Source organism: Paralichthys olivaceus, chromosome 1, assembly GCF_024713975.1.
Source record: "Paralichthys olivaceus isolate ysfri-2021 chromosome 1, ASM2471397v2, whole genome shotgun sequence".
Lineage (NCBI taxonomy): Eukaryota > Metazoa > Chordata > Actinopteri > Pleuronectiformes > Paralichthyidae > Paralichthys > Paralichthys olivaceus.
The window spans coordinates 23,490,431-23,615,439 of record NC_091093.1 but is presented as its reverse complement, the minus strand read 5'-3'; the positions used below and the strand labels follow the sequence as shown (position 1 = coordinate 23,615,439).

The following is a 125,009-nucleotide window of genomic DNA, read 5'->3' as shown; positions in this document are numbered from 1 at the left end:
AGTATCAGGATTTTGAAAAGACTGAAAGAAACTGAGGAGGAAATGTTTCGTAGTAGTCGACTGTGGAGTTAATGTTGGTCTATGTGATATTTAAAGTTTTTATCTTTATTCTCAATATATACAGACTAATTTCTAAGTCTCTCTCCTTCTCTTTCTTTCACACAGACACTCTTCCTGCTGGCTCCTACCTGGTGTGACAATAGTGGACACGGGCACACTGTCCAAATGGCCCTTTGTGGTGAAGACGCTGATGTTGTACTCCACCCCCAGATCAAGGTTCTCTAGGATCATCGAGGTCTGATCAGGTCGGGCAAACTCCTCGAGGGAGTTTCCTCGCTGGCCGTTGGTCGGCGTGCTCGTCACCCTGTATCCTGTGAAGCCTGCAAAGTGGGTGGATACGTGACAAATATGGAGGAGACGGAACATAATGTCATGAGGTTGAGCCACTGTGAGAAATGAAAGAGAAATACTGGGAAGAACCGTTTGTCCTGGTGCAAAAAAGAAAAACCATTTGAAGGCCAAGGTCTAGACTTGCCGTGATCCAATGGGCTGCCAGTGTGTGGCGAGCACAGTCAATATTTACCTGGTGTTTTGGAGGCTACCCAGTGGACAGTGAGATCTCCTGTGTTCGGGTTGGACTCCACTCTGAGGTCAGTGGGAGGAGACAGGGCTGCAAGGACAGACAAACATGTGAAACTCACGACAACACTCACTTCTGCCTCAAACTTCTGCCGAGTGGTCAGGAACAGTCGCACAAATCTTGTTAAGAAGAAGATTTTTTTTCTCAGTGAGTTAGAAACGCACAAGTGACAACGGTGCGGGTGATGGGGTTTCCACGGTTGCGTCCGTTGAAGATGGGCTGAACGCTGTATGTGTACTGATTTCCAGAAATCAAATCTGGGATAAGAATACGTCCAGAGTCAGAGGTCTCTTCTCTGGGAGACTCGCCTTCCTGGCTGGGCAGCACCGACAGCTGGAGAGAAGGAGGCAAGAATTAGAAAACTTGAAAATAAACAGAATTCTGCAGTAATGGATTTTCATTTTGTTGAGTTGGTGGCAGAACATGTGAGGAGGACATGTTACCAAACTGTTGCCTATTTCCGTACATATGAGCCACAGAATAATATTACATTAGCCAATTACCTCCGCTTTCGTCTGCGTTTGTTAGCAGGATTATGCAAAAACTGCAGGATGGATTATCATGAAACTTGTTGGAAGGATACGGTATGGGTCAGGAAAGAACTTGAATATCGGTACGGATGAGAATGTGACATGTTTAGGGGACTGCGATCAACCCCCTTCACATTGCACCCAGGGATTTGACACACTGACAGTATTAAAATAGTGATTAGAGCAGATTAGCTTTTTTATTCTGTTTCTCTAGATGTTGAAAATGTTTTCTTTACTCTGATGATCGGATGCAGGTTTCTACCTTGTAGCTGAACCTTTGTACAGGGATCCAGGTGATGATGATAGAAGCGTCAGTGACCTCTGTGCTAAAAGGTGGAGCATTTCCCATCTGGGGGGCTGGGCGGAGAACAAAATGGGAGGAAAATGATATTAAAATAATTGCAACAAGTTACACAACTTTCTGCTGATGTTCTGTTTCTCTCAACACTGACCAGTAGTAAAATACGTTTTGACGCCCTCACTGAGCTGGTTGTCCAGCTCAGAGTGCAGAGTGGCAGTGTACTGGGTGTCTGGCCGCAGATTCCTCAGCGGGAACTGAGTGACCCGGCCCGGGATCCTCTTCTCGATGGGGTTGGAGCCCTCGATGCTCAGGAAGAGACGGTAGCCGGTGACAATGGCACGGGGAGCCTCCCAGGTGACCATCGCATTGTCAGGGCCGATGTCAGTGAAGTGAACACTGGTGGGAGAATCAGGTTCTGAAGGGGGCAGTAAATATAAAAGACATGAGGCAGAAGTTGGTGTAATCTCCCTTTGTCCCTTTAATCTGTGTATGGTGACACCTACTGGTAGACGTTTGTCCAATGAGTGGCTCGCTTTCCACTCCGCCACTGATGGCGTAGATGTAGAAGCGGTAGAGTGTGCCTGGCTGCAGGTGGGTGATGTCAGCATATGCGTTGGGGGAGATGGGCAGCTGTAGGGGCCTCGTGTCAGTGCCATCGGGGCCAATGGGGGAGAAGATCACCCTGTAACCAGTCACCTCGCTGGGTGGACCGGTCCAGGTTATGGTGATCATCACGTCTGAAACCTCGTAGAACTGCAGGTCTGTGGGCGCCGGGACCACCTCTGTGGACAGAAAGTCATAGATTGAGCGATATCATCCGAGTTCAGACTGTAACGGACCCGTTGGTGTTTTTGATCTGTGGTAACACTTTAGAGTTTTTTTGGAGGAAGAGAATGCATTTAGCTTGTTGGTTGGAAAGTAAACACAATATGTTCCAGTGTTAAAAAATCCATCCATCAACTATAACACTCATGCTTTTGTGGGTCAAGCAGGGAGTTGGAGCCAATCCCAGCTGGCAACACAGGTCTCCAGTGTGTCACAGGGCTGAAACTCCATTCAGAAGAGTCTCCAATCAACCTGACCTTAACATGCATGTCATTTGACTTTAAATGAACTGTTTAAGTGCTGTACAAGGCAAATTAAATGTACTGTAAAACAATCTGCATTTATGGGTATTATAGAGAAATAAGAGGCTTAAATGAAAATATAAGAGAAAGGTCAAACCAGATGTGCAAAAAGAAACACGGGCAGTGTCTATAGCATCTGGATTTGTTTTTAAGTGTAATAAAACAGCTGGGCCAGGTAGAGGAGGAAAACGTCAGCTATGGAAATCTCATTTAAGAAAATGTATGAACTTTGCGAGCAGCATGTCTGAACCGGTGTGTGTTTCTGAGCCCACCGTGAATTAAAAGAGGGGTCACTCAGGGGCCAATTGTGGCCTCAACATAAGAAGCCCTGGGAAAAAAAAGTACTACGCTGGTATAGCTTTAACTGTAGTGTTTTGACACGCTCAGTTTTCCCCAAACAGTGAAAAGCCATTCCTAAAGGCCCTATAAGGAATCAGCAGCTGTAGGTATAAACTTAATCTGCTCAGCTTTCACTGATGTCCAAAGAATTATCTAAAAATGAAGAATGTACTTTCCAAAGACCAGGATAACCTTCCATGTGCTTACCAGGCAGAGGAGACCCACTGGTGGTGACCTGTACAAACACAGGCTCGCTCTCCTGATTCTCCTCTACAGCGTAGATGCTGATGTTGTACAGCAGGCCGGGGCGAAGGTCAACCAGGGTCACTGAAGTCTCTGAGTCTGGCAGGTTCAGCTCCGTGCTGCTGCCTTCCACTGAAGGCGTGTACACCACACGGTAACCTGGCAGGCACACATACTCGGTTACATCTCTTAATCCAAACCCCTACTTTAAAGCGCATATACACACAGAGGGTTTCTGTTTACCAGTGATTGGAGCCTGAGGTTTAGACCAGCTGATTCGAATGGAGGTATCTGCCACCTCACCGACAGCATGCTTGGCAGGTGTGTCAGGAGCTGCGGAAAAGGCAAACCATGGGATTATATATTCTTCTGCAAAAACCTACTCAATTTGCAGGATCCTGGGCCGAGGTTCATCGTGACAACGTGAAAGGGAGGGTGTCTCGTACCTGTGGTCTGAGACGTGGTCAGGATGAGGTTCGGCTGCCCCTGATCTGGGAGCTCGAAGACGTTGACGTTGTACCTGCGTCCTGGCAGCAGATCAGCGATGGTGACAGAGGTGGCCGTGCGGGGAACATCTGGAGAAGCAGATTAAAAACGTATGAAAACTTAACGTATGATACAGGTGTTACTCATGTTCAACAGTAGATATTCCTTAACATTTATTTTCCCTGAGATACATCAGTCAGAACCGCAACAGAGAAACTATACAATTAATCAATTGAATAATATCTATGTGACTTTATTAAAGCATTATGGGGGTTTCAGTGACGGTCTCTCACTCAGAACTTTCGGCTTCGCCCCATCTTCACTGAGCTCATACTCCACCCTGAAGCCAGAGATGGTAGAAGAGGCTGAGGTCCAGGACACGACGAAGCTGTTTGAGGTGATCTCTGTCACTGACTCTGAGGTGTCCACCTCTGCAGGAAGCTGCGTTGTCTCTCCCTCTGACGTCTCCACTATAAAAGACAACAGGGGGCATAATGGTCATGAGAATATTTGTTTAAATGTGCGGCACTGAGAGAATGTTACCGCTCAGGTCTACTCACAGGAACCGTGGGTAGTAGTGAAATCGAAGCGTGTGATCTCGCGGCGTCCGTAACGCAGGACGCTGATCAGCTGACCCTCGTATGTGATGCCTGGACGCAGCCCACCGATGGTGTAAGAGTTGAGGTGGCCGGGGATGGTGACCTCCCTCCAGGGTGCTCGTGCATTTTTCTACCGGGAAAAAAAGTTGAAATTAAGTTTTACTGAAATATAAGACAAGTGCTGATGAAGTTCATGTTATACAATCAAAAGCTGACGTTATTTCAACAAGTAATTCCAAGCTCAGGAGTGAATGTTTTTAATTGACTATAAACGAGAAAAAACATTAATTAATAAACACAATTAATTAGGTTCTAAAATATTTAAACAAAAACAAGCTGGTGTGTGTATTTTGGACTGCACACTGGCTCAGATGTGTCTACTGCCACATACTCTGCTTTAGAAGTATTTCAACTGGTTTGCATGCAGTTGGAAAACTTTCTTAGACTTTCTCAGCAGGAGAGCCGGATGAGGACCTTAAGCGACTTTGCCGTCCAAAATACACAAACCCCTTCAAAAGAAATCTGCTCGACTTGAGGAAAAAGACGTGAGAAAATAAAAACCTCTCAGAGAGGGTGGGGATATTTTCCTAAGAAGAGAGAGTTGATCTTAATTATCAAAAGTAATTTGTAACCTGTGTTATGAACCAAAAGATTGACTCACAACTCTCCATTTGAGGATGTACTGGGTGATGTGAACAGATGAAGGGGCGTTCCACTGGATGGGGTGGGAGTCTGGCTGTTTTCCAGCCTCGGTAATGATCACCTGCACGGGTCTGTGGCCGTCTGAGTCAGACAAAAAAAAAAAAAGGTTGAGGAGGACATCAGGAGAGAGAAGAATCACACATTGTCAAAGACATATAATATAGCTGTGTTAGGTGGAGGAGATGGTGTGGGTGAAGGCTGGCTTCTCCTTTTGGTGAGGCACTGTTAGATGGAATCATTGTTTTGGGATTGAACCAAATCACCAGACGGTGCTAAACCAGCTCAAACAACCACCGACATCTTACTCTGACATGACACCTGAGTACTATATTCATCACGGTTTATCTAGCCTCCGCACCCTGAAGAACACACACACACACACATACACACATACAGCATCACAGGAGCATTTCAGGGGATATTAGTGCTAAAGGGACCTGGGTGGGGCCCCACATTAAACCAATCCCTAATATCCCGGTATATAAATTAACATTTTCTTAGATTGGAACTCGTTATCAGCTGTAGTCCAGGTATCAGAATCTGTTTGGGGAATGGAAAAATGGAATTGACACATCTCTCACAAATCTTCAAATGACTCTTTTATAAATAAAGGTCACAATAATACAGTTTAAGCTCAAACCTCCACCACCATCCCCGGCACATCATACACACACATTTAGACATTCTAGTCTTCATCCAAACTCTTAAATTATGAAGCTTTGGGCAAAAAGTCTGTGACACGAGGCCTCATTAGGTTTCAGACCAGGGCTAATTGTAGTCTCCTGTGTATAGGCCATAAAAAAGAATTGCCGTTGCTGTGGATTAACCTCATCAGCTGTTGCATTTGCCTGCTTTCCCCTCAAGGCCCTGGTCCGCACACACACCGACACACTCTCCTCTGACGGATCCCGGCGAGATAAATGTTGCAACTGTAACTTTTTCAGGTCAATGTTTGATTCAGGAGCAAAGTATCACATTAAGCAACGTTTACCCAACCAGCATGAGAGATACTGGAGCCAGGAAGTGTTTTTAAAGGCTAAACCCCAACCCCCACCCCCTTGAATAAGCCCAGCATCCCATTCCCATCAGCAGGTCAGCACAAACAACTCTTTACACCAGGCGGGTGAGGAAAAACCTCAAAGACCAACAGGGGCGACGCCATTGCCTGCTCTGCACTTCCTCATTTGACTTCAAAGTGGAGGGGGAAAAACGACCCCCGCTGACCTGAAGTGAACTTTTCATTTCGATGACGTGTGACGGGAGGTGTCGGGTGAGAGGGAGGTGGATGTCAGAAAGTGAAATAAGTGCCGCTAACACAAATAAAGCTCTTAACAGCTCAGAAGCAGCTGGGAAATAAAAGCCAGACTAGTGTTGTCATTAAAATAATACTCCTTATTTGGTCATGACGACTGCTGGTCATTACTGCTGCATCATCATGTCGTGTGCAGGGGTTTTCAGGATTAGGGTCTTTCACCCCTGATTAAGTGAATCTCAATTATGTCATGTTTGATTTTCACAACTAGAAAACAAAGCGTAGATTCAAATAACATCTTAACTTTTTGCTCATTTGTTCAAGTTTAAACTTACTATATGTAACTCCAGCCGCTGGTGGTCTTGTATTAAAACAATGATAAAAATATATAGTTTGAAGACACTTTGAAGCAGCGTGTGACAACATAAGAGTAAAGACAACTAACACAAGATGACTTTAATTCTCACTCTGAGGAAAACCTCCAACATCAGGGTTTATAAAAAAGATGTGAAGTTATAAGTAGAATATTTTTGCTGTGATTTAAGTAGATCTATAAACATGATGGACATCACAAACATAAAAACACCTTCATCGAGCTGAATCTAAAAAAGAGTTTCTCTGTGTCTGTGTGATCGGACTTGACTGAGTTATGACCCTGCAGACGAGACTCTGTTTAACTTCTGCATCAGCTTTGTTGTTTATTTAACTGAAAAACCAACATAATGTGGCTCATATGACTTTGCATGGTGCAAATTCAAGTCTGCACTCTGAGAAACTTTGAAGTGACGATGTTGGGAGGATTCTTTTTCCTACCTTGGTACGTCTGCTGGGGTTCACATCTCATCTCGCCGATCCCGTTGCCGTAGCAATAACAGCGGTATTGGATGCCATGGATTACCTTGTCCCAAGCCTCTCCGATCTGATGGAACTCCCTGGTTTGTGGCTCCTGACACTGATCTGTTGGTGAAAACACAAGACGACAGAGATGGTAGCACGGAACAGAGAATGGTGGGGCAGTAATTCTCAGCTGCAAAAAAGCCTTGAACGCACCGACAGCGTCACACTTCCAGCGTCCACGTCCCTGCCCGAAACAGGTGCAGTTCATCATGTAGCCCTCGTCGTGGCGTTTGGAGAACTCTTGGTTTACTTCATAGGTGAGGCTGTCAACAATACACTGATCTGCACATGCAAGGGAGGAGGGAGACAAGAACACGCATGTCATGATCTCATGTCCGATCATGTGACTTCTGTTGCTATGACTTAAACAGTTTTGTTGGAGTTCGCTCTCTGACCTTGCAGCTGTGAGTGAGCAATGCAGCTCCACTCCCCACGGCCGTTACCCAGGCACGTGCACTCCATCATGTGACCCATGATGTCGTGGCGTTTGTCCCACTTGTCGCCAACACGGTGCATCACTCCATCGTTGGTGGTACACACCTCCTCATGGGCTGCATGAAGAAGACATGAAGAAGAAAGAAAAACAAGGAATAGTTGACTGCTCTGTCGACTTGCTGTATTTGTGCGTGTGTGAATTCTACTCGGCCCACTTGAGCTCAGTGCTGTGAATCTGTGTGTTATGTAACAGCCTTAATGGAGTCATTACTCTCCCATGAATGTTCTTTCCTCTGAAAGTCAGTAATTTAGTCCCAAATTGTCCACAAGTGACCCAAACAACCAGCATCATTACCATCCATCAGAACAAGATAAGGACCAAAGCATTTAGCGTGATGCCCTACAAAGACAAAGTATTTAACCCATGTTAGTATAGCATATCTACGTTTCTGAGTTAAACCATATTACCCATGTTCCCTGAGAATAAATGAGATGAAAGCCGGTGGTTGATTTTACTTATGGTGCATGACTGCGTGGTGTGGAGGAACTGAAAAGCAGTGGGCGCACACTCACCGGCCATGGGGCAGAATCCAAAGTGCTGCTCTGTGTCGTAGTTGTAGGTGGTACCACACCACCTCATGCCATCACGGCGTCCGTCAGCTGTGCAGTCGGTGTAATTGCGTCCGCTGTAGAGGAAGGGGAAGTGGCACAGGGCGCCATTGGAGTTTCCACCTCGTGTTGCCACAATGGCTGGAATCAAGAAGGAGACACAGCTGTTATTGTTCATCTCTAACATGGTTACCATTTTGAACAATTTTGTGTTTTGGCATTCAAGCATTCACACACACATCACTGAGTTTGGGGGATGGGATTTGTGAAAGATTTCCGAATGTTGGCACTGATATTCTTATCCATCCAACACCTTTATATTGGTGGTGGACAGTACCATTACTTTAGGGACGAGGTCCCACATCAACCCAATACAACAACAAAAGTTTGCGTCTCACCATTCCTCTCAGTACAGAAGGAATACTGCTGGTCTTTATCATAGTCTGAGGATGTAGAGCACCAGAGCTGCCCGTCTGAGCGTCCGTCTGAGGTGCAGGAGTAGTAGGTCTTCCCCATGAAGACGAAGGGGAGCTCACAGGGCTGGCCGTTAGAGTTCCCACCATACGCGTGGTTTCTGTTCTCTGCGCAGGAAAGAGAGGAAAGAGAGTAGAAAGGGATTTGATCTTTTTAAAGACGTTTTGAACAAAAGGAAACTGGGACCCCTGCTTTTCGTCCCTCTCTCCTGCGCTCACCCCATTCCTGACAGCTGACGCCGTTGCCCAGACAGGTACATTGCATCTGCTTGCTGCCCTGGTTTCTGATCCAGCGCTGCCCGTCGTAGTAGGTGGCTCCGGAGTCTGTGCGGCAGGTTCCCTCCATGGGGGGATCGATACGCTTCTGGAGCACGGTGTGGGTGGGGGTCAAAACAACAGCCCCTGTGGCTGTGCAACACCAAAGTCGATTGAGAGAAAGATGGATATCAGGGAAGCTTTTTCCATTTAGTGAACACTTTTAGCAAAACTGAACTTGAACAAGAGTAAAGATTTTTAATCTCACTTCGGCCTGCATTGTGTCTTTCACACTTCAACTCTCCACGGCCGTTTCCTAAGCACAGACACTGAAGGGGATTTCCACTTGGGTCTGTCTTGGTCCAGGTGTCTCCGATGCGGTACGACCTCTTGGGGTCCTGGTCATTGCAGCGATCTGATGGCAGAAGAACTGTCAACAGCTGCCAATCAAGTATGAAAAAGTGTGTGTGTGTGTGTGTTTCTCCTCTTCTTACTCCTTGAGGTGCATGTGATGCGTCCATTCCCCTCTCCCAGACACGTGCAGTCCAGCATCATCCAGCCTTGGTACAGTTTCTCCCAGGTCTCCCCCACAACATATGATGATGCAGCACTGTTGTCATAGCAACGCTCAGCTGCACAGGTAAAAAAGACACACAGTATAAACCTTCATTTTAATGCGTCTGCAGTTTGATCATTTGACATTTGAATCGTCCTCTGAATGTTTCCATGAGAAATAAACCACGGGGAAATCAATAGCTGTGGCGTAAGATGCATGCTGTCACACACACCTTGTTTGAGTTGACTGTTGTCAAATATTTAGAATGGTTTCAAACAAAGTCACACTTCTGATAAATTCTCCTGTAAATATTTTCCATTTATCTGCATTCCAGAGTTCTGTGAGGTCAAGTTACTCACCCACAGGTTTGCATGTCCACTCTCCTTTGCCGTTTCCCAGACACACACACTCCAGCATGTAGTCAGCGGAATCATGAGGCCTCTGCCAGGTGTCCCCGATTTTGTAAGACTTGCCACCTTCATGGCAACGATCTGGAAATGACATAGATTTGAAGTTGAGTCCACTGCTATAGCTTTGATAACCATACACACTGTATCTATATAATGTAAGTAAAGTGTTTTAACACCAATCCATGAATCCAACAAGGAGAGATACAATTCAAAAGAAATTGAAATTACGCTAAAATCCAATTCAGCTTGAAGTGAAACCTATTTCTGATAAAGCACATAAAAATATTTGAACTTGAACTCACTTGCGATGGTGCAGCTGATCCTGCCCCGACCAGAACCAATACAGGTACAGTCCCACATCATGCCGTCCTTTGGTCTCTCATAGGTTTCACCGACCCGATATGTCCGGTCATTGTTCTTGTCATAACAGGAGTCCACAACTGAGACAAAAACAGGAAAGGCCAAAAGGTTAAGAGGCTGTTATTGTTCTACCTGCTGTGGGTGTTTTTCTCTTGCGCTGCGTAAAGACGCACTGGTGACGGAACAACTGGAAATCTAAAAGTGGTCCCATGTGTGTTTTCTTAAGAAACTCAGTCCTGTTGTTTTAGACATAGTGTGAGAGCCGACACAGTATTTTCTTTTACTCGATGTCATTGAAACAGCAGCTCTACTGCACTGAGGGGGGCCGCTGATCCAAACCAAAGTGAGCCTGAGAAGAAATGACCCGATGAGACATTTCTCTGGGTGTTAACCGGTGGGAATCTCACTGACCTTCGGGTTTACTTTTGCATTTGATGCCTGCGGCTCCACTGCAGGTGCACACCAGTATACTGCCGAGGTAGGGCTTCTCCCACTGCTCGTTTGGTCTGTAGGAGCGACCGTTGTCCTCACAGCCGACTAGACACCAGGTGATATAATATTAAACAATGAGATCATGCAATCATTTGTTCTGATTTGAAAATACTAGAAGGGACATAAAGCTGAATAATACAGTTTTCCATGGTGTCATTTACTGTCAACTCGGTACATTTACGCACCAGAAAGCAAAATTACGCAGAGATAAAAAATCATCTCTGACTTTTTTACGCATTAAGGAAAGTTGATTTTCGATTTTGAAAAGGTAATGAAAGCCCTTGTACCAACCTGGAGTGACAGCCGCTGCGTCACGGAGCTCAGGATACACCTGATACTGACCCGTCTGTCTTCTCTGCTGCTTCTTTGGCACGGCGTGGACTGCGCTGCTTACGCACAGCGCAACCAGCAACCCTGTGAGCGGGCCACCAGTCATTTTGAGGGGAAAAGGAGTTCGAAAGACAAGTTTACAAGAAGAAGCGAGCGCAGAAGCAGAGTTATACTCTGAGAGATTGTCCTTTATTCTCTGCTGGCCGTTGCTGCTCGGATAGGCGGGTCGACGAGCCGCCTCACAGCCGGTGCACTAGACTGAGGAGACGGGAGCGCGTTGGTTTTATACCCGGACACACCGCCGCAGCCTGCGGGAGGGGAGGGTCTTAACCGGAGCTGGGGTGACTGAGTGGGAGCAACACCGACACTGTAAACTTCATTTTCAGGATGAGAAAAAAACCACAAGACTATAAAAATAATACATCAAGTTATGAGGATGGAGGAGCTGCAGAGGTCAGAGCTTTGTGAGAGATAACATGGAGAGATACCACACAGGGTCAGGGGCAATAAACCAGTTAAGGATACAACACAACAAACTATCACTCTGCTGCACATGATTGATACTATTTCTGCTTGTGTTGTTATTGTGATGTTATTAATCCTCAAATCTAAAAACTGTGGCCTACAGGCAATTATAACAGCATCAGGCATCATGTCTCTATTTTTTTATGTGTAAAATATGATTATATACTGACTCAAGGGATTTAAAAATATATATTATTTGCTCTATTGCATGTGTGTGTACTTTGCTTTATCCTGAGCAAAAACATTCAGGGGTTGAAAACAGCAGCTCGTCACCAGATAAAGAAAACTCCAGATTCCAGCCTGTCTGTTCTGCTGCAGGAGATTTTCTGTCCAGGCTGAGAAACCAAACACGAGCCTCATTTTTCTTCCTGAGTCATTGTTTACCAGCCGGTGTTTCCTGACTCGATACCATGTTGAAGAGTAATGTCTGTTAAATGCTTTAAATGGTTGTAAGTGAAAGTGAGCACATACACACCCACACATACAGACATATAAAGTGAGCACATACACACCCACACATACAGACATATAAAGTGAGCACATACACACCCACACATACAGTCTTGTTCTTTCCCCTCCACCTGTTCTACATCCATCCATCCACAGAGTTTTTTTCTTTTCTTTCTTTGGCTTTTGCCTGGATTGTGTGTGTGTTTGTGTGTGTGTGTGTGTGTGTGTGTGTGTGTGTGTGTGTGTGTGTGTGTGTGTGTGTGTGTGTGTGTGTGTGTGTGTTTGTGGGACAGAGAAAAAACGACAAAGTGCTCCTACATCTGTAATTCACATTAAGTCTGCATGACCTCTGCATGTCGGGCAGAGCACTTGCCCATTTTAAAGCCAGCTGGATTCCTCCATTCAGGATTACTGTTATACAGTAACAACAGAGGTGATATGATATCATTGATTTATGTATCATGGTTAATATCAATGCTTTTTAGGATATAATCGATTTAATTTTGAAGAATTTGACTTACAAATATGAATTGAACATAAATTTGTTTTATAGTGCAAAAAAAAAAACAATCCTCTAATTATCTGCTTAAATGACCTCAAATGGGAAAAAAACCTGATAACATCGACATAAAAGTTAAGTTTGTTGTGGTGCTTTCAATTTGAAACTGTCAAGATGCTGTTTTAACTTTGCATCAATGGATAATCCCAGGTATTTAAGCCCAACATTGTATTTTGTGAACCTTTGGATCCCATAGAATTAGAGAAAACTGTGGTAATTGTGTAAACATAACATTTTGATGGCCGGTTGGTCATGTACCCAAAAAGGTTTCATTTATGGGAAATCAATGTCTCTGCTTTAAGAACAAACAGAGAGGAAAATAAAGCTCTGAGGAAACAGAGGAAGAAAACAGCAAAAACACTGTGCTTGTTTTTAAAGTGAGTGAATCTGAGTCATCAATCTCTCTCCTGTGTGGAAAAAAAAAGCCTCCGCAGACTTTCCACTTGTGAAACAGCACCCGAGTGTGGGGATCAAAACAAAAGACAGTTTCAAGCCACCAGATCTATCTTGTTAAAAAGTGTAATGTCTATATTCACACGATTCCTGAAATGTTCACTCATGCAGTACAGCAGAGAATCTGGTGTAAAACAAAGCCTCAATATTTGTGACCAAAAGAGACACTGAGTTCAGAATGTTGTATTTTAGCCTGTGACTTAATTCCCTGGGTTGTTGAGTCTCACTGTCAGATTTATGAGCTGTCTCTGTCGAAGCCTCTGGACGGCCGTCTGGCTTCTATCAAACTGATTCACCTTATCTATTTCTTTTCTCTTTCTGACTCTGTTTTCCACACTTTACCTCCATGTGTCAACAATATATCTCCACTCTGGTTGTTTTTTTTATGTTGACCCTGAGTGATTTGTATTTGGGAGCTGAGAGTAGTGAAAACCTGATACGATAATCCTGGAGAACTCGAGATGGCATTACAGATGAGCATCTTCCAAAGCATGATGTGGTGCTTTAGCTTCGTTTTTTTCAGCTTTTTTCGTTCACGAATTTCAAAACAACAGAGCAAATTGCTTGAGTTTAACAATTATATAACACTTTATATAAATTATATATAAAAAAAATGTATTTATTGCCAGAGCACATCTGTACGGGAATGAAGTTGTAAGTATGACTGATTTAAAACATCTGTGGTACATTACTGAGCGATGTGTCTGAAAACTGATGTTCACTATAAACTTCTGCAAGCTGATAGCAAGTTCATGAAATGCATCAAACAAAGTGGTTAGCTGTGATATCAATCATCCAGAATTCAAAACATATTGTTTGTGTGGATGAGACGATGAAGAGCTGCTGCATTGAAGTCTGGATTTTATCCTCAAATTTTCCGAAGCTGTATGTGAGAACACAAAGGTCCGAGTCAGCAGCTCCGAACAATTTGACAATATTTTCCTGCCAACTCCTGTAAAATATGTGTAAATGTGTTGATGACGTTTCTAACACGTGGTGGACGCCAAACTGGAAGATTACAATTACCCCAGGTTGAATACAAGAAGACACAGATGTCAAGTTTTACTTTTGTGGAAGTGACACATCCTGTGTGCTCTACCCAGAAACCCTACCTACCTAAAATGATTGAAGATGCACTTTGACTTTTTTGTTTTGTCCATGATCTGTGGGCCTATATGGAAACCAGCCACCAGTGGGCGATCAAGATAATGTGACTTCACTTTTGTGGAGCAGTCATGTCATCCATCTTGTATGATCTATGGATTTCACAGGATTGAATGGGGATTATGTCTCGCCAAGCTAATCAGCGTCCAAAAGCAACTGAATGGACAAAAGAGTGGTTTTGATTTTCTCATCTAGCAAGAAAGCCAATAAGTGTATTTCCCAAACTTTTGAACTGTAAAATACAAAGAGGACAAATCTGAACAATGTGTGTAGTTTGTTTGCTGCCAATGCTTGAGTCATGTGTTTGTGCTTGAGTAACGAAAAGAGATAAAACTGTCAAAAACAGCTGTTTTGTGTGAAGTATCCAACAATTTCCAAATCTAAAAAAGCTCTTGCAGTGTGTGCCGAGCTTTAACGCACTTAGAGCCTTGGGACTGCTTGTTTTTAATGTGTGGCTCTCCGCTGTAGCTTCACCGAAGTGCGGATGGGCAGTTTAGAGAGTGAAAGCCAGAGGACCACAGCTGGATGGAATAATTGGGGAGGCGAGCGGGGGATGTGTGAAGTGATGGATGAAGAGAAGGTTGATTTCAAATAGAGCTAGAAAGTGTTGAAGCAAGATGAGTTTCAGTGGAACCATGACTGTCACACCCACGTCTGGCTGTTCTCCTGCTGCTCGACTCCATCTCCCTGCCAGCGACACAGGAAACATGCATCAATGCAGAAGTTCAAACTCCAGACAGCGACAAGGAGAATATGAAATGGTTGAGCAACAATAAATTTGCAGGTGTCAGCATTGTCAGCGATCCTCGTCAAGTCTGAATCACTCAGAATTTTCTGCACAGGATGTGAAGAGCATCTGCTGCTCGGCTGACGAGGGCTAGAGGTCGCAGGGAGCGGGGTGGCCCAATCATGACGAAGCACTTCTCAAAGATTCCACAACACAGTGCTACAATGCAGCGTTACCGTGGGAACCAGATTGGGTGGGGCCGTTTGGAGAGCGACAGGGAGGGTTTGACTTGACAAGTGACGGGCGCTGATGGCGACGCTTCGTCGACCAAATTGTACGCTGAGTCACACGAGACACTCTCCCACCCTTGAGATGAGCTAACCTCAGTGTCTGGAGTCCAGCGGAGGAGAAGAGGGATCCCGTTTGGTTTGATGCGAGTCACAGGTCTTTTAAAAAAAAGTGTCCAACTTAGTTCATCAACAAATCGCATGTCAAGATGTGACTTGAAGCAGCATTAACACTTCTTGGGAGTAATATTTCTGGTCACCTGAGCTCTCCCAGGCAAAATGCTCCACTTTTCCATCCAGTAGGATAATGACCAGGTGAAGCTCGGAATCATAAAACCAAAACAAACTTCTCAAAGATGCTCAAATGTTCTGCAGAGCTGAGGGGACCTGCAGCGTTCACTATGGCCTTGTCACTATAAGTAGTCACGCGACTCAAATGATCAAATATGTTCATCAACGACCATTTTTACATTTCTAAGATGAAGCGATGACAAAAGGACACCAATGTCTTTAAACACAGGCTGTGACTGTCGGAACTTGTAATATCGGTAATGAACAGTCAAACTAAATTAGAAACCAGGAAGGCTTTATCTTCTCTTTCTTCTTCTATTGTTTAATGATGTTTCAAGTTGCAATTGGAATGTGTTCGGACTAAATCAAAGGTGGAGACATAAGGAAGGTGTGGAAGCGCCCTAAAAACTCAGATGGTCCATGTTCTGAGAACGTCTCCCACTTCATCCTCTTTTGATCTTTTTTTAGGGTCCATCCTGATCCAGGACCAGCACTTGCTTTATAAAGCACTGGGAAAGCTGACCTATAGCCTCTTCCCCTGCAGACAACTGTGTGTCCTCAGTTCAGTCACAGTTTATTCCTCCACCAGTCCAACCTCACATTTCCTGGACGGCAGTCTTTCATGACACTTCTCCTTAAGTCTGGGATGTGGAAAACTTGTCCGGGGTTTCACACCATGACATGAGGTGTAAATAAGCACGACCTTAAGAGGGTAACCTTTGCTGCAGTGTGTTGGTCACAGACAGGCTGTGCTTCTTTAACTACACACACACACACACACACACACACACACACACACAGTAGCCACAGTGTATTCACATACAGTGGACAGGAGATGTGTCTTTTTCTTGTAGACTTCAGACTGTGTAGTAGTTTTAATACAGCCAACGGGGAAAGTAGAGGAAACGCGTCTGCATCTTGTTTACTCACTGGAATGAAAAAATAGCAACTTTGTTCGTGCTGAAAAATGAGCTTCACAGACATACGCAGAATTTGATACCAATACGATAACGTCTGTGCCTTTTCCTGTTGTCACGCCGACTACGACGGATTGTCTTTAGAACATCTCATTAATGAATTCCTGATTAGGCTGCCAGTGGAAAGTTGATGACATTCACACAGACAGGGCACATTTCCAAGGGGCTTACACTGAGCTAACCAAAGGCAGCGAGCTAGAGAATCATCCCGCTCTGACCTTGGCAAACCTTCTTACTCACACTTTTGATGTGTGTCTGCGACGTGCGTTTGAGCGCAGCCCCCCTCGCTACGACCGGCCGGCCTTGTCATCTATGACTGGGCGGTTTGTCCTCAAAAGCTTGTGGAGGAAGCAGACACACCGGAGTGGCCACACCTTTTGCTGGCCATCGAGACACTGGACACACCTTTTACTAACCGCTGCTGATGAGCACATTTATTAATCCTATTCTGCATCTAAAGCTGTTTGTGCCCAAAATGCTGAGTCAATTAGGATCCATGTGCGAGTGGTTTTACTTGGCATTTTTTCTCATCTTTTAAAAGACTCATTTACGAGCGAACGGTTTCCATTATGCTTTGTTTCACCGTGTGTTTTATTAGACTCTAAGCTTTTTTCTGTAAATCACAATACGCTGACTATAGACCATAATATACAAGAGGTTGAGAGCAGGGTATATTAGCAGGGTGTTCTTCAGCTCTCCCACCTGCCTCCTAAAACCTCCTGATGACGCAACTGACGTAAAGAAGACTTTCACAGCGTCATTCCCAAAGGGAGGCAGAATCAAGGTTTATGAGATTCTTGCAAGTAAGGAAATATAAGAGTCTTGCCCTCTCTCGTGTGTTTCTCTCACCGTCTACACTTTCCCTCTCTCTTTGCCAGTTTGTACTAACGGAATAAAAACAAAACTTTTCCCCAGCCAAAGCAACAATCCTTTGTCAACACTCACCAACTTTGTGCGCACTTTCCAAACAAATGATGGGAAATATCATTAGCTGTGTACCTTGTTGTGAGCGTCACCATTACTCACTCATTCCCGTCTGGATGGCATGCACGTGCCAGCTCACCTGAGGCCGTTCAGAGGAAGACGCCCACCTGCCCCAGGTGAAGTCAGCCTGTTTTGGGAAATACATGACAACTGATTCTATTAACATTATTTGGCACAGCAGGGGAATGAATGATCAACGGAGAGACTACAGAGGTCCGTGTGGTGGAGAAAGGAAAGTCCTCATAAAGAGACCACCGCAGCCCCCTTCAACGTGCACACCGTCAGACACCTCCACAAATATACACATGCACAGAAATACACAGACACCTCGACAAACACAGTCTGCAAATTGCGGAGTTGTTTGCTCTCCGCTGCCACTCATGAGTTCACCGAAGGACCTTGTAAATGAAACAAGAATCCAAGAAGAGCAATTCTTACCACAGGAAAATCTTTACTTCCTGGCAATGATTTTGCAGACACGCATACGCTAGGATCCTGTTTTGACACCACTGCTAGAAATGATACACTGTGCTCAGAGTCAGGTGTGCCAGCGTGAGCACAGCAGGGATGGGGAGGTTTGATTCAGAGGGTGGTGGAGGAAGGGCAGAGCAGCTGTGGATGAGCAGTCTGCTGTAGCTGCTGAGTGAAGGTTGGGTCACAGTTCACACCCAGACAATGATTCTACCAGTGGCTAACAGGAGGGCTATAATGGCATTTCTTCAGCATTGGTAGGGTAGCGGAGATGTTGGGGCTGTAAAGAATGATCTGTCCTGCTAAGACAGACAAGTAGTGATGTCAAAAATATTTCAGTGGACAAGAACACTGAAATCGTACAACTTGATGGAAGCCAAGAAAGTTATTTAGCTGGAAACATGCTTTTTCTACAGTCGTGGTTCAGATATAGCGAAGGTAAGACAACTAAAATTTTTAAATATAATTAAAGTTTATCGAGAGGCTATAGCAAGTGGGAGGGTGCAAACATCAATCTGTCACTAAACATTGGTTTTGCAGCATTATTAAAAAAGACTGGATCAAACTCTCAAGTCCCATTTACAGGAACTTTGTCTCATAAAGCAATTATGCATTCAATTCAAATAAAAGTGTGGAGTTCCCCAAGGCTCAATGCAAGGTCCTCTTTTATTTAACAGTTGTAACAACTCTACATTTGTGGTATAGAATAATGCAAACTCAATTTTAATGTGATCGAATCATCCATTTGCATTTTTATGTTGACATTAAATTTGTTGGTACAAAATCAAAGATAAACTGATTTGAAGTTTTTAGATTTGTTATTTTCCAAATGTTTGAACCTGCATGGGTTGTTGACACACTGATGTCTCAACACATCCTCATACATCACTAAGAAACTAAAAACATTCATGTTTAGATTTCTAACTAAAATAACATGGGAAACAGATGATATTCATGCGTAATGATTATGAGTTATAAGATAAGTGGCTGAAATAAACAAAAAACAACATTGTTGTGAAGTCCAGGAGGCAACACTAGCATCATCTGAGAATAATTCACGTGGGCGAAGATATCATTCCACCTTGACTTGTATGACACAATTACCATTTCATCCACCCCCACACGACTCTCCACTACCTTTTTTGGTGTCAGTCTGAACACTTCTCTCCATTTGGCTCCATGTGAGGCTGCAGCTCTCCGTAGACCATTTGCCACAGCGCTGTTTTCTGAGGGAAATGCCAGAATGTTTTACTGACTGTGCCACAGGGAGCCAAACACCGTACCCACATCACTTTGAGTCTACAGTGAGTTTGCTACTTGGGGGTAACTGTTCACGGTTTACTGGAGGGCATTCCGGGCTGACAGCCGATTAAAGCTAACTTACTGTAAAATTGTGTTGGTGCACAAATAGTATCCCAAGCTATGAGAGAATGACTCACAGTCTGTGGACAGGCACACTGGCAAACCGTATTATATTATTTCCCAGCACAAAGGTTTTGTGCATGGAGAAAACATTAAGAATGCGAGGAAAAGGAGTTTCCCAATGTTTTCCCCATTAATACGAAATGTAGGCGCACCATTATAGTTCACTATTGCGGGTAAAATAACAAGCCTGGTAAAAACATCCTCACACTCTTGGAAAATAAAATTATCTTCTAACCAAACCACAAAAGTTTGGAGTATAACTTTACTTTTTCATTACTCACTTGTGCCAGTAAATTAGATTTCTGGTTTGTGCCTTTCTTACAGGAAAAAGCAAAAACACAAAAAGCTGCAGAACACTACCTGAGGCCCAAAACTCAATCAGACCTTGTTAAAAACATCTGACCTCTGCCTCACTCCCACACTGTCTGACTTTTCTCAGACAAAATGCAAACTGTCCGCTCAGGGTAATGTGTCCTGTCCTGCAGCTCTGAGGACCATTAAACAGACGATGATAGAAGGTCCTAGGAAACAAGCATGACATCATCACAATGTGTGTGTGTGTGTGTGTGTGTGTGGGTCTTTATAATGTCTCTCTCCTTTTTTCTGATCTCCTGTAATTACACAGCTCATCGTCCCCTGAAGGAATCCAGGGCATGACATCAGAACCACCAGACGTTATTTGTTAAAAGCTGGAACATCTTCGGGTGTTCACACATCATCACAGAGACTTCATCTGACTCACGGGAGACTGCGACACAACAGGAGGTGTGAAGTGCACGTACAGGTAAAGGAAGTCACATATCAGTGATTAACCACCTTTCAACAGCGTCCTGTATGTAAATCAAACATTTCTCCTGATAGTTCTACAGATACAGTCTATCTGCTCAAACTATGATTGACCTAAACATTGCAGAAATGAAATAACAGTCTCTCTAAATATAGATTCTGCTTTTGCAAATGTAGCTATGACGCAGACATGGTGAAAGTATTGTGTACATCTGTGTTTGTTGTGGAGATGCTTCAGTCAGTAGCCAATGTCTCATAACGAAAAAAGGAAGTCTAGAGGTTGCTGAATTTACTAAAGTCTGCATGAAAGTAGGAAGTTAGACTTATGAAATTCAATTTTTTCATCTTAATGGACTGTCTAATGGAGTCCTCGAACTTCTTCTTACTTCTGTTGATAGACATACATTTCTGTCTTCACTAAGAACTAAGCTGCACGGCTCAGCAGTGACGTGTGAGAATTCCATTAGATATGTAGTTTTTTTTTTTTTACCAGAATATTGGACAAAATGAAAATGTGACCTGCTGGTGCTAATTTAGACAAGATAAATAATATCAGACAAACTGAGCTCAAAGTTATTTTTATTGCCTTTTCAAATTATTTTGGTGTGAGAGATGTGTAAAACTAACATGACAAGTTAAAAGCACAAGTACCATATACAATTTTAAGATGTCTGCACTGTGTCTCAAGCAGTAATCTTTGAATTCACTGTAAATAAACCCTGAGCAACATCAGAAGGGTTTAATGAGGTTTAATAGTCCAAGGTTATGTTTTCAGCCCTGGGTGGATTACCACAGAACCTGGAAGCCAAGAATCCAGTACACTTTGGTGCAGCTGCAGATCAGGGGACGGATCCAGGAAATGCTGCAAGATCGGTAGTTTTTTACATTTTCACTGATTCCCCAGAGAAAACTCACGGATCTTGATAACAAAATAGCATATTGGCATATTTAGGGGACTGATATTTATTATTTGTGGAGTTTGGTACATCTTGATTGAATTTAAGGGAGATTGTTGGGCCTTGGTGGACATATGCATGTGCTCTACTGATGGCCATTCTAGTTATTTAATGTTACTCCTATTGAGACCAGTCTTGAAGAAGGTTTTAATCATGGGGGCATCTACTATATGGTTCATTGCTTTACATTTCTATTGCTATAATATACTTTCAATTCAATTGTATTTGTAGTGTATAAATCACAACATTTAACTATACAAAGTACGGTTGAATCCTTTTCAATATTCTTCTGAGTTAAAGTAAGACAGAGATACAGTCATAAATACAGAAGAGCCTGTGACACAAAACTGGATGTTTTAAAACCTCCAATGTAAAAGGAGCAATCTCTGAGTGCACTGTGCACTGCTCACAATTCATTAGGGCCATTTTGAGAGGAAGAATAACTCATGTAACCTCTAATTAAAAGAAAAATAGTAAATATACTTAACATAGAGAGCTGCTTATTTCCCTGTGTGTGTTACAGAGTTCCCTATTGACTTAAACAACACTGACCCAGACGGTGAGTCCCACTCAGACCAGACCAATGAAAACAGCTCCTCTCTTTTGCGGTTCTGTTCAACACGACCTCTCTTCCCTGTGCAAACGCAGCCGGTCTGACTGCACGTCATAGACTCTCACGTACACACACACGCGCACACACACACACACATCTCCTCACAGCCCTTTGCTGTGGTGGAAACTCTGTCGACAGTGACATCATCATGCAAGAATGGGAATATCGTCCCGGGCAACCAGTAATATCACAACACCGCGGAAATGGTTACTGTCATTAAAGCACCATAAGCAAGCATAAGGAAGCAAAGGCTGTGGGGCACAACAGTAGTGGAGAGCCACAACCCACATGAGCATGCACACACACACACATGCACGCACACACACACACACACAGCATAGTTAAAACAGAGAGCTCATTTATGGTCTAAAATCTTGCATCATGATAAAAACATTGAGGAATGAATCATCCCAGGAACTTTAATTACGTGTTCTGGACTCCACCACACCGGATGGCCTTTGTGTACTTGTCCTCTATTATATCCTTTCCTCCCATCATTTCACTATCCAATATCTCAAGGGGAACCTTTAAACAAACAGTCAAAGAGAGAGAGAGAGAGGGGGAACTATTCCCTGATTAATTTATCTGTGCTTTGAAAGATAACAGTTTCTGGTAAATTCTTGTGCTTATATTTGCTCCCGACTCTCTCCTGTGGATTGGAAGCATATGGCTGCGTTGCATAACGTAGACAAAGAGAGCAAACATGGGGAGAAATGACTTCACATAATTATAAGAAATGGCTGGGTCGGTAGACTCGCTGTGTGGCTACAGGTTTGACTGTTGGCCAGTGGCCTTTCCCTGCAGAACCCGAGCTCTTTTGCACATGCCTGAAAACAAATGGGGTCTTAGTCAGTGTTCCATTTTCCCAGGAATCAGCAGTTTCAAACAGTTTTGACAGAACAGAGGACAAAGAGTTCCCCATCCACAGCACTGCTGCATTGAACTGCAGCAGTGCTGTGGAGCACAAGTCAGTTTGGATCCCTTCAAATGACTTCATTAATATCTGTGGAGGAGAGCAGCAGGACACAAATAAAAACTGTAGGAAAACTACTAAACTAAACTTCAACTAAACTAAAATAGCCCTCGGGAGAGTGTATACCTCCACCAAGGCCCAACAGTCTTAAACTTAATCAAGCCCACCAAAGTGCGAACACTTGCATGCATAATATGCATAAAAACAGAAAAAACAATATAAGATTGCAGGAGTGCGGGCTAGTGCATTTTGGCTTTCTGATACTATTCCAATTCTATTTCTATTTTAGAAGGAGTTCAACTCCCGTTAATAAACTTGATTTTGAATCTATAACTCATCTCTTGGTGAATGAGAAATCAAGGACAGCGGTTGTGGCACCATGTTTGTCTTTTCTGTTCTCTGACTGCCGACTGTCCTCCACAGAACAGGAGGCAGCTCTCTGTGGCAGTGGGTTAGGGTCAGAGCAGGTCACTCAGTCTTGTAAGGCCACTTCGAGACAGATGAAGACAAACTCTCTCTATAATGTGACTTTTATGGCCTCTGGTCAGGACACGACTTTACACAACAGAGGGAGCTATAACATGTTTGTGTGGAGAACACAAACTCTTGAGCTCTTGGGGAAGTTTAGCACCAAATGCTGTCATGTCTCATGTGCTTTGGTCCTGTTTTATATAAAAGAGAGTTTTCATTTCGATTATGGACTGTGTTTTTCTCATGTTTGGATTTGTGTTTTAAGTTTTGCTCCCTGTTTCCCTCTCTTTGTCCCTCTCTTTGTCCCTCTCTGTGTCCCACCCTGTGTCCCACCCTGTGTCCCACCCTGTGTCCCTCTCCTGTGTCCCTCTCAGTTTTCCTCTCAGTGTTCATCTCTGTTTCCTGTTTTATTTTGTAGTCTCTGCTCCTTGCTGGACTTCCTGCCCTCGTCATTTCACCTGTCTTCCTGTGCCACCTGTCTCTAGTTTGTCATTAGTTCAGTGTGTATTTGAGTCTTTGTGCTTCTCTTGATCTTGGTCAGTTCGTTGGTGTACCACGTCTTCCCATGTGTTGTGTCACCACTCGTCGTTGTGTCTACTCAAGTAAGTTCTCTAGTGTTTCCCGTGTTCTGCTGAAGAGCAATTTTTAGTTGCTGTTATTTTGGATTTTGTCTGTGTGCTTTGTAAAGCAATATTAAAGGACACTTTTGTTCAAACTTTTTTTGTTCTGCCTTTTTGGGTCCACCTGCTCCCTAACCCTAAAATGTAACAAAATGCAAACTTTTCACAGTATTTAGTTTTTTTGGGGATTATGCTTTTTACCTTTGTTGTTCCAATGAAAACCACAAAGTATAATTTTGTACCTCATTTTGCTGTTTAATTAACCCAATAAAAGATTCAACAGTGCTCTAGTAAACCCACTCTCTCTGATTCATCCCTTTTTAAGGAACAAATTCAGTCACACCACAAGTTTTCCTGAGGTGAAATGCGGCTGACCTGGCATGCAAGAGGCAGCGTGACTACTGTGACACCTCTGCCATGCATTTACGCAGACGTTGAGGCCGCTGATTCAAAGTGTAATTCAAGTTTTCTGTCGGACTACAGCCCACATTCCACACATCCCAGCGGCTGTGCCCCCTCTGACAGAAGCAGGCACCATTTTTCATGTTGTATACATTAGTATTTGTAACACTGCAGGTATGAACTCCCTGTTTATTTCTTGGCAAGACAGATGTGTTGATAGAGTGAGGATCTCTGCAGGTCAAGGGTACTTTAACTGAAGGGTCAGGACAGGGGAGTCAGACTCTAAACTGATGGAACACAGCTGTCCGGCAGCTTGCATTACACTAAAATGCCCCAACAGCCCACATTACCTTTGCCTGGTCACATTTAACAAGCAGTGCAGAGAGGGATGGAGACAGGGCTCTGTGGAGACCGTGTGAAAGCAGATCTAGGTCCATGTGTGAGCATTTATAACCCCAAAGAGATGTTCATTCAGGTGTGCAGGTTACTTGTACGTTCTCACACATGCAGTGCAGTATGCACACACTGCTAAAACCCCCATTAGAGTTCAGAACAAAAAGAAACCAGCCTATGCAGTTGTATGCATCTGCCAGCCAGTCCAGTTTCAGTCCCTTCAAGGGTTCCTGATGTATTGCATTTACAATATGGGGTCACTTTGAATTTTACCTTTGACCACTGCAATCTATTCAGGTAGTCTTTGCCTCCTGGAGACTAGTCCAAAGTTGAAGAAGATATTGAGATGTCATGTTCAAGAGGTTGGAATGTGAACCATTTATTTGTGAGTCTAAGATTTAAATTTGTGCAAAATTTAAAGTTTGAAGCTGTTCCTCTGTGACCTTCGACCACCCAAATTTAAAAGGGTTCTCCTGAGGTGTTTATGAAATTTCTCACAGAGACCTTGACCAAATACTAATCAGTTCATCCGTGAGTCCAAGTGAACATTTGTACCCAATATGAAAAGACTCCCTGAGCGTGTTCCTGAGATATCGCGTTCACAAGAATGGGACAGACAACTCAAAAACATAAGGCCTCCAGCTGCTCAATCTAAAGTCTAGAGTTCCATTCATCAGCTGCTAGAGTTAGCTCACAGGTTTCGCTGGTTCAGTATATGAATATAAATTAAAGTACAAGACAAAATGAAAAAGTGCCTGATGGCAGGACGAAATGAAAATCAGTGACATTTTTCATGAACAGGGCACAAACGTGTGAACTAAATAAGTTAGAACTCCATTCAGCTGTTGAGGTGCCTCCTGGTGGCCTTGTAGAGCAGAAGTCAGGTGACCACCAATATCATGTCAGTAGGATTAACCTCTGGGAAACAAGAATGTCTTATTCTGTGCCAATCAAGATGTGTGCATATTTATGACAAATATAATCTTGTGGTTAGTACTACCTACATCAAAGTATCACCAAATTTAGTAGGATTCATCCACTGGGGACCATGCACAAAATCTAATCTAAGATATTTCAGTCAATCAACAATCAACTCACATCCCAAGAGCCATATGATCAAAATCTCCAGAGTAGCAAATAAATGGACCATGAAGTGAGATTGTTTTTATCGAAACCTGTTTCCATGGTTGAGAATAAACTAAAACTCAACAAGAGAAGGTTGAAGATCATTTTTCAGCCCCTCACTTCATTTCACAACTCTCTGACTCAAAAACAAAGAATTCTGAGCAGTTCACGAAAACAAATGTTGACTTATATGCAGTTTTCTATGCTGTAATTGTTTATGATTGTAAAACCCTCCTAACTATTTATCTGAGCGAGCACATACTAAAAAATGACTTCATGCTGTCATCCGCAGGCTCTCAGCCACTGAGGCAGGGCCGGAGTGATGTATCCTCTTCAGTGGGAGTGATCTGTCCTCTTAAGCCACACCAAACAGCACCAGCATTCATCTTGTCTTGTTCTCAATCTCCCCATATGAAATTATCTACTTAGAAGTGGTTTGCCATGAGGTAAGTGACTTTAAAAATAAGTGCTACGAAGGAACATGAGACAAGTTGTCCTCTGTTGCTTCCATGCAATGGACTAGAGAAAACACAGGTGGGTTTGGACAGTAACTGTGCACTGAAACTCTGAGATCTATACAGCCAGGGCTTTTAGTTTATGGATTTTTCATGCGGACTATGTCGGGGGCAAAGGTTCACATTCCCCAAATCACCAGAGAGAGGGTGTTTCATTTCATTTCACACCGTCCCGACATTCACATTGAGACAAAGCCAATTCCATCCTGTGTGATTTGCAAAGATTTCAGTCAGGCACAAGAATTATGTAACATGAAGCCGCCCAGGGTCGATATCATGGCAGGAGGCCACGTCGCTCGTAACTCTCTGTCAGCTCAGTATATACTGGACAGGGTGGAGAAACACCATATGCTCCGTGTTCTCTGCCGTCTCTGGAGTTACTGCAGTACAAGCTGCATCTCTGGCCGAGATCCCGCGAGCCCATTATTGAGACGTTTTTCTTCACGCTATAATAAACTAAAAGGGATATTGGCATTTGGGCCCAGCTCTCACTATCAGAGCAAGAAGACACCATTGTTCTGAAGCCTACAAATGCTATTCTGTTGCTTTCAGATTAGAAACCCCAGATCAAACTGTATTTTTCATATATCAGTTTAATGTTTTTACCATCCTTCATGTTCTTCCTTTCTGAAAACAACCATTACAGACGCAAATTTAAGCATAACTATGCTGAAAAAAAGGATGGATCATTTTTGCATCTTGCCTTTTTAAAAACTTGTATAAGGCCATGATCATGAAGTCTTTGCTCATGATGCCTGCATCATCGTTTTCCATTTCACTAACTTTGTTCTTACGCCAGTGAAAAATATGGGGGAGGAAATCCGAACTTTGAAATTCAGGCCCAATCTGCAGCAGCAGACTGTTAGTCATTGCACAGTGGAGCAATAATATTTTTACAATGGACACAGTAAAGAGGATATAAAGTTTGTTTGTTTATATTTTGGCACCGGGAATCTGTGATCCGTGATTTGTTCTTTCCAGCCGTTGATTCACACTTAGTAAAAACTGATCCCAGGACGTGTGTTTAACGTGGATTCACTGGAACAACTAGACTGAAATGTTTTATAAAATCTTCTCAGAAAAGTTTTTGAAGGTGTAAACTGCAACTCTTGCTCCATCCAGCGGTAGGCATGGGTATTACATCTCTATAGTATTTTGGTTCAATAACAGCAGCTTTCTAATAATCACACCTGATGGGTGTTTTTGACGTTATGAAGCTGAGGAAACTTAATGAAATCACAAATCAGCTCTGGTTTTAATGCTGAGGCTGAAAAAAAATACTCTGATTCAGAGAGAAACAAAGTTACGTGCTTATCTGCTAGAACAAAAATCTGATGCCTCCCATACTGTCTCATGCACCTCAAATCAGACATAAGCCAATTTTTTTCATACATACATTTATTTTATATAAAAGACAACAATGGTTGCAATATTAACAGTTATTCACACACTGGACCATCACTGGAAAACTACAGTATCCAACATGGCCGCTAGGCACTGAACGATGTTGGATGTCATGAGAACATCGACATGCTCCTCCAAGTGCCTCTTGGGATCCTGCAGGAACAACAGAGATGTTGAGAACATCAACAGTGAGATGTGACTTTCAATGAAAACGATTTAAAAGGTCCAGTGTTTAAAATTAAGATTTAGGATCTATTGGCAGAATATAAAATAATCCTAGTGATGTTTTAACTGGTGTGTTTCATCCAAATTTTACAATTTTTTTTTTTATTTACCCTAGAATGGGCCCTTTATATTTAAATACTTTATATTTACATCAGGAGCGGGTCCTCTCTACGGAGGCCACCATGTTTTTTCAGTAGCCCAGACTGAACTAATGTAAAACACATGGCGGCCTCCGTAGAGAGGACCCGCTCCTGATGTAAATATAAAGTATTTAAATACAAAGGGCCTTTTCTGGTGTAAAGAAAACTACAATTCATACAAATTAGATGAAATGAACTAGTTAAAACATCATGAGGATCATTCTACATTAAATTTCTGCCAATAGTTCCCTTTCACCTAAATCTTACACACTAAGTCAGTCAGTCAACAAATAGTCGTCTTTCTCTCTCCCTCCAACAATAAATCTCTTATTGCAGCTTTTAAAACAGACGAACTGAATTAAAGGCTAAAAATAAATATGTATTATAACGATATCTAACATTAACTACAATCACTAGCCTTGATGGAGCAATTTGTCATAATAAGAAAAGAAAAAGAAAAACTATAAACATCAGCTGACTCAAGTGTCTTGTGTGTTTTGATACCTGTTTTCCAACATTCTTGATAGCCAGCTGCTCTGGGGTCATTTTGTCCTCTTCTTCGACCGCCTGAGTTAAAAACATGACAGCGTCACATCTCAAAAGAGCCACAACATGTGTGTGTGTGTGTTTGAATGCATGGCTCTAAGGAAATACTGATTATGTTATGGTCATGCAAGACGTGAGGAATCTTGTATACAGGAAACAAATCATGCTCGCAGATGGGAGAGTCACACACTGATTCTCTGACTGCTGCACTGGAGCAAACAATAGAATAAAAATTATGTATACGTTATTTTGTCTGTGAAATCACAGTTTAAAAGTCAATATGAACATTATTAATAATATAGTATAGAAGGTTGATAAAGCCAAGACAAATATTCTAATCAAATGTTCTCATCTTGACCGTAATCATGCAGCAAGGTGCGCTAGAACCCGTGTTCTAGTTTGGGCTGTATTAAGGGCTATTCTGATGAGATTAATGCTTTTCAATGATTTGAAGGCTGTTCGGTGAGGCCTGAAGCAGTTTACCTTATTGTAGTTCTTAGCCAGCTCCAGCATTTCCTTAACAATGGTCTCATTGAGCTTGCAGTGCTCGCTGTAATCCTGCAGGGTCAGTCCCTCCATCCAGCTCTTCTTATGCAGGTTCAACAGCATCTTTAAATAACAACAGCCATGTTTTTCATGCTCTAACAAAACACCAAAGTATATATATTATTAAAAGCATTATATAATACAGAATTGTATTCTCAAACCTTTTGCTCCAGCTCGTTTTTCCTGTAATTGATGGTGATGGAGTAGTAGTGTCTGTTGAGTCCATGAATCAGAGCCTGCAATCAAAGAGAAAAACATTGTAGTTATATTAAAATTATAACAAGCAAAACATCTTCATTCTGTACTGAGAAAAATGTATTTGGACTTTTTGAACTTGCATTCAGAAACTATTTTTGTTATTAAATTCAGTATGGATCTTTTACAGGAAAAGCCCTGACATAATGAAGTGGTTGCATATTAAATCATCAATCTTCTGTTTGTAAAATAACAATTTTGATTTAAACTATTCTGTAGAAACTAGGGGAACAAATATTACCAATCTATCATCCACATAAGAAACAACTAAAATAATTTCATTTTGACTGAAGATGATGGTGCCATGTTGACTGTGTTACCTGGATTGAGGGCTTGTTCAAATGACCCAGATTAGATGTGGTTTGTCGTGGTTCATGACCCAAAACCATCATGTTGGCGTTGATCAATCTGAAGGCGTCGATAACAACCTGTGGAACACATGAAACCAGTTTACTGAACAGTACGTTACATCTACTATTCCCTTCGAATTCACAGTTAATTGACGATCTTGTGTTCAGCAGCAGCCAAAGATCTTTACCTTTCCTTTGACGCTCTGAATGGGATCAACCACAACAGCAACGGCTCGCTCTGACAGGGCCTCAAAGCTCTGCTGTGTGTTGATGTCCACGCCAGACAACCAACAACCAAAACCAGGGTGACTGTGGTACCATCCAACCACCATCTCTGGTCTAAAGAGAAACACGAAGAGAGTAAACGTGTTTCAAGATATTTGTGAAAACAAATCATTCTGTTTAAGTTTTACACTGAACACTGCAAAGTAAGATGTCATGTAAAATTACTCGGCCCTGAAATAATGCTAAAGCTGTTGGCTAAGATAATATTTGCTAGAGTTGACATGTCAAAAAATAGACTTAAGATTCACTGAAGACAAAATCTGACCAGAGGAATAAATGAAAATATTCTGACTGCAAGTTCTACCTGCCAGTTTGTTTCAGCATGTCCAACATCTTGGCCTGGAAAACAGGATCCACTGCTTCCACACTCACACCCTGATGGTAGAAAATCATCAATGTGACAAAGAGCAAAGCCGACATGAAGCATCACAGACTGTGTTGAAAAACTATTGATACAAGCAAAAGAACGAAGCATTTGTTATCTGTCTTCATATTACAATGCACAGCAAAGCTTAATGAAGTACAGTATGTTAGGAAACATCTGGATCAGGTATTTTCAAACAATTGATATTATTAGGGAGAAAACATACTGTTCCTGACTGGGGCATGGCAAACACATCAATCACTCGCACTGTGTAATCGTCCACAAACTCTCCCAGCATCAATCCCATGACCTCCATTGGTACTCCAGCCCGCCCGTGCTTCAACATCTAATGAATGAGACGTCACAAAGGTGTCATTAAATACACAAAACTGAATATGACCACACTGATAAAAGGATTAGAGCAGATAATATGTGATTACCTTGAGCAGGGCCAGAGAGGAAATGTACACCTGTTCTGCTGTGTCCACTGCTGGTGCATCTGTTGGGGGACCCTGAGGAGTCAAACCACAGTTTATTTACCAGTTGTTCTAGTCTTTCAAATACAGTAAACATCACAATCCAAGATTCATCCAGATTTTTTATTCATAAAATATCTAATGGTGATAACTTCATAAATGAATCCTGTGGAACACTACATTCAAACCATGAGTGTTAGTGTAGAACTTTGTGAGACTGCTTTACATTTGTCTGAGTATGAAATAGTGGACACTTAATTGATGTGGTGCTGAATCCCATGAGTGTTCTGAGCAGACAGCGGTGTGGAAAACCAAAATGTTTTATTAAATCTCATCTCAAAGCTTTCTATAGATATAAGCACTGATACTAAGCATTAGAAAGAAATGATCATTGCATTACCTGACCAAGTCCGGGCATTCCACCTCCAAGTCTCAGCAGCCGATCCATATTGTTATCTGTTAAAGACATTAAAAAGTAATTCGCCTGCCTTCAAACTACACAGCCAAACAGCAACCTGAACTTATCAGATATCAGAGAGGTGCATGCGACTTTTCATAAGATGATTATAAGATCAGATATATATCAGATATAAATAAGTCAAACAGCTCTTCTGGACAAATTGGCAAATAGTTTAAATATACAAAAAAAATAAGTCGTGGACCTAAGAGTTTATTTTTTATCAACTTCAGTGAGTTGGGAAACCAACATGAAAATACCTACACACTTAAATACAACTACAAACGTTTATATATGTAAATACAGAGCCGTAGCTTCATCATGCACCTTTTGTGGACTATCAGAATCAGAAATCTTTATTGTCATTGTTTAACACTGGTATGTGAGTAATGTATTGGACAACTTAATAAAAACACCAGTCAGTAATATGCGATATAGTTCAACAGCAGCAAGAACTATAAAGACAGTTTTTATTTTCCAATATTGTATCGGCTACTGCTTCCTTTGTATGTTCTCTAGTGTAGATTACATTCATTCATATATAAACATGGAGGTCTTCCATTGGAATTTATTTTGAACTTATTCTGTGCGAGGCCTCTTTATCATATTGTTTGCCGACACAAATACAATTAGAATTTAGTGTCTGTCAAAGCCGGAGTCACATTCTTTGCGTATTTTATTTATTAAAATACGCAAAGAATTGACGTTAGCGGCCAAGTGGCTAGTTAGCACCAGTTAGCTGGCTTCCAGTGACACGTAAACACGGATAACCCAGTGTTAATGTTGGATTCAAACTATCGTTCAATGTGTTTCTGCAGCAGTGTAACAACAAGAGCAGAACGTGTTAATGATTTCAATCACTCGGTTCAGAAACTAATGTTGTCCGCTCGCGTTAGCGGGCTGTTAGCTTACTCATGCTAACTTCGCCTGTGTCATCTCGAAGCAGAAAAGCAGCGACAAACTAGCACCGCCGACTCCGTCTCATCGTGTTTAACGAAGGCGAGTGTCCGTGCTCGAACCCTGGCTCCACTCACCTGTTGTCAAACGTGTCGTGTGTTCAGAAGACGCAGTTTCTCTCCGTGTTCACAGTCAAACACACCGACTACAATGAATCAGCCAGATTCTGTACTCAGGAAACCACTTCCGTCGCTCCGGTGACGTCACGACGGACGACTGCAAAATCTGGACACACGGGGGCGCGACAGACACGACACACCCAATAATACTTGTAATTATTATCATTATAACGATAATAACAGAAATAGTAATAACAACAACAATACACTAATTATTATTATTATTATTATTATAATAAGTATTATCATGATAATACAAAATAGTAATAATAATTCACTCGCACAATTTCCTATTTCCGATCAAACAAAGAAAGGACAACAAATACCTTAGTAAATGACTAATATATAATACACATTATTATTATATTATAGATGATCAAGTATATAAATATATATAATACTAATGATATTTCAATATTATTTAAGTGATATAAATAACATCATCCCAATAATAATAATAATAATAATAAAAACTACACTTCCCATTTATTGAATTCTGTGATACATTTCTACAGTTTGAATATTTACATGAAAAAGGTTTTGCATTAAAATTGAATACATATATCATCTATGCTCTTCAGTCCCTTGGTTGGATTTTATTTTGATTGTTGAATATTTTGTTTTTGGAAAAGATCCTTATAGTATTAGATCTAGTTTCCTCTTGCTCTCTTTTCTCTTTTTGATACTAAACCTGGGTCCAATATATATATTTTAAGGAGAGCAGTGGTAACAATACAATACTATAAGCCATCAACTGGGACATTAAGTGAGTATTTAGGGTAATTGTATGAATGTAAGAATGCACTTAGCCAGGGTTGTTATCATCAACAACAATGATGCAGCGTCTCTCTTTTAATACTACAAGGAATGAAAACTGCTGTGATGTCTGTGTGGCTTCTCATATTTCAACATGCAGGCATTTCATTATTCCCAGAGGAGCCACAAACTTCAGGCCAAGCCACGCCGTCACACTGGCGTTGGTGGAAAAGCCCTCGTTTGCTCGGGTGTATTTCACACTGGCAGTTCCCAATCCTGCTATACAGCTCTGACAATCTGGCCCAGCCGTGTCACAGCCAGATAGGTCAGCAGGCATGCTGGTTCTTTGGTGGATGAAGAGAGGACAGATAATCATCCACATTCCTCAGTTCCTCCCTCTCCACACCCAGAGCACCTCCTGCTACCTCGTCACCGCCTAAACCAGGATGTGCTTCCTCAAGATGCCCATCCTCCATATTATTAAAGTATACATCCTCAGTGCTCTCTCAGTTTTATCTCATTTCTTTTGGCTTGTAGTTTCCTATAATGACGCTTCTGCAGGTCTGGGCTACACCCACCATTAAAGGGTCTTATGTAAGCAATAACTTGATGTGTGAAGACAATACAGGAGGCAGACGGACGTTATTTTTCCTTTCGAGGGGGCTGAGTTTTTGTTAATGAATCGTTATTGCTGACTGTGTTGTCTCATTGAATGCAGCTCTGCATATGATTGGTTGACAGCTTCCCAGTGGCTCAATTTGAAACCTATTCATTTTGTTGCTCTATATGGGGGAGAAGTCATTTCTAAAGCTTTTGTAAATGACCCAGACAAACAATGGAAACATGGATAAATGAGCCCAAAGGAAAGCTACAGATAAATGCAGCATTGGAAACAAAACCGGTTCAAAGCACTTTGCAGACAGATGAGAAATGTGCATTTTAATTTGTGAAATATTTGCATATATATGAAATCTATTTGATGGGTTTACTCATCAATATTTATCAAAATGCATATTAACAAGCACAGGAAATCATCGGTTTAAAAAAAGAATATTGCTGCAGATTATTTAGATCGGAATGATTTTTTTAGGAACATTAGAAGTAGCTTGTAACACGACACCAGCGTGAAACCTTAATCCCACTAGCAGAGGAAATAAGGAAGAGAAATTCGATGCTTTAAGAGCTTCTCTGCACCCTGATGGGATTTGGATTTAGCTCTGCTCCATAAATCTCTTGCAGGACCTTCGAGCGAGCGTTGCTTTGAGTCCTTAAGTGTTTGTATGTGAATATTAAATGAGTATAATTAGGTAAAAGTGACTGACAGCATGAACCCAGACAGTTAATATCAACACAAACACTCTATACCTGTGTAACCTGAGGTTTATATTTAGCTCTCTGGATAAACCTAATATCTATTTGTAGCGGTTAAGAGAGACACCAAATGATCTAAGGTCTGTAGTTTGATTCTACCTTTTTTGCACATCACCCGCTTTTTCAGATCCCTGTTGCCAGAGCCAGGAGATGTTCTGCATGAAAATATTTTATTTATTCTTTTATCAGACATTTCCCAAAGTACAATTTTAGGGGGGAAATTACTTTGAACAATTTCATACAGGAACATCTGGGAACATTTCGTGATTTATGAACTAAAAGGCTGAAAACATGGTTAGATTCCCTAAGCTAAGGGAGCATGCACATAACAATATCACTGACTGGTTATTGTTATTTTCACACTAAAGCACATGAAGACTAAACAACATACCTACAGCTCCACAGAGAAGAATTGCAGCTTAAAACACCTAAAAATACAGAACAAACATGAGAAGAGGGAGATATAAAACAAACCCAGTGGATAAAGAGGGAGGACCTGGTGTCATGAGGGAGGCCGTTCCTCACTCTGGGGGCAATGATGAAAAATAAAAGCTTTCTTCTGTATCTGATGAACCTAAAAGGACTTAAAAGTTAAAACGCAGGCATTGTACACAGTCAAGCCATTTTCATGTTAATCAGAATAGAAACCAGGAAACTGTAGTTCCTCATTTTCCACCTCTCACTTGTTTGAGTGCTAAATACAAAAATGCCCAGTTTTCACTTTTGCAAACCATGTATGGGCAAATCAATCTTGTGAATGGGAAAAATATTCATGATTCTTTTGATTTATGAGTTCATGGGTCAATATTTTGTTTCTATGACAAAAAAATGAAGCCATCACATGATCCTCATATACAGTATACCAACTAACAACAAATCCATTCTTTATTAGGTTATACGCCTTGAGATTTTTTTGATTTAGTTGAGTTAAACAATGCACAAATAATATATAAAGCTAGCATATCACAATTCAGTTTGTTTGAGTCTCGACAGCTGATATCAACTGAGGGGAACTGGCAAGTTTAACAAAATAAGGGTAAGGACCAATATAAAGAAATAGATGTGTATCTCTAGAAGGGGTAAATGTAAATGAAATATAATTACAATGAATTAAAAAGGTGTAGCTCCATTTCTTTGTTTAAAAAAGTAAAAAAAACACATGGAGACGTGGGCATATTTTTTGATTTTCGGGCCTCACAGGTTTGGTAGTTGAATTCTTCAGGTTATGAAAGGTGGGCATCTCCTTCCGCCAACACCTTTTCTGCCTATTTCTATGAACTTATTGCTTTGTTTTCAGTGACAAATCTTTTTGTGGAAAAAATGAATTTAGTTGTAAACTGAGCTGAACCACCCCACGCAGCCCATGTAGGACACATGCTGCAAATCAGAAAGCAGGAGGCTACACGTTGTATAAAGTAAAGTAAATTAGTTTTTTTTAAGAACAATGTGTTCTTTAGAAATATTTGCTGCCTGGTTTTTTTTATATTTGTTGTTGCTCATGATTAACCCACTGTGGTGTATGGTTGTGTTTACACGGAGACTGTGACCTCCAGCGGAGGCCAGGGCCCTGCTTATATTTCATTGCATCCTGATTCTCTGACATGTAGTGTGTTGGATGGGGGGAAGGGTAGGAAGAGGAAGAGGTGTGTGTGTGTGTGTGTGTGTGTGTGTGTGTGTGTGTGTGTGTGTGTGTGTGTGTGTGTGTGTGTGTGTGTGTGTGTGTGTGTGTGTGGTTGGAGGAGGTGGGGGTGAAGAATGTTTGGTATGTGCGGACGACGACAACATGAAAGGCGGTGAGGGGGTCGTATGCGCTTCTGCAAACCGAACGCATCGTGTGCTTTTTCGAATCGGATCACGCACGAAGCCGCGGACACCAGACGCACCCACGCGCCTTTAACGCAACGACACGGGGCTCCGGTGCGGGTTTGAATGCGGCGTCCGTGCGGCTTCGTGTGACGGCGGACACCCCCGCAGCGGCGCAGATGGTTGGGTCTGTAGTAGGTGGGACTGAGGTCTGCAGCAGGACGTCGTAGATCAATGAACCGGACCGGAGAGCTGCTCCATCTCCTGCATCTGTCCCCATAGATGTGTCACTCCACCTATGCAGGATCTATTTCTTAGTAATCAACCATCCTCAGTATGATCTGAACCCACCGGCTCATTCACAGTTCTCCTCTCGTCGCTTGGATTCCGTCTCCTCTCTTTTTGCGATTTTTTTATTTGTGGCGGAGGGGGGGAGAAAAATATCATCTGTAACCTCCAGGATGATCTTTGCAAACACGGGCAACCCGCTGAAGACAGCCAATCGTAAGCAGGTAGGTCACACACACGCACACACACACGCACACACACGCACTTTATTATTATCTATCATTTCTTTAATCTCTGCCTACTTTTTTTTTTTTTTTGCTCACACACACACACACACACACACACACACACACACACACACACACACACACACACACACACTCGGAATAATGGCAGCCAGATATGACATTGGAGAGCCCTCCCCGGCTTCCATGTGGAATATATGCGTTTTAATAACATCATTTTCACCCTAGATTAATTTAATTCTATACAACAACATGTAATAAATACAGATCCATTCGTTTTAGTCCGACTTGGGAAGCTTGATCATCTGTTAGGCTTCATGTTGAGATAAACCCAGCTTCTGACCAGATGTGCAGCTCCTTCATTATTATGTCCATATAACCTTGTTTGCCCAGTCAATCGCCTGCTGTGGTCAATATGCATGACGGGAACTGTAGTATGTTTTATAGGTTAATATATTCTGGGTGAATCCAGGGAGGGGGTGGGAGTGGGGGAAGATAGCTCAGGCTAAGGTAATGTAATGTGTGTCAGTGGGCTGGAGTGAACTGTGCTGATCGCATCCTTCATTTTGACCTCTCAGGTGAACTAAAAAAAATGTAATCGAAGACCCATCTGTTTTCCCATCACACCTTTTGATTGAGATGGAAGATGAGAATAGAAGGCCCCTGTGATGACAGAGATGCCTGAATCAGATAAGGTGGATTGAGGGTTTCAGGTTGTAATATACCAGCTGTAATATTTAATTGGAAAATAGTGCTTGATGCCTTTGAGGATATGAATCTAAACCCCCCGCAGTGAAGCAGTGAATGGGTTTTCAGTGTAATCATTAACACAGGTTTAGTCTGCTCTACTATTTCATATTGTGTCTGTGAAATACAGTTAACTGCTGTCTTTAATGGAGACCATGCATGCTCTCTGAGGCCTTATGTGAACCTGTGGTGGTCTCAAATAAAGTTAGCGTGGTAATTGCATACCAACAAAAATGTAAGGCCTCCACTTGAACACATAACAGGCCGAACAGATGTTCCTGCCACAGCAATCAATTCCTCATCTGTAAAAGAAAAATAGCTGCTGCGAATGTTCAACCGTCACAAGACTCTGGAGGGGTATGTCAGTGATTCTTGTTGGCGCGAACATAGTTATACCCATGGATTTGGCACTTGGAGCAGATTGTCCTTTGGTTATGGACAGATGGTGTGATTCTGTCATGCCTTTGACTTTGATCTGATCTGGAGATGGTTTGGTGTGGCTGGGAGCTATTTTAATGAATGAGTAAGGGGAAGGAAATGCTTTGCAGGGCAGCGCGGTGTGGTTTGGCTCACAGGAATGAAGAAAACTGTAGGTTTGTGATAAACACAACTGCAGGATGTGAAGATGTGAACACGGATTTAATCAAATTGTGAATCATCAACACCCACATCCCAGAATAAATATATTACATTTTACAACAACCAGGAATTTGAAGGTAAAACCTGCCTTACACTGAGACCCTGACAGTGGTGGAAGAACTATTTTCAAATCTTTTACTGAGGAAAAAGTAGAGATGTTATAGTCTAAAAATAGTTACTTCACATTACCATTACAAGTCCATGCATCCATTATAACATCTATCCTTCGCGGGGTGGTTGTAGCCAATCCCAGAGGTGGGGTAAGTGTCATATTTAAAATGGTGCTGTATTATAAAGGAAAATGTACTTTAAGAATCAAAGTTGAAGGTATTCATGATGCAGAAGCCCTCAGTTCAGAGGGAATAATGATACTCAAGTACAAAAACCTCAAAATCGCACTTAAGTAATGTGCTTAACATTACTCCAGAAAATGGCCACTGGAGCCTGTTGTCCCAATGTAGAAAACTGACTGTTGTGTGGATCACAGATGAACGATGCTTATCACCTTATGTAAAAGAGCTCAACTTACTGTTACACAGAAAAGATGAGATGTTCTTGTGATCACCGTTGACCTGGGTTTAAATTAGATTATCTAGCTCCCATACACGTCCTAACAGTGGGTTTCCTGTGTGCAGTCGTACCCCATGACTCCGTCCAGTCCCGGCAGCAGCAGCAACAGCAGCAGCACAGGCCTGGAGCAGCTCAGCAAAACTAACCTGTACATCCGCGGCCTGCCTCCCGCCACTACAGACCTGGACCTGGTCAAACTCTGTCACCAGTGAGTACAAACACACACACACACACACACACACACACACACACACACACACTGGAAACTACAAGTATGCTTGTGTGTGCACAGCAGTGTTTTGTCACTGATATGCTTGTTTGCTGAAAAAAGGGGCCAGCAGCAGGCTGTAGAATTTCAAATACCAAAGTCATCCCTGTCTGACTTGATGACCACAGATAACATACTGTGCACAAATAAAGTCTAAAACTTATTTTGTTCCACATTCAAGTTAATAAGACCATAAAGTAGTGTTTTTAGTATATTAATTGTTGTAATGAAATATTTTGACACGTATTTTGAGAAATGTCAAGACTTTGATGAGAAGTTTGCCAAACACTCGTGTCTACTCTGAATATGAAGCCACAGCCAGGAAATGCTAGCTTAGCTTTGCACAAAGACTGAAAACAACTGTAAAACCATAACAAGTTATATTTCACATGCAAGATGTATAATGTTTATCAGTGAATTTTTAAGGGCTGGTAACATTAGATGTATTTCGTTACCTTAGGACAGAGCCAGGCTGGCTGTTTCCCCGTCTCTAGTCTTTGTGCTAAGCTAACTAGCTGAGGTTGCTAGCTTCATATTTCCTGTACAGCTAGCTATGAGAGTGTTAGCAGTCTTCTCATTTAGCTCTTGGCATGAAAATAAAAACAGGCATTTCCCAATTTAATTACGAGCTTCTACAAATTGAATTTGTTGACAGAATGTTTTGATGAATCACTCTGGGTTTCATCAAAACATCCTGTCAACAACATTTATAAAGCTGTTTACTCGATAATGACAAGAGAAGTTTGGGAAATTTCACTAAATAAATAGCCTTTGAATAGCTAAATAAAAAAAACATTTAATTCAAAAATTGATCGAAAATACTTGTTTGAGTATTTGATGTTTTCGAGCAAAAACATCAATGTTGGTATTCAGAATTATGCACTGGTTTAACCATAGTGTGCGCTGACACATGAAACGCTCCAACCACCGCACCTCTATAAACACGGAGAAGTCATCGCTCCACCGTGGGATGTGAAGCAAACATAACATCCAAAAGAAAAAACGAGTTATGCAAAGTAGCCAGGGGAACGTTCACTACTTGATACTACAGGCGTCTGTCGGAGTAGTTAGTGCGGTGGACGCCATCATTAGTGGAGTTTTGTCTACTCTCGTTCCCTCTGACTCCCGAACATATGGGGAGAGGCATTCACCCATGTAACCAGCCGCAGCAGCTGTTTGTGTCCTGTTTGCTTGTGTTTTGTTCATGCTCCCAGTGGTGTTTGGCAGCACAAAGCAGAAATGAAAGCGCTTTTCATAGCAACAAGGTCTGAATGGTGATGTAAGCTAGGCATTCAGAAAGCAGCTCACAGCTTGTCACAGTTCAAATTATTATAAAGTTAGACAGAGCCTGAAGTTTATCAGTGTTTGGTAACATGTAGCAGAGTTTAGTGATGTACACTATGCGCTCCTGAAATCTGCAGGCATCTCAATGAGCATTACTACTTTTTATAATTTTCATAAATCGTCCTTTTCTGCTGTTTGATATCTTTGCGATTAATGAAGTTACTCTCTGAACAAATTACATCCTCAGGGATACACAGAAATTTAACTGACATGAACACTACATAACAAGAATGGCACTCAGTAGAGCGCAAACCTCTACCATGGCCCAACAGTAAATTCAATCAAGCACCAAATTACACACATTCATGAATATCAGTCTCTTTTTCATCAAAATCCATGTATTATTCCCTGAGAAATTTTCGAAAATGTTTTAAAACAAAAACGAAATGCCCCTTTTCGTAAAAGTGGTTTGTCCACATCTGCCCCAAAATTGAATGTCTTCTCTCTTGGCCCATGTCCCATTCTTTCCCCGAGTTTTGTGGAAATACACAGATTTTGTGCAATCCAGCTAACAAACAAACGGACAGAGGTGAAAACATAACCTCCTCGGGGAGGTAATGAGAAGGCCGAGCCGATTCCTTGATCACCAGTGTCTCTTGTTCAATATTTTCAGAGAGGTTTTTGTTTTGACAGTAACCTTTAAGTTCATGTTTGCTCAGGTATGGAAAGATTCAGTCAGCAAAGGCAATCCTGGACAAGACAACCAACAAATGTAAAGGTCAGTAAGGTCATTAACTCACGCTAGTAGCCATTATTGCTCAGCTTTGTTCGATAAGAAGAAAATCTATATTTTATCATCATTGAGTGTATCTCTGCTGCATGTCTAAATATGGAGCCTCATCAATGTAACAGTTGATGTTTTTGCTTGCATGCTGTGTATGACTGTACATGACTGCAGATAATTCCTTTAACATGTTCCATGCTGTTTAGAATGAATTTCCACTCCTTCCCTGCTGCTCATGATTTTCCATCCATTGCTAGTCTAATGCTTCCTCGAGTTGGGTGATCCATCACTGTGAACACAGCAACAGTGGATACGTCTGCTTTTATTTTTGTCAAACTTGTTACATTGTGGTTTGACACCACAGCTGAACGTATGTTGATTTACGACCCCTGAACTGCATTACAATGCAGTGATACCGTACAGTGAGTTTGACTGAAACAAAGGCAGATTATGATGGATTAGACAGCTCAAGAGTCTCAGATTTACACAGTATTGAAATACATAGAAACTAGTGAGGGACAGGATGATGGGAAAACATATTCATGAATCAGAACGAGCCTGGTGTGCTTTGGAAAATGGTGAAAGGGCCTGGAAAGTGTGTGCAATTTATCATAGACATAGAAACCGGTTAACAGTTTGACATTTTGACTAAAGGTCTCTGAATTGTTGTTCTCAGCAAAGAATTAATCCCCTGCACAACTTCAACATGTCATTTACACACTTCAGTTGCAGTTGCATACTGTTTTGTTCACATTAAACAAACAAGATCAAATGTGTTAATCATTTAGCTTCATATGAACTGGATGGCCTTCTTCTATTTGGAAAGGGCCAGGCTAGATGTATCCCTCTGTGTCCAGTCTTTATGCTAAGCTAAGATAACTCGCTGCTGGATCATGCCACATATATACCCAGAGAAAGGGACAATTCAAAATAAGATCTCTTCTTGGTCTTCATTGCCCTTTTCTCCAAGACATAACTGAGCTCAGAGATCAGAATTGAGTTCAAATATTAAGATCATTCATTTCTTATGAGAGAAAGAAAAGACAATTGTGAACAGCAACATTTTAGAGTGGGGTCCTGCTTCTCATCAAAGTGTTACTTAAAATAATGCAGCAACCAATGAGAGAAATCAGATCCGTAAAAAAGGCTCCATAAATATAGACGACATCATTGATTCATAATTTAAAATACATCTTGATAAATGTACAGTATCGAACAATGAATATCAACGTATGACCAATCCCTCAGTAACAGGATTCCATTTACAATAGGTGGTTTGACTATTATTTGTTGGCTGATCATGTAAATACTGTTCTTCCAAATACAGGTTACGGCTTTGTGGACTTTGACAGCCCAGGAGCTGCTTTAAAGGCTGTACATGCTCTGAAAACCAGCGGCATACAGGCCCAGATGGCCAAGGTGAGATACAGGCGTGTGTGTGTGTGTCTGTGCAAGCGTGTGCGTATGTGCATATTTGCCTTGCCTGTGAACATCTCTGCGGGCCTGTTCTTCTTTAATGTGTGCATGTGTCCGGGGTGTGTTGGCGAACGACATTAGACTGGTCACGTGACCTCAGCTGACAAGCTGTTCTTCCCGTGACCCCATTTACTTTCACTGTAGAAACCAGATGTCACGTCTCTCGCTGCCAAACAGCCTGTCAGTCAGTGTGACAGGTCACTAACAGCAACCGCAGCTCACACACATGCACACCAATCCCAGGTTAAGACTGTGCAGACAATGTAAAGTTTGATTTTACATTTACCACTCATACATACTGATATATTTCTGCACCAAAGCACTACAGCAGCAGTACTACTACTCTGACTCATAGTCGATCCTCTGTGACTCATTTAAAGTAAAGCGCACCCATTTTTCAAATCATATTTTTAGACAACATCTGCAATATTATCTGCATTACATCTGTCATTTCTCTGGTAGAGGACAGCGGAAATAATCCTGATCATCAGATATTTTCTTTAAAGTCCCTTCCATTTGCGACTCTCTTTCCTTGTTCACTGAGGAAGGGTTGCTGTCTGGAGACCTGCATGTGGCCGCTCTGTTCGGAACAAACAGCAGAACACAGTTTGTGTGTCGCGGTAGCTAGGCTACGCTGCTCTCCTGCTGTTTCTAGGGAAGACCGTGGAGGCGCTGAGCTGCTGCACAGTTAAGATGGAGTGTGTTTCAGTTTGTGCGTGTGTGCATAAGAACTTATAGTGTTTGTTTAACCAAATGTCTTCCTCTGACCGTAAACCATTCTTCAGCTGCTTTTCAAATCCTCATCCAGCCAGACAAGTCTCATACCAGAGAAAAATAAATTCTGTCCGATTTGTCATTGAAAGTAATTGCTGCGCTGCCTTTATCTACTCCTCTGCTCGCTGTATGAGAAACATTCCATTTTGGCGAGTGGCTCAATCTCAGGTCAGATGTTACATGCAAAACACACGATAAAACACATCACATTTAAAATATTTTCTCTTTTTTTCCTTCCTCTTCCAGCAACAGGAGCAGGACCCAACAAATCTTTACATTTCCAACTTGCCTCTCTCTGTGGACGAGAAGGAGTTGGAGAACATGCTGCAGCCGTTTGGCCAGGTCGTGTCCACGCGGATCCTCCGAGACTACAGCGGCAACAGCCGAGGTGTGGGCTTCGCCAGGTCAGTTTCAGATAATTGAAAGAAAGCAGCATTTAATTAGTCACAGAGGAATCACCTTTGTATTTGCAGAATAAACCCACAGGCTTGACACTCAGTTCACACTGATTAATGCTACTTTGCAAGAACAATCATTTATAAACAAACATTTTGTCCAGAAAGATAATTATAAAATCATAACTACAATGACAACCAGAGAGCACATGAGTCCCTATATGAAACTCCATTTAAAGGCAGTAGATTTAATCATTTGGATCTGCATCAAATTTCACACACTCATGAATATTTTTGGTCATGAAGAACCATGAATTATTCTCTGAGAAATCGACAATAATGTTGAAAAACGTCCAGTTTTGTTCCTGTTCAGACCTGGTATCAACATCTTCCTGTTTTAATTTCACATTTTGCAAATTTTAGTGTGACACTTTAAGTCATTGTAGTCAATCATGTCCAGTCGTCTGCACAGGACTTGTTTTGTGTTTAAACTGCTGTCACAAGTCTTGTAATAGCAAACCATGTAAATCTGATCTCATGCAAGACACAAGCTGGTGTTGAACTTTGTCTTTGATGTTTGTTACCCACCCATGATCTTCAAAATGGTTTTCACACTGAATCTTGAAACTGATAAACCTGCTGTGACAAGCCGATATACCCTTGATAAGGTCCTGTTCTATTTACACATAAGGGCAAGAATATTTGTGTCAGGATCCGTCTCGACTGTGCAGATTGTGAAGTAGCATTTAATGGTCATGTGCAGATTTTGTATGAGGTGTGCTAAAAGTTATCCTAGTGTGCATCATGCTTAACAATACCTCTTTCTGTTCAGGATTCTCTTTGTACCGTAGACGACTCTGTGTTATTCAATGATGAGTCATGGGTGTTGTTTTATCTTCTGCCCTGTCAGGATGGACACAACGGAGCAGTGTAACGCAGTCATCACCCACTTTAATGGAAAATTTATCAAGATAGCTACTGGAGGTCTGGGTAGGAAAGAATTTCACCTCACTGTACATTTTCCTCCCCCATGAAAGAATTGTGGAGGTGGTGATGATTGATTGTTGAGTGACTGTTAATACGTTTGTTTTTTTTCTCCTTGTGCTCTGCTCCCAGCTCCTCCTCAGCCGTTGCTGTGTAAGTTTGCAGACAGTCAAAGGAAGAAACACGCTCACAGTGGATTCGCTCCCAACGGACAGACGGGGGATTTTAGACTAGTATGTGTCCACCTTTCGTGTTACTGTAACTTTAACCTTTTGCCTCTATGCTACTAATTTATGCCACGAGAATGAATTAAGTTTTTATTAGTGTGGCATGCATACAAGTACACCCTGCTCACACACAAAGGTTCAAAAGATGTCATACATTCACAAAAGCCTGAATCAGAGTGCTGTGTACAGCTTAATGTTTTAAATTATTCCTATTTAAAAAAAATACTTTAACTACTTTTTAAATGATCATTTGTCTTATATAAATATATATAAAACATTTATTATATAATCCTGGATAATTAATTATTATATAAATTATTCACTCTATTTATATACCACAAACTGCTTTATAAGACAAAATGATGAAATTTAAAACTGTTTAAATGTTAAGCAATCCTTTATCAAAAGAAGGTCAGTAAATAAAATAAATCGAATACAAACAATGTGTGATAATCAGATAAAATAAAATAGGGGGTTCACAAAGGCCACGGTATACAATCTGTGTTTTAAGGTACAAGATACGTTGCCATATTTATATTTTACCATTTTCACATGTACTGAACTTAATTTCATTTTGGGTTAAATTGTTATGATGCGTTGATAAAAAATTCTTCTAAGTCTAATAATAATTGTCTGTTCCCTCATCTTAGGGTGCCATGACTCTCACCTATGACCCCTCCTCCGCAGCTATACAGAATGGGTAGGTTGTGTTAAGAGTTCATGACATCAACTTTTTACTGGCCTCAGAAATCCTCAGCTTCATTTTGAAAAACTATCTTTTGTTCCCTAGGTACTATCCTTCTCCGTATCCAGTGACCAACAGGATAATGACTGTGCAGCCTGCGATGTCTCCATACATGTCTCCAGTCTCTGCTTACCAGGTATTGCACAAGATCCCTTTAATGGTCCAACATCCAGCAGGAAATGCTGTGTGTTAGGTGTGTTAGGCCCTATCTTTGCTTGTGTGTGGGTGTTGCTACAGATGTGGTGATAAAACTGCTCCGGACCACCTCACACTTGATGTGTATACAGCAGAAAGCTTCGTGTTTCACACGGGTGAAGTTCTCTCTCTGAGTCATGCTTTTTCACAAGTGGATTCCTGCTTGATTCATCATCTTTCTATTCACCACAAACACTTCCGTGCGCTGACAACATCCTTTGCTTGAAATTCAGTCTGGAGGGATGAATGCAGGGGCTCGTTGAGCAGGGTTTCAACACACACAGGTTTGGAATAGAGTCCTCTACCAGATGCTATAAACACTCACTGATTGCATTCTTGTTTTTTGTCCTTATCCACAAATAGTTTTGACCACAGCTCACTTTTAAATCAGATGGAGGAGGCAGTTCCTCTCAGACGCACCCCTCCAGGTGTCCATTAAATGCCAGTACACACACTGAAGTATGGTGATGTCTATAAAGATGGCTATCCTCCCACTATCCAGCAATAAAGCCAAAATATTCTGCTTATTTACGCTGCCATCATCTCATTTAGAGTCTGCGCAGTAAAGCAATGGGGGGTTGGAGCTGCCGTAGTGAGATTGTACGATACACGCGCTTGACCAATCACTAATCAGTTTCAGATGTCCATCATGATGTTTGACTTCATTTTTGTAAAATTAAAATAACGTATTAAAATCACATTTTCTAGAAAAATTAATTCTTAAACAAGCATCAGTGTGATCTTAATGTCATTTTTCAAAATGGTGCTGGAGTGTTACTCCATAGCGATTGGAACATCTCTACTCGTCAGTACATGTCTGGGCTAGGCTCTTATACATACATACATACATACAGTAGTGCATTCCACAACCAATAAATAAATTAAGACCCCTCTTAATGTCCCCACGCCTCGCTGCCAGAGATCTGAGATCCTCTAGATCAGAGGCTCAAATGACGGGGTTTTCTCAGTAGCTGCCCCAAAGCTAAGGAATTCCCCTTCCTCCTGCTTTGCAATGTATTGAGTTTGTTTTGTCTATATATACATATATATATCATATAGTTTAGTGGCTGCCTCAATGGATGAGCTGTTATATTGCTTAATGCAGACACACATTGAACTTTGTCTTCTTCTGTTTCCTCTGTCAGGTACAGAGTCATTCTTGGGTGGCGGCTCATCAACCATACATCATGCAACACCCGGTAAGGGAACGACAGCGTTCCTTCACACTCCCCTCCTATTCTGTGTACAGGAAATGGGTGTGTGGCACAGCCTACAGCTGAGACTCTGAGCTCACAGTAGCTCAGTAACAGTGTTATTTTAGATTGGGCCATTCTGCCGACGCCATCAAACAAACAATGTCTGTAAATCTTTCCCAAATGTTGAAGGACAGAGCTGACTTCTGGGAAATACAGCCACTGTGTTTTTATATACTGTAAGTGTGTGTATATATATGTGTGTGTGTGTGTTGGGAGCATGTCTGAAAGAGGAATGGAACAACGAAACAGACATTCCGTCCCCCCTTCGGCCTCCTCCTCCTCCTCTCTTCGGATCCAGCAGGAAATGCCTGAAGCAGACAGTCTTGTGACTCTTTGACTCTTCCAACAGATGGTTTCCAGCGGAACAAGTGTCTCTGCTGATCTGCCCCCTCCCCCACTTTTTACAAGGAAATGGTCTATTCCCTGAAGGCATCATGTTTAAAGGAGTACACGCCATCTGAAGACAGAGCAGAGCTGCCTATGTCATACTTTCCCTTAACACGCAGCCCGGGAGCTCAGAATACTTAACACTCACCCCTGAATGCTGCAGACTGCGGATATATTAGTTTACATTTTCTCAAACCCACTAAGAAACATGTTTTTTTGCATCTGATCTTTCTGCTGCGTCTTACATATGAAGCTTTTAAACAGTGACTTGTGTTTTATTTATACACAGAACTCCTGTTGCAGTCTTTATGTGTTATTTGTGTTTCATCAGATTGATTCAGTTTGTGTAACTGTTTCATGTGATATGTCGTTTAATAAACGGATCTGCTTTGTGTTACAGGCTTCTGTGATGTCTCCCTCTGTGGATCCCTCCATGTCACTGCACCCCTCAGCCATGATTACTCAGCAGATGGGACAGCTGTCGTTGGGAAACACTGGAGCGGTGAGTGGAAGTCTGGGATCTCCTACATCCTCACTCAGTGTTTATCACATTTAATCTGTCTGGTACAAGAAAATCAAAAATTCTCACAGATATTTTGAGGAAAACGCTGGTTTCAGTTTATGCTGTGATTATAAATGTATCACCTTCATCATCTTTACGTGGACATACTTGAGTTTTTCACCTGAAATCTTTATTTTGTATTCGTTGAATTTCTTAATTCTTCTGAATGGATTAAGATTATTAGAGTTTAATATTTGTGATTCTCAGCCGAAATCGTTCCATATTTACAAGCTATATATATATATCACATCCTAATATCAGTATAAAACACCAAAAGAGACCAGACATCCGTTAGATCTGAGGCTTATTGCTATGGCAACAGCGTTTTCTCAGTAGCTGTATGAATTTCCCTGTTATCACTGGGTTAACGTGTTATTTTCTGTGTTTTCATTTTCTTCCTTCTTGTGGTTTTGGTTCTTCTTGCACTATAACTTTAGATCAGTTGTGTCATATGTAAAGTGCTAGAACCTAAAGTTAAGTAACACAAGATGCTTGTATAGCAAGGCCGTCCTTCAGGCTGGACTATACTTCAATTTATACATCAATCATTGTTTGGCTCTAATTGTATTTACTTTTCTTTTCTTACAGTACATTACTGCCAACCCTGGTGTCCAGGGAGCTTACATGTCTCAGTATCCTCCCATGCAGGCACCACCTGTAAGTTTATCACATCTTGTTCTCGTTCAAATCTTCATCCACCTCCTTCCCAGTGTCATTTAACTACAATATATCCCTAAAACAATAACTCTTTTAGAAAATTATAACAACCCCAAGCCAATCCAGTCCACTTCTATTCAGGAGGCCTTGGGTTTGTTTTGAAGTGTTGGTCCTGTGAAACCATCAATTATCTCAGTGCAAACACAGTGAAGGCAGTTATTATCACGTTCTAAATGAGAGACGATGTTTTTCTTTTCAGGAAAATGGCACGCCACAGCAAGTGGACTCTTCTAACAACTCATCTCCTTACAGTCAGCTCAGCAAGTAATCACAGGTGCGTTTCAGCCATGTGACGTACGAACCGGACACTTGTTTATTTCAGCAATGTATCTGCCACAGAAGTTACTAAGGGTTTATATGTCGTGGTATCTCCTTTATTGATGGGTGATCAGTCAATGACTAAGGCTTCAACAATCAGTATCAGCCATTAATGAAAAGGTTTTCTGGGATTTTTATAAAAAAAAAAGTTACAAATGGCTTCAAGGATTCATGGATTCAAGAGTATTAAAAAAAAAAACCTTCAGAAACCTTAGACATAAAAGTATAAGTTAGATTTACACCAATTTATTTTCAACAAAAAAAACAATTAAATAATTAAAATAAATAACAATTCTCACTGAAAAATTCAGATTACTTGAAAATGTGAATATTTCTCATTTTTTAACCATTGCACATGAGGTCTCTCACTTCACTGATAACACTTCTTTCAGTGTATGTGCACCGGATGCTTCATATTTCCACACCACACATCATACACACTATGTATGTTGTGTTGCACCATGTTCAGCCATCTCATAATCCTGCTCAGACATGATAAACTCAGGTTTTAGATGAGTGTGAGGGAAACATTTTACCTCAGCAGAAAAAGTGAAAGCAGCGTCGTACAGTCAAACTCTGCAGAAAGTCAAATATATAAAGAGATAAGATAAGGTAAGCTAAGCTAAGCTATGGTTAGATAAGATTTTAGATTTTAAGAGTTTATTATCTTATCCTATCATTTAAATGTTTTCTTATTATTATTATTGTTATTCAGGTATTGCAACAACCCACTTACAAACTAAATAAATACAGGTAAAAAAGAATATTGATAAATGATGATAAACTAATCTATTTGTTATTAAGACCATAAATAACGCTCCTCAGCATTATGTGGCAGCGTTCCTCTGTCCTCTGTTAATATTCATTTACAGTTTTATTTCTTTAAATTCAGTTTTGCGTGTCTTTACTTCCAGGCTGTTTCACTTCACTCTGTGAGCCAGACGGCAGGTGAGAAGTTGCTGATGACATCACAGTGCAAGCAGTCACCGCCTTCTCTGATTGGACCAGACACATGAACTTTTTTTGCACAGCCCCAACGTTTGTGGTGGAAATGAGGACAGTGTAAATGGACTCAAGCAGTCGGCTAATCACAGAAAAAAAAAAAACGAGATTTATTTTGATAAGAAACAACATGCTCTTCTTTTTCTCTTTTTTTCATGGATCCTCGAAACCAATACCAGAGGATCCCCGGCCTCTCCCGTCCTTAGCCACCCCCACTTCCACCCCCCCTTCCACCTCCCCACCCCCACACCCTAGTATGATGGGATATAAAAATGCATGAGATTGAGCTACCCCCAAACCCCCTCCCCCTTCAAGGGTTCTATGATTTTATAGTTCCTTTATTTGTGATGTATGGAAAAACCTTGCAAAACGTTGTTTGCACTGAAGTTTCATGTTTCCGAATAGCTTTTTTTTTCTTTTATGATGTTTTTGGGTTTTTAAAGTGGCCACAGAAAAGCTCACAGAATCAATTTATGCTCAACTGTACTTGACAGCTGACACAGGTGACCATTTCATTAGGGAATTAATGAATTTATTATTGGAAACGGTGCCTTCCTTCCTCACGTCACATCAAACATCCTCCGACATTTTCTTTTTCATCAAACTTGATCAGGTGTCATATTTCTAATATTTCTATCTGATTGATTAAATGTGTGTGTGAAATCACAGAGATTTCTATTGTTCGAGTGTTTCGCTATCGAGTTATGTGATAGCAATAAAGACAATGAGAATCCCATGGCAATACTAAGAAAACAGAACGGTGGTAAACTCAGAGCAAGGTAATTCCTTATTCTCACTTTTCTTTCCTTTTTTTTTTAATTTTTCAACTTTAGGATGACATGAAACAAGAGCCGTACTTTTATGAAATTACACGTTTTACACCCAGTGGGCATCTTTTAGGAGTTTTGTTTTTTCTCTTGTGGTCAGCTTGACCAAGTGATCTACCTCATGGTTCTGCCAGAGCCGGCTGGTGTTGTGGGGTTTGCAGGTAAAGCCCCTTTTTCATCAGCGTGGACGAAGCAGAACAAAAAGCCACGCTCAGGAGCTGGCTGAATCGGACTTGTACCGTTTTTTGTCTCCCACGCGCAGCATTTCTCTCAGAAACTTTGTGCTTCGCCTCGTCTTTATTCGTCACCACATCTGTCCCGGTTGTTTCTTGTTTTTGCACGACGTGATGAGTGTTGTTCGGTTGTGATGCTCCATTTTAGAGATTCAGAAGTAAGACAACTACCTGCTTCTCCCCAAAAGTAGTTGGTCTACTGTGTGTTTGAAACAAATGAATGCAGGCTTCATGCATTCATTTGCCTTTGCCATTTTAGAGAGATCTTAGATGACTCACCACTTTCCCATCACCTTTTGTGTTCGCCCTTTAAGGAAAATCACTAATCCTGGGTTACGACTGTAAATCTCTCCAGATTAACCACATTAAGGTGATTTGGTTATAAAATGCTGAACAATCTGGAAGAATTAAAAAAGTAACTCAAATCTTGCCTGCTGCAAAATAAACTGCAACAATCATGCATGAAAATCAGCAGTATTTCATTTTAATTTGATGGAAGTTGAAACTCACATGGCTGATGACATGTGTTTAAAAGGTTGAATAAATTATTTACATTTAGGGCCAAGAGTGGAAAAAAGTGGGTTTTTTTCCTTGCTTTTTTAAAATTTTCTTTAAATTTATGATTTCCAAATTAAGAAATTGGCTGAGAAACAAGATGTATGGTCACAGCTGCATGGTCACGGTGCTTCTCCTCAATCGGTTGTACTGTAGCTGTAAATGCTCACAGTAGGAAAATACAAGCAGTAACAGGCTCTTTTTTACTGAGTGTACTGTCTTATTCTGAACACCTGTTGCTGGAACAAAACAAAAAAAAAAGGAAAAATATAAAAAGAAAATGTTCATGTTATCCTCATTGCTTCCCCGGTCACCTTCAGCTGATTCTCAAACAATCTTCTCCTCGCTCTCCTTTGAAAAGACTGGAATAAAATCAGTGCTTAATAAAAGGCTCTTCTCTTTCTCACACCCGACTCCTGACTGGTATTTTTTGCGTATGTATTTTCTTGCTATTGCACATTTGTCTTGATGTTTAAATGATAGAGACAGTCATGATAAATAAATCGATATATGGGTTATAGTGTCAGCTGGGATTGGCTCCAGAGCCTAAAAGGATGAGCAGCACAGCCAATGGATGGATCTGCTGTTATTCTATTCATACACATTGTTAACAAGTCCCATGAACATTCCAGTCATGCTTTAGCTCATTGCTCAATACTTTCCATCTTCCCATACACCCCATCTGTGGCCCATTCATTCCCACCATACATGTTAATCTTATCAACATTTGCAGCTGTGGATTTATGATACATACACATTTTATACGAGTTTGACTCTTTGGCGCCAGGCTTCAGATACACAGGAAATACTTGTTAGGAGGATAAATTCATTAGCGGTTGGGTTTTTTTTCATTACCTCCATGAAGTAGGTTATTTTTGTTTGTTTGTAGGCAAGTTTACACAAAAACAACTGGATGTATTTCGTGGAATCGTCTATAAAGGGGAATGATTACACATGATCACAAGTTTGGTTTGTTTAAAGCCGTGTCTTCAGTTTGTATTGAAAGGTCAGATAATTAGAGTTAAATGATGAACCAGCTTCTACACACTGAGCCATATTCTGCATTATGGGTAAATTCATCTTTAGGTCTGAAATTGAGCTGTGACCTATAAATCCAAAATCTAACTGATTAACAGCCATAAAACATTTTTTTAAATCATATAATCCCCTCAATAATCCACTGACCACTTCATTGATCAATTTAAGGGGTTTAACTGGTGTCTGGCAGCAGGGGGCGCTGTAAGACAAATCTGACCAACACCTCTGTCCTCCAGAGCTACTTTTCAATCTGAGATCATTTCCTATGATCTTATGTATATAAGCTCGGATGGATCGGATGATGACTGAGTGCTACATGTGTGTGCTCATGATTCTCTCCTGCGCTATTTCAGGAACACGGCCTTTGTAGTTTCACTCTTACACCGGATCTCCCTCTTTAAGCTCAGACTTAGTGCAGCTGATCCCGGAGACATAAAGGCACCATGCCCCCATCTCTTACCCGTCAAGAGGATCAAACCACCGGGCTGCTAGATTAGTCATCACACCCACTTCCACACACACCACCCTTCCAACCCCAACTCCAAGAATATATGTCACATACAGCCCAAGCACACACACACACACACACACACACACACACACACACACACACACACACACACACACACACACACACACACACACACCTGTCAGTCAAGTGCCTATTGTAAGGACATCAACTCTTTGAACATAAGATGCCAAAGTCTCTCTCTCTCTTTCCTCTCCTCCGCTCTGTCTGCCTCTTAATTCTCCACAGCTGAGGGGACACATGGCATTGATCCCTCGAGAAATCCCAAGGTCAGACTTCGGGCACAGACGTTAAAGAGGGGAGGCCTGCCACAGTATCCGATGTCATTTCATTTAGTGTGATATGCACATCAGTGATTCAACACATGGGATGCTCCCTAAGAATATAACACTGCTACCATCACTGCTTGTTACTCCATAATTTCTAAATTGGTCCAAAAGTGTCTCGGTTTTAGAAAGAAGATCAAACTGTCAAATAGACGAGACACTGCAATTTCACTGTTTATTAAGTCCTTACCTGCAACAGCCTTGAAGGAGTGAACTGGTGCATTGCTGTAGTCTGAGCACAGGATCAGAATGTTAATTAAAAATACTAGTGCTTGTAATTCAAGTGTTTTGACATAATATTGAACTAAATCATAACTGTAGCCGGATCTAAATATGGTCTTATAAACAATTCTATAAGCCTGTTGAATCTGTACCTGGTTGTAAATATTAGATAATCTGATATAATCAAATATCTAATGGTCAGTTAAATCAGTGTTGCTGAAGTATAATTCTTTACCTCAAAAGAAATCCTTTACAGAGATTGATTTAGAGCTTAAAGCTAATTTAAATGAAGAGTATCATGCTGATCTACCGGACCTGTGACATACCTTAATCTATTATCATTGGCCGTTTTGGAAGTCCTGGATTTCCAAATGTAGTGAAAATTCTTTTTCAAAAAAATATAGAAACAGTAGAACCACAGAGCAATTCAGCAAGACTCTAAAACACCTCCCACCCCCCATTCTTGTCATTTTAACAATATACACTATATACAGTCCCTCAATGTGTGTCCCCTGAACTTATAGCAGTCAATACACAGTCAATAAACTAACTACATTTATAAGCTGCTTCTAACATATTTATCTTTTCTGCTCTGAATGTTTATCCTTTATTTTAAATAACACGTCAAATACATTTTTCTCAAAGATGGTTGGAAGCATGTTGATTGACTGACTCTCGATTGGTCGAATACATGTAGCAGCAGCGCTTCCATCCTCCTGATCCCTGCTGCGCACACTCTGGCTCCAATTGTGGGAGGAAGTGTAGAAATGTCGTCCATCTTAATATTCAGTCTGGGGTTGAAATGTGATTTTACAACTATTTAAAACAATGTTTATCTGTGCACTATGTCCTTGTTTTAAGCTATTTGTGAAAATAACTCAACTATTGGCTGTTTTGATTACATGCACTCACGGCCCCCTGGAGATGATCATTAACTTAATTCCTCTAGCGCCATCATCTGGTCATAATTCATTTTCCTTCAATACTTTATAACAAAAAACTTTGTCTTTGGTGCTAATGAGCAAACGTTTGCATGCTACCACTTGTCGAACATGTTAAACAAGATCAGTGTGCTAGCACATTAGCTGGCTGATGTTAGCAGTGAGCTGAAGTGCAGCCTCAGTGTTTCTGGTTCAGCTGCAGACTCCCAGTCCTGTTTTATATCTGAGCAGAGAGCCTGAGGATATAAAATGTAAAAGCCTTCGAGACAAATAGTGGGATTTTGAGGGGTTCGTAGTTTAAATCTTTTGACAGTGTGCAGCCTATGTACGTTTATTTTGCTCCACTCGCATATGCATGTGTGTGTACACCTGCATTCCAGCCATTCCACTGTAAGAAGGAGGCTGTATTACAGCACTGGCTTCCTCCTCGTCCTCCTCCTCATTACAAGAAGTAATACAAGTTCAGCACACACACACACACGCACGTTTGTAATTCTATCTTACTGAGGACACTCATTCAAACCTAATTCTAATCCTAACCCTAACACCAAGTCAAACAGCCCATTGAAAGTGGGTCAGAAAATGAGGCCAAAATGTCCTCAATCCATAGGTTCTAAACTCAAATAGGTCCTCACAAAGATATCAGTACAATTACACACAAACACACACAATCAGAACTTACAGAAAAAAGCCCATTACTTTGATTCAAAGGTTGTTGTGTTGCAGCCATAGCCTCCACAGCTCAACACAAGCAAGCACATCAGTTAGATCATCTCTTAATAAAGAAGTTCACTCCTGTGGAGGTCGCACAGCCAGCAGTTGTTACTGTCAGTCATTATCATCACAGCCTGCCCCCGCACACACCACACACACACACACACACACACACACACACACACACACACACACACACACACACACACACACACACACACACACACACACTCACACACACACACTCACACACACACACACACACACACACACTCACACACTCACACACTCACACACAACCATACACACACACACACAACCATACACACTCACACACTCACACTCACACACATGGGCAAGTTGGAGCCTGTACAAACACCCACACATGACCCCAGTGTGCGCACACACACACACACACACACACACACACTTACACTCACACAAGCACACATGAGCCAAGGAGCATGGGCAGCAGGGTCACCCTAGCGCCATGCTTCATAAAGGGCGCCGTTACAATAGGTTTACTGTTACTCTGACGACTGCTGGGATACAATGGGACTGAATGTATCGGCTTGATGCTTCTCTGTTTCTCTCCATTTTTCACTTGATGACAAGGAAGACAGACTGAGACGGGACAGCATGTTATCAGAGGACGCCCCTGAAGGTGAGCTGATTCATTGAGGGATTACACCTCCATTTCTATGCGGAGTAAGAGTGTAGTGCTGAGAGAGTGACATGAGGGGGAATAATTTATTGATGGTTGAATTTTGATGAGGCTGATACTGATACTGCTTAAAACACTGCTGTCAGATACATGGTTCATTTTTTCTGAAACCCTAAACATCCAACCCACTCTATCTCATCCACGACATGAAATAACTGTGAAATGAGAAGTAACAAGAACAGTAACCGTAGTGTGATATCATTATGTTGAGGTATTTCTTGAGAATTTCAGAGAATAATAACAAGTGATGAGAAATGAAAACTGGAGAGGAGAGAGCAGCAAACCAAAGGTAAACAAGCAAATGAGAGGAATCAAGCCAAAGGAAGTACGGATGAAATATCAGTTTCACGGATGGACACTTCCCAGAAGGATACTGGGTAAGGTGCATCAAAATACAGAGAGCTGAGGGAAGAGGGGGGTCCCACTGAGAGAAGAGGAGAGGGGCAAGAGGGGGTTTGGGGTAACAGATGGGGACTCACCCAGATCCAGAGGGGTGTGGTGCTGAATTGTGAGATTCCTCTGAGTTGTGACAAGCTACGAGATATTCTGGCTGCAGCTGTCAACGGCACAACACCTACGCAACTGCACCCTCCTTCCCCTCATATTGTACACACGTCATGCACACAGTCATATTTCATATCTTGTGATAGGCCTGCATGGTTGTTTTTGTCAAACTGCAAAAATGTTTGCTCGACAATGACACTTATTCAGGTTCTTGTGTTAAAGATTAACATATCTTCTGTTATAGTGTCTGGGAGTCTACAGGTTCTATTTGCTTACGGCGTGGCCTGTCTGAATTCTATTACTCTTGTTTGGCCAAAGTTCAGTTGACTCATTAATTCTGTAGAGGAAAACGTAATCAGATACGTAATCTAAGTCATAGTTAAAATAAAAATATCCCATTATAAATAAAAGTCTTCAAATTTTAACCAGAAAACTTTCTTAGAGTATCAAAAGTAATGATATATTGTTTCATTATAAGATTGTAATAGTGATGCTTCAATGCGTAAACAATGTTTTACTGCTGGTTTAGGTGAAGGTAGTTTTAACTATTAACATTAACAGTCAGTATTTTTGTCCAGTGGTTCAAAACCAAGGGGTTGACCCCAAAATGTCTGGGGGGTAGTAAGATGATTAAGAAAGGTGAAAATGAATCTTCAAATGATCATTTTACCTTCTCGGGCTTTATGAGTTTAGAGATGTGTTTCTCCCTGATAAAGAATCACTGTGGCTCAAAGTATTGTGTTTTGGTTTGTATTTAAGTTATGACCCACATTAGTCCTTCACAGAGATTCACAAGCCTAATTTCATTATAATTAAAATATAAATGCTCACGTGTGTATCGCTGAATCAGCTCATGCCAGGATATGACTGTTTATTAAGGCCTCAACAGCCTTGTAGTGTATTGAACTGCTGCATTGCTGTAGTCTGAGCACAGGATTAGAATGTTAATTAAAAATGCCAGTGCTTGACCTTAAAATAATTCAATTAGTTTCGTGTTTTGGCATAATATTATGCTAAATCATAACTGTAGCTGGATGTATAGATGGTCTGACAAACATTTACATTAAGACTGTCGTTGAATGTGATACTGCTGTAAAAAGATAAATGTTAGATATTCAAATATTATCAGATATATCTGTCAGTTAAATCAGTGGAAATTGGTATTATATGAATTTCCATGATACTTTATTTATGATGATTATTGATATTGATTGATATAAAAGTATCTCAAAAATATTGATTTGAGCCAAAAACAAGATCAGCTTCAACTTAGGGCACACAGAGTCAAAAAATTATGAAATAGTTAATCTTGATTATAACTTACAGAAAAAAGTGAAATACTATAAAATGTATTATACTTGTAAAATAAACCAAACAAACTAAAATATAAAGTATAAAATATAAAACATAAATTATAAAATATATATACTAAATAACAAAGTAAATCAAACGATGACTGATGGAATCCAAAAAATCTAAATGGAAAAAAGAGAAAAAAAGAGAGATAGTCTGTAAACTCAAAAGCATGAGGAAGTCAAATAGAATTATGAGATAAATCAGGTGTTCATCAGGTTTTTTCCCCTCTCTGCTCAAACCACACTCAACTCTCAGGAGCAAAAGTCTCTTTGAACTTCAAAGAAATAATATTGTGCAATTTATCGCGGTAATTATCGATATCGGCTGAGGTGAGATTTTTTCTTGACATCATTTTTTTGCCGTAGTCAGCACACACACACACACACACACACACACACATTCACAAACTCTGAACTCTCCTCGCGCGCGCCTGGCTCGCTCACCTGAGCGGAAGTGGACATATAAAGGCAGGGCAGGTGAACGCGCCTCTCACCTCCTCGTCCTCTGCAGGTAGCGCGGAGCGGCAGTGCGCTCCTCCCCAGCCTGCGGTGCACTCGGTTCGGAGGACCGGGGACATGTTGCAGATTCCGTTTCACACCGGTAAATATGAGACAACTTGACAAACTCTTCTTCTGTTCCCTGTCAACCAGTAACCTCACGGACTAATGGGGCTTATTCTGCTGATTCTCCTCTACTGGATCAACACCGTGGAAGGTAAGAAAAAAACAAGGGCAACACGTTTATAATGACACAATAAAGAGTCACAGCTTCTCAACTACGTATATGCCATAAATCCTGTCTTGGTATTTATGACTGGTTAACATGATAGGATATTGTGAAAAGCATATTTCAACAAAGCATTTTATCAAGGGTTCTATTATTATTACTGATACCACTTGATAGTATTTAAAGGTTTGGTGTGTCAGATTTAGGTGAAAGGGATTTTGGCAGAAAATGTATATAAAATAAAGATGTTTTCACCGGAGTGTTTCATCTAAATTGTATGAATTGTGGTTTTCTTTAGTATAGAATGGGCCCTTTGTATTTAAAAACTTTATATTTACATGGAAGGGGAGGGTGAGATGAGCGGTATTCAGCATACATACTCTGAACCTTTAAAGTATTTATAGGCCACATCTTAATAAAGTATTGTGATGGTCTTCACTTTGACATTTTATCATGTCCAAAAACTTCACACAAATCTGCGCAGTGACTTTTAACTCTTGGCAGGGGAACTCAGGTGGTTCCTGTGGTTCCTTGACCCTAACTGTGTTCATGTTTGCTGCAGGATCATGTTCGGCTGGCAGCGCTTTGACTTGTGACCAATGTCTGCAGCTCAGTCCTCACTGTGCCTGGTGCACACAGGAGGTAAGCAGTCAGATGGGTTTGCATGCATGACACCACCACAACAGGCAGATGACCACAAATGCATGGTTTTCGGATGCAGATCATTCAGTATTTGAGAGATTGCACCTTTGGATTATTACAGATTGTGACACAAGGAGCAGGATTGCATAAAACTACTTATTACTCATTTCTCAGAACTTCACAGACTGGTTCTCAGTCAGCGAAAGATGTGACACACTGGATATCTTGCAAGAAAAGGGATGTGCCAGGAGCCAGCTGGAGTTCCCAGTCTCTGAAGGTCAAATCCTCCTTGATCACCCACTCGGGAAGAAGACAGACAGCGCTAACAGCACCCAGATCTCTCCACAGAAGATGGCCCTCAAGCTGCGAGCTGGTATGCAACAAAAAGTGTTTTTGAACTTTCTCAAAGTAGAGGCTTTTTTTCATACAAAAAGTAAGGTGTGTGATTTTGATTTTTGCACAGGCAGTCAAGTGACGTTTCAGGTCAAGATTCAACACACAGAGGACTATCCTGTGGATGTGTACTATCTGATGGACCTGTCAGCGTCCATGATCGATGATCTGGAGATGATCAAAGACTTGGGCTCCTCTCTGTCTAAAGAGATGGCCAACCTCACCAGTAAATTTCGCATGGGCTTTGGTTCTTTCGTGGAGAAACCTGTCCTGCCTTTCATCAGGATCACAGAGGAGGAGCTGGCCAACCCCTGCAGGTAAACAACAAAACGTCCAGAGACTTCCAACGACATCCTCAACCCTGAGATTGGACTTTTCTAATGTTTGTCTCATGATGTGTCACAGTGGCGTGGGTTCAACCTGCCTGCCAACGTTTGGCTATAAACACGTCCTGTCTCTGACGAGCAGCACCGACAGGTTCAATGAGATCATTGCAAAGCAGCGTGTGTCAGCAAACATCGATGTGCCAGAGGGTGGCTTTGACGCTGTCATGCAGGCAGCTGTTTGTGGGGTAAGATTTCTATTTTATTTAAATATATGAACCTAGATGTGTGGTTACTTTGTGACTCTGTGTTGTTAGTGGCCCCCTGTTGATGAAGTGTCTCCTGATAGGACAAGATAGGCTGGAGGAATGATTCAATGCGTTTGCTGGTGTTCGTCAGTGATGCTGACTCACACTTTGGGATGGACAGTAAGATGGCCGGCATCGTGATCCCCAATGACGGCCAGTGTCACCTGGATGTCAACAATGAGTACTCCATGTCCACAATACAGGTAAACCCACAACGATCCCTCTTGTTTTAGTTTCATGTCAGAAAGACAAATCATATAGAAATAGTATTATTTAAATGTTCTTTCTTGAAACTCAGTTTACTTATCACCATGTTTGTTTTTTTTCAGGAGTATCCAACTCTCGGTCAGCTGATTGATAAAGTCATGGAGAACAACATCCTGCTGATATTTGCTGTGACAGAGGATCAGATACACAACTATAAGGTAACAGCTCCGTCCTGTAAAGGTTCACAGTTCTTTGTGGTAGAATAAATCCACACTGGAGAACTTTGTGTGAGGACAGTTTTTACTGATGTTAACATGCATTGAGCTACCTTCTCATTGAACCTGTTAGAACTAGCCCTCTTTTCTCCCACAATCTTTTTCTGAGTCAGGTCTGTTCACCTTTTTAACTTTGCTTGTGCGGTTTATCCGGTGTTTTTTATTTGTTTTTTTTCCATCATAGAACTATGCAAATCTCATACCTGGCGCCACAGTCGGAGCTGTGGCGACAGATTCGAGGAACATCCTGGAACTGATTGTAACAGCGTACAAAGTAAATAAACAGTCTTGGTGATGTGTGGGTAGAGTGTGTGTCTGTGTGTGTGTGTAGAAGCACTGGTCATGTGAAATAAAACTGAAAACACCTGCCGTCGTGAAAGCAGGATATAACTGTTGAATGTAATTTAATCATAATTGTATATGTATTAAGCTTGCACCAAGTTTTATCCAAACACACAAACTTAAAGCATGCATGAACACAGACACTTTTAAATCACAGCTACTGACAGTATCTCTGCCTTCTCATTCTCTCACTTCTCTCTTTTCATTCTTTCTCCTATTACATTTTTCCGTCCGCCATCCCTGTGCTTTGCATCAGCATGTTCGACAGCGAGTCTCTGCTTGTCCCAGCCGTTTGATCTGCTCGCCCCGCCGACTCTGATTTGCTTTTTTCTTCCCCCCCTCGCTCGCTCTCTCTTCCAGTGTCTCTCTGGCTCTGTACCTCTTGCACACTGTGTCCTGCTTTTTTGTAAATCTCCCCCCTGGCGGCAGTGGCTGGTGGCGAGTCGGCAGTCCTTTACTTCATCAGTTGTGTTGCTTTCAGCCACTTTTGGCCGCTGCCACGTTAACCACGCTGCAGAGAGCAGAGCCTGTTATCACACTGATTGTAGATTAAACAAAGTAAAAAGAGACATTTAGTGATGGAGGACAGATGATTAGTATTTACACTTACCTGCAATTTTGGATTAATGTTTGTTGCTCAGTGGCTAGATTGTTTAGCCGCCCCACTTCAATTACCCTGCAGCATATTTACTGACAAACACTCCCAAGTCTTTTGAATCTGTTTTACCTTAATCTCCCTTCAGTTGGGTGTATCCCACGACTGTCCCCCTATTTTCTCCGCCTTAGCAACGCTGGAGACAGTGCAACCACAGGCCCGGCAGGAAATGCACAGTTAACCCTCTGTTAGCACCTAGACAGTCGGTCACAGAGTTCATTAGCCAGTCAAACACAGCATGTCCTCCAGCTGAGGTGAGCTCTCACTCTTTCCTCAGGCAATTCGTATGAGCACAGCACACCTGGCACGATGACTCACCCAGGGAGAGTTAGTTATAGGTGGGTTCAGACGTTTCCTGGCATGTCACAGGTCAGCACAGGTTGAAAGTATAATCCCACTTAAAGTCCTGGAAACCCCACCTCATTGTAACAAAAGTTAGCAAGAATTGGTTTGATTGTTGGCTCTTGGTGATTTGTTTTTTGCTGTATTGTAGAGGGAACTTTTCTGCTTCGTTCCTGTCTGTGCTGACGATGGCATTTCCATACAGGGAACTGCAATTATTATGCACTCTTTTCCAGGAACTGCGCTCAGAGATCGAACTAGAGGTCCAAGGAGACACAGAGGAACTGCAGATGTCCTTCACAGCCATTTGCCCCAATGGTACTATCCTGCCTGACCTAAAACATTGCTCCAACGTCAAACCAGGGCAGACGGTCAGTCACTTTTACTCTAAATTGCCCTTTCTTTGCATTTGAATGCCACCTTTCATGCAAGCTGGTGTAATGTGGTTCACTAACAAGTCTAAAGACAAGAGCAGTAAAGCAATCGCTCACAGACAAGATAAAGAAAAGAGAGATAGAATGTGACCATGACATAAAAGTGACAGAAGCAGTGTTATCAAAAAGCCTCTGGCTAGAGGCAAGCAACTCGAGGCAGAGAGCTCATACATGTAGGAACTCAACTAATAAAGTGCTGGAACTCAAAGGTGTAACTAAAGAGAAACTCAGATTCTAAACGTGGAGACAATTAGACAAAGGTGTGACACATGAGGGAAAGTGTGAGCATGAGTCAAAGGAGGATCAGGAAGGGAAGTGATCTGATGGAGGATATCCATGATCACCAGCTTGTCCTGCCCTTACTGCTGCTGACTAGCATCAGAGCTGTAGTTGGACATGACCAGAAAGTTTTAATGCAAGTTTTTACATGTTTACAACAGCTGTTTGGTTGAGTTAAAGCCTGATACTCAAATTCAAAAGTGTACGCTTGCTACGTAGGATTGAACTATCACCCAGTGCAACAGTGTTGTTCACTGATGTGGTTTTTAATAGAATAATAACTGTCAGGCTTTGATTACACAGACGAAACTTGTTCAAACTAGTTCATGGTCTTACTCTGACATCCTCTTTGCTCCTCAGGTCGTGTTCAATGTGTCTGTGGAGCTCCCAGGATGCCTGTCAGGAGTTAGACACTTCTCCCTCAAGGCGGTGGGCCTGCAGGACAGTTTGGAGGTGGAACTGGAGTCTCTTTGCTCGTGCGACTGCCGGCAGCCTCCTGAAGCAAACAGCAGCCAGTGCACCGAAGGCCAGGGGGAGTTCCAGTGTGGCGTGTGCGTGTGCCAGCCGGGTTTTCTGGGAGCACAGTGCGAGTGCAACGAGGAGAGCGCTTTGTTGAGCAACTGCCTTGCCAGCAACGAGTCCGAAGTATGCAGCAATCAAGGGCAGTGCTACTGCGGACAGTGTGTGTGTCATGCATCCAGCTTCGGCCGCATCTATGGACCTTACTGCGAGTGTGACAACTATTCCTGTGTTCGCTTCCGGGGAGAACTCTGTGGAGGTGAGCGATTACTCACGGATGTGATGATGATCCAGTGGTGAGCCTTTCATTTGACTTCATGTGTGTCTTTCAGGCCACGGAGTGTGCGACTGCGGGGATTGTCACTGTCAAAGTGGTTGGACGGGGGAGTATTGCAACTGCAGTACCAGCACTGAAGCGTGCATGTCGGAGGATGGCACTGTCTGCAGCGGCAGAGGGAAATGTGAGTGTGGCCACTGTGTCTGCTCTTTACCCGGAGCGTCTGGGGACAAGTGTGAGAAGTGCCTGACATGCGGAGACGCCTGTAGCTCTGCAAGGTGAGAACACATTCATGCCACCAGCTTTTGAAAAGTGAATACTGGTTCAGTGGAAAGGCTTTTTTGTCGGCGTTACCTCTTGAATTGTTGTTTCTTTACCTGAAAGATATAAGATGTTGTCTCTTTACACGACATGATCTGTCTGTTCTCTGGAGTTCAGACGTATCAGTTTCTGGTCCCCTTGTTCACATGTGTCTACACCTTCCATGTGACATCAAAAGACAAATGTCCTCAGCAGAGCACTAAGAGATTTCCTGTCTCCTTTGCAAAGCAGCTGTCAGGCCTAGAGCCATTTGATATCACTGTTGAAGAGGAGACGGGTGTAAGAGAGTGAATGAAGCCTTGGGAAAACTTGTGATAAGTGACCAACACTGTGATTGACGCCTCATTAAACCTCAAGCTCTGACGTAAAACTGTCTTTTTTTGTTTGTTTCTCAAATTGTCTTAATATCAGGAGCTGTGTGGAGTGTCACCTCCAAGATAAGGATGATGCTGAGATTTGTGATGAAAAGTGCAGCGTTTCTAAAATTTCCATCGACACAACAGGAGGTAAATCATCACTTGAGATGGAAAGATACATTTTTGTAGAATTATTCAATATATAAGTACAGTTTTTACCTTTTTTTTTACCCTGTATGCTGCCTTACCCCAAAAGAAGGTTGTTGTTTTATCCCTGTTTGTATGTGTGTTTGTGGGATTATTACTTGGGGGTATATCTCCAGAACGATCATCCAAAAAACACATTTTACTAGATATCTCTGTAAATAATAGAGCTAGAGAGACAACCTATAGCTTATGTTGATCAGGAAATGACCCCCCATCATATGACCTCATATGATAAGTGGCATTATCAAGAAGTCACAATGAAATGAGGAAAAGAATGTCATGCATGGTTAAAAACCTTTTCCAGGTATCTCAACTTGCATGCATGAAAAATGTAGCTACATAATCCACAGCTAATTTAGATCAACCAATCATTTGTTATCATATGTATAAATTAAATTAAATGGCATTATTGCACTATAAAAAAACTCAAGGGTTGAGTAATATACAATTTATATGGATATTTCCTAAGATGATTTATATCAGAATATGGTAAATGCATGCATAATCAACCATTAAGATATTGAATAAATTGTGTTTGACTGTGGTATATTATATGAAGAGTCTTGTAACCTGTGCTGTAAATGAGTCCATTCTCCCATGTGGTCATGTTTTCGATAGTGGAATCAACACAGGGCCATGCTAAGTTCCCCTATGGGTCAGAGATTTGGAGGAATGCTGACCTGTATTGACTTGTGTGTGTCTCTGAAGCCCGAACCCCCTTCTTCTTAACACAACACCATCCATGTCCATTCAGGCAGTGCCGGACAATGGGGAACATATTATTTACCTTGTCGTACAGGCAGAGCTATTGTAGTGCATGTGAATAGCCCAAGAGCCTTGTCCTCCTTTATAGAAGAGATTATTTTAAACCCAGTATACTTGTGCAAGCTGAGAGGTATATCTGATTATCACAGAGGATTTTCAGGCTTCAGCTGTGAAGTACAATGAGGTGGTCCACACACACATGCACACACCAGATTGTAGTCTTTGATATGGAAATCACAACAGAGGGGAGTATATCCTTTTACATTCTCAGCACAATGTCGAAAGGGAAGATGATACACGATGGATTTGTCTCGTCCTTATGGATATGCATGTTCACATTTCCTCTCAGATTATGACAAGAGCTCCTCTTTGTCATGCAAGCTGATGACGGAGAATGAGTGCTGGATCTCTTTTAATGTGGTGGGAAGTGAGACAGGGACCACTGCGTACAATCTCCAGATGTACGGTAAGCCTTGAAACGACAACACAGAAAACAGGTTCAATTTAAAGGGAGTTCTCGCATAAGTCTCATCACCTCCATTGTCTCGTCCCAGGTTGCCCGGAGCCTCCGAACATCCCCATGATCATTCTGGGTGTCTCCCTTTCCATTGTGTGTATCGGCCTGATCCTGCTGGCTGTGTGGAAGGTGCTGGTGTCGGTGCACGACCGTAAAGAGGTGGCCAAGTTTGAGGCTGAGAAGGCAAAGGCAAAATGGCAGTCGGTAAGACCCTGAGGTCGTTTTAAACGTGGGTAGTGTGTTTTCTCACTGTTCAAACCGTAAACTGTAAATGAGGATGGACAAAATGGCTGCTAGCCAAAGGGGAAACCAAAGCATCGCAATCGCTCTGACTGGAATTAGGTTGTCAAAGGTCAAAGGTCACGGTGACTTCATATGAGTGTGGGGGAAAAAAGTATGGAGACTGAAACGTCACTGGTTGGCAGAAGCTTACAACCACTTTTTATCGAATGAGAAAAGGATTAATATTTTTTAACAGTTTGTCACAAAAATAACATTAATGATCCTTCATTATGATGAATAAGAGCTGAAGTCCTGCTGTCAAACATGTTTACTGGAGCGAGAAAATCTGCAGCAAAAAATAGCTCCAGACAAACAAACTACTTTCTCCTTTTTCAGGAATGTTTTCTAAACTGATTTGAATCTGCAGCTCATTCAGAGGTGCAAAAAGTCATACAAGTATTTATGGATTTTTATTTTTAGAACAAATGAAAACAATATCGGAAAGAGAGGAGGACTGACACCTTGTTGCTTTTGGTTTTGACACAAACAAACATATAAGATATATTATATTGGTGACAATATTTCTTCATGTGTTAATGGTTTTTCTTGTTTCTGCTCTTCTCAGGGGACCAACCCTTTGTTCAGAAGCTCGACGTCTACTTTTAAAAATGTAACTTACAAGAACACGCAGAGAGAAAAGATTATAACCGTGAATGCCTACTGATGACTACTGAACTGGGGACAATGCAAACCAACACCTGAGTGCACTTAAGTGTGTGTATGTGTATGTGTGTGTATGTGGATAATAGACTGTATATAAAGATGGACGACGTGCCTGCTCCCTAAAATTGATTGCCCCCTGGTAGTCGCCTGCTTTATAGGTCATAAACTCTGCCTTCTCGATGGTAGTGGATGGGACATGGACCAAACTAAAAGTGATAGTATTCATCAAATACATTTTTCTCAAAGATTTTAGGTAGTTCTAATCACACTGATGTTTGTTCAAGCATTTTTCTGGTAGGTTTGGTTTTAATAAGTCATTAGATGCTATAAAATTGGGATAAAAGCTGAGACTGACTCACAATTGGTTGTGGGCGTGAATCGGCTGGAACTCGTCACCGCTACCTCTGGCTTCAACCTCTCAAGCTGGCAGAGTTTGTATTAGGCCTTTGGCTTCATTTTTTGGATAGTGTAGCAAGTGGAGACGTGTCGTCCACCTTTATTTAGAGTTTGTTGTGTGGATCTATCTGTGTTGACTCAGAGATGTTGGAACACAGTGAACGGATGAACGTTACATGATGAACTTGCTGCTGTAAAAGTGCACTGTCCATGTACTAAACACTGCACTCTCCTGTTGCATGATCCTGCAAACTGACGTTTGTCCACTGTAACATGCAGCTTGAAAGGAGGAGTCTACACTACGAGTGGTCTACTACTGAAAAAAGTCTTTAATTTTAATGAATGTAAATATGCAGGTGGATGATTGTGATTTTTTAAAATATTGTGCTTGATGTTTTATTTCAAAGCAAGGCTGAGCCTTCAATGTTTTTTAGTGACATGGCACATAAATAAAGCAAAGTTCTGACTTTTTGTGAAATTATTCTTTCATTATGTGTTTCTCAAATCCCCTGACAGATATTCATGCCACTGATTAGATTAGGTGCAGAGGAACATTGTTTAAAGAGGAACTCAGCATGAAAATTTGAACTTTCAGCCCAACACAGAAGTACGTACACACACTCTTATGATAAAGAACAGTTAACAGCATAAACAACTCTCACTCTTAAGCTACTTTTCTCTGAGATTTTATTTAAAAAAAATGTATTCTTATTATTAATCTTTGCTTGTTATTTCTTGTAGACTATCTATTTATATATTAGTCTGTCTGCCTGTCTGTCTCTCTGTCTGTCTCTTTGTATTTCTGTCTATCTCTTTGTCTGTCTGTCTCTCTTTCTGTCTATCTATCTATCTCTTTCTCTATGTCTGTCTCTCTCTCTCTTTCTGTCTCTCTCTCTCTCTCTCTCTGTCTGTCTGTCTATCTCTCTCTTTCTCTATGTCTGTCTGTCTCTCTCTTTCTGTCTCTGTCTGTCTGTCTGTCTGTCTGTCTCTTTCTGTAACTATTTGTTTGTTTACAGAGGTCCCTCAGTCTCAGTCTGGTGTGCAGCCTGCAGCTTGGCTGGGTTCAGTTTAGCTCAGTTTAGCTCGGCTCGGCTCAGACCGTGCAGCAGCAGCAGCAGTTCCTCCGTCAGACGTGACGTCGCTGCTCGTCTAAACTTCGCCAAACTTCCCTCTCGCCTCTGGAAGTAAACACCGAGCAGCAGGAGCCTCAGTGTCCGGGCGGGAGTCTCGGAATGTGCGGACGCTTGCGCTTCCTCACCGCTTCTCTCCGCCGACATGTCGACCCGGTGGTTCCGCTGCAGCGACTCTTTCTCCGCGGTGGCGACTCTTTGTGTGGCGGTGTTACTGTGGAGGAGCTGCATGTGTGTGGAGGACGATGAGCTGCTGGAGAGGAACCAGCTCTCACAGTTTTACAGTAAGTTCTTCATCTGCTGCTAATGCCTCCAGCTGAATGACTCCACGTCTTCTCTGTGTGAAGTTTCCTTGTGTTTCGAACGTGCAGCTGTAAACTGGACTGGAAGCGAGAGAAAGAAAACAGATTAATCATTACAACATGTTCCACACAGTACTGCGCTCGGAGCTGTGTTTTGAAATGACCCAGTTTCCTGGAGGGTCAGTGAAGCTCTCACAAGACGCCTGGTGGCCTCTGGACAGTTTGAGATTTATAATCAGTCATAAAGTTGAATTATCCCTGAACAATCACAGTAGTACATTATAAAAACACAATCACGAAGACACACAAAGACATAAACATTATGAAATACATTCATTCACCAATTATTTCAGGAAAACCAAACTGTTTTGATGAGATAATCTCAAGAAAACAGTATTTTGTTGAATAGATTATTGCAAGACAATATTTTTTAAAATAGATTATATGAAATAAATCGTCAATTTTCTTGAATGGAGTAGTCGAGAAAACTTTTTTCTTTACTTTATTTGACTGTTTCACGTAAACCAGATTTTCTTGTATAGATTATTTCTAGAAAACCTTTTTTTAAATAAGTTATTTCAAGAAAATCATATTTTCTTAGTTTATATTTTATTGACAAAATACCTGATTGATCCATTAAATAAAGAATCCAATCCTTCAGTGTGCAACAGTGACCTGGAGGAAGAGAACATTTCTCCAGCTGTGACATTTGTATACCATGAGTATAATCCTATGTTTTGCATCCACTGACACAGAAAATAATTTAAAATAAAATAAGTTTCCTCTAGACCTTTATCTAGCTTCAATATCACATTGTTTTGGTGGTGATAACTTACTTAAAAATAAGAACTTCATAAATCTGTTGAAAGATCTTTGGAAAATATGGCTTCACTTTGGTGAAGAAACATTAAAGAGGTGAACTATAAATATGCAGTATATCATATAAAGACACTTTAGGCCATACATTGTATTATGCTCTCCCCTCTTGTTCCTCTTCTGAATCTCTCACCCCTCTTCATCCTCCTCTCCCTGCCCTTCACCAATCTCTCTCCAGAAAAGGGCATCTTCATCCTGGAGAGTGAGCCGCTGAAGCGCTGCGTCACGGTGGACCGCTCTAACCTGGTGCTGGAGGACTGCGAGCGGCCCACACGCCGCATGCTGTGGAAGTGGGTCTCCCAACACCGCCTCTTCAACGTGGGCACCAGCACGTGCCTGGGTCTCAACATGTCAGACACGACGCAGCCCCTGGGCACGTTCGAGTGCGACATGACCCTGCCCGTGTTGTGGTGGCGCTGCAGTGGAAAGATGCTGTACGGGGCGTCCCAGTGGAAGGTTGCCGTGGCCGGACGTTTGTTGGTGGTAAAGAAAAACTCTCATCATGTGTGGAAAAGGTACAACACAGCTAGAGAAGGGCCCTGTTCGTATCCATATGAAGGTAAACTCCTGAAATATCCTGCATTTTAATGCAACAGCTCATTGGTGACATTTAACACGTTTTTAAAATGGACCTGGTGTTTTACTTGCAGATATCCACACTTTGTTGGGGAATGCACATGGCATGCCCTGCGCTTTCCCCTTTAAATACAACAACAAATGGTTTTCTGAGTGCACGAGTGAGGGGCGTGAGGACCAGCTGCAGTGGTGTTCTACCACTACTCGCTATGATGAAGCTGAAAGATGGGGCTTCTGTCCAGTCCAAGGTAAAACACAGACACAACAGAGGCAGGAAGAAAAGTGCCGCAAGTACATGTATGTGGACATCCCCAAACATTGTAATCCTCCCATGCACAAATCCAAAACCCACAATGAAGAGATTTTCTGTGTTTGCTGTGGAACTGACCTAAACAGAGCCTTGAACCTAAACCTGTGACCTTTAGGACCCTGATCAGACCTGGTCTTAACATCTGTCCTGAGTGATCCGATCACAAGTGGTCAGAAACATTCCCAGGACCATGTCCGGATGTGGTCTGGGACGCATGCGGCCACATACTGTTCGCTGTGTGAACACGAATGCGTCATGGGCCACATATGAAAGACCTCCTACTCAGCTGGTGTCCTCTGACCCGCTGAAGTTTCCACCACATTCTCTTTCCCCCAACATCAATAATCAACCTCCACATCTCTACTACAGCTGAATAAGGGGTTATCCCAGTTGGCACATGATAAAGTCTTGTAGAGAGAAACTTTTTCTAGAATTTTGGAACACGTGAATGTCCCCGGATCTTGAAAGGAACCAAGTATTATGTAGATATGTAATTATTGGGTGGTAGAGTGTTCACATACTTTTTGCCATATAAAAATAATTGTTTTTTTTTTCACTGAAATTTATTTGTGAAAGTATTTCTGGTGATGGATGGTTAAGATGCATGCTGTGATCATAATGTCCTTTGCTGCATTTCACATTTCCCTTCACCCTCTCCCCACGAATACAAAATAATATCATGCCACCTCTCCACATATCAGTTTCCTTTTTGCTTTTTTTTAAAAATCATACCTTTACTCATAGATACCAGTTGTGAGCATTTCTGGGAGTCAAACCAGGAGCTGCATGCATGTTACCAGTTCAACCTGTACACCATCCTGACCTGGAGTCAGGCGCAGTCAACCTGCCAGGCTCAAGGTGGAAATCTGCTCAGCATCACCAGCTTGGCAGAGCACAGGTACATCAGAGGTACGTATCTGGTTGGTTTAAAGATTACACAAAAACTACTGACAAGATTTTCATGAAACAAGAATGACAAATGGGTTTTTTCATCATTTTGCCCTGATTCGATTTCCCAGGGAATAATTCATGGATGGTTTGATTTCTATAAGTGGGTGCAATTTAGGTCATTTAAATGTGGATTCATAGGGGGGTACATTTTTTCAGCTGCTGCACAGTAGTAGAATATGGTGCTAAAGCAAACAAAGGGCTGGATGTAGTGTTGTTCCATTATCATTATCTCGAGATAGGGCCCTTGTCAGAGATATGTACTGTGTTGGGTTCCATTCCAGTTCATCCTGCCTCACATGAGCTTTCCTCCTCACCCTCTTTCCCTTTCAGTTTTTTTTGTCTTCTTCCATAACCTTGTGTTTAATTTATCTCTGTATTCTGCTCAGAGAAGATTTTACATCATCCACAACATGCATGTTTTTGTATCTTGCATTAGATCGACTGGCAAGTGTGGGAGTGATGGTGTGGATTGGGCTTCACCACCTGAAGGAGGGTCGTGGCTGGCAGTGGTCTGATGGAGCACCTCTGTCATTGGTCAATTTTACCACAGGTACTGATTATTTGTTTTATCCAGGGCCAATAGTTCTGAGTGTCCTTGACAACAGCTTTTTACTTGTAGCACAATGTTTTCCCACACAACACAGGGGTTATGATGGTAATTCTCTGTGGGCAATGAAATGCATATTATGTATGAATGTGCAGTATGTGGCAAATGGATGCATTGAAGTTTGATAAACTTTGAAGAAAAGAGAAATTGGTTGATTTATTACAGTTTTTAATAAACATTTGTTTGAGGCTTTGGGGAACCCTAAACAAGGACGAAGTAAAAAGCAAACCAGAGAAGGTTAAAAACAAACCTCTGGCCAGATTCAGACCTGGGAATAACATCCGCCCTGAAAGTGTCTCCTGTGACTACATGTGAATCGGATCTCCCTTGACTGCTCTATTTATAAATAAACACGGATGTCATTTGTGTTTACAGTGACCAAATTAAGTTGTGTTTTTCCCAGTCTGAGTTTACAGATGTGTCCGATGACACGGTGTGTCTGTCGGTGTCTGTGTGTTGGCACAAGCCAGAGATAGAGACATGTGGGCACTGAGAAGAGAAGAAATATGTTTGATTCATTATGAAGCAGGTCAGAGGACGTCAGCTGAGAAGTTAGTCCTTCATATGTGGTTACATTTACATTCACACAGCAAAAAAAATGTGGCCACATGTGTGGTCAGAGTGATCTGATCCCAGGACACGTTGAGGACAGATCTGGGTGCGTTCAGGCCTTTTTTATACACAGTTTATACTGTAGTTTAGACCTGTAGTCTGACCACTTGTGATCAGATCACTCAGAACAGAGGTTGACACCAGGTCTGAACGGGGTCATAGGGTCTGAATTCCTCCCGTCACTGTGTTCCCATCAGCTCTACCTGCCAGCCCACTGAAAGACAACAGACAGTGTGGAGTGTACAACTCAGCCTTCGAGGGTCACTGGCAGAGCCTCTCCTGTGAGTCCGCGCTGCCTTACATTTGTAAGAAAACACCCAACAACACCAGGAGAGCAGAGCCACTGGGTGAGACACACACACACACACACACACACACACACACACACACACTCAGACACACATTAACACTTGACATGCAAACTGCTCCCCTTCATCTTCACAGGTGTCTTGACTGTGTCAGGGGTAAATTATCCGTCAGAGTGCACATTGTGCTGGATACTTTTTTTTTTTTTAGCTCTTGTAGCTCGTGGGCTGAACAGCTGCACTGCACCTGGGAAATGAACTTCTGACCCGTCTCTTTGCAGCGCCGTCGGCGGGCGAGACCAAACAATGTCTGCTGTGAATGTGTGTTGTTATTTTGGTCTGTACTCTTCTGATTTCTCCTCCTCTCCTCTCCTGGTTCTTCTTCCTCTCACAGAGAATTGGCAGTATGTCCATACAGAGTGTGCAAATGGCTGGTGGCCTCATAATGGCTTCTGCTACAGAGTCCTGTCAGAATCAGAGGCAGGAAGCTGGGAGGAATCCACCCGGGCCTGTAGCTCCCAGGGCGCTAACCTCACCAGCCTCAACACACTGTCTGAGGTGGAGGTGCTGCTGAAGCTGCTGGCTAACTGTAAGGAGCATCGTGCAAAACAGATACATGATTTTCTGGTTGACAAAGACACTGTTGGGATATATCAGCACTATATTTGTGGTTTGAATGCCATTTTGTGTGCGTATCTCCGTGTTTCTCAGTTTCTGGGAACGGTACGAAGGTGTGGATCGGTCTTCGGAAGAGGGCATCATCGCCGACTGTAGAGTGGTCTGATGGCTCACCGGTGACTCTCACTCTCTGGCATCAGTATCACCCTCCTCACAACCTGACGGACGCAACGCTCTGTGCCAAAGCAGACAGGAAGGTGGGAAACCTCACGTTATCTTGAAGCTCATGATCAGATTGTAACAGCTCCGATGTTTTTTCATTGTTTGTAAGCGGTTGCTCTCCTTTCACAGGAAGGTACCTGGCTCTTAGCATCATGTGATGAGCGACTGCCGGCTGTGTGCAGAAGAAAGAGCCAGAATCCAGGTCGTCCCTCTGGATCCTGGGACGAGGATTGTCCTGAGGTAGGAGCACAAATGCACTTTTTTTTTGATCCATTGGCTAAAGTGCCTTTGAGCAAAAAGAGGAAACCCCCAGTTACACTGGTACTGTACAGTATTCCAACCTTGATTAATAAACAACCTTTCTCATAATAAGACTTAAAAATTTACTCAATTGTCACCTGATAAGACTTTAACCACAATGTGGTACATTAAAGAGCAAAGGTAACATCTACAAGCACAAGATGCAAATCTCTGCCAAGGCCCAGCAGTCCCTTTATGGAACCACATTTGCACCGAACTGCACAAACCTATACATAAATATCAGCCCCTTTAACATGCCTGACTTTTCATCAAGATTCATGAATTATTCTCTGAGAGATCAATAAAAATGTAAAAAAAAAAACGCCTCACAGTGTTAAAGGAAGTTATAAAAACACCAAAATGTAAATCATCCCGACCTATATAACATCCTTCCACCAAGTTTCATGGTGATCCATCCATTAGTTTTTCCATACAAACAAAAACATTACCTCTTTGGCGCACCTGTATATTCTTGTGTCTCCCCACTTGCATGAAAACAGAGTGTGTTGCTCTCACACTGTGAAAATGTCCCTTTCAGCTCCTCACATTACTGAATGATTTGCAAGAAAATCTGATTTGTTGACATTTTAATTCTGTGTCCATGTTCTGAGGGAGAAAAATGCAGGGATGACGTGCCGAGCTGCGTTACAATAGCTCCATACAGAGCAGGACGTGCACCAGGAGGAGCCACACGCCTGCTGCAGCTCAACTTCTGAGCTTGTTGCCCCCCCTTCAGAAGCACAATAAGCTGATTCACTCGACTGCTGACGTATTGTCTGGCATTCATGTTGCTCCTTGACTCTGTTTACAAGAATATCAGACCCCTGAGTCATCGGGCTACCTCTCTGGAACATGAGTCAAAAATATGGCCCTGAAGGCACAATATGAGTGGACATGCTCGAGCAGTCTCTTGTGTTTTTATCAAACAAAGCTATATTTTCTTCTTTAGTCTCGATAGTGTCTGTGTTGTATGATCGCTCAGTGCAAGTTGACGATGTGGAATGGTTCACTTGTTGTTAAAATGTCTCTGTCAGCAGGACAAATGGATTTCACACCCCAGTTTTAGAATTGTAACTAAGTAAATGTTAGTGTTGGCCTCTGGACCCCAAGTACGGAGAGGACGGGGGGTAGATGGGCGACCACACCACCCAACACAGGCGAGGGTGGAATTGACAATTTTCTATTGTAGAGTCAACATTACTCTCAAATTTTTGGAACTGATCCCAAAAGGACACTTTTAAGTTCTTTGAAATACAAACTCAATATTTATTTTAAGCAGTGTGGCTCTGTGGATGTCACTCTCAGTCACTTTGCTCCAGACAAAGATATCTCAACGGTGATCGGACAGATTGTTAAATACATTAATTATTGAAGACGAGAGGTTGGATTTCTAACGTCTGGTTATCTGTGACTTCTTCTCTCCTCTTTTGGATTCGTGTGAAACTGTTGTTGCTGCAGATGTGCTAATACAGACAGTCTGAGAGGATTCATTCTAATACCCTCTCTCATAGCGCCATCATCAGGGCAAAATGGAAACTTAAACAATTTTTTGGCTCATGGAAAGATAACTATTGAAATTCTCATCCACTGCAGTTGTACAACTTTTATCTCAGTTTTCCTGCCTCAAGTGTGAGCACATTGGGTTTTCAGAATAAAGTCAACTCTAAATTATTAAATCAAGATACTCTGCAGAATAAGTGGCCTGTAGGAGCCTGTATCATAGTTAACTGACACTGCCAATGCAATACTGTCAGTGCCATACACACACATTTTAGATCCCATGCAGACCTGGTGTAAACATCCGCCCTGAGTGATCTGATCACAAGCGTTCAGCTAAGTTCAAATATGTCCTGAGATCTGATCACTCCGACCATATTCGGAGGTGGTCTGAGACGATTCTTTTTGCTATGTGAACGTAAATGCTTACTGGGCCACATACAAAGGTGACGTCCGCTGAGCTGCTACAGTTTCACGATGAATCAAACATATTTTAACTCTTCTCCAGTGTCCATATGTGGATTTGTTTGTGGTCGACCACAGATCTGCAGCTCATTGATTCATTCTGAGCTCAGACCGACTTGTACATTATAGAACAAGACTGCAGCAACTTTATAAATACAACATATATGAAGTTGTTTCATTATTGTATTATTACTTTTTTTTTTCAGGGCTGGAAGCGACATGGTCACTCCTGCTACATGGTGACGAGCCATGAGCAGAGCTGTGAAGATGCACAGATGGGATATTACTGCAAGGCCCCTCTTCTAACTGTGGAAAACAGGTGATTCATTGAGTAAATGATTTATTAGTTTGACTCATGACAATAAATTAGTTTGCAGCAACAAAGAGTCTCTTCACCCGTCCTCCTCGTCATGTCGGCAGGTTCGAGCAGGCGTTTGTCAACAGTTTGCTGAGTGAGAGAGGAGCTAACAGTAGCTTGTATTACTGGATCGGCCTCATGGATCACAAGGAGACAGGAGAGTACAGCTGGCTTCTTCACAACAGTTCCTCTTTTCCTCTCACCTTCACAAACTGGAACAAACACCAGCCAGGTAGCCTGTTTTTGAATAAAATGTCTTTGCAAATCAAAACCATGTGTGTTTACCCTCCTTCTTTCCGTGTTCCTGTCCTCAGCCAGCAGCAGTGGCTGTGTTGCGATGTCAGGCGGACCTGCTCTGGGACACTGGGAGGTGAAAGACTGCAAGTCCTTCAAAGCCTTGTCGGTGTGCAAGCAGAGTGTGAGCAGTTACCACGATCTCCAGCTGCCAGAGCACCACATCGATGCTCACGCCCCCTGTCCTCCAGGGTGGGAATCACAGTCTGGGCTCCTCGACTGTTTTAAGGTTGCATCATTTTTTCTCTCTGCTCCTCTCTGTCGTGAGTCACGTTTCAGATTCGTCCTCTCACCAAAATCTGTTTTTAAATCAGCTTGTGTGAGGGGAAGTTACTTAGATTACACCATAGAGTGAATATAAAAACGGATGTGTGTCTCCACTTCCTCCCACTGTCCAGAAATGAAGCTAAAATTTCCGTAATTCAAACATTCTGTCAAATATGTGATTTGGAGACAGATTCTGCGCAGTAGTGATCGAGGGGCGGAGCCCTGGTATCGCGGTTTCATCTGCATGTGCTTGTCCGATCAAGAGTCAGTCTCAGCTGTCATTCATAACGTTTCTTCCTGTTTTATACCATCAAATAACAAATTACAAGCAAACTTACTGGAAGAATTATGACGTGATCAAACCTCAGTGTGATAAGTACTAAATGACAGCGTGCGTTTGCTCCTCTAGGTGTTCCATGACGAGAAGGTCCTGATGAAACGCTCGTGGGTGGAAGCAGACTTCTTCTGCCAGGCCCTCGGGGCTCAGCTCGCCAGTTTCTACCACTATGAGGAGCAGGTGTTTGTTAAGCAGCTGCTCAGTACCATGTTTGAAGGGTTGGTACAGCCCTCTGGGCCTCGTCAATGCAGGAATGTTATGTGAACTGATGAATGCATCGGTTGAGACGTTTTCTTTTCAGTGAGAACAGAATTTATTGTTTTGTTATCTGTCACAGATGATTATGTTTCTACAGGGAAAACACGACTTTGAAGCTTTGTAACTTATGTGTATAGGCTGAGATAATAAGATTTAACATATCCATTTTATATTTCTGACTTTACATCACAAGGAAGGGTCACTTTTGAAAAACTTCTTAATGACTAGTAGTAGGCTTTTGACCACTAGTTTTTCCCCAGCTAGCATTTCTACTATTGTTTTCAATCCTTGCTTTGTTTTTTTTCATTTTCATTTCCTCACTTTATAAATCAGCTTTTTGTACCTTTACAGGCATTATATAAATGAAAGTTATTATTATTATTATTCTTTGTAATTTATAGAAAATTGACGGTTTACACTATGTCACCTAAACAATTACCTATGAAGTTATAAGATTGTCCATGCTGGTCCAAGTACAACAAGATAAAAGTATAAAATGTATTTATTAAACTGAAATACTTGCTCAGATGGACTTGTGTTGCAGTGTGATTTTTCTTCTGCTCCGCTCTTTTCAGAACGCAGGGTCGCTGGTTCTGGGTGGGTTTAAACAAGAGAGACCCTGAATATCCCGGAGCCTGGGAGTGGTCCGACGGCTCCCTAGTAAGCCCACAGTCAAGTCCACTACTGTGTCTCATTTACCCTCATTTAAATTCAGATTCATCCATTACAGGATTTTGTCTTGTGTCTGTTTTTTCGCGCAGGTGGTGACGTCCTTCATAGAGGACAAGAACGAGGAGGACGACAGGAGGGACTGTGCCGTGTACAGTGACCTGACCAACACTCTGACGCCGCAGCCCTGTGATACCAAACATGAGTGGGTCTGCAAGTTGCCCAGAGGTGAACAGCATCACTATCTCTTCTGTCCACACTGGCTTAACACGATCAACACCAGATTCTTCTCATAGGATTTCACTAAACTCTGATCTATGTCGCAGGTGAAAAACTGAAAAAACCCTACTGGTACACCGAGGGTGAGTATAAAACCTTTTTTGCTTTCGACAGACACAAACTTTGCACTCGGTTAAAGTGTATGAAGCAGTGCAAGCCAGGAAAAATATGACCTTAGTGTCTAAAAAACCAACCACGTGGAGACTCAATATCTTTAGTTATATTCCTTCAGTCTTCTACATATGTTAAATTAATCTGTACAGATAGGGATGCAGTAATTATAGTTACGCTCTGATTTAACTTAAAAATTACATCATTTTTTTAACAGTGCAAGGGCATCATTGAATGGGAGACAGCACCGGTCCTAACATCAATTCATTACTGTATCATTATTATATGTGTTATTATTCTATGAATAAAAGAAGGGTCCTGTTTTAAGACTGTCGTCCGTGCTCCGCCACAGAGAGCGAGCCCTGGGTGTTTTACCGCGGAGCTGAGTACCTGCTGGCGAAGCAGCCGTTTGACTGGGACACTGTGTCTCTGGCCTGCCAGATGATGGGATCCTACCTTCTGTCCATTCACTCCAGAGAGGAGCAGCACTTCGTAAAGGAACGCTTGCGGCGGGTGTGTTACCGCCGCTACTCATATACTGTACACAGACTGCCGGAAATTCAGTGTTGTCATTATTCTATTCTATTCAGTCTGGCTATCTTTGCTGTTTAAAGAATCATTTTGTGCAGTTAAGTCAAATTCAAAGTGAAATACAAATGAGAATCTGGTGATAAGAGAACGTGATGCACACAGAGCACACACATGTGGCAGCATCCATTTCTTCAGAAATACTACGCCGGAGAAAGTGATGAATATGACCCATGATAAAAACTTATATGTTTGTACAGTACAAGTGTGTCTAACATGATTATCTGTAAAGCAAACTATTTGAAAATATATGTTTTCATATCAATAACTTCTTCAATTAACAGGACAGTACAACTTATTAACAAATTTAAAAAAATGTTAAAAGTCAGTCTTGGCTCATGTTAAAGCATAGTATTATCTCTAAGTGCAGAGCCAAAGAAATGTACACGTGCTTGAACAAATGTGAACACAACTGAACAAGTGTGAACACTCATCCCTCATACAACCTCAAGTGTTTACAGACGCGCACTGAAAAGCTGAAGCGTTCCTCATATGTTGACACGTTCATGCTCGAGCGCCTTTGCACACAGGGAGCGAGAAAAAGGCCGATTGTTTGGCCGAAGCCTTTTGGACCCGAGTAAAGAAATCTCTTGTGGTGTGGAGGCTTGTGAGGGATAAAGGGAACAAAACGAGGCGATGAAAGACGCCCAGGCACTTGCCAAGGAGAGCGCCTGAATGGCCGCTCATGTCAGAGAGGCACTGAGAAAAACGTCCAGCCCAGTGAGGAGAGGATAAAAGTAGGAGGGTAAAAGTATAGTTTTTCCATCCTTCTCTCTCTCTCTTTCATTCAGCTCTCCCTGGGCCCGAATGAGTGGTGGATCGGCCTGTCCGTTGGGCAGCCAGGAGAGGAGGTCATGTGAGTACATTCAGGAGCTTGTTAAACAATTTCTTGCTGATCCTGTTGCAGACGGTGACATGCTGTTCAAAAAGATCAATGAAAATGTTGAAAAACACCCTCACGTTGTTTGAGAAAGTGAAAAAAAAGTATTTTATCCCCCCACTGTTCTTTCCTGACCTGTACAACGTCCTTCCACTAAATTTTGAGGAAATCCACATGCAAATAAACATGCAAGCCAACAAACAAACTGATAGAGGTGGAGACAACCTCCTTGGCGGATGTAAGAGAAAATTAAAAGCTTCAGAATATTCATATATGTGTCTGAAGTCAGTTAAAACATCCATAATTTAAATTCTGCCCACTGCAGGAAAATATCCTTGGCAGGATTCGGCATAAATCTAGTCGATACCACTATTCCTGTGCATGTTCACAAGTTTTCATCCGCAAGCAGACGTCAGTTTAATACCAGCCCTGCTCTGTAAAAGCTGAGGAACAGACCCTCTCTTAAATCATCAAGTCATCTAGACTAGTATTTGATTCCAAAATAATTTTTCTTGCATTTTTCACATTTTGTAGATTGTTGCTACAATATTGGGCGATAAAAGAAACTATTGTAGAAGTTCTTGTTCAGTTTCATGAAGATCAGAACATCTGCTAGGACGCCAACAAAGTATCTGTGCATCTGTTTGCAGGTGGAGTGACAAGACAAATGTAGACTTTCAGAACTGGGCTGAAGGGGTTGCTGTTGATAGCCGGAGGAGAAATGAGTTGTGTTTCACCATGTCCTCTTCAACAGGTAAACACATGCAGAATCCCACATTGATACATGTTCTGTGTACACATGGTAGAATATTTGGAGGTTTTTGTGGCGTGTTGCAGGAAAGTGGTCGACTAATAAATGCAGCGATCTCCATGGATATGTGTGCAAGAGAAAGACTGCGTCTGTGTTGGAGATGCCCAGGGAGCCGCACTACATCGGAGGATGTCCCGAGAAATGGTTGTACTTCGGACACAAGGTTCAGACACACACACACACACACACACATACATACACACACACACACATACACACATACATACACAGTCCCTTAGGTTGTTGGGGAGATTCTGTCTGAGCAATTACACACCTAAGTGCCTGAAGCTGAAGGCGACTACACTGTCTTTGAAAAAATAAGTGCAGTTAATGTCAATGAGAAAATGACTGTACTTCTCACTGGATATATAACATCATTAAACATTATCCAAAGGAGTTTATAGTTTTAATCTCTAGTTTCAAATTGTCTTCAATACAGCATGATGTTCATTTTGTAAATGATGTTCCCATTTACAGTCAAATAGGCGAAAAAGTAAAGTATGCATTGAGGAGGATACCATGTGATTGACAGCTAGTACCGTCCAATGGGTGCAGGCCGCAGGTGTGGGATTCTAGTCTTTGAATTACAATGTAGTAATTGACACTTCCTGTGACATCAAATATTTATTTAGCAGACAAATAAAGTACATTATTAAACACAAATGTGTTTATATCTTCTCACAGCTACATTATACTGTGTGATAAACCATTTTTAAGTTCATATCATGCGAAGAAATGCAAAATGGGGAGTTAAAGCAAAGTGAGAGTTTCATTTCACTGCATCCTCACCACAGATCAGGTCTAAATTAGTCACAACCCCTTCCGGGACTGAAGCAGGATGTTTATCTTTACATACAATGTTGCTAGAGTGAAAAACCCCAACTGACCTCAGTTAAAACCAAAACCAGACGATCTTTTCTTAAATCATCAAGCATTAGAGCTCAACGTGTAATTTACATATATTATAACTACAGCGTTTAAGTTATGTCGATTTTTTTCCATTAACATACAATATTGGTTGATAGGATTTTTTTATGACAAATCTTTTATTAGCGAATCAATAAATTATATAATTATAATTTAATAAAAAAAATCTACAAATATGTGTATAATATATTCATGCATGTATATTCACACAATCTGATATGAATGAAAAAATACAAATTTATCAGAATATCAAATATGTGCATATATATTCATACATAAGAATACAGTAAATATCCAATAATATGCCAAGATGAGCGTAATAGTGTGATCCACTAAGTATTTAAAATAACATTAATTTGGCATATTAGATATATTCTTAACCTCCATTTAACTCACCTACAGTTTAAGGTACATCTTACCCCACCTGTGCCCATGACGTTCTTAGTTCATATCAGGTATGATGGGAAAAAATATTTATAAAAAATCATATTTGTCAAAGGTTTATTTTTTCTTCAGTAGCAACACATTTCCCAATAATTCAGATCATCAGGTAGAAAGTTAATCAAAAATATTGAAGCATCTTAATAGTAATATGGACATTCATTCATTAATTACTCTGCTGCACCAGATCAGAGCCTCTGCCTTCAAATAGATTTGGTCTTTAGGACGACTATCATTGTTCAGCATATTAAACAGAATTTAAAGCCTTGCAGCGATGTGCGTCCTTCTTCTCCTTGAACATAAAATATGGATTGATGTCCTTTTTTTAATGTCTTTATTAGAGCGCTGACAGGAAAAGAGGGAAGTGACAGAGATGAGAACAACATAAAACAAAGTTTCCTGTCTGTGGTTCAAGGTTGATGCCTAAAACCCCCAGTCTGTTTTTTTTTAAAGCATATACTGTTATCAACCACCTTTATGAGCTGTATGCAGAGTAAAGAAGTGAATGCACCTATTAGACGAGTTCTGGCCGTGAGAAGTAAATAATAATGAAATAAATAATTTAATGTGTGTGTGTTGACAGTGTCTCTTACTTCACCTGCCTGACAGTCCAAAGGAGGGAAAGAGTTGGAAAGATGCCCAGTCCATCTGCTCCTCTTTCCAAGGCTCACTGGTCGCTATAGAAGATGAGATAGAACAAGGTAGTGACTGAGTTAACAGTACACCCCACAAGATTACATTGTAAAATTATTATTGTTGTAAAAACTTAAAATGAATGTAAAATTGTCCATTTTCCTTTCCACCAACATTTCTGCAGCCTACATCACCATGCTGATGCAGGGCAGCTCTGTCGGCGTGTGGATTGGTCTCGGTGATGGAGACATCATGAGGTGGACCAATGGGAAATCAGTCAGCTACACCAACTGGTCTCCAGTTGAACCAAAAAGCTTTCTCACTGTAAGCTCCTGTGAACTGACCTGACTGTTGGATATGTACTTATTTGTTTTGTCTTATCAACATCTAACTGTGTCAATTTGGTTTTTAAGAATTAATTTTTTTTAAATTACACTAAATTACATATGATCCTTGGCCACTATGGACCTTTGAGTAGCTAGTCTGTACATAAGATGGACGATGAGTTTCCACTTCCTCCCACTATCCAGAAATGTTTAAAAAAAAATACACAAAATAACGCTGCCATCTTGTGCTTGGTAGAGAATCATGATGTTTCCCTGTTTTCGTAGTATCAAGTTACTAATTAAAATCAGACTCACATGAAAAAATAACTCTTCCAAGTCCTCTAAGACTTGTTTTTAACAATCTGTGCAATCACCAAACATATCCTGACGTGTTTACATCAATGAGCTGAGACAACATATGTTCATAAAATGGGTTCGTGTGTATCTGTGTATTGATCTGTTGCATGTTCACTCCCAGGAGGGTGAGTGGCTCAGTGGATTCACTAAAGAGCCGTTGTGCATTGTTCTGTCAAACAACCACAACTTCCACCTGACGGGAAAGTGGTACGATGAGAAGTGCAGTGAGACTGGGTATGGCTTTGTCTGTCAAAAACCTCAAGGTAAGATCCTGTTCGTTATTCTGTCTTTGGTTTTGCTCCGTCATTATCTGTCTTTTATTGCCTCTCTGGGGGTTTTCAGCACATCTGCTTTTCTCCTCTTGCTGCCAGCTTTCTCTTCCGCTCCCGCTCTCTGATGCTGAATGGTCTTTCTTATGCTTCTTCTGTGACTTCTCCTTTTCTCTCTGCAAGTCGTAAAAAGAACCTTGAAGTGGAATCTTGAGTCCTGACCGGTGTTTGTTTTCAGTGAGACAGTGAGAAATTTAAGACAATTAAAGCAACACTATCAAACATTTACAGAGCAACAGCGCCCTCTGCAGTCACACATGGTGACTATTATTCTGTTGGACTGTGTCCGAGAGATGGTGTGGGTTTTTACGTAGGAAAAAAAACAAAGCCTATCAATCCCTTGAACAGAGCTCTGACTGAGTTGTCCCACTCACAACTAAATGGCAGATATTATCCATGATCCCCAGCTTCATGAACCAGAGGAGCTGCTGCTGTAACAAATCCAACAAACTCTGTTTAGAATTCTTCATATTGGAGATAAACTCTCTTTTTAATTACGTCTTAGTCTTTTTAACTGATCCACAGTTTACTCTTGAACTTGCTGGACCTGATTCTGCAACAACGCACATCATGACGGATGCACTTCTGGCCAAGTGGCTGTGGCACTAACCAGAGGCCTTCCTGTCATAGTGTGGATGATGGAGTATTAACCACAGTACAATTATGCCAAATATTGCTTAGTTATTTTTTTCCTTTTTGTACAATTTCATTGTAAATGCCACATTATCTGCATTCTGATAGGACAGTGTACCGACTATCTCACTGTGTTTCAACCTGATGTATGAAACCTGGGTTTGCCTATTGTGACTTATCACCTTCTCACCTCTCCCCTTTCTTGTTTTGATACAGATACATCCAAACCCCCCACCCACTCCTATCACCACCCTCTCCCTGATAATATTGAGTACAGGACCCGCAACTACAAGGTTGTGTCTGGCAACATGAGCTGGTACGACGCCATGCACTTGTGCATAGACAATGATTCTGACCTTGTGAGCATTACAGATGCCTACCACCAGGCTTTCCTTACTGTCCTTGTCAATAGATTGGCAGTCCCCCACTGGATTGGACTGTATAGTCAAGACGTATGTATCCTCTCGTGCAGTATGTACTGTATGATTCTGCACCATGTGTTTGTTTGCACCAGAGATGTGATGTTGTGTGTGTTTGATGTAATACAGTTTGTTTTTAAAGAAATAGTTTGACATTTTGGGAAATACACTCATTTACTTTTTTTTTTTTTAACCATGTGTACAATCGATACCACTCTCATGTCTGGATAGTAAATACAGAGCCACAGCTTAGCTTAGCATAATGACAAAAAATTTGGAAACTAGCATGGCTCTGCCCAGAGGTTAAAAAAAATCTGCTCACAATCAATCAACAAATATAATTAATATGTTATTTCTTCTCTAATTTTAAAAAGTTTATCACTAAAACCAAAAACCATCATATTGTAGTGGAAGTTATCTGCTGGACTTTTACTTGACTGGGAGCAGTTGTCTAATAGTCTCATTGTCATGTAGCGTTGTGTGATTTGACAAAATGTAATGAAAATCTTTGGAGTTGATATCCTTGTCAAATCCAACTTTATTTTCAATTCATCAACATATTAAGTACTCAAAACATAGTACACAGTTCAACATAGCATGCAGTCATAAGGCCCACATGAATAGGTTGAGGATACAAAACAACAACACTATACAAAAACAACAGAAACATGTTGGCATACAATAATAATTATGCTAGCGAGTAGACGAGAGGCTAAAATATATAGACATGTGTACGACCAAAATCTCACATACCTCTCCTATTGAATACGACAGCAAAATGTAGATGTTTATCCTAAATTAAGTAGATATAGTTTACGCTAGACCAAGATAGGCTTGGATAAGCCTTGGTGAATTAAGATATGCTATGCCCCTGGCTGTAGGAGAACATGAGAGTGGTGTTGTTGCGTAACTTTCAGCAAGAAATCAAGAATGTGTATTTGCCAAAAAACGATTTCTTTAATTCTGGTCATTGAGCATGAATTGCAGAAAAAACTCATCTGCTTGCATGAGTTTGATTTTAAACTGGTAGTTTAATACTTTTTGTTTTTCTTTAATGAAAGCATGGTCTGTGCATGACAAATGTCACACATCATCTTAACCCTGTCAACCTGGCCGTCAGTTTCCTGTGTCACACTGAGCTAAACACATGACCCAGGAAAAAAATTATAACATACGATTGAATACCTCAGTTTTTGTGCTCTGTTGCTCTGCTGTACCTCGACACAAGACTGTCGCCTATTCTTAAAATGTTTTAAGATTTTTAATAATAATGAATCAATGAATTAATGTGTTTACACAGAAGCGTTCTGGATCGAAGAAAATAGCTTGGAACTAAATCTTACTAAAGGAAAATATTTAAGCAGGTCTTAAATATAAAGAAAATTTTGAAAAAATGTTCTAAAAGATTCTTTAAAAGACCATCCTCATGGTTTTTTTTGTTTATTTTTTCTATCGTTGCCTGTTGATGGCCAGCTAGTTGTCTCATGTGCCTCTAGGATTTCCTTTCTCCTGGCACTCTATCCACAGGCATGTGGTTTCTGAAAGTCAGATTCATGTATCACGAGCCCTAATGGGAAGTGTTAGTCATAGGGAGAAATGAACAGGGAGTGAGAGAACTGATGTATTATTAGTCATAAACAAAAGCTGGGACACTTGTAGAAATTGTTTTCATTTAACTTTCAATGTTTTAATATTTCCATTGCTGCAGGAAAACTAAGTTTATCAGTTTGTTATTCCCTGAAAAGGAGAAAAGGTTTAAATTTACATGATTTCTTTCTAGCTGTAATCAAACTAATAAGCAAACTGTTGTGCATGCATAGACTAACATCCACTGCTGCATTAGCCTGCATTATTAATAAACCTGAAGTGTTACAAGGAGAGTGCCACCACAACTTGGGACTTCTTGACTGAGGTGCTTGTGACTGTGCTTCCTTGCAGAGTGGCATTAATTACCAGTGGTCAGATGGCAGGGACACTGTGTACACCCACTGGGACGCAGCCGATGACGATGACGACTTTGTGACGGGAGAGTGTGTGTACATGGATGTGAGCGGAGGCTGGCGGAGAGCAGACTGTGAAACTCCGCTACCAGGAGCCCTGTGTCACGTCTCCACACCGAGTCAGTGACTCTTTAGTGAAACAGGAAAATCTAAGTCTCGACAGTTCGTCTATTACATTTCTGTTAAAATACAAGAATCTGCCTTTTCTCTCCTCCTCTCACAGGCAATAAACCATTTACCTCCTATGAGGGAGCGTGTCCGTCCACGTGGGTGAAATTTGGACACGCCTGTTACAACTTTGAGCCTGTGGTGGACAAACTCACATTTGAAGAGTCGAGAGAGCACTGCAGGCAGAAAGGTAAGCATCCATAGGATGTGATTTTAATCATTGATTACATGCATTTTTTCTATTTTGAATTTGTCTAGATGACGATGATATGATGATATGAAAAAATAAATTTAAGAATTAGCTGCCACATGGAATGCTTACTCCCCCTACAGGTCAAAGGGAGGAACTGCTCAGAATAGGATTCGGTTTTAGAAAACTGGTTCAGTTGTTACTCAGAAGGAAATTGATTAAAAACAGTAAAATCCTTTACTATCTCTGTGCAAAGCTGGTTTTATATTGACTGTCAAAACAAGAGAGTGGTATCAAAAAGAACAAAAGAACAAACCAAATAAACATTTGTAATTTTCCAAACTGTTGCTTTAAACTGCACAGTCGTAAGTTTGTTGTGCTGTTGTTGTACTTTCCAGTCAACACGTCAGATGTCCTGACCATTGAGAGCGAGACAGAGAACCGTTTTGTGCTGGAGCAGCTGTGGTCATCAGGCCTGCGTCACCAGACCGTGTGGTTGGGAATGTACTTCAACATCGACAGTAAGAATCTGTCAGTCTCCCTCTACCAATCAAATGATCCCAGTTCCCTGCAAACCCACGTTTTTATCAAACTGTGCCCTCTGTGCCTTTAGCTGATTCTATGACCTGGGTGGATGCTTCGCCTATGGATTACACCAACTGGCCTAATAAAGCCCCAGACTCCAAGCTGCTGACTGCAGATACCTGTGTGACTACCAGCGTGGGTGACGGTGTGTGGCACCTGTCACGGTGCAATGAGCGGCTCGGCTTTGTCTGCAAATCCATCACAGGTAAGTTGAATCGGAAGCTATGGGACCTTCGGAAATAAAATTGGTCTCCCTGCATTGAACAGATACAGGGATATTTGTTGGCCTTTTCTAGCTTTAGAGACTGAAAAATGTACTTCTGTGTTTCATGCTGTTAGATGTGATTTTATCTCAAATTCTTGTCATTTGTTTCTCTTGTCTGTGTTTGGGTGATCTCACCAAGACAAATTCCAGTCAACTTTATTGATATGACAAGACTAAATGTGTAACATTTTGAAATATATATCTTTTAACATTGTAAATGGTGTGTGGCAGATAAAATGTGGACAAAATTGCTGGAAATGCCCATCAACATAATTATGTAAAATAAGGTTTTCACATGGATTATTTGATAATTATTAAGATAATATATGATAAGCTATATTAAACTTCTCTGTATGTTTTCTTTTGTAGATGTGATTTCTGAGGTGGAGGTGGAACCACTGAATGGTAAAGTGCACTTTCATTTGAATGATTAATATATTGAAGACACAGTTAATGTGTCCTGTAGTTGCCATTAGCACGAGTGCAGTGCTACCTCTGCCAAGGAGCTGAGGTTTTTGTCTGTTTGTTATTTACCAGGATGATGCAAAGAGTACTCATGGAATAGCCATGAAATTATTTGGACCCATTCAATTTTGATGCAGATCCAGATAACTGTCGTTGATTTCTCAGGGAATAACTCATGGATGTTGATGATATAAATCAGGGATATTTAGGAGACTGATATTTACGAATGAAAAATCCAGATCTAGTGAATTTAAATGTCTTAATTGGAAACGTGCTATCATGCCATGTTAAAGAAATAAAAACAAAAAATTCCTGGATCCACCTGATAATCCAGAACTAATAGGTTTTCTTTATGTCATGAACCACCCTTCCAAAAAATTTCATGGAAATCACTTTAGTAGTTTTCAAGTAATCCTGTCAGTCAGACACAAATGGCAATGAAACATGACCTTCTTGGCAGAGATACAAATATATTTTTATCCTTATACATGTAATCAACTAGAGTGTGATCATACCACACATTAAAGCAAAAGCATGACTACTATATGTTGTGTATCATGTTGTGTATTTCAGGTTCACATCATGGCGTCATTGCTGCAGCAGTGCTGGTGGCTGTACTCATCTTTGCCCTGCTGGCAGGAGCAATGTGGTTTGTGTACAAGAGGAACTATGCACGCTTTCGTGGGATCCCGATTCTGGGAAGTGCTTATTACAGACAAACAGGCTCCCAGTCTTTAGAGTCAGATGGAAATGTGCTGATGACGGACCTGGAGGCTCACTCAGGAGAATAGCTCTCAGCGGCTCCCCTTTCCTATTTAAAAGTGTTCTCCATCTCTCATCCGCTTCACCATCAGGTACGAATGCCACAAGACACTGTAAAGCTTTGATGCTGACTCCTCAGGACAGTGGTGAGACGATGACAGCAAAATATTTCTTTGGTTCATCCAAGGAAAGGTGTTAGAAGGACCCCAGTCGACCTCTGTCCGCAGTTTTCATTTACTCAAACCATCTCTATGGGACGTGCTTGTGAAGATATTTCCTGTATTGACACTGAATATAATGCATTTGAAATTCTGTTGTTTGAAGTAGATGAACAAAGTTCACACAAATGAAAATGTTGAAGAAGGGATGCTAGCGATCTTTGTAAAGGAGATACTAAACAATTACTGTCAGTAAGAGGATTTAGTGTGATTGGGTCACACTTTATTGGAAAAAATTTGAATAATATGGAAATGTTTATATTAATAATATTCAACCAGGTGGGGGAAAATCGTGGTCTACTTGTCAGGGTAAAAAAAACTTTGTTGTCATAAATAACCGACACATTGATGATGAAACAGAAAAATATACAAATTATATTTGTGATGTAATTTTGTACATTTAGTTGGAGCTGTAGGAGTTGTACATATGGTACAGCAGTTTTGTCAGTATTACATATTACTGTTACTTATCAGTATTTTCTTTACTTTATTTTTTAAATATACTGCCTGTGTATGGATAACAGATGTTTTTTATATATATATTCAACTGACAGAACATGTGTGAGGCATAACTGATGATTTGATTTATTTGTTTCACTGTTGTCTGTGGATGTAAAGCAAATTATGAGATGTATTTTGCACAACTCTCTGTGTTTTTAATAAATTGAAAGTAGGCCTAATGGATGAGTGTGTTTGTGGAGATTTGTATATATATGGTTCAATGGTAAAAATGAACATCATTGAATTTTAACTTAACAGAGAAGTCTAAGAAAAGTTTAATTTGTCAGCACACAGCATTATTTTACCTCCTCAATACAAAACAACTGAGCTGTAGTTAGTTGTTACTGACACAGCAGTTGGTGGATGTTTAACAACGTCCATGTCTTTTCATTGATAGAACATAACAAGGTCTTGTGACGTGCAAACCTAAATTCCCAAGAAGTTTAAAAAAAATGTGTCAAAGTGAAAACCTACAGACGAGCGTTCTGGCTTCAGTGTCACCTGAAATGTTTCATTCAGACAGGTCTTCCATTTTATGCCACCTTTATGTATCTGAATCACTGAATTCATACAACATGTTAAATTATAGAAAATGGCATGGTAAGAAAATACACATAAACAGGTTTTAGTATTAGAGGGAGACACCTAATAAAAAGCAGTAGTCAACCATGAACAAAGAGTAAAGGTTAGGTTAAAATGAGGTGTTCCTGAGATATCACAGTCACAATGTGAACCGTGTTTTGAGAGGCCGCAGTGAACCTTTGACCACAAAAATATAATCAGTCCATCTCTGAGTCCAGATGAGTGTTTGTACCAAGTCTGAGGAAATGCTCTGGAGGTCATCTTTAGATATCGTGTTCACAAGAACGGGACTGACGGACTAACGCATTATTAAATGATCCAGGCGGAAGTAGCTTCTTTCTGACCTTATTTTGTAAGTCAAGCCGGAAGTGTCGCCGTGTAGCCTGCTAGCCGTTAGCTTGACGGCGAGGCGGGAGCGGGAGTGGACTACAGTCAGTTGACAGCGGGGCAGGAGGGCAGGACTCACCGGGTCGGTCACCTGAACACTCTCGGTCGGCAGCTCGGTCCTCGTTGGTTCGCTAAGTCGCTGGATTTCTTCGCTGGAAGACTTGTTCTGTATGCGTCCGAGGGAAAGAGCGAGCCCGGGACCATGCTGACATTATCCGGAGCCACTCTTCGCCTTTGTTTGTTGACTGTTTTCTGGTCAACTTGGTCGCCGGCTGACGTCCAAGCTTCTGGTGAGTAGCTGCGGCTCTAAAGTGCGACGCTTTACTTTCGGTTCCGTCTCTTCACCATGTTTTTATCAAACCGTGACGAAGCCGTTTTTTGTCCCCGCTCAACAACCCGGGTCGATAAATACAAACCCAGCAGTGGTTAACTAGTTGGTTTGGTTAACTTGTTCCCATCCCCCCCCCCAGTGAATTAGATTTAATGTCAAACGTTATTGTGACAGATTAAACTCCGATCACCCCCCCCCCCCCCCCCCCCACACACACACACACACACACACGCAGCTCTGCGTGTGTATCACAAAATAAACGCGTAGACGATAGATCTCACTTTATTATTTCTTTTTGTTTGGTTGTGATAAGATGTGAGGTGAATCAATAATAACAACAACGACACTTTATTTCCACAGCACTTATTTAAAATGGATAAGAACACGTGAATAAAGTAACACCAAACAAGACAGAACAAAAACTAATACATATCAAAGAAAAGGCTCAAAACAAACGATGATGTGTGTGTTATACCGTCCTCACGGTGTTTTCACAATAACTATCACATTGATATATATATATATATATATATATTGGACTATTTGCTACTGATGAAAATGATATGGCGATCATTACTGATCCAGACCTCTTACACATTATTATGAATCTGCTGTTTATGTTCAGACATTCACAGTAACCTGATCAACACTGAAGCTATGAGATTGTTTCATAAGTATTTCCTGGTTATACCTCCCTTCAACTCTTCAGTTACACATATATATTATATAGAAGTAATTCCCCAGTATGATCCTTTTTTAAAGTCATACATTGAAGAATTATACCTGCAGCCGTATTCATATTGAAAAACTTTATATATTTTATAGATATTCACTTTGTGTTGTATATTAATTTGGGACAAATGAGCAGTCATTGTCTAATCCAGCTACTTTCATTTTAGCTCATTGCCCGTCTCATAAAATATTAAAAAGACAAATCCAGGAGATATGAAGATCAGTATTTTTTATTATCAGAATTTCTTTGGTCCCCAATGGTTAGTCTTTTGTTGAAAAAATCAAGACACGCCCCCAACCAAAGGTTTATATGATAAATATATGAACTAAATCATAATGAGTATTCTCTTATAATGTGAGCCTTCTTTATAGAGTCAGATCTCTTATCGATTTTTGGGGGGGCAGCACCGACATTAGGGAGATATTAGCCGATATTTATAGTTTAAAAAATAGTTTTAAAAAAATGGGTGATGATTCCTAGGATGTCGTTATCAAACCCTTATGACAAAGAAATGACATTAAAGCTTGATATTTTACAATTAAACCACAAACATTATTATAAATAACTATAATTAAAAAGATAATACAAACAAATATATAGACCTCTTTTTAGTGTATAGATTTTTTATGTAACATGTAAACACACACACATCTTTTCATCTTTTCAGTATTCTGTAAAGTAAACACAGATAGTGTAATATGTCAGTGAACGGCTCATACTAGCTGATTAAATCTGTGGGGCTCTATGTTTTTATCTGATCACAAATTTTGGTTTGTGGTTTTGTCTGCACGGCCTAAAAGCCTCTTGTAACCTCATTGATCATTTTAGACCATGAGATTTCCTTGGATGTCAAGCTGAAGTCATATGTGTGGGTTTTCTGCTTTTCCCTTCATCACAGAAGAGGATGCTTTCACCATCCAGCACCTTGGCACAGGGAAGTGCCTCGGCACAGGGGCCTCGGCAAACCTGAGCCTCATCACCTGCAATGCAGACAGCCGGTCCCAGATGTGGAAGTGGGGTTCGGGTCACAGGCTCTTCCATGTGGCCTCGTCCACCTGCTTGGCGTTGGAAGTACTCTCCAAAAGGTTGTCCCTGGTTGACTGTGGCGCCAACATCCCGCTGAGTTGGCACTGTCTGGATGGAGCAGTTTACACTGTTTATCAGATGGGCCTGGCGGTCAGCGAAAGCAAAGTTGCAACCAAACGGGACACTAATGATTCTTGGGTGAGAGGAGGGTCGCAGGACAATATCTGCGAGAAGCCTTACCGTGGTGAGTGTGTTTTCCATTCTCTTCTCTCTGAGAGACAAAAAGCTTACACACTGATCCCAGCACAGCACAAAGTCCCCGCTCCAAGAAACCATTATGATGCTGAGGACTGACTCATGCTTGTGGAAATTCTCAGTGGAGGATTGAAAGTTAAACGCACACATTAAACTAGAACACATTAAAGTTTGTCAGAGGATGCACCTGCTGAATTGCATGTGCATTGACTCCACCTTTTGTGATACAGTCTTGTGAATACAAGTGTTGGCATTTGTGTCTCATGACCAAACAGGTTCAGGTGCATTTTAAACCGCCTTACTGTCGCCCAGAAAGGTAAAGTACACGGCAGTGGTTTTCCTCGGTGTCAGCTGGTACAAGATCAGTCACAATAAGAAAAATAAACAAATTAAAAATTCCAGGACTCACCAGGATGGGTTGACACTATCTATGAGCTCCCTCTGTCATTTTGTAAAATGTTTATTCAAACAAACTGTCAATCATAGTATCCTGGTGGAAGGTTTTATTTCTTTACAGTCATTTACCCTGTAATGCGCGGAGTAGCACCATGTGTGCTGTGGAAGTTTGGGGGATTTCCTCAGAGATCACATGTGCAGAACAGAGATATGCAGCACATCTCTGGTGCAGTGGAACACGAAAGACTTTCACTTTCGCTTCATGGGAATAATGGCACTATGAGAATAGACAAGGAATGCGTGGCTGTTGAATTTATGATTTAAATTTATAAGATGTACAATGGCATTAAGTTATTATTCTTCAAATAATGTATCCCTCTCATCTGAACTGTCATTTGGAATTTTGCTAAAATATGAAAAAGTTGAAATGATGTCTGCTTACATCACTGTTTGATCACATATGGAAGGAATCCAGGTTTTTAAGCCTCATGTATGTGCATTTTTATATGCTTTCTTCTTTATGAAAGAAATGTAAAGGACTTAGACTGGTATAAAGATGCATTTAAAATTTGAAATCTAAAATTTGAAAACAAAATTAGTTTAATAAGATATTTTAGTTCTCTTGTGTCTCTTTCTGTTTTCTAGCAACAAACTAATTTTATTATTTTCTGCAGAAAGATGAGTCTTATTCCTTAATTCTCTCATGTGTTACTTTTTCTCTAGAAAATAAAAATTCTCTTTTTTCACACTCATTCCAGTTTAGGGAGTGGTGGTGCCTGTAGAGTCATTTTTCATCATTTACATTTGCAGAAATGCAACACTGAACTAATGGCACTCTAAAGAGCATACGTCCACCAAGGTCCAACAGTTCCTCTATGAAACCACATTCAAATTCACCAGATCCATTTTTTTTTTCATCAAGATCCGATGAATTAGAAATCAACGGAAATGTTGAAAATGTGAAAAGAGTTGAAAGTGAAAAATGGAATCCAGAATATGCCCCCTGTCCAAAAGATTATGTGTAATTCTGCTGATTAACAGAAAAAATGTAGATGAAAACTTAACCTCCTTGGTATGTCTTCAGATCATCCTTATTTTTGATGACCAACAAATTATTCAAAAACAAAAAACACTCACACATACGCTCATTGTGTGTTTGAGTATCTTGAAAAGAGGATGTGTTTGTAGTGAGACTTTGACGCTGCTCTTTGGTCACTTCTCTCTGTGCAGTCGTCCACACCATCAACGGAAACTCTGCTGGTGATCCCTGTGACTTTCCCTTCAAATTCAATGGCAGCTGGCATCATGGCTGCCTCCCCGACGCAGATTCCCCTGGATTGTCCTGGTGTGCCACCTCCTCCGACTATGACCAGGACAGAAAAAAGGGAAATTGTCTAACACGAGGCATGTTGCACATTATCTTTTAAGTATTATTAATGTTTTAATAATTTTCGGTACTGAATATGGAGACATTGTGGGCCATGTTTTTCTTTTAAACTATTCTTATTTTAATAAATTCTGTTGAAATAAATGCAGCACACACACACTCAAACTCACTCTGTCTCTCTGACTTTGCAGAGGAGGGCTGTCAGACTCTGTTTGCCGGGCCAGAGGGGGGATTCTGTTACGAGTTTGTATCCAGTGCCACTGTGACCTGGCAGGAAGCTTTAGATTCGTGTCGCAGTCAGGGGGCTGATCTGTTCAGCCTGACGGGGCCCAATGATCTCCACTCCAAAACCCGTAAGTTTGACTTGCCTCCTACTTGCCTCCTTTTTCTCATCTGTCTTCCTCCCAACCAGTTAAGAAATCAAAAACGCGAAGTGAGTCAAAGTCATTTCTTTTGTTTCTTATTGAATTATGCATCAGTCAATCACATGCTCTGATATGACAGAACTTCATCATTAAGACATTAAAACAGCAATAATAATGAAGTAGTAGGAGTTTTTTGTTGTTGCATTTTGGATGATTTTAGACGGGAAATTATGACAGGAAATAAGCCCTACTGTAAATATAACTACAGGGCTGTGTTTTTCAGAGACCATATTTATACTGCCTGAGGAAAATAGTTTTGTTACATGGGCAGCTGCTCTCCCTGTAAGAAACTGTAGGAAGAGAGAAGCAGAAAGAGTAATATCTGTTTTATTCACACCACACAAAATACAAATTTAAATGTTTAACAATTTTCAGTAATGTCACATATGATCTTTTATTTACTGATCAATAAATGCTTTTCTACCCTTTATTGAGCAGAAAATATGTTTTTTCCAGGATGACATTTAAATTGTGTACAACTTGTAAATGTTACCATGGAATTGCTTTCTTTAATGTTTTACACCCATAGCTCTCCATGGCTGTGAGTGCTTTGTTTTTATTTAATTTGGTCATAACTTGTTTTTTTTAAAAGGTAAAAGAAAAGAAAAAGGTATATTAAAGAGCCCTCTATTAGAATGAGTAAAGGCATTACCTCATATCTTGCTCTGCAAACCATCTGCAGACATTCAGACTAAATCAGGTGTGGGATTTTGTTACTGCAGATCTGTTACATGTGTTTGCACTTGACTCCTGAGAAATTCTGGATGTGCTGATGTTGAGGCACGGTTTGTTATTTTCTCTTTTTTATCAAGTTGTGGCATTTCTGCTGTCATGCCCATCATAAATTATCACGTAGAGATCAACTGAAAACAAGTTAGGCAAGTTTGAGCACTAGAGATATTTAAAAAGAATTATTAAAGACAAAGCAACAGCACTGGTTTTTGTTTTAAAGTTTGTTTTTGGAATGAATGATTATTATCTTAACCTGCTTGGGGACGTCACATGACTTGCATTCAAAATATCCGTTGCTGCTTCTTTATATTTGTTACACTCTGGCCACTTGCTTTGGAAACTTCATAAAAAATAGTTTTGGGGGAATTCAAATTTTAACTGATATAATTGCTCGTTATACTGTTTTATTTTGGGGATAGCAAATATTTAAATCTGGATCTGCATCATTATTAAACCTTTATTCCTTCAGCGGAGATCGTCAGAGAGCCAGATTGATGTCGTCGTTAAGGGGATAGCTGGACTGGCCAGACAGACACTGGTGTTGTTGTGTCACATGTCACGCCTCTGTTTCCAGAATGCCAGCATTCTTTCTAAAATCACAAACTGGGTCTGGAACATGTCAGTTTAGTTTGGTTCTGTGTAAAGATGCAGAGGCAGAATCTCTGTGTAAAAGATGCTTGACAGATTTTGGACTTGGCCTGTGTTGCACCACTTTAGATTCTTGACAGTCTTCCTTTACAGTTTGGCCTTTACTCTTGTATGTTTTACTTTCTCTTCTTTTCTCTCTCTTTCATTTTGTTGTGAATCCCCTCATTTGTGTGTCATTGTATTATTTTCACAGCTCCTTGTGATCTTGATGATTCATATTGCAATATAGTTATCATTTTATTAAATTTTCTTGCCCTCCGTGTGGTGATGTTGTGCAGTACTGGACGGCCTTGGCGGAATGCCTGAGAGGATGTGGATCGGCCTTCACCAGTTAGACATGTCTCAGGGCTGGCAGTGGTCAGATGGCTCCCCTCTCTCCTTCCTGCATTGGGAAGAAGGTAATGATGTTCATATCTTTTTTTGTACTTTTAACATAGTGTGTTATTAAATTTAAAAGAGAATTCCACTGTAAATTTAGGGTCCTGACAGTCAAATTATGAGAATGTGCTTTGCTTAAGTGCAGTGATTATGAACACCAAAGTGAAAATGTGTCTGATGCTCATTTTTAAACTTTTACACTGATGACACTGTTTTATAAGTTTATGTGCCAACTTTTGTACAGGCCATGGATTCTTGAAAATACTCTGGGTCTGCTTTTTGCTTGAACGTTGATATGGCCAGAAAATATCCCTTCTTATTCAAAAAGTGAAAGTACAGTGAAAGCTGAAATCTTGCTTGATTAAATTTTTTTGGGTCACGAATACTGTTTTCTGTTTTCTTAAAAAAAGAGAAAACCACAGTTGCCTGAAACACCCACTTCTCCAAAAGCTGCATCCTGCTGTAATCTGCTGTTGCTGCTGTCGTTCTATAAACTGTGACTTGGTGTCAGTCAGAGAAACAATGAGGCCAGTGTTAAAGCTAAATAAACTCATTGTGCCTGGTTATTGGACAAAGTGTAGCATCGGGGTTGTTAGCATTGCTGAATAACCCATTAACAGTACTGAATGACAGGCCTTAAAAAGCCTTCTAGCTATTGTAATATGTTTTACTGTTTTCACTGCTTGTTACTGCAGCCATCTATCTTTCCATGATACAAGCTCTTTGTGGTTGCTGTAATTTACTACGTGTCAGTGCAGCTTGCAGCATTGTGTTTACTACTGCAGCATGAAACATTTCTGCTTCTCTGGTAAGCCGAACTGATATTCGGTGGTAAATGCAGCTCCTGCTCTGCTGTCACATTCATTGTGTGGTTTCATTTTAGTCATTGTGCATGTGAATGGGTTTTACAGGAATGCCATCCACCGTCGCAATTATGGAGTCAGATTGTGGAGTCCTGAACTCCAAGCAGAACTTTGAATCTGAGGCTTGCAACAAACATCTGCCGTACATCTGCAAGAAGAGCATCAGTGCCTCTCCGACAGCAACAACAGGTACACTGGCTGCTGCCCTCGCCATCTGCTTGACTACCTCGTCTGAATCGTACTTAAATAGCAGTAATAGTCAAATAGCCGTGCTAGCAACTCTGCAGAGGTTGTACTTCTGGACAGTGGTGCCTTGAGTTAGATGGTTCAGTTTGCATCCTAATACTTGTTACTTACTTATAAAATAAAAGAATGGTAAATATGGTAAATCTACATTATTTTCATAGCACTATTCTAGTCCTTTACAGTCCAGGTGACATTCATCTATTCACACACATTAACACAGCACTTCTATATCAAGTGCTTTGTTAATCATGGTCATGTTTCTCATTTGCACTGCTGACATGGCCGTTTGAGGTTCAGTATTTTGCCCAAGGACACTTAAGAGTGTGGACTTGATGAGTGGGCAATTAAACCACCGACCTCCTGCTTAGAGGAAAACCTCAGGACAACTCAACCTCAGCCACCTCCAGATGAGAATGTTAGCAGTAGTGGCACCTACAGTTAATATTATGTCGGTTATAGGCCATAATATAATACTTCTAATAAAATGAAAAGTCAGGTGATCAGTCCATCTAATAAGTGTTGAGATATTTCAAGAAACAAACCTCACGATGGCATTAGAAGAGAAATCTATCTACTTTATCCACTGGGGAGGCTGAATATAAAATTTCATGGCAATATAGAGATATTTTAGTCCTGAGCAAAGTAATATTTAATACTGCCATCCATAGATCCAACACATTGGGTGGCTAAAAACAAATCTGCTAGCAGCCCATAGGTTCTTACATTACATCCAATATGACCAGTAGTTTAATCCAGCTGACAGATAAAGTGACAGGACCCTCGCAGCCCCACAACACAAACATTTTCTTCTTCTTCTTCAAAAAAGAACAAACCAATGAATAAAAGAAGAAATTTCATGTTTGTCTATTCTAGAGGGTCCAGGATATATTATGTCATACAAACTATTTAAAACTTTAATTAAAACTTGTGATTTAGGGATGTAGAGATAAAATGTAACTCTACCCTTCTTTCTCCCTCTCTACAGAGTCTATTGTATATAATGAAACAGTGTGTGCTGTCGGCTGGGTGCCGTGGAACGGCTGGTGTTACAAGTTGGTTAAGGATGAGCCTAAAAACTTTAAAGACGCCCAGCAGCACTGTGCCCAAACGGAGGGAGGAGGAGAGGGCTCTCTGGCCAGCCTCCACTCCATTGACTGCAAAGAGATGATCAGCACTAATTTCCATGCAGGTAAATCTCTCATTTTTCTCAAGTTTCTTATAAAATGTAGTAATTTTGACATCCGGGGGGAGCTTGCAGTAGAGTCGCTGCTCCTTCACGTCGACGGGGAACAGTTGAAACCCAGGGGTATGTATCCTGGTCTAGGAACGCTTCGGGATCCCCAAGGAGAAGCTGATAGACAGTTGTGTTGGATGTGATTTGCCTTCTTTCACAATATTTTGATGTTTTTCTCTCAATTTTAGAAATAGTTAAATTTTCACTTCGTCATCACTTCTGGATGTCAAACATGACAGATTAATGCTCTACTTTCTTATTTTTTTTAACTTGCATTACTTAAAAAGGTGGATTACAGAATGTGACCCTGTCTTGACTGTTTGAGTTTGATTTTAAAAAAAATCTGTTACTAGATGTTTGATGTCGTGCTTGTGTTATGGTCCATCAGATGGCAAGTTCTTGGATGTCTGGATCGGTCTAGTCGGTATCCTAATGAACCAAACAACGGTCTTCAAGTGGAATGACCAGGCACCTGTCACCTTCACCTTTTGGGGCCCAAATGAACCAGTCCAGCCAACTCAGGACCCCAGCTGCGTGTTCTACTCTGGAGAGGTGTGTGTTTGTTGATGTGGGCGTGAGGGCATGCATTTTCCTGTAACCCTACCTGTATTGCATTCAGCCTTTTTGTATTGTGTGTGTGTGTACTGCCAAGACTGTGTATTTGTCTTCTTGTGATCTTCTGTACAAGTTTGTTTAAATACAAAGCTGAAAAAAAATCAAATCCATGTCTCTGTTCTCCGCAGTCTCATGGGTGGCGGGTCGGGAACTGCACAGAGAGGCTACCTTTTATGTGTCAGACAAAAGGAGAAGTCAGGAAATCAGTGTCACCGGCTGGATGTCGCTTTGAAGACGTAAGTATTGTCTACATGACCCACCTTTCTGTCAGATGTTATGTTTTGGTCTATTCATATATATATTTAGAAGGGATATCTGTCCTTGCATACATGAACATTGTGTGCATGACCTACATGCGTACGTTAAGAATAATCGCAAAACTCTCACGGAGAATGAAGCCGTCATATCAGTGTGTACTTGAAGAATGACCTGCTGTCGAGGTCAGATGAAATTTGGTCAAACTTTGAGTCATTTATGTGCAGATTCCAGCCAAGAATAGAAATACGTATAGATCAAGACAAAAACAATAAACAGAAATACAAAATATAGGTAAGAGTATAAACTAAAAATACAGTACCGGTATATATAATATGATACACCATATTACCTTTAGCTGTGTAGGCAGCTACTGCCAAAATGGAAGAAATAAAAAATAAAGCCGACATAGCTGGTGGGTTAAACTGAGGGCTCATGTGACAATTCTTAATCCAAATGCATCGCAGACAACTGAATGTGTGTCAGAACTAGGATTAAGCTTGAACTGACAGCGTATTTGCTTGTAATGTTAATGTGTCTCAAATCGTCCTGTGAATCTTTCAGGGTTGGAGGCGACACGGCAACTCCTGTTATCAAGTGAACACCAAAAAAGTCTCCTTCAAAGATCGCTGTAACATCACCATAAGAAACAGGTAGGACTTTGCTCCGCTGGTGACACTGAGAGTCATTAGTTGCTACCCACATGAATCCTTTTAGATGCCGTTTCATAAAGAAAGATCTGTTTTTAATTGAATGTCTCATTCATTACATATTCTTCAACAACACAATTTTTGCTGCTCTTTGGGCAAGAAAAATTCACTAATATTTGATTTTTCTGTCTAGATTTGAGCAGACCTTTATCAACCGTCTTCTTGGAGAGTACATCAACAAGGAGCCTCAATATTTTTGGATAGGCCTGCAGGAAATTAAGAACACTGGAGAATACCAGTGGCTGAGCCAGGACGGGTCCCCACATTTGTTAACATACACCAACTGGGGCTGGTCGGAACCAGGTTTGTAAAAACCACACAGCCGCTACCCATGAGTTACTGCAGTGTTATAATGTGTTGTATGTCATTCTGAACATCTATTTACAGAATATTGTGGTTCAGTCCAGTGCAGAAGTTCAAATTTTATGGCTTACTAATATAATATTGCAAAAATGTAGCCAGGTCTGATGCATGTCTGCTGAGGCTCATGGAATGCAGGGTCAGAATTTGGCATCAAAAGCATGAATTTATGAACCCAGCCTGCAGGATAGAGGTGGTAGTATAATAATGAGTGGAATGCTTCCTTGGCTCCTTAATACCAATCAATATTTGTTTGCGTGCCACAGACTAAGTGGGTATTGTTGCTGACCATGTGCATTGCTTCATGGCCACAATTTACCATCTTCTGATGGCGACTTCAAGTGTGATTGTGAGAAATGTCCTTTCCATTTTCCCAAAGCCGAGGTATTGTCATCAAATGTCTTGATAAACAGTTCAAATCCAGGTATTCAGTTAAATATAACACAAGAGTTAAACCATAAAACATAAATACTTTGAAATATTTGGTTAGAATTTTCGGTCCAATGACTAATATATTTTGCAGCTCTAGTCTAATAATAATATTAACACATTTAATAATATAAAAACATTAGATTTTTTATCTATGTTAAAGTTCATGTAATCTGTATGATTCAAAACAACTATATTATACATTTTCAGTGGTTCCTATATTTGTATTTCAGATCAGCATGGAGGTTGTGCTGTGATTTCCACTGCTCAACCCCTGGGCAAGTGGGAATTGAAGAACTGCACCAATTTTACGGCCGGCACCATTTGTAGAACTGACCTTAGTCCACCCCCAACCACCGAGCCAGAGTTGAACTCCAACGCCAGCTGTCCGAATGGATGGATGTCCAGAGAAAACATGAAGTACTGCTACAAGGTGCGTGTGGCTATGTCTTTAAATGTATGTGGTCGTTGTCATGTTGACTGTTTCACCATTAGGAGCCTTTTGTAATAAGCCTCAAGTGATGTGCTTTTAGTCGGCGGTGGTTGGGACCAAAAACTTAAAGACTGATTATAACATTTTGTGAATTGGAAAAAATATGTTTATCAGACTTGTGCAGTTCACTCGCTGCCTCTGTTGGAGCCAACATAGGCCGCTACTAGCATAACACGCCCAAATCTCGGACCTTGAACGTTTATCAGCAAAGTTGCATTGTTGGAACTGTAGGCAGCAGGATTTGACAAGGAAGAATACATGGTATGAAAAGGACAATTATCAGTTTTGATTTTATTTTTAGGATCACACTGCTAAATCGGTGGAGTGTTCTTTTAATTAATCCCAGAAGGGTAGATTATGAATCACTATTCACTCAAAACAGAAACCCAGCATGGTCTATCATTTGTCTAATCCCCTTTGTTTTCTCATTGTTATGGATTGTCACTACACATGAAATGACCTGGCATGTGGATTAGCTTTCTCTACTGTGTTTTCCAGTGTCTGTTGCTTCACTGGTGCTGTGTTAGTAGCTGCTGTTGTTTTTTTTGTCAGGTGTTCCATGAGGAGCGGCTGAGCAGAAAACGCTCCTGGGAGGAAGCCGAGAGGTTCTGTCAGGCTTTGGGAGCCAACCTTCCCAGTTTCTCAAATATTGCAGATATGAAGGACCTGCACAGCATCATGAGAGACACCATCAGGTGTGCACATGTATTTATTGTGTTACTTATTGTATTCCTCTCTCACATGAGATATTCACATATTTAGGGAACTAATATCGACGAGTATGTGAAATTTGGTGGAACTTGATTGCATGCAATGTTGGGAAAGGTATTCACCCTCCTTTTAGTTTTATTATCTTTTTCTTATCCTGAGTGTTGGTGGTTTGCTCTGGTGTTTTCGTTGCAGTGATAATCGGTTCTTCTGGGTCGGCCTGAACAGGAGAAACCCATCCGATCGATCCTGGGTCTGGAGCGATGGCCAACCTGTGAGTAAATTTATAGCGTATTTTATTATAAAGCCTAAACCCCAGCCTAACACAGCACAAGAAGACATACAGTTTATTGTGGATCGTACAATGTCAATATCAATCTGTGAATTCTTAGAATTATGAAACAAATCAAATTGTGTTTGAAAAAAGGGATCTGTGCAGGATTAAATGACCTTTATTCACCATATTACCTCGTGTGCACCTGCAGCTGAAACAGGAACTTTATTTGACTTGAGCACATCATATCTGCTTTACATAGAATAATCACACCATGGTGCACTCTGTTTACTCAATGTGTCTTCAACAGGTATCTCTGAAGGTTATATACGATGATTTCCACGAGGATGATTCATACAGACGGGACTGCACTGCATTCAAGGTGGACTGAGTAGATTTATTCTACACTATGAATACATGTTTGTCCTGCTTTTAGTCTCTCTTTACATCTCATGTTATGATTTATTTAATTTAAAGTCACTTCATGCATCCATGGCTTACAGTAATGCATGCTTTGCTACGACAGGTATTTTCATTGTTAGATAGTTTCCCATGCTGTACAGCTTGATCAAGACCATAGAGTTTACCTAAAGATGGACGACATGTCTGCTCCCAAAAAGTGAAGCCAAAGTAACTAGTCGCAGTGTCTGTCATAAACCCAGACTCTATGTTAGTGGATGGTACACGAACTAAACTAATTAATCTTTTCAAAGATGTTTTTTGATATTTTAGGTAGTTCTTATCACACTGATGTGTCCAAGTGTCAAAGTTTCAGATAAGACTAGTTTCAATTCCTTAGGTTGTAGTTGAAATCCAAGACTGACTTGTGATTCAGTGCATGAATCCACAGGACCTAGTTTACATGGCTCCACCCCCCTCCCAATCCCCACTGTGCAAACTCATGCTCCAAATGTCATCGGCACAAGACGGCATTGTTCGTATCCAGAGTATTTTGGCTTTATTTCTCAATAGTGGGAGGAAGTGTAGACACGTCGTCCATCTTTATATGCAGTATATGATCATGGCCATTTGCAGCAGCTGATTGTCGGAGTAATGAGAAGAGCTGCAGCTGAAATCAAACCCCACTGACTCATGTCCTTCATTCTAGGACATTTTTCTCTTGTAACTCAGACAATGAGAGTCTTGGTCAGAGATCATGTCGTCAAATAGTCGTTCTCTGCTGGAACTGAACTGAACTGTGTAATGTCACAGTTGTGTAACTTGTGGTTTCTTTTCTTCCTGACAACATTTGTGTTATAATCTGTGTCCTCATTAGACAACAAAGAGCAGCTTGAAACACATTCTTGTGTTTCTGCCCCCTCCTCTACCTTTCTATGCCATACCATTTCACTGTGATGCCAGGCTGGAGTGGGCCTGCCAAATACCCCGAGGTAAGATTATACGTATAAGTAGGAACAGCCATGAAGTTAATAAAGTGCTGTTTCCGAAACCTTATGGGTCTGAATTCAGTAATAGCTTGTTGTTTGCATGCTGAAATTGATGGTCTGCTTCTAACTCACTCTTTGTTGATGCTTCAACAGGAAAGACGCCAAAGAACCCAGACTGGTACAATCCCGGTAATGACTGAATCTTTCCAGAACCTATATTCAAAGTCTGACTATCTTTTGAATCTGAGCTTTTAATGTAGTTTGTCAGTTGGTCAGTGGCCAGAATTTATTTGATCCATGATTTTTCTCAGACAATTTTCAATTAAAGGGTGTTTGCATGTTGTGAAAAGTCTTGAAAACATTAAATTCAGTGCCCGTATCTGCTCTTTGTTGTGCCTTTCAGTTGGGCACCATGAGACCTCTATCTTCGTAGATGGAGCAGAGTTTTGGTTCGTTCAGGAGCCTAAGCTAGCCTTTGAGGAGGCGAAGCTCTTCTGCAACAGTAATGGCAGCAAAGTGGCTGCACCAAGTAGTTCCACAGCCATCATAAAGATACACCAGTACCTGAAAAATGTAAGTAACTGGAGTCTGTAAGTGGCCATGCAATGACTGGGCTCATAGGAGTTGCATCAACCCAGGACCCAGTCAATTAGCCCTGTCCCCCTCAGTCATGGTTCTACAGCTGTTTTACCTTTGGGCCAAGGACAGCACGTGTACAGTGTACACTGATAACAGTGGCAGAAATAACACTCAAAATTCACAGTCGATGTCAGACAGACGTAGACAAAAGCAGACTTTGTTTTGATTTAATCTGTCAAATCTCGTATAAAGTGGTCACATAAGCTACAATGCAAGTTTGTGTTTGTGCCTGCCTGCCAGCCAGTCACTGTTAATCAAACACAGACACTGACTGATACAAAGGGAATGTTAATAAAATACAATAATAATAATACAATATAATGAACAATGCACATGTTATTTTAGAGAGCATAAACCAATGACCAAATGTGATTTAGAATTTCACTGCCTTGCTTTTCTCTCTCGATGGTTTTCGCCCACCATTGGCTTCTCTAATAGATTTGTTGAGTCTTATGACTGAGGAAATTCTTTCCACAACCTTCTGGTCATGGAAATCTGTCAGTGTTTTTATGAACATGAACAAGTGGGCGCAGTCAAACAGTAGAATAGAGATTACATAATACACACTATAAAGTTAACTATGCCTCCAGGCTAACCACTAAAAATACAATCATCACTGTCATAAAGTTTTAGTAACATGAAGCTCACAGTTCCTTATAACTTGATATCAATTAACTTTTCTAAAAATGTGAAATACAATGATCACAGCTTCTGCTGCATCAATTTTGACTCTTCTGTTTTATTTTGTCCCTTGTGAGTCGTCATAATTTACTGGAAAGCTTCCAATGTAGGTTGAGTGCAATCAAACAAAGCATTTTGCATAGCAATGATTTTCCATAAGTTACCATAGATATTGAGTTGTTTAATCCTATACTCCGATGTTTTTACTTTCTTTAACACTGTGAACATTTTTCAATATTTTCACCGTTTTACCATCTAATGGATTTAGATTTTGAGTACTATTAGATTATATGATTTTTAGTATGTGGTGATTATGCTTGCAGATATCAAGTTCTACTCAGCAGAACTGGTGGGTTGATTTGACCGAGCCTGGGCGGATATTCCCCATGACGTAAGCTGACACAGTCACAGGCATTCTGTTCATGTTGCACAAACACAAATGAACCAGCAGTTATTTGTGACTCTTTCTCTCTCTCTCTCTCTCTCTCTATATATATATATATATATATGTATATATATATATATATATATATATGTATATATATATATATATATATATATATATATATATATATATATATATATATATATATACACTGTATACACATATATATGTGAGACTGAAATGATGTATGTTGTGTGTTATAGGTTCACCCAGATGTTCTTTTACCATTCAGTTTTCCTGGGCAGATGTATCTCCATCAGTCCTGAAAACCTCTTTCCCAGTGAGTGAATGTCAGAGTGTTTGTGTTCACCTGAGTGGGATTTCTAAATTTACCACAATTTTTGACCAGAAAACAACTTTTCAAAATTATTAATGTGAATGTGATTAGATTGATTGTCTGGAGCAGCATGAAACAGAGTTAAATGAGCAAAAAGTAATCTGACTCAATTCTCACAGAGAGCAAAAAAAAAAGATGATGCATGTTACTTGATTTGATTCATAATAAATTCACTTACATTCTTTTTTCTCTAATTTGCACATTCACTGTTGTTTTTCTTTCAGACCACGAACTGAGTTGCCAACAGCCGTTGTCCTTTGTGTGTGAGAGACACAACATCACATCAGTGGAGATAAAACCTCTGGAGCCTCAGCCTGCAGGACAGCCCTGTGGAAATGACTCTCAATCCTTCAGAAATAAGGTAGAATTCATTCACATTCTAGACATTGCATGACATCATTCACAATAACCCCCCCTTTTTTAATGAACTGATTTATTTTGAAACGCATAGAGAAAGGTTTGCAACTATTTGTGATTGTGACATTAATTGAACAGATAAACATTCAAACTCAGGTGGAAAAAAAATTATCTGTTTATTCTGCTGTCAACCACAATGTTTATCTGTCTATGTCGCAAACGTACGTATTTCCAACACTTCAGAACCCGTTTCAGAGAAAAAGCATTTCAACGTCTCACTTTCTGAATCCATTCATTTGTTCTAACGGGGCTTTGATTGTTATCACAGCACAGGAAGATACAGGTCTTCATACCCTAGAGCCTAACATTTATATTTAGTACATAATACAGTAGATTAACCAGCAGCTCTGTTGCCAGTAGTGGACACGTCATTGTGAACAACAGACAACCGACACACAGCAGACTGCTGAGATCCACCAGTCAATCGTGGTCGACGGGTTTGCGACCAACGGCGTTCATTATACCACATTAATATGCAACCTGAGAGGCATCAGTGCTAATGTAATGCTGTTTTCTCTGATTTCAGTGCTACACACTGATGAGCAGCACGAAGCCTTTGTCATTCAAATATGCCAATGAGCAATGTCAGTCAGCGAGAGGAACCCTGGTCACAATATCAGATCAGGTGGAGCAAGGTGAGAGGACTGCCGTGGTTCTAGTTCTGTGTTTCTGTAGTTTTATCATTTAATTTGCTCAAATAAGAAATAATAGTTTCTCGAACACCCCCAAAATGATTGTACTATATTCCTTGTTTTTGTTTTAGATTTCATCACCACACTTTTGCCGGGCATGAGAAATATGGAAAGGATCTGGATTGGTCTGAAAATCAAACATAACGACCCTGAATGGTTGGATGAGTCGCCAGTCAACTACCTCAACTTTAACCCCCTGCTCCTGGGCATGCACAAAGCCATACAGATCAGTGTAAGTTCACTTTAACTGCATTACTGTGACAAAGTACAACTCCACTGACTGTACACATCAGAGATTTTAAAAAATGCCTTAAGTAATGTCACTTCAAATCAGTTTTCTTTTAACTGTTCAACTTTGTTATACTAGGGAAATATTAAACTGGTGGAGAAATCTTAGTGTGATAAATGAGTCACATGAGTTATCTTCTCTGTGTTACAGCCACTGACGGAAACTTTTTGCTCTTTATTGTTACAAGTGGACAACGATCCCTTGTAATAAAAGAACAGATGAAAATGCTTGACTGCATTTCTCTTTGTGCCTTCTCCCTCTTTTTTTTATTAGAGATGGGATCCAGAGAGTATTGATTTGTGTGTGTATTTGATCAATAACCCCAACTCTGCCATGCTGGGTACCTGGGATTATTCTTCCTGTACACAGTTTCAGAACGTGGCTGTTTGCCAACACTATGCAGGTAAATCTCCACTCAACACTTTATGATCATGATCTTGCTCCATAACTGAAATCCAGTGGCTTAGTCAGCTAGTCTATGTTTGCCATGCTAAGGTTAGTCACAAAATTCTTTTAGATTATTAAGTATAGACGTTGATGCCTGATAATGGTTGTCCCAGAAATGTAGTGTATTTGAAAGGGCTGTAAATAATGAATTGCAAACTGTCATGGTGCTAGTGGCCTTCAGCATAATGTGCCCGGCTTGCAGTGTCGATGTCTCTACTGTTACCTCTCCAATAAAATACATCAGATTTTTTAACACTTGGCCTCCTCACAGATAAAATCGAGGAGCCCCACATCAACACAAAGCCCTTCACCATCGGCAACCACACCATCCAGCTGCTTGCCAATAATCTCACCTGGTTTGAGGCCTTAGAGCAGTGCAGAAGAAATAACATGGATCTGGCAAGTGTGGCCGACACCTTCTTCCAGTCCACTCTCACTGTGCACGTGAGCCGAGCACGCACGCCCATGTGGATCGGCCTTTTCAGCGAAGATGTAAGTGTCCCAACGAAAAGCTGCACTTTATTTAAATCCACTTTTCCCACAGGATTCTCAAACCTTTTCATGTTGTGCCCCAGGATGGGATCCACTACCGCTGGACCGACCACAGCCACACCGTGTTCAATCGCTGGTCGTCGGATGTCACCAGTGGCTCTTGTGTCTACCTGGACACCGATGGCTTCTGGAAAGCCACAGAGTGTGAGGAGGAGCTGGGGGGCGCTATCTGCCACAAACCGCACAGTGAGTGGAGCTGTAGAATACAGATAAATCGAAACGCCTGGTGTACTCCAGGATACATCAGTCTCATACGTTACTGCAGGAAGCTCCTTTACATCATATTAACTTTATAAAAGAGGATTTGGAGAATCTGACATGGCAACTAAATGCTGTTTGCAGAGGAGTGACATGAGAAAATTAGTCAGTATTTCTCCTTCTTTTTAAGGTGTCGTGACTCCGTATATAAGTGCCTCTTTTTGTCCTGTTTGTCTCATACAGTAGATACGTTTTTAAGAGTTTACCCAGTACCTTTGATTATATCACCCACTCAGCCTGATTTGCAGACTCTCTTGTGGGCCATAGAAATGTTCAAAACGGTTGTATCTGACCTGCAGGCCGCTGGTTGAATAGGTCTTGTGTATTAACCCAACCAAAATTGAAAAAAAATTAAAACTGAAAAGGCCAAAAAGGTCCTCAAAGTTGCAGAGGGTTGAGTAGCTTTTCAGGGATCCTCTCCCTGCTTCTCTGATTATGTTGGCAAGTATTCACATTTTCAAATTATCTGAATGAATATGTAAAGTTTTTTTTGAATTGATTACAGAGGAGACCATCACCACTCCAGAGGATGTTGCAGTGAAGTGCCCCCATAAGATTCACGGTCCAAACTGGGTCCCCTTCAAGAACAATTGCTACTCCTTCCAGCTGGCTGCCTCCCGATGGGAACAGTACGACCAGGGATTGATTCACGACACCTGCAAAAACCTTTGTGAGAATTTGACTACGTTATTGTTGTGGATCTTTGCTCATGAAACCGGCTAATGTTGCTCAAGTTGCTAATGATGCTGTGTTTATGCTTCAGATCCAAATGCAGAGATCCTAACTATACGAAATGCAGAGGAGAATGAGTTTATCAAGCAGCAGCTCCTACCGTTTCAAACCCTGGCCCAGTTTGTTTGGCTGGGCATGTTTAAAGACAACAAAGGTTGGTATTTTATCACAAATCTCAATTTTCAATTGTTTCAGTTAGTTGTTTTGGATGGATGCAATACATTTTTCTGACAAAGCAGATACTCATAACTAATCTCAGTGTATTGGCCCAATATCAGAGATTTATGTCCTTATACCAGGATTAATATTGATTTTGTTCCGCTGCAGATAACCAGGTGAAGTGGTATGACGGCACAAATGTCCAATACTCCAACTGGGCGAATGGCAGACCAGACGTAGACAGACCGTTCTTGGCCGGAATCACCATTGGGGGAAACTGGCTCCTTGTCTCAAATCAAGGCCTTTTCTCAGAGTTCAAACAAAGGGCAGTAGTGACCTGCAAACTGGACAATGGTTGGTGTATCACACTTCACAATTAATATAATATATATCACTGGAAATATTTCATGCCTGACATTTATCTTGCGTGTTTTTAAATCCTCTTCTTCCAAGAACCAAAACAAGATTACAACACAACAGCCTTGGATCTTCTACATTACGGTAACCTGATTTACAGTGTTGTGACCCGGAAGTTAAATTGGTACCAGGCCCTGGAAGAGTGTGGTGAGCGAGGAGGCCACCTGGCAAGTGTCCATGACATCCAGCACAATGAACATGTGAAGCTCATCGCCAAGACAGACGGCTTCCCGCTCTGGATTGGCCTATCGGACCAGGAAGTAAGAATTTAGCTGAACCATAATCACAGAAAAATATTTTGGCTGTGCCAAGCAATTCTTTGCTCATAGTTTTTTAGATTGACTTAACCTGCCATGCAGATGGGCTAACGACAGCGTCTCTGTCCATGCAGGTGGACGGCTCAGCCTATGAGTGGTCTGATGGAACCAGGTTTGACTACAAAGACAACCTTTCTGACTCAAAGGAGAGATTTATCTCCAACAAACAAGAGGCCGTCTGTGTTGTTGTAACGCCTGCTGGAGCCTGGGTGAAGACCAGCTGCAATGCGATGGTAGATGGAGCCATCTGTTACACCACCCCCGTCACCACGTCCTCCCAGAGTAAGACACCTATCTGATTTTTGCATATCTCAAGGACTTTTCACGATTTGGAAGCGTGATACGTTCAGTATTAGTAAACCTTGAATAAACAGGCAACCAGCGCTCTGCAGTAGTGGCGGCTGGGACTCATCCACACAAGTGACATTGTTGATCACTGCAACGGCAACAACCAATTCTCCAGTTCAGTGTTCTGTGTACTGAGAACTTTTAATAAATGAATAAAGTAATCCATCTTATTTCTGTGTTGTTCTAAACCAGGAGCCAGACTGCGCACTAGCCCGGAGGCCAATCACTGCCCTCAGAGCAACGATACATCCAAAGGCACGTCCATGTGGGTGCAGCATCAGGATCACTGTTACGCCTTCGACATGAGCTTCTACAACTACAGCGTCTACAGCATGGAGCAGGCCAGCAAGATTTGTCAGAGGATGGGTGAGTTACAGCTATGAAAGGTTATAAAAATAGTTTTCACCTGAAGCAACTGTTTTCCACAAGTTGTTTTTCTTTTCTCGTGACAGATGCCAAACTGCTGACCATAAAAACCAAAGAAGAGAACGACTTTGTGTCAAAGTACATCACTGATAACCCCCTCATCACCGGCCGTGTATGGCTTGGCATGGACATGGATACTCAAGGTAAACCTTCTAATTAATATAAGTTCACAAATTAAATAAAAAATTAACAAGAATCATTAATAACTTGGAGTTAGTTAATGCAAAGACAGAACGGTGTAGAACAATGCATTTTGGATTCTGAAGTTGTTGAATTTTCTGTTTTCATGTGAAGAAACAGGGATGATGTCAACTTATGACATAAAAATTCTTTAAATTCAGAGTGTGACCAACTTTCCTCATTAGTTTGCGCTTATGACAATGACCAGGATGCTTAAATCAATCGTTTAACATTAGCATGGGATCAAATAATTCTCCTGTAAGTCTGAACCAAGGTCCGTGTCTGTTACATTTCTTTACATTTGATCTGGTTAGTTTTGGTTTCACATTGAAATGTTGTGAGCACATTAAAGACTTCATCATCACCTACGTGGGCTGCATCTGCCTCTACTTGACAACGATTGGTTTGTAGTTAGGCAGATGTCTTCTTGTTTGAATGGAGAAAATGAATGAACTGGCGTAGCACTCGACACTGGTTTGAATGCACCAAACAAACGTCCTCGTCTTTCAAACATTTAATCATCTGAGGCAAAGACTAAATAATCCTGTGAGCAGCTTCCTCTTCTTCTTCTGTTTAATGCTCAACTTGCTGCAATTAGTTTGTGAAACATTTAAAAAAAGTGTTTTCACACAGCAAACAAACCAAACTGTGTTTGATCCGGGCCAAGACTTCCTCTTTTGGTCGGATTAAATTTCAGTCCATTGGTCCAGAACGTGGTCTAAGGCACGTTTCACACACACTCATCCTTGAGCTCATTGTTTGGATTTAGGTGAAAGGGAACTATCGGCAGAAAGTTAATGTAGAAAAATCCTCATGATGCTTTCACTAGTTTGTTTCATCTAAATTGTATGAATTGTAGTTTTCTTTACACCAGAAACGTCCCTTTATATTCAAATACTTTATATTTACATGGAGGGGACCCTCTCTATGGAGGCCGTCATGTTTTCTACATTACTCCAGACTGGACAAACTAAACACCTTTTGAGTTTTTATGACAATTACAGGCTACCACAGGTTCTTTTTCATGTTTGGAACGAGAGGGTGATATCACAAAATTCTACACACTGTACCTTGAACACTCATTATCGCACAGAAACGCATTGTTTGGGACATTTGTGTTGTGCCACAGTGATGACAGTCTCCTTCCTTTCTCCTTTCCACTATCGTCTCCTTGTTTTTTTCCATGTAGGTAAGCCTGCATCCTGGCAGGACGGCTCCACTCTGGCTTATTCTAACTGGAAGTCTGGGGCCTTGGGTACTGGGAAGAAATCGTCCCCCCACTGTGCCGTCATGATGGCAGGGGATGAAGGAATCTGGAATTTTGTCAGCTGCCAGGCGAGCTACAGTCGTGTTGTCTGCAAAACCGAAGCCAGTGAGTGTCACACCTGCATGGCATTTAGGGAAAATACACTTTTTTGGTTCAGATGACAACATGGATACTTTTTTAGATAAGGTAACAGATTTCTGCAATGGTGTAAGCATCAGTATAGATGTTAGTGGGTCAGAGTAAATAAGGATGGAACACAAAATACAATTAATTTGCACCTCACAGAAATGTACAACTTTAAAGTGAATAAACACAATCGAAAGCAATCGAATAGCACGTCTGGACATAAACTGCAAAAATGTTGTTCTAATGAAGTGAAGCAGCCAAATTTGAGAGATTTAAATATTTACGTTCAGGCGTCATCTGAGACTTCTCACTCTTAAACTCATTTTTTTTAACTTACATGTCACTATACGGATTCATTTCGTCTAAATACAACTATCTATCAAAGACACTTCCGTAATAGCTTTGTGAATAGCACTCTACAGCAGCTGAGTCCGACTCACTCATAAAGGATCAGCAGAGGACTCGCAGGGCGATATCTCGGAAAGTCTGTTGAATGATTGGTCGAACCGTCAGATCCAATAGAATCAAGGGACAACCTCAACAACGGATAGATACAGTGACATCTTGACCAGTGATGACACATGAACTGACTTATCTCTGTTGTCCTCAGAGTCTGGAGGCACTCCTGTGGCACTGGTTCTCTTCATCATCATCCTCCTCGCTCTCATCGCAGTCATCGGCTTCATCGTCTACAAGAAGAAAAGAGCTCACTTCTCCTCCACGGTCCGCTACGAGAGGACGCTGGACGAGTTCGACACCAACAGTATTATAACAGACGCTGACTGAGCTGACGTCTTCAGACTCAGGGAGTACGGATAAGCCTGTCGTGTATTTTAGTACTTTTAAGAAAGATCAAGTTCAGTCCCCCCCCCCTTTTTTAAATTATTTATTTTTTCCCGCTTGAGCTCTTGCGCTTCCTAGATTTCTGTTTGAAGCTGTATATATAAAATTGTTTGTGAATATCAGTTTTCTTCATTTGGGATATTTTAGATGCTGATGTAAATACTCCAGCTGATTCTCGGTGGTGAGTGATGATCGATGACGTTCATGAGATGTTTTCAATACGTTTAGGGTGTTTTGGTTTTAGACTGTAGAAAAGATTTTGAGTTGACTTACACATACACTGTATATGCAACAAACAGACTAAACATGTCTAACCCTCCCATTCTGCCTTAAAAGGGTTAAATTGCACTGAAGTACGAGAGACCCCAAACTGAGCAGTTATTTATTTGTAGTATAAAAAAACATTTATTATACAATCCACTCCAAATTTATTATTCATCGTCAGATCGGTCAACACATACGTAGACTTTAAAATGGACAGTTCACCTCAAAGTACATTTTTTCTACTTTAAATGTTTTATATATATATCCAGATATTTTCACCTTTAAATAATCGCACAGTGCTGCCCAGACCTCACCTCACTGTCGACGGTGTGAGGAGTAGTTTTCTTCCAAAGTACGGCCCCAAAAGAAACTCAGGTTTGGGAATTTTGTTTCAACGTTTAATTGTATCTGGTGAGAAAGTATCTTAATTGCATGACAGAGTATTAAGGCCATATGAAAAAGAAAATTGGAGATTTTCGAGAATAATCACGTAATTTATTGAGAAAACTAAACAGTTGGATCACAAGAATAAAGGCATCTTCTAAGAAATAAGCAACGAGGAGAACCTGTGCTCGCCAGTGTTCCGGTTCGTCTGAATCCAAAATCTTGAACCAATCTTATTGTTTCTGGAGAAACTACAAAACCTCTTTGAATATCACACAGACGTAACATTAACCGACATTAAGTCGACCACTACCAAACATTTCCTCCTCCACAAAAGAGCCAAACATTCTCAAAGTCCGTGGTTCTTCAGAATAGACCTGATGTCTTTCATTGTGTTATCAAATTGCGATACATTTGATAAAGTGGTGCTGAGGAGCTGAAAGATGAAGGATCTTGTCATTTGTGAAACCTAAAGTAAAACTCACTTTCTCACAACATATATTCTAGTAAATTTACCATTTTCTCTTAATTATGACTTAATTCTTGAAATCTCAGATTTGTCTTTCACCTGAAGTGAACCTGACACTCATCATAGTCCTGAGATACTGCACTGTGGTCAGTTTCAGAAGAACTGTCTGTGCCTTTAAAATGAGCAGAAACACGTCTCACTGATTGTGCCTTTTTAACGTCATAACTGCAGAAGATATTGGTGTTTCTTAACCACTGGATTATTTGAATTCACCTGTTTCATTAATAACTAAAATTATGTTTTCGTTGTTCTGATTCTAGTCTTGCTGAACATGTCACAGAATCTTAGCCTGAAAATGAACCGGAGGGTTTGTATGATTTGTTTTGTATTTTCTCTCAGATCTGACTTTACTATGCACTCAACTACTGAGCAAGATCGCACTTTAATTTGTCGTGGAGCTTCAGTTCCCACTATGTTTAAGCACAATGAGGTTTCGAGTTTTGATTTCTCTTGGAATTGCACTGGTTGTTTTTCTGTAAAAGCTTTGTAATGATGTGATGCTTGTTTTGTAACAAGGACGAACCAAAGATGCTCTGACTGGTTTGAATGTCAAGAGCCTGAGTTTTTCTCTGTTATTGGAAAAGCCTCAAACGGCTCGTACATACAAGGTGTGAACCAAATGTTAAAGGTGGGTGTGTTGTTTTTTTTTATCTATCGGCTAAAATCAGGTACAACGTCCTTCTAATAAAATGACCTGTCTTCAACTCGTCTTTAGTCCTGTTCCATGTCTTTATCTCACATTATTTTATTATTGATCTCGTATTTTCCTTCACAGACGTGTCAATATCAATAATCATCAATAACAGCAGGAAGTAGAAATGACAAAACAAGTTGAAAACTAACTGACTGACTTTATCAGTAAAAATATTTGAGTCTGTTGTGCTTTCACCATCAGATAGTGTTAAATCAATATCATGGAAAAAAGAGACTCAACAGAAAAACATTATCAGTCAGCATTCAATCTTTATTTCCAAAATTAAAAGCATGAAACAAGATTTGTACATAAAGCATTTCTGACACTGAAACAAAGATGAAGAAGTTCTGTATTTGTTTTTTTTTTTCAACAGTCTCAGTGGAAATAATAATCAGAGGAAAACAGACAACAAAAGTAAAGTATCACCACTTTTCTATTCTCTCTGAAAATCTTACCGTCACAACTCTACAACTCTACACTACATCAACCTCATATCAACATTAAAGCACTTGTGGTATAACAGTTAAAAAGACTTGCATTTTCATTTAATCATAATTGAATAAAGTGCACTCTCATAGACAAGTACAGTGGTGTCGAGACAAGAATGTTTTACACTCTGGTTCAATTCAAGTTTGCATATTTGCAAAAGCCACCTGCGATGAAAGGCAAAGACGTGCGTCTGTGCACTCGGCGTTTCTCGTTCGTATTTCAGATGAACGTGACGACATCAAAGCGTGTGTGGAAAGTGGGCGAGCTACCATATGGTGTGGAGTAGCCCTGCAACTTCAGATCATCTGACCCACTTTCTATCCTCATTCCACCACATTCACATAATTAATAATCCTCTTCAAGATCGTCGTCCAGGTCAGAAAACTCGATAGACGGTCTGTTGTCGTGCACCTCCCCGTCGCTTTCTCCATGAGGACCTGCAACCAAGACACATCAAGTCAAAGTCTGCAGCCACACGATCGACACAAGTTCAAATCATATGTGAGGGATACACAGTAAACTGCAATACACCGAAAATCCCCCTGGCAGCAAATACAAAACCACAGGAGAGAAGGACACATACTTTCAAGATTGTCCATGTGTTCGTGAAGGATTCTCACCAGGTTGAATAACTGGGTGAGAAAGGGAAGAGTTCGCTTTTCAAGACGAGCAGTCAACATTTATACAACTTTAATATTGATTTGAAAAGCTGTGGTTCAGTGTGTGTGTGAGACGGTTCAGAGCCAACACGAGCACAGACTGAGAAAAACAGGAAGCTCTGTACACAGTAATGTAACCTGACAACAGTACAATACAACTCAAGAGGCTTTTTCAGCCAAGGTTGAGAAACAATATCTGTCATTGTGCTGAATCATCGCTGTGGGTAAATCTAGTTTATGTGGTTGTGTGTGTTTGTGTTTGAGTGTGTGTGTGTTTGTGTTTGAGTGTGTGTGTGTTTGTGTTTGTGTGTGTGCCCTCACCCCTGCTGCGTCAACAGCTCCCAGGACATCGGAGAACCTCTGTTCACAGAAATGCAGCAGCACCACCAGATACAGACCGCTGCTGATGAACTCGTCATATTCTGACTGCAGAGCAAGAAAACCCACACCTCAGCACACTGACTCGTTTTTAGGTTTAGAAAAACATGTGAACCCTTAAATAAAGTGCCCCAGCTTCCGTGCAACAGTTATCTGATCCAATAGTTTTAATCAATCTAAATTACAAATCATACAATTATTCTGTGGTTTACCACCTTTATTATTAACATGTGAAATGAAAGTGGCCTCACCTGCACGTGAGTCCTGTATAACTCCTGAATGTTGAAGTTGTCTATGTTCAAGCGCAGCTTCTGCTTGCAGAGTTCACAGGTTGTGATGGCCTCAAGGTTTGTGCCTGAGACAAAGAAATGATCATTTTCTTTATTGATGCGACAAAGTTCTGGTGAAAGCTGCAGCCGCATCACAGGTGCGTTATTCACCTGAGCCAATTTTGGAGCGGAGCCACCTCTTGATGCATTCCTGGTGGACGTACTGCAGACTGCCTGTACAGCGGCAAGGCTGAATCAAAGGGTTGGAAGCTGATTCCTCGCCCATCTGGCAGATTCGGCACAGGTCGCCCTCCTCCTCATCAGACTCTTCCAGCAGCAGTCTACAGCAGGTAAAAGAAATCAGGTTCTATGTCTGATGAAGTGCATTTTTTTCCTCCATATATAAAACTTTGAGAGCATAGCTTTAAAACAGGACATTAAGTAAAAAAAAAAGAAAAGAAATACCTCTCCTTGATCTTTTGCAGCTTCTCCTGATCCCTACTGGAGGTGGGTTTGTCCTTCTGCTCCTCCAGCTGGTTTTCAACACCTCTCAACTGACTCAGTGAAGCTGAAATGTTTTCATACAGTGCGACTCTGCGACGTGACGGAAATACAACGGAGCCATCTTCAAGATCAGGTAGTGTTTCATCCTCCAGTCGACAGGGATGATCTGCTCCAAAGGCTTCTAAACCAACTGCTCCTTCCTCTTCTTCACTCTCCTCGTCGTCGTCGTCGTCATCGTCATCATCATCATCATCGTCGTCCTCGTCGTCATCATCTTCCTGTGTCGCTTTATGTTCCACGTTGTCCCACCTCCTCAGTAAATGCTGTGGACGGCTGTATTCTTCTTCTGCAGCCGAGTGTGCACTGTCATCCCTGACGTGTCGTCTGAGACGAGAGAGCAGGGGGGGGCAGCGGCCACGGAAAGAGGAGGACAGCCAGGAGGAGCTGCTGCCTCCCCCACTGCTGGTGTTATTACTACTACTGCCATCACCAGGCTCTCTCCACAATGGCATTCTGGACCCGGCCAGGCTACTACGATAGCCATCGTTGTTGCTTTCCTGGATAGGTGCGAGGTCCGCTCTACGATTTCTGAGGCCACCCAAGGTCGTCTCCGAGCCTCCAATGTCAGGGTCCACACTGGACATCCTGGTTCCTTCGTCACCGTCCACGGACTCTCCTCCAGTTGACGGACTGTCATCGTCAAGGGAGCGAACACTGGAAGATCCGCTAGAGGACTCTTGGCTGGAGCGCCGTGAAAAAAGACGGGACAGGAGGCGTCGCGTGGAGCTACGGCTCTCTGGCTCTACACCTTCGGGGGCCGGCCTTGGAGGGAGCGTGGCTTCTGGTCTGACCAGGGGGGTGGTGTACCATGGGGTTCGGGAGGAGTAAGACGAGGAGATGTCTGAGGAGGATTCAGGGTTTCTTGTTTGTTCCTGAGATGAGCGGAGGGTGGATGAGCCGCTCAAGAAGCGGGTTGTGGTTCTGCTGTTCAGGTCACGCGCCGGGGGGGAAGAGCGGTGGGAGGTGGAGGACGGGAGGTGATAATTTAGGGAGCTTTGTCTGGCAGCAGAAGAGGAAGAAGAGGAGGAGGAGTAGGCAGTCTCTTTAGGCCGAGCGCCCTGTGCATATGTGGAGGTCACCCTGTCTGTCTGATCTGAAATGAATAATGAGAAGAGACTGTGACGACGTGTCCTCTGCGTGTTTGTTTACATCAAGTGATAAACATACATACACAGTGAGGAAGCCACTCCAGGAGTCCGCATTCTTCTTTCCCCTAAACTTGAGAGACTGGGTTCATACTTTTTCTCCTGCTCTCTCCTGGACAACAACGGCTTAGAGGAGGAAGACGACGACAGCGAGAGCAAACGACATGAGCTCCATGATGAGTCTAACGCGTCGTTGTGTTTTTCACTTATACCTGTAAAAGAAATAAGCACAAAACAAACTGTTGAGAGGTTTGCTGGGTTAATTTTCCAAATAAGATTAATATTGATGAGAAATATCAGAACTTCACTTTACTTGAACTGAGTTATTCACTAATACGTGAGGGTAGGTTCAAAAATGAGTGTAACCGTTATTTTTCAATGCATTATGTACCTCTGCCACTGCTAAGCCCGCTACTGGAATAGGTGGATCCAGTAACTGAGGTGCCGGACGTTCTAGAGTACAGTCCTCTGTTGCTGTACGACAGTTTGGCCCTTTTAGTATCGCCATCGTCGCTGGCATTCAACAGGCCTGAGCGCATCGCGGGCCGCCCATCAGAGTCAGTCTACAAAAATAAAGGCAGACATAAGAATAAATAAATAATATAAATTCAAATATTTCAATGACATGGATCAGTAAAAGTCCTCCAGCACATAAATATCAAATCAATGTTTTAGAAACTATATTTGACCAGGTTGTGTTTTTCCTGCTTCCGTACCAGTTTACTCCTGCTGCTCAGGGAGGATTCAGTCCACGGCCGATCATAAGACCTGCTGGAGGACGTCAGAGAGGTGGGTAACTTCCAGCTGCTGGAGCGACTGTCAGAGCTGCTGTAGTCTCTGGAAGAGCTCAGGAGACGAGAATTCTTCAAAAGGAGAGGAGGTAAAACACATAGCGGTGGTTATGTCTGAATAAATACACGATACGAAAATCCAAAACATTTTAGCTTTTCACATATTTTTGTAGTAGGACAATCACAAAATCACTAGTGGCAATTAATTGATAGAATATATGATAAGCATACTATATACAGTATATGTATATCTATGTTAAGTGGTGCCCCTGCTGTGAATTTAGATATATATAGGTTTTAAAGGTTGGTGTGGTTTATTGAGAAAAACTGAATGTAAACATAACTCTAAATATGTAACAGGGTAACTTTGACAGACGGTAACTTTAGAACTGGAGAATATTAAATTCATTTTTCTGCTTAAAAATACTATTTAATTGTAAATGTTCATGTGACTCATGTTGGACAAACTACTTACACCCGTTTGAAGTATTTTAGTATAATAACAATAATTTTAACCTATATTTCTACAGTACTTTTCATAGTATAATATGTCACTCAATGTGCTTTACATAAAACAAAACAACAGACGCTTAAATGATCTTATCTTACTTATACCCACAAAAATAAATTAGACTGGTCTTTGCACCTAGCTCGGACAGTTCTGGAAATAACAGGAAGAGCTACACAGAACTCAGGCCAACAGTAACACTATCTTTTGAGACGGGCCTTTACGAGCAGCAGGACTGAAATACACAGAACGTGTGCCAAGGAATCTAGGCTGCCCTAAAAAAAGACCTTCAAAGTGTCTGCTGCACCACTGATACATGCAGTTAGCTACTGTACCAGGGTCCTGAGGGACCCTGTCAAAAAAAAAGAAGCACTTGAATGTCCTCTGTGGAATACAGTAGCAAAGCAGATGATGCTCCAAGTCGAACAGAAACACAGATACAGTGGGATGACATAGATTCATACCACAAAAGTGCAATTGTTACTGTTCCTGACAAAAAATCCTGCTGATATTCTCACCCTACATGGCCTTTACATATCTGGGCTCATTTATATGAAGCTGGTTTTCATCTACACTGACAAACACAGAAGCACTGAGCACAGGACACCATGTGCTGTACATTAAACCCAGAGAGGGGTGTAGTCAATTTGAATTATACTGTGGGTGAATTCATACAAAAGGAGGGGTGTATGGTTCCTGGCCTTTAGTCACTCCTGTGTAATAAGCCTGTAGGATGTGCCATCATCCTACCTGTTGGTCCAGATCTGTTTTATATGCTGATGAAGCCCTTGGGAAGCGGTCACTGTTCAGTGTTGATTCCCGACTGTACAGTCTACTGGAGCTCAGGGACGAGGAGGAGACCGCTGGACTGGACGAGTAGGACCTGGAGCTGGACAGGCAAAACGGAAGCCGGTGCGACCTGGAGTCCATGGTGGAACGTCTTGAACCTTGCATGAAGAAATCCCAAAATCACATTATACATTGCAGCCTAACCGCATGGTCGAGGTGCGGTAGCAGGAAGCTTACTCAATTATAAACACAGCAGTTATTCCACACCCAGTAACAAGAACGGGCAAGTCCTGCAGCAAGACTTTAAAAAAAGGGAACTCTAATGCAATGTCCTGCTCGCACATCTGATTTCTAGATAGAGCACACGTGACAGTGCGTCTGTAAACACTAAGACCTGCCACCATGCTGCTTCCTGGACTTGGTATCAAAGTTGCAATGCCTATCTTTGGGACCATGAACTCCGTCACATGAACATGACACGACCAAGGAGCAAACTGCAGCAATGCACTCTGAGTCTGAGCAAGCTAGATGCTCTTGAACAGTTACAAGATACTAAGATCATTAATTATTAAGCTGCAATACTAAATCTGACACAAAAATCCAAGTTACTTTTTGTTCTAGTTGATGTATCCGCTGAAAGACAAATGTACCCGGGGACCTGGGAGGGAGAGCAAAGAGTTTCTGACATACGGTTGTAAAGTTAGTGAAACTCTCTTGTAGTGATATGGATCCATGGACATTAGCTGCAGCACCTGCGGTCAAAGATAGCTCAGCCAGTCAGCAGCCTGTCAGGCTGAAATGAACAGCAGTAAATAAGGCCTGATAACAAAGACATTTTTAATCCACAACACAGCATTTAAACCTTTTAAATCACCCACTAAAGCTTACACCTTGTGTGAGGAAACACAGATGATTTACTATCAAAACAATTTCAAGGAACAAAAGTCTTTTAAAAGACAACAAAAATCTAACAAGTGCAAAGTAAGAAATAAAAAATTTCTGATTGCTGATGTTAAGTCAATCAGGGAGACTGGAGATATGTCACCACAGATTTATTCTCAGTTACAAGTTTATAAGAAGGTACTTTTGCCCAAAATGAATGTAGTCACTACTAACCCTAACCCCCACTATATACACCCTCTGGTTAATATTCTGGAGTTCTTGGTTCGTGATACTATTGCATGAAATACTTGTATACTGTTTTTCCAATGCATTGCCTTTTTTGCATGGAGGTGGCTGCAGTAGTTTTAGCTCAGTTTACCTGGCAACACTGGTACTGACCACTTGACCTGTAAATAACTACGGCGCTAACATCGGCTTCCACTTTGCGTTTTCCAACATGGCCCTCCAGGGTAACATTAAACGAGCCTAACGTGTTGCATTGAGCGACTGAAAGCACGATAAACACCGTAGTTTAAATATCATTGCTGTTTGAATCCCACCTTAAAATATGCAATACATTTATTTTGTGAGAGTGAAATATTAAAAAAAGATTTCCCTGCTTCTCCTCCACACAGACAACATTACTCCAGATGTGTGTTCAACGTTCTCAAACCTGGATATTGTTAACCACAAATGTTAAGCAACAAATGGCCTGTGTGTTTGGAACAGCCTTCCTGGTTTCACTGCTGCAGGTGGTGACACAGTGTTTTCTGCTCTGGACCTGATCTTTATGGGGAAGTGAGCAGAGAAACTGACCTTTCGGAGTGTTTTCACACACACACACACTGTTAACGTGGATCTCTGCCACATGTTCACTACAGCCAGTAGTTTACTTCAGCTCAGAATAGTTAAATGTAAGTTTAGGAAGTAAAACCCTGCGTCTTTAACTAACCCGAGCTAATGAGCTCATCATTAAACTAACCACTAACACCTATAAAAGCAGGTCAGCACTTTAATTCAATGACATCATCAGCAGATGTAGTTTCAGGTGAAAGTTGTGAACTTCACCTTCACTTCTTCTGTCTTTTCAGCCACCGAATTAAAAACAAGGCAAAACGTGGGTTCTCTTCTCTCCGCAGTTAGCTAATGAATTTAAATGATTGAATTACATCGTAATGGTGAACATGGACAGTGACCCAGCGGTTTTTTTTTTAGTGTTTTCCTTCAGTAAAACTGTTTTTTCCTGAATATATCGCTCACCGATGAACGCCTCATTACATCTCACAGCCGCAAAACATGAAGAACTGACGACGTTAGCTAACAGTGAAAAAACGCGTCGTTTAGCGTGTTTAGCATCAGTAAAGTTATCTTCCTGACACTGTCCAAGCACCTGCCTGACGTAGTGACCGGTCACATGCGCTGACGGACCCGCTCAGCTGTTGTTTTTTTTACCCCGACGACCGGGCAGGGAGCTGTCAACTCGTTTAGCCGAAAGCTAGCTGGCCAGCTCGCTAGTAAGCTAGCCTGTTAGCTTAGCATCCGTGCGCTGACATCAGGGGACTTCCTGTGTTCGTCGGCGGCGCTGCAGCGTTTATTCCTCTCACACAGTTTTGGCAACATGCGACATATTAGCACAAGTGAAAAGCTCTCGACGCGTTAATGCGCTATTGTTAGCTCCTCGCCTCACCTTGGATGAGTCGTTGTTCGCTGTAGCAGGAGCAGCAGCAGCAGCAGCAGGAGGAGGAGGAGCAGAGATGGCGTCTGTGTTGATGCTGTTGACACCAGGGGTCGATGCGGAAGATCAGCTGAGTTGTCACGACCCGGTGGGCGTGGCTTCAGGAGGAGATCGCTTCCAGGTGCTTCTTTCTCCTCGTGCACGTGCTCCGTCCACGTTCTGTTTGTGGACCTCGGGTCCATGTGTAGGAGGCAGCGGCCAATCAGCTGAGAGACACGGGCTGATAAACACACTCACGTTTAGCAGGTGAGGACCAGAGGCTGTGTAAATCAGACTATAAATAAAGACTGTATATATATAAAAGAAAATATATTAAAGGTAAAGACACAGATCTTTCGTCTT

At 41.3% G+C, this 125,009-nt stretch overlaps 7 protein-coding genes and 1 long non-coding RNA gene across 11 annotated transcripts in view; 5 read left to right on the top strand and 3 right to left on the bottom strand.

The window, feature by feature from the left end:
• The window catches only part of LOC109624813 (fibronectin-like), a 20,397-nt gene extending 9,068 nt beyond the window's left edge, over positions 1-11,329 (bottom strand). Inside the window, exons 1-24 of one of the 2 annotated variants that reach the window (XM_069525757.1) lie at positions 10,998-11,329; positions 10,626-10,751; positions 10,157-10,294; positions 9,804-9,935; positions 9,383-9,520; positions 9,157-9,303; positions 8,853-9,041; positions 8,559-8,741; positions 8,125-8,301; positions 7,512-7,667; positions 7,270-7,398; positions 7,033-7,176; positions 4,927-5,048; positions 4,227-4,395; positions 3,960-4,136; positions 3,627-3,755; positions 3,424-3,513; positions 3,145-3,339; positions 1,975-2,253; positions 1,623-1,886; positions 1,433-1,527; positions 805-973; positions 584-670; positions 189-380 (exon numbers count right to left, since the gene is read on the bottom strand). In XM_069525757.1, coding sequence (XP_069381858.1) covers positions 189-380; positions 584-670; positions 805-973; positions 1,433-1,527; positions 1,623-1,886; positions 1,975-2,253; positions 3,145-3,339; positions 3,424-3,513; positions 3,627-3,755; positions 3,960-4,136; positions 4,227-4,395; positions 4,927-5,048; positions 7,033-7,176; positions 7,270-7,398; positions 7,512-7,667; positions 8,125-8,301; positions 8,559-8,741; positions 8,853-9,041; positions 9,157-9,303; positions 9,383-9,520; positions 9,804-9,935; positions 10,157-10,294; positions 10,626-10,751; positions 10,998-11,142 — 3,772 coding nt within the window. In that variant the 5' untranslated portion in view covers positions 11,143-11,329. The remainder of the gene's footprint in view (positions 1-188; positions 381-583; positions 671-804; positions 974-1,432; positions 1,528-1,622; positions 1,887-1,974; positions 2,254-3,144; positions 3,340-3,423; positions 3,514-3,626; positions 3,756-3,959; positions 4,137-4,226; positions 4,396-4,926; positions 5,049-7,032; positions 7,177-7,269; positions 7,399-7,511; positions 7,668-8,124; positions 8,302-8,558; positions 8,742-8,852; positions 9,042-9,156; positions 9,304-9,382; positions 9,521-9,803; positions 9,936-10,156; positions 10,295-10,625; positions 10,752-10,997) is intronic. The other variant, XM_020079730.2, reaches the window with a different exon arrangement.
• A 12,256-nt stretch (positions 11,330-23,585) lies between these two features.
• On the top strand, positions 23,586-26,308 carry LOC138408062 (uncharacterized). Its single transcript, XR_011241384.1, has 3 exons — positions 23,586-23,750; positions 24,094-24,223; positions 25,981-26,308. It is a non-coding gene; the product is annotated as an uncharacterized lncRNA (long non-coding RNA).
• Positions 26,309-27,581: 1,273 nt separating this feature from the next.
• On the bottom strand, positions 27,582-32,433 carry psmd14 (proteasome 26S subunit, non-ATPase 14). Its single transcript, XM_020079791.2, has 11 exons — positions 32,286-32,433; positions 31,195-31,250; positions 30,759-30,830; positions 30,545-30,664; positions 30,259-30,329; positions 29,858-30,008; positions 29,640-29,747; positions 29,226-29,300; positions 29,002-29,127; positions 28,477-28,539; positions 27,582-27,760 (listed from the first exon to the last, which is right to left on the bottom strand). The coding sequence occupies exons 2-11, from the start codon at positions 31,240-31,242 to the stop codon at positions 27,662-27,664; spliced, it is 933 nt and encodes a 310-aa protein (XP_019935350.1). The 5' UTR covers positions 31,243-31,250; positions 32,286-32,433; the 3' UTR covers positions 27,582-27,661.
• Positions 32,434-36,170: 3,737 nt separating this feature from the next.
• Positions 36,171-52,141, top strand: rbms1a (RNA binding motif, single stranded interacting protein 1a). Its single transcript, XM_020080238.2, has 14 exons — positions 36,171-36,769; positions 38,812-38,954; positions 41,018-41,076; positions 42,410-42,501; positions 43,579-43,736; positions 44,638-44,717; positions 44,844-44,944; positions 45,589-45,638; positions 45,729-45,819; positions 47,024-47,077; positions 47,922-48,023; positions 48,672-48,740; positions 49,000-49,074; positions 50,033-52,141. Exons 1-13 carry the CDS (start codon positions 36,719-36,721, stop codon positions 49,066-49,068), a joined length of 1,119 nt encoding a protein of 372 aa, XP_019935797.1. The 5' UTR covers positions 36,171-36,718; the 3' UTR covers positions 49,069-49,074; positions 50,033-52,141.
• A 3,792-nt stretch (positions 52,142-55,933) lies between these two features.
• On the top strand, positions 55,934-67,796 carry itgb6 (integrin, beta 6). Of its 2 annotated transcripts, XM_069525755.1 has the most exons (16): positions 55,934-56,169; positions 58,740-58,803; positions 59,378-59,457; positions 59,632-59,830; positions 59,921-60,167; positions 60,256-60,421; positions 60,523-60,684; positions 60,811-60,906; positions 61,148-61,237; positions 62,539-62,673; positions 63,376-63,793; positions 63,867-64,089; positions 64,544-64,638; positions 65,810-65,926; positions 66,015-66,181; positions 66,825-67,796. In XM_069525755.1, the coding sequence occupies exons 2-16, from the start codon at positions 58,755-58,757 to the stop codon at positions 66,921-66,923; spliced, it is 2,343 nt and encodes a 780-aa protein (XP_069381856.1). In that variant the 5' UTR covers positions 55,934-56,169; positions 58,740-58,754; the 3' UTR covers positions 66,924-67,796. The 2 variants fall into 2 exon arrangements, with proteins under 2 accessions (XP_069381856.1, XP_069381857.1); XM_069525756.1 differs by lacking the exons at positions 55,934-56,169; positions 61,148-61,237 and having other exon boundaries at positions 58,613-58,803.
• A 620-nt stretch (positions 67,797-68,416) lies between these two features.
• Positions 68,417-90,339, top strand: pla2r1 (phospholipase A2 receptor 1). Its single transcript, XM_069525754.1, has 30 exons — positions 68,417-68,732; positions 69,805-70,185; positions 70,277-70,450; positions 71,257-71,421; positions 71,900-72,013; positions 72,880-73,029; positions 73,382-73,576; positions 73,699-73,862; positions 73,957-74,067; positions 76,296-76,408; positions 76,510-76,679; positions 76,762-76,970; positions 77,418-77,563; positions 78,179-78,263; positions 78,365-78,500; positions 78,599-78,634; positions 79,015-79,175; positions 80,042-80,106; positions 80,781-80,884; positions 80,968-81,104; positions 82,893-83,010; positions 83,127-83,266; positions 83,747-83,888; positions 84,804-85,039; positions 86,945-87,125; positions 87,230-87,364; positions 87,763-87,885; positions 87,978-88,154; positions 88,584-88,619; positions 89,253-90,339. Exons 1-30 carry the CDS (start codon positions 68,594-68,596, stop codon positions 89,468-89,470), a joined length of 4,461 nt encoding a protein of 1,486 aa, XP_069381855.1. The 5' UTR covers positions 68,417-68,593; the 3' UTR covers positions 89,471-90,339.
• A 77-nt stretch (positions 90,340-90,416) lies between these two features.
• Positions 90,417-116,468, top strand: ly75 (lymphocyte antigen 75). Its single transcript, XM_069525753.1, has 35 exons — positions 90,417-91,419; positions 93,092-93,463; positions 95,101-95,274; positions 95,449-95,610; positions 97,341-97,460; positions 98,352-98,492; positions 99,535-99,738; positions 100,172-100,335; positions 100,527-100,634; positions 101,218-101,306; positions 101,497-101,666; positions 102,386-102,585; positions 103,198-103,340; positions 103,549-103,627; positions 103,938-104,009; positions 104,904-105,018; positions 105,169-105,204; positions 105,419-105,588; positions 106,659-106,726; positions 106,984-107,060; positions 107,342-107,478; positions 108,061-108,169; positions 108,298-108,458; positions 108,789-108,918; positions 109,234-109,454; positions 109,538-109,700; positions 110,278-110,442; positions 110,536-110,658; positions 110,832-111,017; positions 111,117-111,340; positions 111,472-111,679; positions 111,938-112,111; positions 112,198-112,314; positions 113,541-113,723; positions 114,355-116,468. Exons 1-35 carry the CDS (start codon positions 91,332-91,334, stop codon positions 114,528-114,530), a joined length of 5,229 nt encoding a protein of 1,742 aa, XP_069381854.1. The 5' UTR covers positions 90,417-91,331; the 3' UTR covers positions 114,531-116,468.
• Positions 116,469-116,707: 239 nt separating this feature from the next.
• marchf7 (membrane-associated ring finger (C3HC4) 7) lies at positions 116,708-124,750 on the bottom strand. Of its 2 annotated transcripts, XM_020079988.2 has the most exons (11): positions 124,620-124,750; positions 122,012-122,208; positions 120,679-120,825; positions 120,354-120,525; positions 119,989-120,174; positions 118,719-119,910; positions 118,425-118,594; positions 118,236-118,339; positions 117,928-118,032; positions 117,531-117,579; positions 116,708-117,384 (listed from the first exon to the last, which is right to left on the bottom strand). In XM_020079988.2, the coding sequence occupies exons 2-11, from the start codon at positions 122,189-122,191 to the stop codon at positions 117,293-117,295; spliced, it is 2,397 nt and encodes a 798-aa protein (XP_019935547.2). In that variant the 5' UTR covers positions 122,192-122,208; positions 124,620-124,750; the 3' UTR covers positions 116,708-117,292. The 2 variants fall into 2 exon arrangements, with proteins under 2 accessions (XP_019935547.2, XP_019935548.2); XM_020079989.2 differs by lacking the exon at positions 117,531-117,579.
• Positions 124,751-125,009: the final 259 nt, after the last annotated feature.

Coding starts and splice junctions, on each gene's coding strand:
- marchf7 (XM_020079988.2), bottom strand. CDS start 122,191: ATGGACTCCAGGTCGCACCGGCTTCCGTTTTGCCTGTCCAGCTCCAGG. Junction 120,826..122,011: donor AAACAGATCTGGACCAACAG/GTAGGATGATGG, acceptor CTCCTTTTGAAG/AATTCTCGTCTCCTGAGCTC. Junction 120,526..120,678: donor TGAGCAGCAGGAGTAAACTG/GTACGGAAGCAG, acceptor TTATTTTTGTAG/ACTGACTCTGATGGGCGGCC.
- ly75 (XM_069525753.1), top strand. CDS start 91,332: ATGCTGACATTATCCGGAGCCACTCTTCGCCTTTGTTTGTTGACTGTT. Junction 103,341..103,548: donor ATCATGAGAGACACCATCAG/GTGTGCACATGT, acceptor TTTTCGTTGCAG/TGATAATCGGTTCTTCTGGG. Junction 105,589..106,658: donor TACACCAGTACCTGAAAAAT/GTAAGTAACTGG, acceptor TTATGCTTGCAG/ATATCAAGTTCTACTCAGCA.
- psmd14 (XM_020079791.2), bottom strand. CDS start 31,242: ATGGATCGGCTGCTGAGACTTGGAGGTGGAATGCCCGGACTTGGTCAG. Junction 30,009..30,258: donor ATGCTGAAACAAACTGGCAG/GTAGAACTTGCA, acceptor GTTTCTCTTTAG/ACCAGAGATGGTGGTTGGAT. Junction 29,748..29,857: donor TTCAGAGCGTCAAAGGAAAG/GTAAAGATCTTT, acceptor TGTGTTCCACAG/GTTGTTATCGACGCCTTCAG.
- rbms1a (XM_020080238.2), top strand. CDS start 36,719: ATGATCTTTGCAAACACGGGCAACCCGCTGAAGACAGCCAATCGTAAG. Junction 44,945..45,588: donor AGACGGGGGATTTTAGACTA/GTATGTGTCCAC, acceptor CCCTCATCTTAG/GGTGCCATGACTCTCACCTA. Junction 48,024..48,671: donor CGTTGGGAAACACTGGAGCG/GTGAGTGGAAGT, acceptor CTTTTCTTACAG/TACATTACTGCCAACCCTGG.
- itgb6 (XM_069525755.1), top strand. CDS start 58,755: ATGGGGCTTATTCTGCTGATTCTCCTCTACTGGATCAACACCGTGGAA. Junction 59,458..59,631: donor GTGCCTGGTGCACACAGGAG/GTAAGCAGTCAG, acceptor CTCATTTCTCAG/AACTTCACAGACTGGTTCTC. Junction 61,238..62,538: donor TGATTGTAACAGCGTACAAA/GTAAATAAACAG, acceptor ACTCTTTTCCAG/GAACTGCGCTCAGAGATCGA.
- pla2r1 (XM_069525754.1), top strand. CDS start 68,594: ATGTCGACCCGGTGGTTCCGCTGCAGCGACTCTTTCTCCGCGGTGGCG. Junction 78,264..78,364: donor AGTGGTCCGACGGCTCCCTA/GTAAGCCCACAG, acceptor TTTTTCGCGCAG/GTGGTGACGTCCTTCATAGA. Junction 79,176..80,041: donor TAAAGGAACGCTTGCGGCGG/GTGTGTTACCGC, acceptor TCTTTCATTCAG/CTCTCCCTGGGCCCGAATGA.